This window comes from Bos indicus x Bos taurus, chromosome 22, assembly GCF_003369695.1.
Source record: "Bos indicus x Bos taurus breed Angus x Brahman F1 hybrid chromosome 22, Bos_hybrid_MaternalHap_v2.0, whole genome shotgun sequence".
Lineage (NCBI taxonomy): Eukaryota > Metazoa > Chordata > Mammalia > Artiodactyla > Bovidae > Bos > Bos indicus x Bos taurus.
Window position 1 is genome coordinate 9,523,385 of NC_040097.1, and position 103,231 is coordinate 9,626,615.

The following is a 103,231-nucleotide window of genomic DNA, read 5'->3' on the forward strand; positions in this document are numbered from 1 at the left end:
GCCACCAAGGAATGGTCGAACTCTTTCCTATCTGCCAGATTGGATGTGCCTGATTTGAATCAAATTTTGTTCAAATAAACTCTTAAAAATTTCAGCATGCCTCTGTTTATCTTTCAACATTGTCCTTTTATGCTTGGCTTATTCCACTTAGCATGATGTTTATCTGTTCATCTGCAGGTGCACATGGGCTCTTTCCACCTTTTGGCTATTGTGAATAACGCTACACTGAACGCCCACTGACATACAAGCATCTGTGTGAGACCCTGCTTCCAATTATTTTGGTATTTACAGAGGAGTGGAATTGCTGGGTCATATGGTAATTCTAGTCGTCGTTTTTTGAGGAATCACCAAATTTTTCTAATAGTGGTTGTGCCATTTTACATCCCTGCCAGCGATGCAAGAGTGTTCTAATTTCTCATATTTTCACCAATATTTGTAATTTTCCATTTTTTCCCTCATAATAGCCATCCTAATGGGGGTGACATCATATCTCACTGTGGTTTTGATTTGTATTTTCATAATGACTAGTGATGTTGACCATCTTTTCAGGTGGTTATTGACTACTTGCATATCATCTTTAGATAACATCTATTCAAGTCCTTTGCCCATTCTTGAATTTGGTTGGTTGGTGTCATTGAATTGTAGGAATTCTTCGGGTCTCCTGGATATTAGTCCCTCATTAGATATACAATTTGCAAATATTTTCTCCCATTTTGTGAGCTCCCTTTTGACTTCCTTGATAGTGTTCTTTGATGCACAGATTTTTTATTCTGATGAAATCCAATTTATCTATTTTTTTCATTACCTGTTCTTTTAATGTCAAACTTAACAAATCATTGCTTTTCTCTAAGAGTATGAAAATTGCATCGATGATTTCTTCTAAGAGTTTTATAGTTTTAACTTTTGAATTTAAATCTTTGATCCTTTTATTTGTATATGATGTCAGGTAAGGCTCTAACTTCATTCTTTTGTATCTGGATATTGAGTTTTCTCAGCACCATTTTTTGAAAAGATTCTCTTTTCCCCATTAAATGGCCTTGGCACTCTTGAAAATCAACCGAGCATGCATGTGGAGATTTACTTCTGGGCTCTCTATTTCATTGGTCTGTCTTACTCGTACGCCAATACCACACTGTTCTCATTCCAGTACTTTTATAGTACATCTTGCAAATCAGAAGGTGAGTCCCCCCAGCTTTCTTCTTCTTTTCCAAAATTGTTCTGGCTATTTAGAGTCCCTTGAGATTCCATATAAACTTTAGGATGGGCTATTCTATTTCTCTAACAAAACACTATTGGGATTTTCATAGGGATTACCTTGAATCTGTAGACCACTCTGGGTAGTATTGCCATTTTAACAATACGAAGTCCTACAATCAAAAACATGGAATGTCTATTTATTTAGATTTTCTTTAATTTCTTTCAGCAGCATTTTGAAGCAAGAAGCAATCAGGCAGCACCTTCAGCACTTCCCTTGGAAGTTTCATCTGCTAAATATTCAAGTTCATCATTTCCAAGTTCTGCTTTCCATTAAAAATGGGTTATGATCCCACTAAGCTTCCCATGACTATTTAACAAAGATTCCTCTTACTCCTCGTTTCCAGTAACACGTTCCTATCTTTCTTCTGAGCCCTCTCTGGCAACATTCTTAATGTCCATATTTCTGCTAACAGCTGGTTGAAGACACTTTTGGCTTTTTCTGTTATGCTCGCCGACTCAGTGGACATGAATTTAGGCAAACTCCAGGAGATAGTGAAGGACAGGGAAGATTAGCGTGCTGCAGTCCATGGGGTTGCAAAGAGGTGGACACAACTTAGCAACTGAACAACTGTGCTCTCTGACATCCTTTCAGTCTTTGCTCACTGCTCAATTCCACAGCCACTTCCACATTTTTAGGATTTGTTACAGCACTGTCTCTCACTCTTGATACCAACATCCATAGTAGTTTTCTACTGCTGCTACAACAAATCACCACAGACTTAATTGCTTAGAAGAAATCAAATTTATTATCTCACAGTTCTGTAGGCCCCAGATCCAATATGGATGTCATCGGGCTAAAATCAAGGCATGAGCAGGGCTGTTGTTTCTTTCTGGAGGCTCAAGCAGAGTCTGTGCCCTGGGTCATTCAGGTTGTTGGCAGAACTAAGATCCTGGTGGTTGAAGGACTGAGGTTTCTGTTTTCCTGCTGGCAGTTACCCAAGGGTCATTCCCAGCTTCTAGAGGCCATCTAGATTCCTTGGATCTTTGGGTGGTGGAAGATCTCTGCCACCATCTTCAAAGCCAGCAGCAGATGATAGTACCTCATACTTTGACCAACTCTCCTGCCCTCCTCTTCCACTTCTTAGGGCTCATGCAATTACACTGGGCCCACCAAAATAATCCAGAACAATCTTCCCATTGTAATGTCTTTCAGCTTAATTCCAGCTTCAAAATCCTTTCTGCTATGGACTATAATATATTTATAGATTCCATGGATATCTTGAGGACTATTGTTCTGGCCTACTGCAGACTCTCTTTGACCAACTCCTGCCCCCATCCCCAGCCTGCTGTCTCCTGTGCCTCAGATTTCCTTTTCTCCCCTGAAATCCTGAGCACCTTACAGTTCCTGCAACAGGTCAAAGTCTCTTTCCCCACCTGGCCCTTGTATGTGCTTATCCTTCTGCCTGGAGCTCTCCTCCTCCTCTTCTCACCCCACTCATCCTTCAGGTCCCAGCAGTCAGCCCTGCTCCACCCCAACTGGGCTAGCATACCTCTCTGCAGAGAAATTGCCTTTTTGAGTCTGCTTCACCACCACCTCCACCCTACCCTGTCTGTGAGTGGGTGAGGAAGGAGCCGGTTCTCCTCTGTACATCAGCAGATCCTGATGCCTAGCCTGTGGTAGAGCCCCAACCAGTAACGCTGAAGAAGCTGAAGTTGAACGGTTCTATGAAGACCTACAAGACCTTTTAGAACTAACACCCCAAAAAGATTTCCTTTTCATTATAGGGGACTAGAATGCAAAAGTAGGAAGTCAAGAAACACCTGGATAACAGGCAAATTTGGCCTTGGAATACAGAATGAAGCAGGGCAAAGACTAATAGAGTTTTGCCAAGAAAATGCACTGGTCATAACAAACACCCTCTTCCAACAACACAAGAGAAGACTCTACACATGGACATCACCAGATGGTCAACACCGAAATTGGATTGATTATATTCTTTGCAGCCAAAGATGGAGAAGCTCTATACAGTCAGCAAAAACAAGACTAGGAGCTGACTGTGGCTCAGACCATGAACTCCTTATTGCCAAATTCAGACTGAAATTGAAGAAAGTAGGGAAAACCACTAGACCATTCAGGTATGACCTAAATCAAATCCCTTATGATTATACAGTGGAAGTGAGAAATAGATTTAAGGGCCTAGATCTGATAGATAGAGTGCCTGATGAACTATGGAATGAGGTTCGTGACATTGTACAGGAGACAGGGATCAAGACCATCCCCATGGAAAAGAAATGCAAAAAAGCAGAATGGCTGTCTGGGGAGGCCTTACAAATAGCTGTGAAAAGAAGAGAAGTGAAAAGCAAAGGAGAAAAGGAAAGATATAAACATCTGAATGCAGAGTTCCAAAGAATAGCAAGAAGAGATAAGAAAGCCTTCTTCAGCGATCAATGCAAAGAAATAGAGGAAAACAACAGAATGGGAAAGACTAGAGATCTCTTCAAGAAAATCAGAGATACCAAAGGAACATTTCATGCAAAGATGGGCTTGATAAAGGACAGAAATGGTATGGACCTAACAGAAGCAGAAGATATTAAGAAGAGATGGCAAGAATACACAGAAGAACTGTACAAAAAAGATCTTCACGACCCAGATAATCACGATGGTGTGATTACTGACCTAGAGCCAGACATCCTGGAATGTGAAGTCAAGTGGGCCTTAGAAAGCATCACTACGAACAAAGCTAGTGGAGGTGATAGAATTCCAGTTGAGCTATTCCAAATCCTCAAAGATGATGCTGTGAAAGTGCTGCACTCATTATGCCAGCAAATTTGGAAAACTCAGCAGTGGCCACAGGACTGGAAAAGGTCAGTTTTCATTCCAATCCCAAAGAAAGGCAATGCCAAAGAATGCTCAAACTACCGCACAATTGCACTCATCTCACACGCTAGTAAAGTAATGCTCAAAATTCTCCAAGCCAGGCTTCAGCAATACGTGAACTGTGAACTTCCTGATGTTCAAGCTGGTTTTAGAAAAGGCAGAGGAACCAGAGATCAAATTGCCAACATCGGCTGGATCATGGAAAAAGCAAGAGAGTTCCAGAAAAACATCTATTTCTGCTTTATTGACTGTGCCAAAGCCTTTGACTGTGTGGATCACAATAAACTGTGGAAAATTCTTCAAGAGATGGGAATACCAGACCACCTGACCTGCCTCTTGAGAAATTTGTATGCAGGTCAGGAAGCAACAGCTAGAACTGGACATGGAACAACAGACTGGTTCCAAATAGGAAAAGGAGTACATCAAGGCTGTATATTGTCACCCTGTTTATTTAACTTATATGCAGAGTACATCATGAGAAACGCTGGGCTGGAAGAAACACAAGCTGGAATCAAGATTGCCGGGAGAAATATCAATAACCTCAGATATGCAGATGACACCACCCTTATGGCAGAAAGTGAAGAGGAACTCAAAAGCCTCTTGATGAAAGTGAAAGTGGAGAGTGAACAAGTTGGCTTAAAGCTCAACATTGAGAAAACGAAGATCATGGCATCCGGTCCCATCACTTCATGGGAAATAGATGGGGAAACAGTGGAAACAGGGTCAGACTTTATTTTTCTGGGCTCCAAAATCACTACAGATGGTGACTGCAGCCATGAAATTAAAAGACGCTTACTCTTGGAAGGAAAGTTATGACCAACCTAGATAGCATATTCAAAAGCAGAGACATTACTTTGCCAACAAAGGTTCATCTAGTCAAGGCTATGGTTTTTCCTGTGGTCATGTATGGATGAGAGAGTTGGACTGTGAAGAAGGCTGAGCGCCAAAGAATTGATGCTTTTGAACTGTGGTGTTGGAGAAGACTCTTGAGAGTCCCTTGGACTGCAAGGAGATCCAACCAGTCCATTCTGAAGGAGATCAGCCCTGGGATTTCTTTGGAAGGAATGATGCTAAAGCTGAAACTCCAGTACTTTGGCCACCTCATGTGAAGAGTTGACACATTGGAAAGGACTCTGATGCTGGGACGGATTGGGGGCAAGAGGAGAAGGGGACGACAGAGGATGAGATGGCTGGATGGAATCACTGACTTGATGGACGTGAGTCTGGGTGAACTCCAGGAGTTGGTGATGGACAGGGAGGCCTGGTGTGCTGCGATTCATGGGGTCGCAAAGAGTCTGACACGACTGAGTGACTGATCTGATCTGATCTGATCTGATGGTAGAGGAAGGGAGGAAGGGGGCGGTGAGGGTCCCTTGGGGAGGTTTAGCCCTCATCCTGCTTCCGAGGGGTCTTAGAGCAAGAGCCACTTAGATGCCTCCACATGTTTGAGATGTCATAAAGATGAAGGCTGCCAGGGCCCACCCTCTAACCCCCAGCCCCAGCTTAGGCCCTGCAGACTCAACCAGGAGCCCTAGCTGACTCAGCCACATGGTCACCTCTGGGCTGCCCTCCCCAGACCACCCACATCTGCCCTGATGGCCAAGTCTCCTCCCCACCACACTGGGGACCCCTGAGAAGCCCCAGAGAAGCAGTTGTATTTGTGAGCGTGATCCCTAAAGAGGAGGGCTGAGTTGGGATGGGGGGTGATGGAGCAGTGTGAGCCAGCCCAGGCCCCACCTGCCCCGCCATCGAGGGGCACTGAGGCCTCAATGGGTCTGCTGGCTCAAAAAGTAGGAAAGGGGCATAGGGTCCCGACAGGTCTGAGAGAACGAGACACACTGGCCTGAGCCTGGTCCAACAAACCACAACAAGCCACCAGGCAGAGAGAGGAAAGTGTTGGGTCACCCGGTCTGGGCGGGAGTCCCCTTTATTTGGGAGCGCTGCTGGGCGGCTAGACGCTGCAGGTGGCACTCAATATGCAGCAGGAGGGAATCCAGCATATGCAGGACGCCGAGGAGGAGGGCGCGGTCTGAGATTGGGCCCCGTCGTTTCCAAGTGGTGCAGGGGTGGGCAGCCAGCTGCGGATGCTGAGGACAGGACCGAGAGGCAGGAGTGAGAACAGAGGGAAGGGACAGAGGCATGCTGGGAAGCAGGGGCTTAGGGTGATAGAGGATCAGGGAGCGGCCGATGTGGCCTCGTGTGGTCGTGGGCCCCACGCAGGCTGGGTGAGGGCTAGAGATATTACAGGGGGAAGACGGGACAGGTACCCCCCACCATGGGAAATGGCCAGGGGGAGGATGGGATAGGGTACCACCCATAGGAAATGGCCAGGGACTGTTGGCTGTGGACAGACGTAAGGCCCCTGGGGAGGAAGGGATGAGGGAGGGGCGGCAGGAGACATGAGTGGGGGGATGGGTAGAACAGAGGTAAGAGGTGGTGGGGACGGAGCCTGGCTCACCTCGCTCTTAGAGGCCTGTGAACGCCGCCGCTGCATCAGCGCACGGCTGAGCATCAGCATCATGGTCGTGGTGACTGTGACCCCAGCCACCGGGTAGATGCGGTTCGTCCCCAGGCCCATCCAGTAGCCAGGACAGCCCAGGCTGCTCTCACAACCCTCCAGGCTGCTTGGCTGGCACCCCCAGGGCTGTAAGTCCAGGCCCACCTGGTACCACATGGGCCGTGACCAGGCGTGGGTGCAGATGGGCATCGTCAGTAGAAGCAGCCATGGCAGGAAGGACTGTATGTGCAGCATGGCGGCAGCAAGTGCCAGGGCCGGAACCTGGGCGCCTGGCAACAGGCAAACACCCCTCCCCCGGGGGAGCAGGCGAGGCAGGAGGTTCCGGCTGGGCCCATGGCTTTCAGGAGGGGCAGTGCGGCCAGGAACCATGGGATGGGGGGCAGGCTGGGGGTCCAGAACCGAAGGCATGCCCCCTCTCCCCTCCTCCTCACCTAGCATCCAACCCCTAAAATTCTAGCCCCCACAACTCCTAATGCTGCTCTCCACCGGTGACACGCCAATCAAGCCAAGTATAGACGTGCTCCCTGCTTCCCAGACTCAGCCCCAAGGACCACTCGTGAACACCCAAAAATGCGGGCACATACTCTCAGGAAAGAAGCCTGAAGGCTTGCCCTGGCCTGTGAGGCGCTCCGTGCCCTGGTCTCCCCTGCTGACCCATGCAGACCACACTGGTGTTCCTGGAACACACCCTACGCCAGAAGCACTGTCCAAAAAGATGACTGGATGGCAGCTCAAGTGTCACCTGCTCCCTGAGCCTCCCTTCTAGAACCGTCCTGGGTCACACAGTCCCGTCTCTCTCACATGACCCTGCTTTACTTTCTTCAAAGCATCTCTAAATACAGGTACACCTCAAAGATACTGTGCTTCAGTTCTAGCCCACCAAAATACATAAAGCGAGTTGCGTGACTTTTTTTGGTTTTTCAGTGCATATAAAAGTTACATTTACACTACACGGTATTCTATGAAGCATGGAATAGCATCATGTCTAGGAAAAAGTACATACCATAGTAAAAAAAAAAATCACTTTATTGCTAAAAATTGCGAACCGTCATTGGAGCCTCCGGCAAGTCATAGCACTAACAAAGATTACTGATCACCGATCCTCATAACAAATATAACAAATTGAAAAAGTATGAAATACTGTGAGAATCACAACATGACAGAGACACAAAGTGAGCAACTGTTGGAAAAATGGTATTGAGAGACTGGCTCCAATGCAGGGTTGCCACAAACCTTCAATCTGTAAAAAAAAAAAAAAAATACAGGGCAATACACAAAGTCTCCCTGTAACTGCAGGCCCATGTTTGTGGTTTCCCTGCCACTCCAGCACCTATGCTTCACTTAACCAGTATTTACCCAGCACCTCCAGGTGCCAGGCACTGTTCCTTGTAGCTGGAGACTGTGACATCGTGACAGGCAGCGTGACTGCGTGACAAAGCACCCTGACTTCCTGGGCAAGGATGTGGGGGGGCCGGCAGTGGGGGCAAGGCACTGAAGGCCAGGAGAGAAACAGCCAGGCAAGGGGGCCCCCTCCGCTGGCCCAGCACCTGAAAAGGGCAGGCTCACGTGTTTCGGCAGGTGACGCGAGTCTAGAGCTGCCACAAGCTATCTGTGGCATTCGCTCATTGAATACTCATTAAGCAACCCACAAAGTGGGTACTATTCTCATTCTCTCCTGAGGAGGACAGAGGCCCAGAAAGATTGGACCCCTCAGCCTAGCCCTGATCACTCAGCATCAGCTGGCCCAAAGGACCACTGCTGTCCACAGGGCCACACGCCCAGATGTCAGTGTTTTATGGCTGAAATCAACACGTGGTTCTTGGCCGACAGTGACCTGCAAAGTCCAGATAGTCTAGTTATAGGAATAGGCAATTTTTCCCCAGGTAAAACAATCACGCGCATTCTTTTTTTCTTTCGACCGTGCTGTGTGACTCGTGGGATCTTAGTTTCCCAGCCAGGGATCATATCCTCACCCTTGGCAGTGAAAGCTGAGTCCTAACCACGGGACCGCCAGGGAATGCCCACAATCTCCTCACTGCAGGTGTTCTGAACGCAGGTGTTCACAGCACACTGAATGCAGATGTTCACAGCACAGCCCCCGGGGGCTGCCCAGTGGCACCTGGCATGCCCTCACCTGCTTAGGTGTCCTTGTGAACAGGTTTATTCTCGAGAAGCAGCTCTGATTCCAGCCACTTTATAGACGAGGACACAGGTGCCAAGGGCTGCATGCAGCAGGGGATGGATGGGGTGCGGAATGTGGACTGGGGATGTCCCTGCCCTGGGCCTGGCCCCCCAGCTTCACACTCCCCCTGTTCCACACTCCCCCTGCCTGATCCTGCCCTCCCCAAACTTTTCCCCCAACTTCTGACTCCAGTTCCAACTTTGGGGTGTAGGAAGGGTCAGAAGCCAGGGCTGCGGACCACACCCTCGCCCCACCAAGCCACAGCAGACCCTGGTATCAGGCAAACAAATCTTTATTCCTGAGGTTAAAAACACGTTTGCTTCTCCAACTCGGCCAGTGTCTCATCCCCAGCCTAGAGCATTGAACTTGGAGTCCCAGGACCTCCATCCCTGAGTTATGTGTGTGAATGTGCGTGCACGGAGGGGACTCCTGGTGACGTCCGGAGGCAGCCCAGGGGTGGGGGGTTTCTCACGGGTACCCTGTCAAACCTTCAGAGGCAGGCAGTCTCAGGCGGAACGGCAGCATGGTCAGAGTTTGGTAACCTGGGCCGGGAGAGAAGGAGAGGAGGGTCCTGTCAGTTTCCAGAGGACAGCCTCCTCTCCAGGCAGGAGGGGAAGGCAGTGGGTCCTTGCGGGACAGAGCCATTCTGAGTCATCCAGGAAGGGCGGACTTCCCAAAATGGGGTCAGGAGGGGACGAGCAGGAGATAAACAGACAGAGCTCAGCAGGCCAGAGGTCAACTCACCAAAACAGGGTTGACGGGGCCAGACCTCCGGTGTTGGAGCGCAAAGAGGACAGCGTCGTGGACCGAGGCAAAGAGGTGCTGCTTGGTGATAGAAGCATCGAAGAAGTGCCCATCCTCAAGCTGCGTGATCACAGGAGCTGTGGGCAACGAGTAGGTCTCTCCTGACTCCAGAGCCACCAGGAACCCCCAGGCGCTGGCAGAACATCCCCCTAACCACCACCTCTGTGGCTTATAGCTAATCCCCCACTCGTGACCCTTGACCCCAGCCTCCCAGGACACCTCTGACCTCCAGTTTCAGAGAAAGACTTTTTCCCTGTGCTGCCTGGAAGACTTCTCGGCCGGAACCCCCACCCCCTGCCCGGACCTCTCTCTCTGTGTCCACCCCACGCACCGTGGCAGGCGGCCATGTACACCTCCACCTCAATCTCCCGGAAGTCGCGGAAAATCTGTGGCACAAAAGGGGGCCAGGCTCAGGGCAGGCGGGGGGAGAGAGTTCAAAGGGGTAGCTCAGGGAGGACCAGGCTCAGAGTGGGGGTCAGGGGCTCCGAGTGGGGCTCAGGGGAGGTGGGGGGAGGGAGTTCAGAGGGGTAGCTCAGGGTGGGGGGACCAGGCTCAGAGGGCTCTTGGAGCTAGTTTAGGGTCAGGGTTGAAGATCAGGATTGTCCTCCCCGAAGGCCCTTCTTAGGGACGCCCCCAGCCCCTTACATTCTTCAGGCTCTTGAGACACACAGTGTCCACGAAAGAAAAGGAGCTCAGGTCCAGGATGAGGGTGTGGAAATCTGGCTGAGGCAGGCCTAGGGCCTTCAGCGAGGATATGTCTGAGGCTTTGGCATCTTCTGGAGCCCAGGCTCCTGTATCCTCTAGCTCAGTCCCTGCGCTCGCCTCCTGGGGAACCAGACACACTGCAGGGGCCGCCCATGGTAAGGGCCAGAGGGCAGGCGGGCAGGGAGCGGAGGGGAAGGCAGGGAACATGCACGGATGTGTGGAGACACAATCAGACGTGAGAGCATACACGTAAATGCACACATATATGGGGTATGCAGGGAACACAGGAGGACAGGGACACGGGGAGCTGGTATGCAAAGACAGGAGGGACACATGGGGACACCCAGGAGAGGACACCCAGACTCGGGGAGCACACAGACCATGCTCTGTTACCGCCTGGGCCCACGCTTATAGGGACATTTAAGAAGGAAGGGGAGACTTCCCTGGTGGTGCAGTGGATAAGAATCCGCCTGCCAATGCAGGGGATGTGGGTTCAATCCCTGATCCAGGAAGATCCCACGTGCCATGGAGCAACTAAGCCGCGTGCCACAACTACTGAAGCCCATGCGCCTAGAGCCTGGGCTCCGCAGCAAGAGAAGCCACCGCCATGAGAAGCCCGTGCACCGCAACAGAGAGTAGCCCCCGCTCTCTGCAACTAGAGAAGTCCGCACAGCAACAGAGAGCCAGCATGACCAAAAGCAAAAGAAATTAGCAAATAAAAATTATTTGAAGAAAAAAAAGAAGGAAGGGGATCCAGAGACCATGCCCCATCCTCAGGGGGCCAGAGTGGAGTGAGTAGGGGGCGCTGGAGCAAAGCAGAAGAGACACACGGACACACGTGCCCACGCGGACATCCCACTTGATGTCCACCAGAGTCTCTACTTGAGATCGGCGTCCTCTTTGACCCCAGATTTTTCCCACATGCCCAGCCCCTCCCCGTCCCCACTCCTCCCATGAGCACAGATTGTGGAGTCTTATGGGATCCACAAATTCAAGGTCTTTGTCCAGGCATCAGATTACAGACTGGAGAGCCCCAAGCAGACGTCTATGGCATATCACGAGAGGTCTCCCTGCACAGTATCGGATCCATCACTCCCCTCCTCCTGCCACTGGCATGACAACCTTGAACCCACAGCTGGTAGGTCCATGGACTTCCTCCCGGGATCACCTGGGCACCCTCATCCCTGAAGCTCCCCGCTCCCTCCAGTCTCACCCTGGCCTTGGAGCCCTCCACATCGTTGTTGCTCTCGATGTCCATGACAGTGGGGTTGACGTTGATGGAGACGGACGTGCCCTTGGAGGCGGCAGCCTAGGCCGGGAAAGGGGGCGGGCCAGGAAAGAGGTGTCTGAGATGTCAGGTGACAATCAGGCCGGGCAGGCCTGGCGTTGTCCCCTGGCTTTCTGCAGGTAGGTAGGTGGACCAGGAACTGAAGCTTGGGACCTGGAGCAGCCAGGCTGAAGGCTGTGGGGTTGTGACCCACTATGGGAAGAGGACTGTGATGGTTCATGCCACCACTGGCTTAGGAGGCGGGAGAAAAAATCAGACTCCCCCTAGAGCCCTGACCTGCCAGGGGAGGAAAGCAGGGTCCCTGGGGGCATCGGGGAGCGAGGAGAAGGGCTGAAGAATGAGGGTGAGCGGCTGGGAGGGGTGGGAGGGCCCTGCCTGTTTGGGGAGCTTATTCTCCTTCTGCAGTTGCTTCAGCTTCAGCTCTTGCTTCCGGAGCAGCTTCTTCTTCTGGGAGAGGAGGTAGTCCACATCCACACCGCACTGCAGCGAAGGACAGCGCAAGGGATGTGCAGGTTGCGAGAGAGGAGGGACCCTCTGCCCCTCGCCCTCGCCCCGCGGACCCCAGGCCTCACCCTCTGCTTCAGTGAGTCACTGTAGAGCTCGGCGTTGGCGAAGTACACGGTGACTGAGGAGCGGAAGACCTTCACGCCCGGGACCTCCCTGGCCTGGGGACAAGTCAGGTTGGGGGTGGCTGAACCCTCGTCTCTCCTAGCTGCATCGTGCCCTCCTTTCTTTCCTCCCCCCGTGTGCCCTGATACCTGCCACCCCAGCCCTCTGCTCCCCAGCCAACACAAGGCCCAGCCTGTGGCCCATGCCCTCCCAGGAGCTGGTGAGGTCCTGTCGGAGCTTCTTCTTCCTCCTCCAGGGGGTCCTCAACCTCTGCCACCCCATCCCCCAGTCCTTCTGCCAATACCCAGGCTGGGGGAGTTCCCTGGTGGCCCAGTGGTTAAGACTCCCCACTTGCACTGCAGGGGCGTGGGCTTGATCCCTGGTCTGGGAACTAAGATCCTGCAAGCCTCGCAGCCAGGTCAGGTTTTAGCGGCTCTCAGCTTCTGCTTGGGTGTCCAACCCTAGCACTGGGGGGCTGTTTCCTGAATGCAGACGGAGCTCTTCCACAGCTGCTAGCCCAGCCAAGGCTTCCCCAGCTCCCATGCCACTCAGGACACTCCAGGTCTCTGCTCGGCCTTTAGGCCTGAACCACGTCCCTGCCCCCCCGCCCCCGACCCCCACTTCCCCCACCTGCCTTGCCATCCAGCTGAGCTCCTCCCTGCATGTCAGTCCCCCCCACCCACCCTCCCACTCTGCCTCATGTTCTGGGCTCAACCTTCAAGTCTCCATGAGGGGAAATGAGCTGGTTTGATTCCGGAGCCCCCGCCTTTGTTCTCAGAGCTTGGCACGAGGCTTCTCAGGAGGTAAAGGACAGTAACTCCATTGATCAGATCCGGAAACAACTTCCCCTACATCCTGGTGCTCTGGATCTTGCCCCTCTGCATTCCTGACCCAGGGCTCTTCTGCAGGACGGGGCTTGTACTGCTACCTCCAAGACGGATCCCACCCCCAGGCCCCAAGGCCCACACTCTGAGTGTATGTGTAGGGGGACCCCAAATTCCTCTCTTGAAATTTCACGGACCAAAGCACCGTCAGCACCCCACCCCACTCCCTTGCCCGCGCCAGGCGTGGAAGGCGCTGACAAGGGATGATCCAGTTTGCCCCGTCCCTCCCCACCCGTGTCGCCCCCGGCTCAGCCCTTGCTGCTCACCCCTGAGTACTCTGCCACGTCTCTGTAAATATCTGTGTCTGGCACCTGCCCCAGGACAGAGTAGTGGGGCCTGTAGACGGAGACAGTGCCACAAGAAGGGGGCGTTAGGAGAGGGGGCAATGGGGGCTTTCTAAGGAGCCTGGGGTCCCCCCCCGCCACAGATGTGGGAAAGCTGGAGGAAGCCAGTGGGTACCTCGTCCCCTCAGCAGCTGGAACTGGGGGATGACATCACAGGGGTGACTTACATCTGGGTGCGGACCACCACGAGCATCAGGGAGAATACCACTGCCACTGCCAGGCCGAGGTCCAGGTTCAGCAGGATGGTGGCCACAAAGGTCACCACCCAGATGAGCTGCAAACAGAAGGGCCGTGGTCCACAGGCTCCCGCAGGGTCACTGGGCTGAGGCCCTGACCCCATCCCCAGCGTCCCAGCCGTCTCACCAGATCCATTCGATTGGCCTTCCAGAGGGAGACCACGTCAGTGCACTGCATCACCATGCCCTTCAAGTTCACGATGACCACGGCAGCCAGGACCGCCTAGGGGACGAGGAAGGCCACCAGGGGCTAGTGAGAGGTGCTGGCTGCTCACCACCCTGAATCCCCCGATGAGCCAGACTGTCCTGGAGCGCCTGGTAGGACCCTCCACGACACCAATTACCTCCTTCCCTCGGAACCTAATGTCTGCGCTCTGACGCTAAGGTTTTTACCCCTGCCCCTCCACTCCAAACCTCTCCCCAGAGACTTCCAGCCTGACCCTGTATCCTTCCCCGTCTCCTGGGACATGATGGACTGCTCTGAGTTCCTGGCCTGGCCCAGGCCCTCGAGCCTGGCTGGGTGGGCTGGGGGCTCACCTTGGGTAGGTCTTGGAAGAGTTCTCCCAGTTTGACGATGATAATGAGGATGAAAAGGGAGGAGATGGCTCCAGCCACCTGTGGAGTGGGTATAAGCAGGGCGGGTAGGCTGGAGTGCAGGGGAGAAGTGGGGAGAGCCGAGGGGGAAAGGGGGAGCAGGGGGAGGACCACCCAGCAAAGCAGCGCATGCGGAGGCACACCTATGCTCACCTGTGTGTTGCCCCCCGTGCTCTCCTGCACCAGACTCCGAGACATAGAGCAGCTCACAGGGAAGCACTGGAAGATGCCCCCAAGGAGGTTACTCAGGCCGAGAGCCACCAGCTCCTGAGCGGGGAGTGAGGAGCGAGCACACGTCATTTGCGGTGCGGCGTCACTGTGTCCAGACCGACGCACCCCCACCTCCACGCCCACTCTGCAGCCCACAAAGACTCGGCCACTGTCCCGCGTCCCCCACGCGGCCCCAGCACATCTGTGTGCTCTTTTCCTGTCTCCCGCCTGGTACTCCATCCCCCCACCCCTTCCCAGGGCCTGGGGTCTGGGGACCCCTGCCCGCTCCGTGTCCCGCATCCCATTCCCCAGACCTGGTTGCTGTACACCCGGTAGCCGTGCCTCAAGGCGAAGATCTTGCCCAGTGAGATGGCGATGGCAAACCCAACCACAGCGATGGCGAAGGCATTACCCAGAAGCTTTGCGAACAGCTGGGGGCGGGGGGCCATCGGGGGCACCAGCCTGTGAGGGGCATTGGTGAGGCCAAAGGAAGGTTCTGGGCCTGGCCGCCCAACCCTCCCTGACCCGACAGGGGCCGGAGCTCACCCTGTGGGGATTTTGCCCACGATGTCCACCCCGAATGCCTGCTTCAGGCCCACACCGTAGGAGATGCCTGTGGCTCCAATGAGCTGCGGGGAGAGGACAGGGTCAGGGGAGGCCCTGGCACCACTACCGTGAAGTGGGAGAGAAACCAGAGAAACCACCCGGTGGGTAAAGAGAGAAGCCTGAAGCGAAACCTTCAGACAGGTGGGGTGACGTCAGCGATAGGCTGAGAGCGGCATACCACCATTTCGAGAAAAGGAGATGCTGCCAGGGGCGGTCTACTGGGGTTCCCCCCTCCCCGCCACCCCGTCTTCAGTCCCCACTACAGCTAGTTTCTAAAAACCTGGGGGATGCCCACACGGCAGGAAATCTCCTCACTTACCCTTCCCCTAGTCTGCCACCACCCCCCTACCCCACGTCACCCCCCACCCTATCCCCACCCCCGAGGGGCCCCCGAGATTCCAACCGTCAGCAGCTCCCCGGGGAGTGGCATGGGCAGATGTCGCCGTAGCTTTTCATTCAGCAGCTTCACCAGCACGAGCACCACTCCCGCCACTATGGCAGTGACCATAGTACCGACCACCATCTGGGGCAGCTTCCAGCAGACCTCCAGTACTGTCTGAGGGGAGGCGGGGTCACAGCCAGCCCTCCTGGTCCTGGGCCCATCCACCTGTCCCTCCTCCCTGCCCTCACTCACATAGATGAGGGACAGCGGTCCAGAGCGGCTGCTTAGATGGAGGCCAAACACATACTTGAGTTGCGAGACAAACACGTGCACGGACGCGGCTGTGGTGTAGGCTCGGACCAGAGGCTCTGATAGGTAGGTGACCACGAAGCCGAAGTGGACCATGCCCAGCCCCACCTGTGGGGTGCACGGGACAGTCAGGGGAGGTGAGGGTCCTAGCGGTGGCTGGGGCAGAGCCCAGGGCAGGTGAGATCACGAGCAATGAGGGGGGAGGTGATCGTCAGACACTCAGAGAAAACTGTCAGATGGGGTGGGGTGGGGGTGCGGGGTGGGATTGGCAGTCAGGGGCATGTACTCCTGATGGCTCTGCACCTGGAAAAGGCCAACAAGGACACTGAGAGTGGAGGCCAGCTGCACCCGGGTAGCGTCTCTGGCTGCCACATCGAGTGTGGAGTTCAAGCCCAGCAGGAAGGCGTCGTCCGGAGCCAGTGATTCCATCACACTGCCCACCATCACAGACATGACGGCAAAGGTGCCTGCAAGGGCAGATCAGGGTGGTCTGAAGCGGGGAGAACACGGCCTGCCCTGGATTCTGGGTCTTAAGGGAGCGACCAGGAGACACCCAGTTCTAGACAAATGTCCCCAGACTATGCTGTGCTAATGGAGGGCAGTGCTGACGGTCAGGTATGCACCCCAAGTTCCAAGGCTCTTGAGGATGCCTAGCATCATTTCCCCTGCCCAGACTGTGTCCACGGGCTCAGGATGGCTCCCCTAGTGAAAAGTGGAATGGGGAAGGGTGCATGGCCTGACTCAGGCTTCCAGGCTTGTGCCAGCCAAGTCTGGGCCCCATGAGTGGATTCACCCACCACATCCTCCTGGGTCAGGGCCTCTAATCATCTGAATCTGTGTGTGCATGGTCAGAGGCCCAGTCCCACCTAGAATGCCCACACCAATGCCTCCCTCCCTCTTCCCTAGGTCTTTCGGCCTTGCTCAGTGCCCCCTCTCCCTGCCCCCCTGGGGAATGTGGGCATGCTCCTGCAAGGTTAGGCCTGGCTCCACTCACCCACAGAGATGTGCCGGGAAGTCCCAAACAGGAAATAAACAAAGACAGGATAGAAGGAGCTGTAGAGGCCAAACACGGGGGGCAGTCCAGCCAGGAGGGCATAGGCAAGGCCTAGAGGTGGAATGGTAGCAATGTAGACTTGAGGTCAGGGGCTTGGAAGGATGCAGAAATGCTGGCCCTGGGTCATGCACCATAGTCCCAGGGGCAGGAGTCATGCTTTTGGCCATGGGGAAGGCGGGGGTTGAGGTGGGGGTGGGGTGCACAGACCACAGGCTAAGGCCTTGAAGGGTCAGGATCACCATCCAAGGGTTGAGGGTAGTGTCCAGGTCAAGTGTTGCTTACCCTGTGGTAGCTGCATAATGGCCACACTCAGGCCAGACAACAAGTCACCCAGAAGCCAGTCACGCACAGAATACTGGGGAAGCCAGGCCAAAACCGGGAGGTACTGAAGCAGAAGGGCTTGGGCCCGCGCACGGGAGCAGCTGGGGACACCAGGGTAGGTATTAGGTGCTGGTGGTAGTTTAGTTGCTCAGTCGTGTCCTTCTCTTTGTGACCCCCAAGGACTGTAGCCCGCCAGGTCCCTCTGTCCACGGGACTTTTCCAGGCAAGAATACTGGAGTGGGTTGCCATTTCCTTCTCCAGGGGATCTTCACGACCCTGGGAATTGAACCCGGGTCTCCAGCATTGCAGGCAGATTCTTCACCGACTGAGCCACCCAGCCCAAGCCCAAGTAGGTCTCAGAGGCAGGGGCTCCCTCGGTCCTGGCCAGGGCCCACCATCAACCTTACCGAAACCAGGTTCGCCACTGGAGCGTCACTTGTGCTGGGCTCCGGCTCCCCAGCTCCTCCAGCTGTTCTTGGTTCAGCAGCGGCCGCTCCACATGGTAGTCTCGCCGCCTCAGCTCCATGGCCTGCGTCCTGGACAGCAGTGCCTGCGTGTCCCTCTCTCTGGTGGAGGGTGGGGGTGGGGTGGGCAGTGAGGCCAGAAACAGTGTGGGCACAACCTGGCCCAGCCGCCCCTAGACCTCCACCCGGGGCTTGAGGATGCCCCATCTGGCTTTTCTAGGTCTCAAGATCTAGACAGGTCCAACCCCCCAGCCGCCTCCTGCAGGCCCCAAGGCCCACGCCCAGGCAGGGGCAGTACCTGAACTTTGGCTAGTGGAAGACTCTCGCTGGGCCAAAGTCCCCCACAAAGAGACAGCAGGATGAGCATAAGCCACACTTCGGCCCAGGTGTGGCTGCCCAGCCTTTGGTGTTCTGTTCACCAATCTAGCTCGCAGGCTGACTGCTCCTCCCAGCCTCCTCCCCCAACCCCTGCTCTCCACCAGCCAATCCCTGTCCAGTCTGAGTCCTTATCCAGCCGCCCCACGAACCCAGTGTGTGTTGTCTGAGAGTGCAGACAGGGGAGAAGGAATCCAGCACACCAGGCAAGCCTCTTTATAGGAGGAGGCGGCTCTAAGAAAAGGAAAGCATCGGGGCTAAGACTGCCCCCAGAACTCCAGTCACACGGTCCAGGTGGTAGGCAACTGAGGCCCCATCTGGGAAATCCAGGGGCATGGTTCTCACCAAGAGGGAAGAGTTTCGAGCCTGGAAAGGGACGCTCTCTTACTAATGGGGGACAATCTCACTTGAGAAGATGATCTCTGGGAGGATCTCGCCTAATAGGAAGCTCTTCCCTAACAGGTAAGTTTTCACCAGCTAGGTGAGGTCTGTCCTGGGGAGAATCTCTGATCTGCCCAGTGGCTACCATCTGAATAAGAGGAATGATCTCACTGGAATAGGAGATCTGGGGGGTGGGAGGGAGTTCTTAGGGTTCCCTGATGGCTCAGTGGTAAAACAAATAAACAAAAAAAAACGCCTGCAATTCAGGAGATGCAGGTGCGATCCCTGAGAATCCCATGGACAGAGGAGAGGAGGCTGGTGGGCTACAGTCCATGGGGTCGCAGAGTAGGACATGAACGATCGATCGACTGAACTCACAGGCTTGGGGAAGGAGTTTTTACCTGGGGCACGCTGTCACCTGGGAGAAGCTGTCCCAGAAATAGTTCTTCCTTGGGAATAGGAGCTCTTAGAGAGTGAGCGCTTACCTGGGGGAAAGTTTTCACCTGCCTGGGAACTTCTGATCAGGAGGGACTTCGCACCTAAGGTAAGCTCTGAGTGGGGAAAGCTCTCACCTAGGAAGGGATCTCAGAGGGGTAAAGCTTACCTGGAGAGTAGCTCCCCTCTTCAGGGGGAAAACCTTCACCTGTCAGGAAATTTCTGCCCTGTGAAAAGCTCTGACCTACGGTAAGGTTCCCAGCTGGCGGGCAGGAGCTCACCTGGAAAGGGCCTCTAACCTGGATGTCCCGGTGGAAGGAGGGAGTGGAGTGGGTGCAAGGACGATCCTGAGACTACTGGCATTGCCGACTCACAGAGATCTTTGAGCCCCCCTCGCCCCTCCTCCGTGAGTCACTTGAAGTCTTAAAGGGCGCCCACTCCCGCCCCCTCGCCTCCCCCTGACGCCGAACCCGCGCTTGGAGGGCGGGGCCTAGCTCTTTGGCCCCTCCCTCTAGGAGGGCCCGGCACCCAGAAGGGCCGGAGATCTCATTCCCGGACCAGTTGCATCGCTGGGTGGACTTAAGCCCTCGCTATGGACACTCTTGCAGCCACGTCCAGGGCCCCAACGCGCCGCACCGGCGCACCTCCTGGGCCGGAGCTCCTCCGCACACAGCCGCCTCCCGGCGGCTCCCGGCTAGCCCTCGGACGGCGCTGGAGCGGCTTTCCTCGCAGCCTATAGGGGCTGGGGTCGCGCGGGCTCCCGCCCCATCCCTCGCTACGGTTGGGCAGCCGCCTGCGGAAAATCCACAAAGCGGTAAACAGAGGCGCGGCAGGCGGGAAATGCCTGCTCGGAACTCGGTGGTGCCCCCACCCCTTTCCTAACTAACCCAAGCCGGGCGCCTGCTCGGGGGCCAAGGGCTGGTCCTCCCCTCGGGCACTCGAACACGAGGAACCGAGGCCGCGCCCTGCACTCACCCCGGCGCTTCCGACAGCCCCATGGCGGGTGGGCATCCAAGAGGCGGTAGCTACCAAGCTCGGGCAAGAGGCCGCTACGGCCCTAGAGGCGGGGCCGGGACAGAGGCGAGGCATGAGGCTCACTCCCAGCGGCCAATCCCCGGGCAGAACGGGGAAGGCTTGGGCCAGTCAGCGTGCTGAGGCGGGGCTTAAGGGACGCTCCGCCGGCTCAGCGAACCCCAAGGAGGGAGATTTAACCCTTTCCTTCCCCTATGACTTGGCTCTGGCTCCTCCTCGTGGCCCGACTAATTCTCTTGCCTGAGCGGGTTGTGGGACTAAGCGGGATTAAGGACCTGAGCTGGTTCCTGAGTGGTATGGGGCTGACACTAAGTCCTGGCTTCTTGCGGAGGGTGCCCTCGGGGTGGGGAGCAGAATGTCTAGGGGCGCGGCTGATGACCAGAGCCTTAGCTCTCCGTGGGGTGTCCGGGTCCGTAGGGCCTCTCATGCCTCCATGAGGGCACCACCCTCAGGCTTTGGCCCTGAGATCTGGCATGTCTCTAAGATTCAAGGGGCTCAAGGGCTCCCTTCAACGCTGGGCCCACAGACCTGAAAGTTTGCAAGCTCCGCCCCCCACCCCGCCTCCGCCCCCGACCACCCTCCCCAAAGGAAGCACATGATGTCGAAAGGCTTCTGCCTGGGTTCCTGATGAACGGGATGTCCCGACAGCTGGGGGTCAGTGGTGTCAATGGACTGAAGGCAGCTCCTAGGGTCGGTTTGACAGCCAGAGCAAATGCCAAGTCAGGGCGGCAGGCTGGGCAGACTTAGGAAGCCATCAAGTTGCCGCCTTGACGGGGCCTTACCCTGTGCTCATACTTCAAGCCCAGCTTCAAGTCGAAGGGACAGAATTCAGGATGAGATCGCAACCTGGTCCAGATCTTCAATGAAATGAGCTAAAAATAGCCGAATATTCTCGGGGAGGAGGAGGGGGCAGTGCTCAGATTTCTCCCCAAGGTCAACCCCGGGAAATCATTCATAGCCACCCTCCTACCCCATCCCCCATCCCCAAAGAGAATGAGGCAATAACCATTTTCTATAGAAGTTTATTCCCAAAACAGAGCGCGGCTTCACGGAACAATTTACACAGACAGGAAAAGGAGCCACTGGGCTGGAGGGGGGACTCCCCCTCCCAGAGAGGGGCAGCTACAGAACCTAGGACATAGCAAGGACAACCCCCTCTCCCCACAGCAGACCCTTCAACCCTTCAAGGGCTGGGGTCACTCTGGGTAAGGAGAGCTGGGGTCCTGGCTGGCGGGATTTGGCACCAGTCAGTAAAGTAGAACTTTTAATCTCCTTAAAAACTGCCTCCCAAGAGTATGCGTGAAGGAGGTGGGTATCTGCACAGACCTTCCACAGCCCTGCACGGCTGCAGTTCCTAGTGGTAAGAAGATGCCTACACTTACCACTGGGCCTTCTGGGCCTGCTGTTCAACAGGGGACTCAGGGCTGACCTTTGGCCTGAGACGACTAGGGGGTTAGAAAGCCCTCAAGATGGCCAGGTTCAGGGTCCTCACAGGTGGGTCCTCCAAGCCCCTCTCCCACTTTCTCTACCTTTCACTTGTAAACAAAGGGGGAAAAAAAACAAACAAAACATTCTCAACTGTAAACAAAAAGTTCACAAAGTTTTAAACTGTAAACAAAGTGTAAAAACTGTTTTAAACTCTTGACCTGTAAACAAAGTAACAAAATGTCAAAGCCCCCAGTTCTGGACAGGAGAGGAAGTAAAAAAAGTGAGAGTTTGTGAACTGGGTCCTAACAGTCGTTTTTCCCTTTACAAGGGAATCAAGGAGAGATGGAACTGAGTCACTTCCTGCAGCCCGGGTGCCTGGGGCCAGGGAGGCTCCTGTAAACATGGGAGGCAGTGGCACCTACATTCTGAGTCTTTAATTCCCTTGTTTCTGCTCCCTTTTCTCCCCCTCCGACATCACCCTTCAGAATAAATCCTAGCAGGGGGCAGTGTCAGGGAACCAAATGGCACCACGACATTTGTACGCGGCAGGGGCAGGGGTTGCGAGGACTCCATCCACCCTCTGAAGGAATGTCTGAATAGAGGCCTGAGCCCCTCCCCGTGGGAGAAGGGAAGCCTAGATCTGTAAACATGACATCTGCTCATCCACCAGCGCCCCACAGCATCAGTCCTGGGACATAAGGCAGTAAGTGGCAGGGACTCCGCATAATAAACACACACATCCACGGGGAGGGGCAGCATGAGCGAGCCCCTGTGAGGAGGTCAGAGGACCCGTTTTCAAGACCAACCCCCCCTCCCCGAGTCCCCAAAGTGTGCCCTGTGGGACATCCAAGCAAAAGCAAAGATTAATTCTGCACTTGGGGCCCCGACAGTATGCAGATCAACCAGGGAATGGGGGGTGGGGGTGCATTTACCCCTCCTGTCTGAATCTTCCCCGTTAAGATGAGAGGAAAGAGCCAATAATTTGCCAGGGACCCAAATGGGCCCAAACTCTGTACCTCTTTCCCCTCTGTCCCCCTCCCCCTCCCAGCCCAGCCTCAGAACCTCGGGAGACAGAAAAGCTGAAAAATAACATAAGCATATCTCTCTGGTTACAAAGGTACAAAATGTATAAAAGTCCTTCCCCGGCTCCCTCACTCCCCGCGCCTGTTACACACTTGCACACGCTCACAGATGAGCATGGACAGTCAGTGCTGCAGCAAAAGGGAGAGCTGGGGGCGGGGCTGTGGGAGGCTGAGTCCCGAGTCTGGAGTCACTTTTGTTAGCCCAGATCCTCCATCGCTCCCCGCTGGTCCTCTTCTGCTCAGCCGCTCCTCAGGAGTGACCTTCACTTCTGGGAACTCTGCGGAGTTGAATGTGGAGATGGAAGGCAGTTGCTGAGAGTCAGGTCCCCCTGGACACCCCACCATTCCTGACCCGGGCCGCCTCCCCCATCACCTTCACCTCTCAGACTCCCCAGCCAGGGCCTTTGGCTGCCACCTATGTCTTTTCTCTAAGCACTGAGTGAGCACCTACTATGTACAGGTTCTGTTAAACACCTGACCCAAAAAAAATCTCCCTAATCTCCGCACCTCAACAAGTTTGCTACCACAGGCCTATTTTGCAGATGATGAAACAGGTTCAGAGAGGTCAAGTGTGAGTCCAGAGCCTGAACCCCTGCTCAGTCCTCCCAGCCCTCCCCAACAGTCAGACCCCAAGGCTAGGCTGCAGGAGGGCCCAGGGGGTGCTCCCAGCTCCCTCATCCTCACCCCACCCCCTTCCAGAGCCTTGGGCACCTCAGACCTCCTCCTGCACCCTCTCCTTCCTGTCTTCCCCCCCGATGTCTGCTCAGGTTCTGATGGTCTCCTTCCCCAGTCCCAGGGTCTCCTTCCCTCCGAAGGCTTTTGTCACCCTATGGACCTCCACAGAACCTGGCCTAGTTGTTCCTCCTCCTTAAAACTCAGCTCCACTTTCGGCTTCCGAGGCCTGGTCCTTTCTGGCTCCTCCCCACTCCCTCTCTGACTCCTGTACCCAGTTTAATTCTCTACCCCACAAATGCCAGAGATGCACCAGGTCCCAGCTCAATTCCTGTGTGGCCCACCCCACAGTGCCTCCAGGTAGGAGGAGCTGCATATCGACTGAGTGAGCAAGAGACTGAATGATTTACTCTCAAACTGAAGTTCCAAGCCTGCCCCTACGTCTGACTTCTCCTTATCCACACTCCACCCTAAGCAAAGTTCCCAAGCAGAGACTCCTGCCTTCCCCTTCCATGTTCCAGGCTACCTCCTGCCCTCCCCCTCCAGGAGCTCAAGCCCTTCGGAAGGTACCTGACTCACCTCCTGCATCCAGGAGGTGCAGGCCCAGGTCACATAGCCACCCATTCCTGCTTATCACCCCGCTCACTGCCAGACTTCTGCCCTCTGCCCATGGCTCCCTGGCTGCACCGAGCCCAGGGCAGCCCACGCTCTCTGCCAAACCCCACCCCATCTGGTGGCGGAATATAGGGCAGGGTGCATAGGAGATTGCCCTAAACTGACAGGGGTGTGAGCAGGTGGCTGGATGCCACTTACTCTGAGTCGGGAGACAGCTCCGAGATGCTGTGGGAGGTGGCGGAGCGTGGCGTGGAGGGTCCGAGCGCAGAGGCAGTGGCAGAAGGGGTGGGGGTGGTGTGAGGGCCCGAGGGTGTGCCTGAGGACTGCACGGAGGAGGAGAGAGCCGAGGAGGTGAAGGAGGCAAGGATGGAGGAGAGGATGTCTAGCTGCTCTGTGGAGGGTCCGTGGCTAGGGCCACTGGCGGGCGCTTCCCGGACTCTGAGCAGCTGCGGGGGTGGCCCAAGGCCTTCTCGTGAGGGGTGCCGGCTAGGCGCGTGGTCCAGCGGCTCCCCTGAGTTCGATCGCTTGGACAGAGAGTCCAGGGGCCGGGATGGCAAGAGGGGGTCCCTTGAGAGTTGCCGCTGGGGAGACAGGGGCAGAGGCAGGGGCTGTGGGTCAAGGTCCCGGGCACCCCGGGGCGGGGGCAACGTGCGCAGCCACTCGCAGGGTGCCCCTCGGTCCAGCGCATCCCGTGACCCGAAGCGGCCCGCCGTGGCACCAGGGTGGTCCCTGGGTGGCTGCCGCCGTGGTAGGATGCTTCCCCGATCCCTGGGCTCCGGGCGGCCTGGCACAGCGTCCAGGCATTCCTGGGAACCTGGCCGGCTCAGGGGACGCAGGACCGGGGCGGGGGCCTCCTCCAGCCGCTCACGGCTCAGCTGCCGCCGCAGGAGCAAATCCAGCTGTTCTCGGGAAGAGTAGCGGCTGGCGGGCTGCGATAGGCTGCCGGTGCCCCCACCGGCACAGATGCGACCGTAGGAGGCAGCCGGCACTGCACGGTGGCCCAAGGTGGCAGCACGGCACCAGGACAATTCAGGGGCGCCTCGGGTCTGTGGCACCAGCGGGTACTGCAACCGGTTCTTCAAGATGCCTGCAGGAGGAACACGCGGGGGACAGTGTGTTGAAGGCCAGGAACTCCCCTGGGGCTAGGGATGTAGCAGCGTCTGGGATCCCTGGGACACAGACTTGGGGGCAGAAACCATTTGGGGAAAGGGTACAGAGGCCGCTCCTGGGAATCACAGAGAGGTTGCAGGACAGGGGTAAGAGTGAGGTGGCAGTAATCCACGGTCTCAGGAGAGAGGTGGTCCCCTTGCTGTGGGGGTAGGGGCAAATCATCCCCCAAGATCAGAGGAGGAGCAGCCCCCAGGTCAGGGTCAAAGGGCAGGGATCCCAGGGTTGGGGCAGGAGCAGTCCCTGGGGTGACGCAGGAGTAGAGGCAGAGACCCCCTTGAGCTGGGACAAGGACAACCCCTTGGGACCCCTGGAAAGCACGACCAGGGGAAGAAACCTTCCAGGGGGACAGGGAGGAATCCCATGAGTCAAGGCAAGAGTGGCCCCTGGGGTCTCTGTGGGGCAAGCACGTCTCAGGCCAGAGTGGGGCTGTCCCGTGGGACCGTGAAGCAGCATAGAGGAGCAGAACCCCCCACACAAGGGAGATAAGTCCTCAGGGTCCCTGTGAGGCTGTTTGGATTAAGAGGATGAAATCCGCTGGCTCAGGGCTTGGCCACTTCCCAGGGTCCCTGGAGCACAGGCTAAAGTCAGCCTTTTGTTCTGTTTTGGTTTCGGCCGGGGCATGTAGGATCTTAGCTCCCCCAACCAGGGATCGAACCCGCACACTCCCTGCATTGGAAGGCGAAGCCTTAACCACTGGACCCCCAGGGAAACCCGGAGGGCTCCATACCTTTTCTCTGGCGCTGGGCCCCACCCAAGGAGGTTTCATCGCCACTGGTCAGGGCCAGGTCGGGCTGGTTGTTGTTGGCTGCGTCCTTGCTGGTGTCCAGCCCCAGGCGCCTTTCAGAGCCCCAGGTCTGCAGAGCACAGGGAGCAGCCTCGCACTCCCCCAGGGCTGGCCAGTAGGACAGGAGGTCATTGCCGTCCACGTCTGCGGAGCCAGGGTCGATTACAAGAGTCACCGCAGGGTCTGGCAACCCCGCAATCCGGACTCCGTGGCCCCCTAACCCTAATGATGCCTGAGATCTGGGCTTCGCTGATGGAGCAGCAGTAGGAATAGGAGGGTGTCTCTCGGAGATCCATGGAACCATCCAGGGACTGATAAGCTCACCCTACTCTTGACTTGAGACAGACAGAGACTGGCGGTGGGGAAACCTGATGACTGAGGGGTCAGGAAGACCAGGCTGAACCCCACCCCTCAGGGAAGAGGAGGGATGGCACATCACCCTGTAATGTCCCTGACCTTGCTCATCTGTTGCCTGGGCCCCTTCTGGGTCTCTAGCCAGCAGAGCTCTGGTGAGAGGCTGGATGGGGAGAGGTGTGGGGGCACCCCACGATGACCCCAAAGTCAGTCCCAGGAATCTTCAGGGGCTAGCGGGGCTCCTGGGTTCACACCCAAGTGGAATATGGGGTATCTCTTGGTCACCCATGGGGTCAGAGGGGTCCTATTACCTTTGGGGTGGGTAAGGAGCCTCTCGCTCTGGGCTGCCCGGCGGAGTGGACGCTGGAAACGGCCCCGTGTCCGGCCATTGTCCTCACTTTCTGAGGATGGGATGGACAGACTTCTCTCCTCCTCCAAGGACAAGTCACTGTCAGAGTCGGAGTCTGCGCCTGGAGGGGGGAAGGTCAGGAGGAACACACGGCAGTGGCCGGGGGAGGTGAGGGCCGTGGGGGTCTTGAGGGAGGCTCTGGGAACTCGGGGCAAGCTTGGAGTAGGAGGCAGGAACAGGAGGGCTGGGTCATGGCCAGGAGAATTGGGGCTGTCTGGGTAGGTGCTTCCTGGACCTGCGACCTTAGGGGAGCTTGCCCCAGCCCTGTCAGCTGCTGCTCCCACCTGGGGGCAGAAGAAAGGGGAACGGGGGAGAGACCCTCTGAGTCCCTCCTCCCTGGCCCGGGCCCCCACCTCCACCAGCATCTCGATGGAACATGGCCACGTCCAGGTCAGTGGGGCCAGCGTGAGCCTGGAGGCCATGGTCAGTGTGGTCAGCAGCCGAGCCATGTCGAACCAGGACGTTGTCCCTAGAAACACAGGAGCCCCCATCAAAGAGGGATGTGACGGGGTGTTTTGGAAGCAGGGCACCTGTGAGTACCCAGCCAACCGCACACGGTATGGCTCTGAAGGTACCCCTGGGTGTGTGGCAGAAGACACTGGGGCAGAGGCAGCAGAGCAGAGGCACAGATGGCCAAGACGGGTGGAGCCAGCCCAAGGACCCGGTAATGCCAGCCCCGGGCCGTATGCCCCCTCACGAGGCGGCCCTGCCCTCACCTGAGGTAGCTGCGGCCCCGCTGGCTGTCTTGGTCCTGGGTCCGCCCGGACCGGGCACTGCTCACCGAGGAGACAGTGGAGGCACCGAGAGTGATGCGGATGAGGCCGCTCTCCTCAAAGAGGGCCGTGTTGTTGTAGGCGCCAGGCCCCTGGGGTGGTGGAGGGGACAGGCGCGTGAGCCAGCCCTGGGGAAGCCTCCAACGCTGGCCTCCCGGGGTCCCTACCCCAACTCCTCTGCCCGGAGGGCCCCTCACCGTCCCAGGCGCCGGCCTGGCCTCCTCGGGCGCTGCCTTCCTGCCCAGACAGGCTGGTGTCCAGGCAGCCCGGGTGTCTGAGTTCAGGACACAGAAGAGCAGCAATACCACCAGGCCCTGCGGGTCAGCGAGGATCAGAGAGGAGACAGTGAGGGCCATGAGAGGTCAGAGCAGGGCTGTGAGGGGGTCAGCTAGGGCCAGTGGAAGTCAATGAGGGTCAGCAAGTGGGATCAGTCATTGCAGATGAGAGTGAGGCTGTGCGGAGGCCCCAGGGGGACCCAGTAAGGGAATGAGGGAAAGGCAACAGAAGTAGTGAGAAGTCATGAGTGACTGGAGTCAGTGAAGGTCATTGTGGACCAGCAAGCAGCCAGGAGCCTCAGCACTGATGAAGGCCAGTCCAGGCTCAGCAGCAGTCAGCTGTCAATCATCGGGTGGGCATCAGCTCCAGGCCTGGGGTTAAGGCCCCGGGCCCCACCCTACCGAAGCCCCATCTGGTCCAGAGTCAGGGGGGCGGTGTCAGGGTTACCTGGAGCCCACAGAGTCCAGCGTGGAGGTAGTGGAAGGCCAGGATGCTGTGGTTGACCGCGAGAAGGCCAAAGAGCCAGGAGGCACTGATCAGTAGAAGGAGCAGAAAGGAGCTGCGAAGGGTCCTGCCGCGGGAACATGAAAGGACAGGACACGTGAGGGTCACGCAGGGCTCGAGTGGGGGACATGGGAGGACACACGGGGATGTGAAGGGAAAGGAACTCACACGGAAATGTGGGGTTCTCAGGAGGGCACTAGGGGAGTCTGGAGGTCACAGGCGGAACCAGGAGAGTACTCAGGGAGCCGCGAGGGGACATGGGGAAAGCCGACTGGAATTGGGAGGCGGGGCATGAGAGAAAGCATGGAAGGCACATGCAAACACGCAAGGCAAAGGGCAAAGTGAGCCATCCAGGCATTGGGAGACTGGAGAGACAGCAGGGTGGAGACAGACGTGTGGGGCCAAAGTAAGTCAAGGGTACCAGAGAGGGACGGCTGGCTAGGGGATAAAGGGTGACTTCATCCCCCTACCCAGAATCTGGAGCCCAGCCTGAACCAGGGGTGCTCCAGGAAGCCCCCCAACCCCACCCAGGAGAGGGCTGCCATTCTGAAAATCCCCCACTCCCCCAACAAGCTAACTCACAGCACGGAGGTCTTCTTGGCCTCCCTCTGCCCAGTGGAGCAGGATGTGCGGGCCGCGAGGAGAAACATGGTCCCATTCATCTGGACCCACAGCCAGACATGTGGATCAGGAGCAGGGCAGAGAGAGACAGAGAGAGTGAGAGACAAACAGAGAGACAGGGACAGAAGACACTGAGACTCATAGACAGAGAGGCAGAACCCGTGAGAAATATACACAGATATACAGACACACACATAATAACCAAGAAGAAACAGAGGAGCTTAGAATCATGGAAAAAGTCAGAGATAGGGAAACAGTTTAGTTCAGTCACTCAGTCATGTCTAACTCTTTGCAACCCCATGGACTGCAGCACGCCAGGCCCCCTTGTCCATCACCAACTCCTGGAGTTTACTCAAACTCAGGTCCATTGAGACGGTGATGCCATCCAGCCATTTCATCCTCTGTCATCCCCTTCTCCTCCCACCTTCAATCGTTCCTAGCATCAGGGTCTTTTCAAATGAGTCAGCTCTTCACATCAGGTGGCCAAAGTATTGGAGTTTCAGCTTCAGCATCAGTCCTTCCAATGAACACCCAGGACTGATCTCCTTTAGGATGGACTGGTTGGATCTCCTTGCAGTCCAAGGGATTCTCAAGAGTCTTCTCCAACACCACAGTTCAAAAGCATCCATTCTTCTATGCTCAGCTTTCTTTATAGTCCAACTCTCACATCCATACATGACTACTGGAAAAACCATAGCCATGACTAGACAGACCTTTGTTGGCAAAGTCCAACAAGGGAAGTCCATCAAAGGGAAGCAGAGAGGGATGGAAAAATAGAGATGGAGAGATAGACAGGTAGGGAGAGCAGCCGAGCTTGTGACCCCACATCTGCCATCTCCATGCCAGCTGGGCAGGAACAGAAAAGGAGGCTGAGCCCAGGAAGCCTGCAGACTGCCACCTGGCACCCCTTGGCCGATACCACCACACTGGCTGCAGGGCCACCTCCTATCCCATCCCACTGAGGGGAGCACAAGGCGGGACTGAGTAGAGGGTACTCACCAGGAGCACAAGGATGACAGGGCCAGCGAAGCTCCAGATGAGGGGGTCGTGGATGGAGATCCAGCAGAAGTCAGGGTTCCCGTAGCCCTCGGGATCCAGGCCAACGGCCAGGCCTGCAGAGGAGAAGGGACAGGATGGAGGGGGTGTGTTCCAGAGCTGCCGACCAACCCTCTCACGTACCCGGGGAGAAGCTGGGGTGGGGGCAGGGCAGGCTCCTCCCTGAACAAGTGGCACAGGGGGCTGAGGCTAGGGTCACGATCAGGGGCAGGGGTCAGCCCACGTGATGGATGGAGGTCAGGGGTCACAGGCCTGGACAGGCCAGGGAGCAAGGCCCTCACCCAGCAGCACGGCAGGCACGCCCCAGCCCAGGGCGTGGTAGAAGCGCATGGCGCCGCGGTCCACGTTGCGGGGCTCCACCTGCATGCGGTAGAGGTGCAGCCCCTGCACGAGGAGCCACGCAAAGGTGCCCAGGAAGAAGTAGTGCAGGAGGATGGCGACCGCGGTGCACAGCAGCTGGTGGGGGTCGGGGGGACGTCAGGACCTCTCCGCCTCACTCCGCCTCTGAACCCCCAACCACCGCACCCTACCCCAGCATCCCGCCCCAAAGTGACTGAGCACCCCTGACCTCTGACCATGCACTCTGGCGCCCTCCGCCTTCCTGGGCCATATGAGGTCAGCAGCACACGGGTCCCCCAACCCGGCCCCTGCACCTGGTTTTGGGTCCTGTGGATCCCCAGCAGGAACAGGAGCTCAGCCACCCCCAGGGCGGCAGCCACGTTGGCATGGATCCCCCGCATGTTGGACTTGAGGCTGCGCAGGCTCAGCAGGACAGCCGCGGTCAGCAGCAGCGCAGCCACGGACACTGCCATGACCACGTGGGTGAACACCGCCAGAAGCTCCAGGTCACCCTCCAGCCGCTGCGGGGACAGGGAGGGTCGCAGGGACGGTCAGGCACCCCTGCCCTTTGAGCCTCCCACTCCCTCAGCTCCCCGAACCCAGCCCCACCTCACGGGGGGAGGCATCCATGAGGACCCCGAAGGTGCCTGTCCGGCTGCAGCGACACCGTGCGTGGGATCCGTTCCTGTGCACCAGCTCACAGTCCCGTGCAGTCCACAAGCCGTGCTGGTCCGCCCTGTGGCCACAGCGCAGTCAGACCGACCATCCCCTCGGGGGAGAGCCCCGTCGCCAGGCAGGGGTTTATGAGAGGCACTGGGAGGGGCCGCGGGCGCCTGGAGTTCGGGAGCCGCATTCCTCATGGGTCTGGGTGCACAGGGGCATGGGTGGGGGCCCCAGGGGCAGGCTGGGCCTCCCAGGGGCTACCAGGGGGACCAAGGGTTTCCAGAGTGGAGGTCCTCACGGGCCAGGCGGGTCCCACTGCACACAGATGGCCTTGCTGCGATTCGCTGTCTGTAGCAGGCGGAACTCCAGGCTGATAGGGGACTCCAGGACACCTCGTAGGAAGTTGCGTCCGTGGAACACAGCCACACTGACCACCGGGGAGTTCATAACTGGGTTCTGGGGAACCCTGAGGAGACACCCCACCTGAGCTTGGATGCCGCCAGCCTTCCCAAGCTGACTGCCCACCTCCCTGTCTTCCCTTGCCCAGAGCTTGGGGCACCCTGGGCTGGGTGTTGTTTCTGAGAACTCCTTCAGCCTCCACTGAGTGGCCTCAACACCAGGAGTCCATGGCCTGGTTCTGCAGAATTACAGCTGAGGGGCTTTGGATCCATTGCTCACATTGGAGCCTGCAGCCTAAGCAGCTGTAGACTTTGTGTCTCCCTGCATGCCCCCGGCTGGCCCCCTTCGGTCAGCCCATCTCCATAGGCCAGTCTGCCTGTCTGGCTGGCTCCTGTATCCTTTATGTGACTGGCCCAGCTGTGGCTCTGTGTCTATCTAGTCCCCCAGACACACTGACACGGCGGAGCCCGGCACGGATGAGACTCGCAGAGCAGGAGTGTGGCCAGGCGCGTCTCTGGATGATGGTGAACCTGCTTGTCTGTCCACCATAAGTGGGGGGTGGTTCTAAGCTGGGTCAGAGCGAGCAGGCAGCCCAGGGTTGAGAGGCCTGGGGGTAACTCTACTCATACCTGGCACCCCGGCGCTCGGCCTGGAACTGGGCAGGGAGCAGCCCCCCAAGGGTGCGGTAAACCAGGAGGATGACAATGGAGATCCCAGGCTCGGGTTCGGGCTCTGGAGGGGCTGGTGGGGGTGCCATGCTCGAGGTGGTGGCATTTTCCATGCTGCTGCCGCTGGGGTACAGAACTGCCGGAGGAGGGGGAGGAGCCACTGTCAGTGACCTCTGACCCCCAAGCACCCACAGACCCAGCTCTGACCCGGAGCCAGCATCAAGCATGGGAATCTCTTCCCTGAGGGTCCAGAACCAGGGAGTGCAGGGAGCAGGTGCCAGTGAAGAACTCACAGGCCCCTGGGGCTGAATCCTGAGTATCCAGGCCTGTCAGAGGTCATTTGCAGTGAGGGGGAGGGTCTGGGCAAAGAGAGAAGTGACAGGAGGGCCATGCAGGGTTCCGCTTTGGGCAGGGGTTGGGCAGGGAAACGAGACCTGGCCCAGGGGTGACCTCTCACCTTCAGCGGGGGATGGCCGTGGGGCCTGGGAAGACAGCAGCACATGCGTGTGAGGGTCCCAGGCATCCTGGCCCCGGAAAAGGTTGCTGTGGTAACGAGGGTAGCGACGAGTCCCCCTGGTGGGACTGGGGTGCTCCATGCGGTCGATGCTGAGCACTGCCCCAGAGGAAGAGGGGTGAGACCCAGCAAGGATCTCCACCCTGTGCTGAGGGATCTCCCCCTCCCGCCTCCCCCGACTCTGGACCCAAGTCCCAGCACCCATATGGCCTCCTGGCTACCAGCGCAGAGCCTGCGTCCCTGCCAAGCACAGTCTTGAGCCACTAATGTTGCCACCCACAGCCCCCACCCCTCGGACCTCCGGGTCTGAGTTCACAGCCCCCTGCCCCAGCCCACCCTCCACATACTGATGTTGGGTGTCACCAGCCCCACGGGGTTCAGGTACGTGAGTTCCATGTTCCTCGCGAGCGTGGCTGCGTACTCTTCCAGGCGCTGCACCAGCCCGGCGCTGCCCGGGGAGCCTCCGGGGGCCCGCTGCCCCAGCGCAGCCCACAAGTCCCCGGTCTCTGGAGCGAGCAGTGCAGAGCCGGCCCACAGCAGATTCTGGGAGGAGGGAGGTGAAAGCGGGCCCAGCCAGGTAAGGACACGTGAGGGGGTGCCTGAGGGGTCTGGCCAGGTGCTTAGGGGGGCCCCAGTAGGCAGGGAGTAGGTCTGGAGTGGACAAGGTGGGAGAAAGAGCCCATGAGCTTCACTTCCCGGGGATCAGGAGGGGCCTGAGCTGGGGGGCAGGGGTCTGGGGCCAGGGAATCAGGAGCCCCAGGTGCGGCCCCACCTCATTGAAGTGGGCATCCTGTGTGGCTGTTAGCCCGAAGCCCTGCTGGCGGCTCTCAAAGGCCAGCAGGTGGGCCAGCAGGCGGGCAGTGACTCGGACGTCCTGGCTGAAGTAGTGGTCGGTGTGGCCGGTCACCTCCCGCAGCCTCTGAGCCAGCTTCTTGGCCTCCACCGTGTCCAGGACCGTCTTATTCAGCTCCAGGCCATCCAGCTGCCGGATAAAGAAGAAGCGGTCAATCTGTGGTCTCTTGGGCCTTTCTCAAAAGCCTCATGGGAAGAAGGGTTTGGCCAGATTAAAGGACTACACAGAAAAGCCCAGGATGTCAAGGGCTGGGGCATGATGTGTAGGGCCCGCCACGGGCCTGGGGAGACGGGCCAGGGCCACTGCTGGGGCCAGTCTCGTGTGCAGGGCAAGGTGCAGGCAGTCTCACCAGCAGATTGAGTTCTCGGAAGGCTGGGGAGGTACAGTTGAAGAGGTCAGGCTCCAGCCAACCCTGGTCCTCGTCGCACAGCCGCACGGCCGCACCTGAAAGCAGGTGACCCTCGATCAGTCCTGGGGCCTGGACCCCTTCACTGAGGAGGCAACCACAGCACCCTCCTCTACCCCAGAGGAAGCTCTGATGCAGGGACCAGGGAGTAGGCATCCATGGCTGCACCCCAGGATGGAGAAGACCCAATCCCCAGCCCAGATGGGCCCCAGGCGCTTATCAGTCAATTCCTAGAGGTCTGGGGACCATTTCGAACAGCCATGACATAAAGGAGAACACAAGGGCGGGACTGTGTGTGTGTGCTAGTCGCTCAATCGTGTCTGACTCTTTGCGACCCCATGGACTGCAGGCCACCGGGCTCCTCTGTCCTTGGGGATTTTTCCAGGCCAGAATACTAGAGTTGGCTGCCATGCCCTCCTCCAGAAGATCTTCCCCACCCAGGGATCGAACCCAGGTCTCCCACACTGCAGGTGGATTCTTTACCAACTGAACCACCAGGGAAACCCAAGAATACTGGAGTGGGTAGCTTATCCTTTCTCCAGGGGATCTTGCCGACCCAGAAATCAAACCAGGTCTCTTGCATTGCAGGCGGATTCTTTACCAGCTGAGCTATCAGGGAAACCCTGTGTGTGTGTGTGTGTGTGTGTGTGTGTGTGTGTGTGTGTGGGTGCATGTGCACCCAAACACACAAGCCAATGCTCTCACCTACACACAAGTAGATGCTGTGTGACCCAGGACAAACACACAGACACACAATGCTCCCCCCCGTCTCTCTCTTTCACACACACACACAGACATCCAGGTTTTCCAGTAGAATTTTGTGACCAAAATAGGGTGGGGATCAAAATTCCCACACAAAATTCAACTTCCCCAAAGACTTTGCTGCCATCTCTCTCTAATCTGTGAGACTGGAATGAAAGTTGAATGAAATTGACCTGGCCCTTAAGAGAGCTTGTCGCCACCAGCAAGAGGAACACTGACTTCAACGCAGAGACCCCTTCCCAAAAGACAGACATAGACACGTGCGCAGGCACAGGGAAACACGCACAGGAGCATGCACACGAGACAGCTTTGGTCCAGCCGTGGTGGGGACCTCAAGCAGCGGGGAGGGTTCTGTAAGGACCTCAGGCAACGGAGAGGAATCTGTGGGGTCCTCCAATGGAGGGCAGAGGTCTTTCAAGACCTCAGGCAGTAGAAAGAGGCCTGCAGGAAGCTGAGGAACTGAGCAGGAGTCTACAAGGACCTTAGGAAGTGTGTATGTGGGGAAGGGCCTCCAGGGACTTCAAGCAATTGGGAGGAGCTTTTAGAGACCTCAGGCAGTGGGGAGGGGTCTGCAGGGACTTCAGGCAGCAGGAGGGGTCTGCAAAAGCTCTGGCAGTGGGAGGGGGCAGCGCACCTGAGCAAACACGTACCCCTTACCTGCACCCCGCAATCCTGCCCAGAAGCCAAGAGAAACAGACGGAGGCTCAGTGAGGGTCAGGGGGAGGGAGCCAGAGCCACGAAGAGGTAACGAGGGACCAATGTCGCCCCCCACCCAGCTCCCACCTCTTGGCAGGAACAAGGCCAACCAACTCAGGAAAAGAGGTGGCTCTAGCGGTCAGAGGACAGGCCAATCGCCACCCTCAGCAATATGCCTGTCCCCCACGTACTCACCTAAGGCCCCCCGAGGACAGGGCACTGAGGCTAAGATGCCAAACTTGGTCTGCGGCCACCACACACCAGACCTCAGGGACTTGGGGCAGGCGTCATAGAGCACTAGGGAGGAAGAAGACAGTGAGGCAGGCAGCCAGGGGTTGGGGCCAGGGATGGCCACATCCGCTGACCCCTCACCTACCCCAGGCCCACTGCCTACCACTCTGCTGCTGGCCTCAGGGGAGCTGGCCCATCAGATTCTGTGACAGGCCATCAAAATACTTGGGGCCAATGTGGGAGCCCCTGGGCAGCACAAGAAGCCATCCAGAGCCCCTACCCAGAGAGCCAAGCATGCCATGGGACTTGGCGGGCAACATGCCAGAGCCAGCCTGCTGCACGTGGAGCCTGCTCACCCCGGCAGCCGCTGGCTGTCACCTCTGCAAAAGGGCTGTCACAGCTGTTGCACTGGCGGCCAAGGGCTCCTGGGCGACAGGGGCACTGCCCACTGTGGGGGGCGCAGGAACGTGAGGTGGAGCCCACTGGGTAGCAGTCGCACGGCAGGCATGAGTCACTGCCCCGCGGTCGGTAGTGGAACTCCTGTTTGAGACAGGGTCAGGGGCCGGAGGTCAGGGGTCAGGGCTTAAGGTGAGGATTTCAGGTCAGGGCCTGGGGAGTGGGTGGAATCAAGGGCAAAGGGTTGGCAGAACAGTGCTCACAGGCCAGAAGGAAGACGGGCCTCAAGGGAAATACAAGGGAGGGGTCAGATGTCAAGGACAAGAGGTGGCAGTTAGGTCACAGGGTAGGGGTAAGGGGTCAGGGGCTGTGTCAGAGGTCAGCAAGCATCACAGAATGGCTACAGCACAGGTGAAAGGCCAGGGGCCAGGTGCACCTTGCAGTGACACTGCCCGTCTGTCTTGTTGCAGTTGGGGTCAAAGCCCTTGTGAACATCGCAGTTGCAAGGGCCGCACGTCGGGCTCCCCCACCAGCCCCGCGGGCACTGCTGGTCCATCCTGCGGTGGAGAGCCAGGTGAGATGCCTCCGCCATAGCTCAGCGACCCTCCCCAACCCTCTCCAACTCTTTCCATCACCTCAGCCCCCAGCCCCTTACCTGTGTTCACAGTGGTGCCCGAAATAGCCACCTACACAGTCGCAGGTATAGCCATGGGGGGCCCCTGGGAGATGCCGGCATGACCCCTGGTTCTGACAGGGGTTCAAGAGGCAGGCGTCCACACAGCCCGGGCCATAGTAACCTGTGGGTTGGGTCAGGGAGCTGAGGACACTGGCCACAGGCATGGGAGGAAGAAGGCATCTGTCCTTCTCAGCGCCTGCCTCCTCTCCAGGTCCCCCAGTCTTCACCATGAGCCCCAGATCACCCTGCCCCCACCCAGGCCCCACCTGGCCAGCAGGTACAGGAAAAGGTTTGCCAGAGGTCTCGGCAGTCAGCGTGGGGAGGGCAGGGTCCAGAGGCACAGGCGTTGGTCATGACACAGCCAGGCTCCACGTTCACCCGGTGGCTTGGGGGAAGCAGGGCTGGGGACCCCGAAGGCGTGGAGCCAAACCATACTCCCTACGGGCACAGGCGGCAAGGTGAGACCCATGTTAGAGCACCTCAGCCCCGAGTCCAGCAGAGCCACCCACATGGTCTCGTGACCCCTGACATGCAATCTCCCTACAAACCCCGGTGTGCTTAGTTGCTCGGTTGTGTCCGACTCTTTGTGACGCCATGCACCGTAGCCCGGCAAGGCCCCTCTGTCCATGGAATTCTCCACGCAAGAATGCTGGAGTGGGTACCCTAAACCCTGATCCAATATTCCCATTTAGTGCCCCCATGAGAACCCTAATTATGCTCTCCCTGACATAGGCCTCTAATGGCCCTTGATCATCTAAGCTGCACTCACGTCCAACAACACAGAAGGGCCTGACCTGTCTCTGATGGCTCTGGTCACCGCTACCCCTACACCAACCTCCAGGTGAATGCAGCATCTCGGGTCTCAAGGCACCCCTGAGCTCTGACCATTCACCCTAAGGCCCCACCTCGTATTTGCACGCTGACCCTCACCTGGATACAGCCAACCAGACCCTGAGGAGCCTCCTCTTCAGCACCATGGGGCAAGCCTCCCACATGGAGTCGCTTTACCTTCAGGCCCTGCAGCTCACTCCCCACTGCCAAAGTGTCCTGGGGGAAGGGGACAGTCAGCACGGTGAGGGGGGACCGATGAACCCCTGCCCTACCCCAGTGGCAGCCTTGGCCTTATCCTAGCCTTGCACCACGCTCTGGACGTCTGGACCAGAGGGCTGGTCTGGGCATGAGATGCTCCCGAGTACAGAGGACCTGCTGGAGCACAGGGGATAAATGACAGGAAGGTTTAGTCTAGAGCTGGGCTCTGGATTGGGCCCTCTCTCCTGGACCCCGAATAGACCCTGAAATTCCATGGTTTTGAGCTGGGACGATCAGGAGACCAGAAGAAGTTTGGCAAAGTGCTAGCTACAGAGGTACCCCAAGACCAGGCCAGAAATCTGCATAGCCTCCCTGACATGAGGAGGGCGGAGCAGGATGGGCTTAGAGCAAGGACGTGAGGAGGGGGACTCGGGAGACAACATCAGACTATGTGCAGTGGACGGAAGAAGAGGAGTTGGACTGAGTGGGGTTCTGATGAGGTGGGTCTGGTCGGAAGGCTGAGAATGGACCACCCCAGGGTTAGAAGTCAGACCTGGAAGAGACTGAAGTCCAATGAGACCATGAGGACATGGTGGCCCCGCCGGCCACCTGGCTCCTCCTGCAGCTCCAGCCGCAGATCGTGCCACCGGCCGTCACTGACTATCATCTGGTCCAGGAGGAGGTGGGCAGCCCGGCCTGAGGCCCTGGTCACTGTTACAGACAGCAACCCCCGATCCAGCTGCGGGCAGAGAGGCACAGCCCTGGGGTCAGAGCCCCACACTGGGCAGGGGCCAGGAGTGTCAGGAGGTGGGGTCACGAAGAGCAGAGGTCAGTACAAGAGGGACAGGCTATATTTGGCATGGAGGGCCCTATGCCAGGGCACTCTATGCTTCTGAGAGTAAAGTTAAGGGGCAGGGGTCATGGATTAGTGCAGGTGGCAGGGGAGAGCTAGGCTGGGACGCTATACCTGCAGAGGATATGATAGGGAAGAGGGTCAAGGGCCAAGGTCGAGAGCAGGGTCAAGTATGATCAGTGCTCCTAGTAGAGAAGTATGCTGTGTATGTGTGTGTGTGTGCGCACACACACGCACGCTTAGTCTCTCAGTCATGTGCTGTTTGCGACCCCATGGACTGTAGCCTGTCAGGCTCCTGTCTCCATGGGGTTCTCCAGGCAAGAACACTAGAGTGGGTTGCAATTGCCTTCTCCAGGGGATCTTCCCCACCCAGGGATCAAATGCAGGTCTCCTGCATTGCAGGCAGATGTTTTATCATCTGAGCCACCAGGGACCAGGCCTGAAACCACAGGAACGGAGCTGGTGGCCTCAAAGATTGAGAGCTGGGGTCTAGGGAAGGGCTCAGGAGGGCAGACGCACCTGACAGAGGAGTGTGCTATGTGGCCCAGCCTGGACTTGCATCAGGACCCCCTGCTTCACCCGCGTCCGAAACGCCAGCCCCAGGTACCATGGCACAGACACGGCCACATCATTTCCAAAGTCCCAGCTCAGTGTGCCGTTGCCACGAAAATGGTGGGGATGGGCCATAGCTGGGGGGGTAAAAGGAGCAGAGTCACAGGCCTCACGTTGAGAACAGAAGCTATACTCCACAGGCCCTTCCTGCCCCGGGCTGCCCACTCACTGAGCCGACAGTCTTTGCCTCCAAAGCCCACCGGGCAGTCGCAGCTGAAGCCACCCCAGCGTTCTGAGCAGATGCCGTTGTTCTTGCAGGGGCCCGAGTCACAAAAGTGCAGCTTGGCCTGGCAGCCTGAGAGAGAAAAGTACATGGAGGCCATGAGAACACGAGAGAGGGCACAAGCGCTGGACAAAATACAGGGCCTGGGGGGCTGAAAGTGCCCAAGACCTCAGCCCCATGTTCTTGCAGGGGGTGGAGTTGGTTGGACTCAGGTCCTAAAGGCCAGACTGCAGCAGAATGCTTGCCAGAAAAGGAGACAAGGAGGTGGTCAGAGTTTGAGTCCATCCATAAAGCCCTCCACCTTTTCCCTATGATGGGGACGTGGCCTACCTGCCACGGTGCCATTGTTTGCGACAAAGGACGCCATGTCCACTCGGCGGCCATCGATATGCAGGTCCCGCATGCAGCCAACGAAGTCCTTGTGGGACACGGGGAAGTTCTCGGGAAGGTTGGGGACACCCCCCAGGAGCAGAGGGCCTGTCAGGTCCAGGGACCTGGGGGTCAGGGGTCCAGGTCATTGGTGGGACTGGGGCCAGGGTAGGCTTGCTCCTGGGTTGGGGGAGGGGATAGGAAATGGAGGGGGTAGGACTCAGAGGGTAAGGTGATTGAATGGGGAGGGTAAGATCAGGCTGAGGAAGGACTAGGGCCTGACTTCAGTTGTGGGGGTGCAAAGGAGAGTTTCTGATGGGCAGATGGTCTGGGGAAAGGTGGAAGGGGCTGGGGTTGAAGATGAGGATGAAAAAGGGAGCCAGAAGGGTGGCTGGGGGGGTGATAGGGGTCAGGTGGGGCTGTGGGGCATTAGCAAGACCAAGAGAGTAGAGAATTTGGGAGAGTGGGTGCCTGGGGGAATGTGTACAAGAGGGGAGTCTGGGGTAGAACACAGAGATGGGGGCTAAGGTGAAGTGGGGTTTCAGCATTCGAGTGGGGAAAGGAAAATCTGGTGGTTTGGGCAAGGGTGGAGAGTTTGGAGGCAGTATTGGGAAGGTGGGGTGGGCTCTGGCAGGCAGGGGGCTTGGGGCTCAGGGGCTGGGGAGCTCACTTCTTGGAGCTTGTTTGCGTGCCGGCAGCCGCGCACGAGTAGTTGCCAATCTCAGCCCCAAACTGCAGAGCCACAGCCACATCGCAGTCATCCACGCTCAGCACAGCCACCTTGTCCTTGGAGGGGCCCTGAGCACCCCCCAGGGCATCTGTCCGGGGCTAGAGACCTGGCACGTCACTCAACAGGACCCCCAGGGGTCACCTGGTATCCCAGAACCTGGTATCCCAGCCCCTTCCCCGAACTCCCAGGCCGAGGGTGGTGCCCACCTTGTTGTAGTATCTCAGATGCACTGTGTGCCACTGCCCGTCACTGAGGCCCCCTGGAACCGTGGGGCTGACCACTGTGTTGGACTCACCTGCAAGGCAGCTGTGTATGGAGGCTGGTCTAGAGCTGTGAGGCCTCCCCTCCCCCTACCCACTCATGCAAGCACAGCTACTCCCAGGGTGACCCTGGATGCATCAGATAACGTCCCCCTGCTGGTGGCCACACTGGCCGGACCAGAGTGCCTCTGGACACGTGGGAGAAGCACAGCCTTCATGGAGAGAGAAAGTGGTCTGTTGGGCATGGGTGGAGCTACATGTTCAGGAGGGCCTGGGGGGTTCACACCCCACCCCCAGCCAACTCCCCCACACATGCACCCCCTCGTCCCTACACTGACCCACGGGGCGGGGGCACCCACCGGTGGAATATGTGAGCCTCACTTGCCCAGCCACGAGCTCCAGGGCCAGGAAGTCGTGCTTCTCGTTCAGGCGTCCGTTGTAGAAGAGCAGCCCACTGGGCTGCACCGTGGCAAACCTGGGGTTGGGGAGGGGCCCGTCACAAGCAAGACCCCCTCCTCACACCCACCATCCCTGTGACAAGAAGGTCTGAGGGAGCCCACCCAGGCTAGGTGAGGGAGGAAGTGATGAGGGAGGGCGGGGAGGGGGCGGTGTCCCATGGGACGCCAGGATGGGGGCAGTCAGGAACCCGGGTCTTGGAGGTGGTGGGGACCCCGTGCGGGCGCGCAGATGCGGGCGAGCACCTACGAGAGGGACAGCGTGAGGTGGAAGCGCTGTCGAAGGCCGCGGAACATGACGAAAGAACTGGGTGGGAAGGAGCGCGCCGCCACTTCGCAGCGCGGACCCTCGAAGGCACCGCCCGCCGGGCACTGGCAGCGGAAGCCGCCGTCCGGCCCGTTGGCGCAGGTGCCCCCGTTGCGGCAGACGCCCGGGACGCAGCGTCCGGCTTCCGTGTCCAGCTCGCAGTCTTCGCCTAGGGGGGTCAAGTCGGCGGCAGAGGCGGGGTCAGACCACGCCCCGCCCCCGGCTCCAGCGGGCCCCGCCCCTCCGAAGGCCACGATCTCCAGGTGAGAGCCAAGAAGATGCAAAAGTCCCGCTCGCTGTGGGCATGCCCCTATTATACCAGACCCTGCCCTCTCTCCCCTTCCGGCCATGCCCCTCCCCAGGGTCACGCCCCTTCCTCTTCCTCTGCCCAGTTAAACTGTTAGATGCTTGCTCAGTGGTGTCTGACTCTGCGACCCCATGGACTGTAGCCTGACAGGCTCCTCTGTCCGTGGAATTTCCCAGGCAAGAATACTGGAGTGTGTAGCCATTCCCTTCTCCAGGGGATCTTCCCCACCCAGGTCTCCTGCACTGCAGGCAGGTTGTTTACCATCTGAGCCACCAGGGGGTTGGCCCAGCCAAGACCTTTATTTCTTCGCGGCCTTAGACTCCCTCTCTGCCGGGTTCTACCGCTTCTGGAATAACCGCGCCCAACTTGACCCCGGGTGGCTCAAGAGTGATGCCCAATGCTCAGCACTGACTTCCGCCCCCCACTCTGCCTCCTGTTCCCCCAGCCCCGCGCCCCGCTCACCCGTGAAGCGCGGCCGGCAAACGCAGGTGTAGCCGCCCTCACGCCGTGAGCAGGCGCCGCCGTTGCGGCAGGGGTTGGAGTAGCAGAGGTCGAGCTCCGTCTCGCAGAAGTCTCCCGTGAAACCGGGCGGGCAGCGGCAGCGCAGGCCTGCGATGGGCTGGATGGGTCTAAAGAGCGTAGAGGCGGAGGCCAAGAAGGGCGCAGAGGAGTCAAAGCGCAGCACCGACACGCACTTCATGTAGTTCTCACAGGGCTCGCGCAGGCACACGTTGTCGTCGAAGGGCAGCACGTCCAGCAGCGAGCGGGCGGCCAGGGCGGCGCGGCGCACGTACAGCTGCTCCTGCAGCTCTTCGGAGCTGAACCAGGGGCCTGTAGAGCCGGCTCCAGCCCCGCGGGGCGCCAGCGCCGAGAAGCTCACGTTGAGCACGGTGCCCCCCACGTCCGTGTCGTTCTGGATGTTGAAGATGAAGACGTCCTCGGCGGGGGTGGCAAGTACCGCAGCCACGCCTTCCAGGAAGTGGCCCAGAAGTGGCGACAGGAAGCGTTCTTGCCACATGTTCTCCAGGCGCACGGTGAGGCTGTTGGCCAGCAGCTCCTCAGTTATGATGACCACGCGAAGCACGCACTGGGCCGTCACACTGTGCAGCCCATCTGCCGGTGGAAATGGGGGAGGAGGTCAGTGTGGGGTCAGCGCCCGCCCCTCCCAGGGACAGAGGAGGGTTACTGGCCCAGTCCCCCAGCACCTCTGTGTTAGTGGGCTGACCTTACCAGGACACAAGGGGGTCTCGGCTTATGATCACCAACTCTCTCTGCACCAAGGTGTCAGCAAGGTACTGTTTCCTGTCCCCTCCTTCCGGCATGGGGAATGGCCTGAGCCAGGGATCAACCCACCCACTCTCTGCCCGCCAGTAGTGCCCATGGGTCAGCAGGTCATTCCTCCAACAGCACACAAGATGGTCCCTAAGTGATCAGTAACCCACCCTTCCCCAGGTTTATGGTCAGCAGGCCAATCAGGATAGAAAGAGGAGCAAAGGCCACTGATGACTGACTTTCTTTCCTCCCATTCCCCAGCACTACAGAACTAGCAAAACATCCCCTCTGAGAATATCCTCCAGGTGAGGGATCACCTATTCCCTATCTCTGGTTATCCAACTGTCTTCCCAGCTCACTAGAAGGGTCCCTAGGCCTGTGACCACTCAACCGCATCTCCCAGAACCCTGGGTCAGCAAGTTCCTTCTCTCCAAGAGAATCTTGGACCCTGACCTCCTCCGCAGCATCCTTGGATCAGCAAGCTGCCCATCACCCCAGACCTGGGTCCTGCAATTTCAGTGGCCACCCTCAGAAATGAGGATGAGGTGCTTATATGCCTCATCTCCACACATTGGGTGGCCGACAGGGTTTGTTGTCCAGGGAATTGAGGGATGAATGAAGATGTGCCTTCTTTGGCAGTGCCAGGAGTCCTATGCCTCAGAATTGGAGAATAAGCACTGGTAAAGTCTGTCCCAACCCCTGCAGCCTCCTGTATTTAGGCCTGCAAGAGCTTTTCCCACCCGCACTCTCCTTTGAGGGAACAGTTTGTAAAAGCCTTGGTCCACGGCTGCAGAAGAGACAAGTGGATCTCCAGACTTTCTCCCAATGGGCAGGGGCTCAGTCAGCCCCATCGATAGCAGCCAGGCTAATATGGGTCTGCTCTCTGTCTGAAGCTGCCAAGGGAAGATGCTGTTCCCGACCACTAAACGATTGGCCTCCCTCTTCTCCACAGGCTGAGAGTCAGAATGGACCCAAAGTAACGCTTCATCTGAACAGGGGTATGATGCTGGCTTTTCCTGGGACATCCAGAGCATTACTCCAGCCTTTCAGAAGGAGGAGAGCAATCCCTAGATTAACAAGCAGACGGTTCTTGGGCTTCCCTGGTGGCTCAGTGGTAAACAATCCTCCTGCCTATGCAGGAGACAAATGGAATTTGATCTCCGATCTGGGAAGAGCCCACGTGCCACAGAGCAACCAAATGCGTGTGCCACAACTTACTGAGCTGTGCTCTAGAGCCCGGAACCACAACTACTGACCCCCTGTGCTTCAACTACTGAAGTCCAAGTGCCCCAGAGCCCACGCTCTGCAACAAGAGAAATGACTGCAATGGGAAGCCTGCATGCTGAAACTAGAGAGTAGACCCTTCTTGCCACAACTGAAAGAAAGCCAGCACAGCCAAAAAGAAATTTAAAAAAGTAATTATTTAAATAAAGCAGTTTAAGAGTCTTTATGAGGTCTGCTCATAACGCCCTAGAATCTTCGGGGTTCAGTGGAGACTGTCCAAGACCCTAAGCAGAGACTATATGACCCTAACCTGGGAGGTCTATGGCAGATCCTGTGGCGTGCAGGAACGCAGCACTTAAGGGATTCTTGGAAAGTCTGGAAACCCCTCTTTGAAGTGCCTTGTGGGGGGCCCTGAGGACCTGACAGGCTAAGGTCACTGGCTCACTTGCTTAACCCCCGCCCCTCACCTGTGACAGTCACCAACATGGAGGCCACCAGTGGGCGGTTGTTGTCTAGTTTGCGGCTGAGTCGGAGCTCTCCGCTGGTCTGGTTTACCACCAGCAGCTGCAGCTCATTGCCCCGCTCAAAGGAGTAGAAGAGGTGGTCAGAGACATCTGGATCATAAGCTGGGATGCGTCCAATGATGCCTGAGGGGAAGGTGTCCGAGCGGTTGGATACGTAGTTGTTGAAGAGGATCTGGAAGTTGTTGAGCACAGGGCTGTTGTCATTCTGGTCAACCAAGCGGACGTGTACAGTGGCCCGACTGACTAGAGGGGCTGATGTGGCCTGCACAACAATTATGTATTCTTGGCGAGCTTCGTAGTCCAGGTCAATGAGTGCCGTCAACTCTCCCGAGAAGATATCCATTTGGAACAGCTCAGGGATGTTCCCTTCCACGATCTGGTACATTATATGAGCATTGGGGCCTTCATCCGGATCCACCGCAGTGATCTGGGCCACCACCGAGCCCACAATGCTGTTCTCCTTCACTCGCACCTCAAACTCCTCAGCTGGGAAGACCGGTGCATTGTCATTGACATCCTGCACTGTCACCTGGATGCTAACTGGAGTCCGGAGTGGGGGCACACCTCGGTCCACTGCGTAGGCAGTCAGTTCATACACTGGCACCGCCTCCCGATCCAGCCGCCTCACGGTGCGGACAATGCCAGAGGTGGGTTCAATGGTAAAATCTCCATCCCCATCTTCCCCGTTCTGGAAAGTGTACTGGACCCGGCCATTGGCATGAGCATCCCGGTCAGTGGCTGAGATCTGCAGGACGCTGGTGAAAGGCGGGGCATCCTCAGAGACCAGCCCTGTGTAGTGGGAGGCCACAAACTGTGGAGCGTTATCATTCACATCATTGACCATCACCTCCACATAAGTAGTGTCTGCCTTCTGTGGGATGCCGTTGTCCCGAGCTGTAATAGCCAGTGTGTAAGTAACCTGGTCTTCATAGTCCAGGGGGGCCTGCAGGGTAATGGCCCCTGAGTCCGTGTCAATGCGGAACTGGGGCAGGTTGTCTTCCAGGAGATAAGTGATGCGAGCGTTCTCACCCACATCATCGTCAGAGGCACTGATGACCACCACGGTGCTACCCACTGGTCGATCCTCATTCACACTCACTGAGTAGTGGGCACTTTGAAACACAGGCCGGTGAGTGTTGGCATCTGTGATGTTGATGTGCACATAGCAGTGATCATGAAGGGCACGGTCAGATGCAGTTAGCACCAGCTTGAAGTAGCGTTCCTGCTTGTAGTCCAGGGGCAGGGCCAGCGTCACCAGACCTACACCCCCCTGGGTGCTGATAGCAAAGCGATTCCGAGTGTTACCTCCTGTGATCTGGTAGCTGATGGCACTGTTGGCATCACGGTCTACAGCAGTCACACTGACCACACTGGTGCCCACAGTCGCATCTTCATTCAGGCGGAGGTGGTACTCTTTCATGGTGAACTCAGGCCGATTGTCATTAACATCCAGCACAGTCACTGTAACGCTGGCTGAGGCTGAGAGCGGGGGCGAGCCATGGTCCCGGGCCTCCACACCAAAGAAGTAATGTTCCACAGACTCACGGTCCAATGGACCGCTCACAGAGACCCAGCCAGTGGCACTGTTTATCACAAAGGGTGTATCGGGTGCCACGCCAGTTAGGGAATACTCCAGTCTGGAATTCTCTCCATGGTCTGCATCCACTGCCTGAATGTGGATGACTGAGTGGCCCAGGGGTGCATTTTCCAGGACAGAGACCTGGAAGGGTGTACTGACAAAGATAGGAGTATGGTCATTGATGTCCACCACCTGGATGCTGGCCAGGCCAGTGTTGTTGGACAGCGGGGGGCGGCCTGCATCCTGAGCCCGGATGCGCAAGGCATACTCTCGCTCTGCTTCAAAATCCAGAGGGGCCACCACCTGGATCTCGCCTGTGAGGCTGTCAATGGCAAAGTGGCCTCGGCTGTTACCACTGATGATGTTGTAGTGCACTAGTCCATTGGCATCCTTATCCCGGTCCGTGGCTGTGACGCGTAGCACCACCGTATGGGGGCGCACATCCTCGCGCACCTGTGCCACATAGCGTTTCTCGCTAAACTGGGGCGCGTTGTCATTCTCGTCCAGCACGGTTATGTGCACACGCACGGTGGCAGAGCGCGGCCCGGGCTCTTGGCCCTGGTCGCTGGCCTCCACCACCAGCTCGTAACTTTCCATGTGCTCGCGGTCCACACGACCGCTGGTGCTGATGAGGCCCGAGCGCGGATCAATTTCGAAGGCATCAGCGGCGGCGGCGCGCGCAGCTGGAGGCCCCACAAAGCGGTAACGCAGGTTGGCGTTGGGGGGCGCGTCACCATCTGTGGCACGCAGCTGCAGGATGGGGTAGCCCTCTTCCACGTTCTCGCGAAGCGTCTCCCGGTATTGCGCCTGCTCAAATACCGGCGCGTGGTCATTGCGGTCGGCGACTGTAACGGCCACCATGGTGGTGGCAGAGAGGCGCGGTGAGCCATGATCCTGCGCCGTCACGCGCAGGTAGTGGCGATCCATGCTCTCGCGGTCCAGAGCAGCCTCTGTGCGGATAAGGCCGCTCTGCGGATCTATGCTGAACAGCTCTAGAGAGCGGCTGTTCATGAGCGCAGCCAGCGAGTAGACTAGGCGCCCAGCCTCTCCGGTGTCCGGGTCCTGCGCCACTACGCGTAGCACCGCGGTACCCGCCGCCTCATTCTCCGGCACTAGTGCCTGGTAGTTGTACTGCGGAAACTGTGGGTGGCGGTTCGCGGCGCGACGGGGGCGGGCCCGGCCCTCTAGGGGTATTCTCCAGGCTCCAGGCCGGGCCGGGGCCCCAGGGGGGCGCGGCCCGGGGCGCTGCGGGAGGAAGCGGCGGCGGAAGAGACCTCGGGAGCGCATGCGCTCGGGCGTAGGCTCGGGAGCTGTCCGAGACTCGCGCGGTGCTGAACCAGACTCGGGAGCTGTCCTCGCTGTGCGAGGTGCTGAATCCAGTCCGGGGCCAGATCCCACGGCCCCGGGAGGGCGGTCCGACCGGGGGCCTGTCCTCCTCGCTCGGGATGTCGCTGTTCTCTCGCTTTGACCCCTGCGCCCTGGTCCCCACAGTTCCCCGCAGCAGCGCGTGGTTCCCACTTTTGGGGAGGAGCCTCTCCCAGTATTCCTCCGAGAGGACACCGGCTGAGAACCACGGGGCCGAATCAGAAGGTCCGAAGGGAAGGGAGGGTTGTTCTCCGGGCCTGGGACCCCTGGGGACAAACCCTCTGGTGACAGACTATCTCTTCGCAAAGGCCCTATCCGCCTGCAAGAGGAGACCTCTGGGCGCCAGCATAACAGAGACCCTGGTCCTTGTCCGGTCTCCCGCCCGCGGCTGCCAAATGTCTTGACCCCATATTCCGCTCCCAGCCCCGGCTGCTCCGGGGGCCCTCGACCGCTTTGGGCGCTTTGCCTTCCCCCTCGGAGCCCCACGAAGACAGGTTCCCTGACTCCCAGGCCAGGCTCTCCGTCCTCTCGGACCCCGGGAGGCTCGGGACAAAGAGCTAAGGCTCCGTTGCCGATCCGCGCCCCTGGTCCCGTAGCAGCAGCTACCCCCGGATCCCAGCCGTGGCCCCCACCGTCCCCCAGCTCCTCCCGGCTAAGAGGGAACAAAGAGAGGAGGGAAAGGAGCAGGAGTAGCGGGGTCGTTGGCCCCCTGAGATCCCACCACGGCTGCCGCCTCGCCATCACCCCCCACTTCCCCACACTGCCTCCACTGTCCTCCACCCCGGTCCAGGCCTTGGGCCCGCCTCGCTGCTCGGACCCCCACCCGGACCCCTGCCGCCACCCCAGTCCCCTGCCTCTAGGCCTGTCGCTCCACGCCGTTGCCACCCTCTGGGCACCATCTACTTCGCGGCCAGAGGCCCTTTGGCGAGCGGCCCCGGCTTTTGCCGCCCCCACCACAGCATCCCTGACGCTGCTGCCGCCTCCCGCCGCTCCAACATGGCTCCCGGCCGCTGCGATGGTTCATTCCATCCCCGCCCTGAAACTCCAAATCCGATGGCACAGGCCATCGCGCATGGCAGCTGCCGACTTAGAAGTCATGATCGCCATCTTTATTGAGGGCAGAACGCAAGTGCTGCCCACGGTGCTGAACCGGGCAGGGAGATTCACCACCCCTGGTCCCACCCTCCTTTTCGTGGCCACCGCCCTCACCCGCCTCCCTCCCTCTAGGGCGCTGTCTCAGCTCTGTCTTCGGCCTTCTGCTTGCAGATCTCTTATGCCCCGCCTTCCTGACCACTAGTTCCGAACCCTGTCCCGGAATTTGGTCTGAAATTTTGGTGCCTACGATGTGCAGAGTTTTCTCTCAACTCTTGGGTGGAGATACCACCATGAGGTCGGAAGTGACTTGGGGTGCCAGCTGCCCGAACAGCCTTAACCGTTCGATCAGTGAGTTTTAACTCATGAAACATGTCGCGACCATCTGCTTGTTTGGAGCGCCCCAACCGAGCAGGGACCAGAGGTGACCCGCCCGAAGCCGGAACAGAAGCTAAACTTCCCTGGTTTTTCGGCCGGCTGCTCTTCCACTGGAAATTACACCCCTCTCTTGGGTAGCGGGTCTCCAGTGTTCTGGAATACCACATGAACCCTGCGTTGCCGCAGGACTGAGGCTCGGATTCCTCAGATCCCTTCCCTTGCGCTCTACGACTGCGTCCCTTAACCCTTTGAAGGAACTAATGGAAAAGCTCAGTTTTGCCCGCGCTGTTCTACTCCCGGCTCAAGTAAGACTCAAGTAAGATCCAATGGGCAGACGCCGGGGAATAAACGTCACCGAAGACGAGCGGGGGCGTGGGGCGTGAACACCGAGCGTTCCAATCAGAAAGTCACTGTTTCTATTGGGACAATGGGTGGCTCCACCCCCACGGCAGACTCATTGTCTGGGGGGAGGAGGCTCCGCTGGTTCCAGAATAGCCGGGAGAGACAATCCAGGAGGTGTTCTACGGCCCAGCCTGTAAAGCAGCACCGATAGTGGGCTGCAACGCCACAGTCAGAAGGCGTCGGCGTCCCTGGATGGAGGAGAGGTTTAGGGCTAAGGCCCCGAAAGCTCCAAGGGGCGCGGCTCCTGCTTGGAACCAGCCGAGAACTTGGGCTTCGGCCTCTGGCCCGCCCCAAACGGTACCTATGACATCACCACTAACCAATCAAATGGCATATTCTTAGGCCCCTTTATTGACTTTTTCGCTTCCAGGAGGCGGGATTCCCAGTTCCAGCACCTCATGTGACTACGGAGAGCCGGTGGGTGGGCTCCAGTGGTGCCCTCTGGTGTCTCAGAATCTGAGGACTTCCTAAGGTCAGAGCAAAGAAAGTACGGTCTGGGTTACTATGGGCGTTGGAGAGGTGCTGAAGGCAGACCTTGGTTGGATGGGAGCTCGGTGCAGGGGCTGGAGGAGGGAAGCCAAAGACATGGTTTCCATCGCACCTTCGCCCTCAGGGTTCACGATCTAACGAGAGGAGGGCGGAAAGCTTTACACTAACTGAAGGTTGTAGATAGGTGGGACGCTAGGGAGAGGGATGCTGGATCCCAGAGGAGGTGCCTGAGCCAGTGTAACCATCTGCCTGAGTAGATCTTTGAATAACCAAAAGATGGAAGAGCCACCTAGGTCTTGGAGGCTGTGTGGGCAAATGTTCTGAGGTTTAAAGGGATCGTGGCCAAGTTATGCCCTGCTCCCTGTCCTAGGGCTAGAAGACTGGGACCTTGCCTTAACACCCTTGGTGCCTGCAGAGGACGCTCCATGTCCTCCCTGAAGTTCTGCCTCCACTGCTGTCCTTTCTTTTCGGCTGCTTTTCTGTGGAAGCCTGTCCGTCTCCCTCTGCCCTCACCTCTATGCCCCACCCCCGGTGACAGCTTCTCATGCTCCCTGTAAAGGCAAAGCAAGTAGAGCTCCTCTTTCCACTGCCCTCTAGGACATTTCAGATCCTCTCCTCATGCCTTTTCCTCTCTACCCTGTATTTGCCCTTGTCACCTGCATTGCAGGGGGATTCTTTTATCATGAAGCCACCTGGGAAGTCCTTACCTTAACCATTAGCCAGTCTGATAACAGTTCTCCTACCCTGGCTCTTCTTAGATAAACTCACTGGGCTAAAATCTAACCCCAGTTAAAACAGACTATTTGTGAATTCCTTACCTCTGGAGCAGCAGAGCATTACTAGAGAAAAACAACACTTTGAATTCTTGACCTTAAGCCTTAATATTATATTGGAGGGCTTCAACAGTGTAGTAAGGTAAAAAAAAAAAAAAAAAAAAATAGTAAAAAGGTATAAGGATTAGAAAGGAAAAAAAAAAGTATTCCCAAGCAACAGGAATGTGTATGCAAAAAAGCCAAAAGAACTTACAGATAAGTTATTAGAGTTTAGCAAAGTCACTGGATGCAAAGTCAATATATAAAAATCAGTTGTAATTTCTATATATCAACAAGTGAAAACTTTTCTTCATGATGCAATTTACAGTAGCATCGTGCAACGTAAAATTCCAGGAATAAATATAATGCAGTATGTGCAATGACTCTTCACACATACAATAAAACATTGTCACTGAACACTGTCATAATCATTTCATGATGTAAGTCAAATCATTATGTTGTATACCTTAAACTATATGGTCAATTATATCTCAATAAACACTGAAAGAAAAAATAGAAACATAAAGACATAAATGGAATGCAAAACTATGTTCAAAGATTGGAAGATTTAATACAGGCATACCTCAGAGATACTGTGGGTTTGGTTACAGACCACCGCAATAAAGCAAATATCACAGTAAAGTGAATTATACGAATGTTTTGGTTTCCCAGGGAATATAAAATTTGTGTTTAGACTACAGTCTGTTAAGTGTGCAACAGTACTATGTCTAAAAAAAATGTACATACATTAATTAAAAATACCTTATTGCTAGGACTTCCCTGTTGGTCTGTGGTTAAGACTCTGCCTTTCACTGCAGGAGGCACAGGTTTGATCCCTGCTCAGGGAACTAAGATCCTTCATGACAAATAGCTGAAAAAGAAAAAACAAAAAACCAAAAAAACCCCCACCTTTTTGCTAAAAAATGCTAACCATCATCTAAGCCTTCAGTGAATCATAATCAATTTTTTTTTTTTGGCATCCTTGGGTGGGCCTAAACATCATCTTTTTAAAAGTAACATCAAGGAATTCCCTGGCAGTCCAGTGGTTAGGACCCTGCACTTCCACTGCGGAGGGCCAAGTTTGATCCCTGGTTGGGGATCTAAGATCCCACATGCTTCCTGGTACTGCTGCTGCTTCTGCTGCTGCTGCTGCTAAGTCGCTTCAGTCGTGTCCGACTCTGTGCGACCCCAAAGACAGCAGGCTTCCTGGTACAGCCAAAAATAAATAACATTAGAGATCATTGACCACAGATCAGCATAACAGATATAATAATGATGATAAAGTTTGAAATATTATGAGAATTACCAAAACGTGACACAGAGACAGGAAGTAAGAAAATGCTGTTGGAAGACTGGCGACGATAGACTTTGTATCATCTATTATCTATTGAAGGTATGCCACAAACCTTCAAAACCTTTCAGTTTGTTGTAAAAGATGCAGTATCAGTGAAGTGCAATAAAGTGTGGTATACCTGTATCGTGCAGATGCTAATTCTTCCCAAATGATATATGGATTCAATGCAACTCAGTAAAGACTGTGCAGGGTACGTGCGTGTGTCAACTGACAAACTGGATTCTAAAATGTATGAGGGCCAAGAACACCCAGGACAGTCCAAAGGAAACCCAAGAAGGAGAACAACTTCCTCTACTGCAGATCAGGAAAGCTACAGCGACCAAACCAAGACTGTATGGTGCTGGTACAGGAATAGACAGACAAACGGAACAAAATCCAGAGAGGGGCCTACAGGTGCATGAAGACTTGAATGTTTACAAGCGTGGCTCTTAAGAGCCAACGCAAGCCAAGGATGGGCTTTCCAGTAAATGATGCCACACCAACTGGACATCCATGTAGACAAAAATGAGACCCCCTACTTCATACTACCCACATAATCAATTCTAGATAGATCTGACATCTGAATGTGAAAGGAAAGACAAAACATCTTTTAGAAGAGAACATAAAAGTTCATGACTTTTAAGCAAACATTTTTTAAGAGGACACAAAATGGACTAACCATAAAGGAAAATACTGAAAAACTGGATTACATTACAATTAAGAACTTCTTTCATCCAAAGACATTAAGATAAGATAGGTTAAGATAAGGTTAAGACATTAAGATAAGATAGGGAGAAGATAGGTTAAGATATACAATCCAAGGTCTCATATCCTGAATACATACTATAAATCAATAAAAGATCCACATCCCAGTCAATGAATGGGCAAGAGATGTGAAGAGGTGCTTCACAAGAGAAGATTTAAATAGCCAGTAAACTGATGAAAAAATGCTCAACCTCTTTAGTCATCAGGGAAATTTAAATGTGAAACTAAGTATTACTGTACTCCACCAGAATGACTAAAATAAAAATGACTGACAATACCATGTTTAGGGAAAGAGACAGAGGAGCTGGCACTCAGACACCAGTGGAGGCGCATACATTGGTACAACTACTCAGGAAAGCTATTTGGCATTTTCACTGCAATTCCACTTTTGAGAATATACACTCCCCCAATATAATGCATATGAGCAACCAAAAGACGAGTACAACAGTACTCCTGACAGCATGATTTGTAATAGACAAAAACTGGAAACAACGGAAAGATTGTCAACGTGGGTAAGTAAACAAGGGTGCACCGTACACGACAGTGGGAATGAACCAACCGCAACCGTACTATGGTGGGCGAACTGAGATCTGACGGGGAGCGAAGAAGCCAGTGCTCACGTGACTCCATTTAGTGACGCTGGAAAACGGCAAAACTCCTGAGGAATTACCTCTAGGGAGGAGGTCTGGGGAGAAGGGAGGAGGTGGTGATTCAGGGGGCTGCACGGTGGGCTTGGGGAGCTGGTGACACTGGCTGGTGACGAGATTAGCATCTTGTCATTCATATTCGCGTACTGCAGTTTTCACAGTATGTCCTTCTTCCATTAAACAGGAAAAAAAGAAAAGCTTGTCCTCTCGGACTTGGAGCCTGAGTCTGTATCTTCTGGGGGCTGAGCAGGCAGGTGGTCTTCGCCTGACCCCCTTGCCCTGGAGGTGCCTTATGCACGTGTAGCCTGCCGTCCTCAGTTGTGTTGCACGGACATGTGCCACACCTGTAGGGACCCACTTCTAGCCTAGAGATTGGCCCAAACCCCCAGCCCACAGGGCCCCTCAAAATTGTGTTTTCCTTAGCCCCACCGAAACACCCCTCTTTCCTTGAGTGGCTTGGTTCTCCGTCTCTGCCCTTTCCCCTAACTATATCCATGTCTACCATCAAGCAGGCAGAGCTGTTCTCCCAGATAGTTCCTTCCCTGAGGAATTCTCTGGCTAACTGTTTTCCCTGGTGGTTGTAATTTTGTGTGGTAAGACCACCATCAAGGTGTTTGCTGAGGGGTCCTAGAGTCCTGGCCCCCGTTTGCTGCCTGGAGCTGGCATTTCTTTAAATTTGTCAGCTGGGGCTCAAGTAGCCCTGATGAATATGTGCAAGGACCCGTTGGACAGTCACTCACACAGAAGCAGGCAGGGGCAGCTTTGTTCCTCACGGGGGCCAGCACGGGGACAGACGGCACAGCCCAGCCCTCTTCTTCCCATGAGGTCAGCGTGTGCAGCCTGGCAGTGAACAGAGCAAGGCACGGAGGCCACCGAATGTCCCCATCCCAGCTTCCTGAGGGCCTGTGCTCATCCCTGAATTACACGCTCTCAGGAGGAGAACCACAGGGCTCTGCCTTCAGCTTTCCAATGAGAAAGGACTTGTACCTGGAAGTCAGCGGTGTTGATTCTGGCTGTGAAAGGGAGGCAGAGGCCTCCAGGATGAAGTGACTGCGCTGTACCACATGGAGCTTTCCTGCCGGCCACTGTGTCAGTTCCTCCTCGGGTCCAGGTGAACCCGTGCACTTAACCTTCTAGAAGAGTCAACAGTTCAGGAAGGATGTCTTGTTGTCTTCCTGTGCTTTGCACCCACAGATCTGTTTTCCTGGGACTCCCACCCCAGGGGGTCTTCTTTGCTGCATTTCGCTCTGCTGGGAGAGTAACAACCCCCTGCCATCAGCATCCCATTAAGAAAGGAAAACTCATAGCCAGAAGTCACAGTATCTGATTTTCGAAGTGTGGAATCCTCTGAGAATCATCTTGAGTAACAGAATGAAAGGGACTGTTGGAAACCACTGCAGTCTGGTGTCCGCCTATGGGTTCTGACTTTTCTCCCCGACTTACAGCGACAAGCCCTTGATAACTCAGCAGCCCACAAGGCAAGTTTTTGCCTAACGCTGGCCTCTGATTCCCCTCAGACAGCAGTGTGCATCTATAACCCCGTATTCGTTGAGATACCCTTTCGGTCCTATGGTAATTACCAAATCCCTGCTAAGGCTGCAAGGTGAGGGGATCTTGCTGGATCCAGTGGAAGACAAATGAGGAATGGAAACAGCTGGGCAGGCCAAGGAGTTCAGGGAGGCCGGGGCTGGGGGGTGGAGGGAGATGCTTCATTTGAGAATAGCTGTAAAGGATTATAGGGGTTTTAATGGGGGAGAGACACACGGCATTCAAGGCAGAGAGAGATGTAAGTGAAGTCTGCAGGGGCAGTCACCTGCAGATAGACCGCTGGGCTCCCGGTGGCTGTGGCTGTGGCCCAGGAGAAGTGGGAACCCAGGCAAGATGTGCGAACTCAAGGGACCTCGATGGAGGGGCCTGTCAGGGACCACCTGACAGGTGGTCCTCAGGTCCTGACAGACCACCTGGAGGCTGGAGAGGGCAGGGCAAGCTACTGATGAGGTCCTGAGGTTCCCGCACCCCGGCCCACCCTCTCCCAGCACCCCTCAGGATCATACAGGGAGGCCTGTTTCCAGATGCCTTGTGATTTATTTCCAAAGGTGAGCTGCAGCACATAGGAAAATACACATGGCTTCTCAGTCTACGTTTTTCCAGAGAAAATAGATTCTGTCATTGGCTTTATCAGTGCCATCACCCCCGCCCCACCCTGTTCTGTGAGGCTCCAGGACGGATGGCCTGTCTCTAAGATTCTGCTCTCAAAGCAGCAGCTTGGCCAATACCTCTGGGGGTCGGAGTGAGGGGCAGTGACCGCCCCCACGGGGCGGGGGTTGGGGGTGGGCAGAGCACACGAGCGGCACTCACTGCGAAGCTAAGGCAAAGAACAGAGCTGGCGGAGGATGCCCCCTCTCACCCCAGGGACACGGCGTGCCGAAGCCCAGGACACAGACCAGGCGGGCGCGGGGGCTGAGGGCTCGGGCCCAGCCTGGAGCAGCAGCAGGACTCTGTGTGTGTAAAAGGGTGGGGGTGGGGGCATGCTGAAGAGGCAGCCTACCAGGAGATGGAGGGGCTTCAGTTCACACGCTCCCCGTGCCCCAGCAGAGCTCCTGGCGTGTGGTCCCCAATTCTGTGCTTGGCCCCTGGCGTTAGCTCTATGTCAGCTGAGGGTCCCCGCTCAGGTCCCTTCTACCATCACCTCCCCTCATACTATCTGTGCAAAACATTCTTAGGGCCAAGCCTCTGAGTCCCCTGCACCCTGCCCAGGGCTGCAGGGAAGGGAGGAGAGGAAGGTGCTAGCTGGGGGCCTCGCCCAGCACCGGGAACTCCTTGCACATCTCCTGGACGATCATGCGGTCCATCTGGCACTGGGGCGAGGCTTCCTCCTCGGCCAGGATGCGTCGCAGTGTGGCCTGCAGGTCGGGGAGCCGGTGGCGGTGCTGCAGATAGGGCGTGGAGCGGACCACGGCATGCATCAGGGAGAGGTACTCCATGCGCAGCTGTGGGGAGAGCAGGGAAGCTCAGGGATCCCAGGGAGGTGCTGTGTACCACTGCCACCAGACAGGGACAGACAGGCCACTACCGCCTTCTGGCGGCCACGTGGATGTGACTGCCTGACACCACTGAAGATCAGGGTTGCATCCCAGCACCCAGCATGTAACCTGGCACCGAGCTGGCCTTCGACAGTCACTGCGTGAGTAAATAAGTGAGTCCTCACAGTCCACACGCAGTCCCAGAACGTGGCTGGCCCAGGAAGTCCTGGCTCAGAGAGGTGGCAGGAGGAAGCGGTGAGCCCCTACCCGTGTCTAATGCTGAGCCCTTGTGGGGCCGCTATCTGTCTGTTGGAGGCCCTTCTGCTTCTCTCCTCTCACCCTGGGAGATCTCATTCACACCCACAGCTTCAAACAGTGACCCACACTCAGACTTCTTTCCTAGACTCTCCAGGGAGCTGCAGATGAGAATTTTCAGCTGTCCACTGGTCATGCCCTGCTTATCTCAGAACTCAAACTCCTGTGTCTACCATCAAACTCACGATCATCCCTATCTGCCCAAAGCTGAAGGCTTTTCATGTGTTATCTTAATAAAGAGCACTGCTATCTGTTCAAATGCTCAAGTCAAAACTACAGGTGTCCTCTCTGAGTCCTTTCTCCCCACATCCCAAACACAACCCATCCCTGAGACCTGGCGTCTTACCTTCTACCTGCTCTGAATCCATATCCAACCCTCCTTCCCAACCCACCTTCCCAGCACCTCTGGCTTTAACGGCTCTAACAGTCCCTCCAAGGTGACACCCCAGGGGCTCCTTATCCTCACTAGACCCTGATCCGCTGACCTGGCCCCAGTACTTCTTCTCCATTTGCCCCCTTACCATCTCTCACGTCTCCTTAGAGGAGTCAGTACCCAAACCTTTCTTAGGCAGTATCACCCTGCTAACTCCCAACCTTGGTCAGGACAAAAAGCACCTGCCCATCAAATTTTAGTATGAACAGCTAAGCAGCAGACCATTACAGAGCCGTGCACAAGCCTGAACACCATTCCCCACCACAAACCACACTGCCCAGGGCCGCTGCCACTTTTCTCCACCGGGCCCACCGCTCCTTAAAGGGCCACTGCCCACCTTCTCTGCGTCTGCCAAATCTAAAGTCCCTGACCAGCTGGCCTTGTGCTTCATGGAGAAAACAAGCACAACTTCAGAAACTCCTGGTCTTCCCTTGGCACCCTCACCTCAACTACTGTCCCGCTACTGAACAGACTGCCCGGCCCTGCCAGGCGCCATCCCTCTATGCGGGCCTGAACTCTCACCAGCTGCCTGACCTACTTTTGACTCCCACAGTGGCTGACCCTCCCAGCACCTCAGCCTCTTCGCCATAGTCGGCTTGCTGGATCAGTCCCTCTGGCTTAGACATCCACCAGCATCTCCCACCTTTAAAAGACTTTCTCTTGGAGTTGGTGGTCTAGTGGTTGGGAATCTGCCTGCCAGGGCTGAAGACACGGGTCTGATCCCTGGTCCAGGAAGATCCCACGTGCCTCAGAGCAACTAAGCCCGTGCACCACAACTACTGAGCCTGCTGTGCTCCAGAGCCCGGGAACTGCAACTTCTGAGCCCCCATGCCTAGAGTCCATGCTCTGCAACAAGAGAAGCCACTGCAACGAGAAGCCTGCACACCGCAACTAGGGGAAGCCTGTGCAGCAACCAAAGCCTAGCACAGCCAAAAATAAAATACATAAATAAACTTTCCCTTGATCCCATGTCTCCCTCCAGTGATCCCCCACCTTTTCTACTCCCCTTTGCATAAACAGAACAGAAGCAAAAGAGATTAAGAAGAGGTGGCAAGAATACACAGAACTATACAAAAAAAGAACTTAATGACCTGGATAGCCATGATGGCGTGGTCCCTCACCTAGAGCCAGACATCCTAGAGTGTGAAGTCAAGAGAGACTTAGGAAGCATTTCTATGAACAAAGCTGGTGGAGGTGATGGAATTCCAACTGAGCTATTTAAAGTCCTAAAAGGTGATGCAAAGTGCTGCGTTCAATATGCCAGCAAATTTGGAAAACTAAGCAGTGGCCACAGGACTGGAAAAGGTCGGTTTTCATTCCAATCCCAAAGAAAGGCAATGCCAAAGAATGTTCAAACTACTGCACAATTGCACTCATTTCACATGCAAGCAAGGTAATGCTCAAAATGCTTCAAGCTAGGCTTCAGCAGTACATGAACTGAGAACTTCCAGATGTACAAACTGGGTTTAGAAAAGAGAGGAATGAGAGATCAAATTGCCAACATTCGAGGGATCATAGAGAAAGCAAGGGAATTCCAGAAAAACATCTACTTCTGCCTCATTGACTATGTTAAAGTCTTAGACTGTGTGGATCACACAAACTGGAAAATTCTTAAAGAGATGGGAATACCAGACCACCTGACCTGTCTCTTGAGAAACCTGTATGTGAGTCAAGAAGCAATAGCTAGAACCAGACATGGAACAACAGACTAGTTTTAAATTGGGAAAGGAATACGACAAGGCTGTGTATTGTCACCCTGTTTATTTAACTTCTATGTAGGGTACATCATGCAAAATGCCAGGCTGGATGAATCACAAGCTGGAATCAAGACTGCCAGGAGAAATATCAACAACCTCAGATATGCAGATGATATCACTCTAATGGCAGAAAGTGAAGAGGAACTATAGAGACTCTTTATGAGGGTGAAAGAGGAGAGTCAAAAAGCTGAGTTAAAACTCAACAGTCAAAAAACTAGGATCATGGCATTTGGTCCCATCACTTCATGGCAAATAGAAGGGGAAAAAGCGGAAATAGTGATAGTTTTATTTTCTTGAGCTCCAAAATCACTGAGCAAGTCATGAAATTAAAAGACTCTTACTTTTTGGAAGCAAAGCTGTGACAAACCTAGACAGTGTGTTAAAAAGCAGAGACATCACTTTGCCAACAAAGGTCCAAAGAGTCAAAGCTCTGGTTTTCCCATAAAGAAAAACCATAAAGGAGACTGAATGCTGAAGCATTGATGCTTTTGAACTGTGGTGTTGGAGGAGACTCTTTAGAGTCCCTTGGACAGCAATGAGATCAAACCACTCAGATCCTAAAGGAAATCAGTCCTGAATATTCATTGGAAGGACTAATGCTGAAGCAGAAGCTCCAGTACTTTGGCCACCTGATGCAAAGAGCTGACTCACTGGAAAAGACCCTGATACTGGGAAAGACTGAGGCAGGAGGAGAAGGGGACGGCAGAGTATGAGATGGCTGGATGACATCACCGACTCAATGGACATGAGTCTGAGCAAGCTCTGGGAGATAGTGAAGGACAGGGATGCCTGATGTGCTACAGTCCATGGGGTCGCAAAAAGTTGGACAGGGCTGAGTAACAAGTTCAAGTTCACATAAAAACACATGAGGGTTGTTTCCATTCAGTGCTCCCACCTTCCCTCTCTTTCCACTCCCCTCCAACATCAAATCTTCTCTTCAACTTCCCACTTGGACTCTCTTCCCTCCACTCCACGGACACTGCTGGTCAGTCACGCCTGACCTCCGTGTGGCAAATTCTGTGTCTCCCTCTCAGGCCTCGTCTCACTCAGGCTCCTAACTGTGGCAATGGCTCATACCCTCCTCTTTCACACACAAGTCTCTGGGCTCCTGCTCTCCTGGTTTTCCCTCCTGAGTATCTCCTGTGTGCCCCGACTGAAGCCTAAGCTTCCCTCTGACCCATGCATCCCACACCCGAGGTGACCGCAGTGTCACAGGCTCCCCAGCACATGTAGACACAGCGCACTCCCAAGTGTCTCTTTCCCGTCCCCACTCACATCCCAGTGCCTCGCTGACGTCCTCTATACCTGGATGTCCAGCAGATACCTTCTCAATCTCGATGCATCAAAACACAACTCTATTCAAAAGGTCTTCCCCACCAGAGGGATCAGCACTTCCTCCACCGGGCTAGTCCAGACCAATTGAGCAGCGAGTCCTGCCAACCCACCTCCAACACATCCAGGCCTGACCTCCTCTCCCACTCCACATGTACCACCTGGAGGGCGGCGGCCGCGTCCGCACCAGCCTCCCGCTTCCGCTGTGATCTCACAGCCTCCGTTTCATTCAGGATGGTAATCAGATCACTTCCCCTGCAAGGTAACCACCTCCTGCCGCAGCCCCCAAAGCTTCGAGTAAACTCTACTTGCTCTTCTCACCTCCCACCACTCCTCCTGTCTCCAGACAGTGCATCCTCTGATCACCACCTGGCGGGCTCCCTTGGGTCTTGGCACACCTGTCTTGGCTGAGCGGTCTCCCCTACTTAGCAGCTCCAGCATGCCCCTCACCCTAGTCTCAGGTCTCCCCTCCCCCGGGGTGTGACAGCTTCCACCCTGCTGCAGCCACGTCCAGGCACCTTGTCCCCGGGCGACAGGTCCGCGATGTGTCGCACGGTGATGTCAATGAGCGCCATCATGTCCGTGTGGTAGAAGATGGCAGCCGTGGTGGGGCTGGCGAACACGTCCTGCAGGAACTTAAGGATGGAGTGTGGCGGCTGCGGCTCGTGCTTGAAAATGCGCACGGGGTCATCTAAAAGGTGGGGAAGAGGGCTCAGGGCAGTCCTCTGGGGAGAGCCAACAGGCATCACGGCAGGGGCGTGGTGGGGAGTCACAGGACCTAAGTGGCCCTGTGCAGATTCCTGGGCACTCACCCCCTCTGTTCAGGAGCAACAGCAGCTTCTCGGAGAAGATCTTGACATTGGCGTGTTTGCTCAGGGCGGCCATTATGACGTTCTGGTCTGGGGCTGAGGAAGGACATGGGTGTGCACGAGGGCACCAGTGCTGAGCCTGGTGGGTCCTCCACCCTTGCAGCGCGAGGCAGCCACCCCAGGCCCCGCCCTCACCTGGCAGGTGCAGGTTGAGAGCCAGAAGTAGATTCACGCAGAGATCCGGCAGCTGCTCCGTGGTGTCCAAGGGCAGCCCGTCCTCAACGATGCTCAGCAGGAACTGGGCGAAGGGTGTGCCCAGGTGCTCTAGGAGAGGGGCACACTGAGGTCTGCCCAGCCCCACCGCCCACCCCGCCCAGCCTCCCTGGGTTCCCGTGAGCCCTGGGGACGCTCCATTCGACCCCGGTCGGGGAGTCCCCAGCCCTCAGGCTGTGGGCTCCCTGCAGTCAGCTGGGCCGCGACCTGCCTTCTTACCATAGTGTGCGTAGGGCACTGCCTCGCCCATGGAGAAGACCATGGCCAGGATGAGGGCTGAGTAACAGAGCTTCTGGTGGTCTGCAGGGGTGCAGAGCAGGTGGTCAGAGCCCCCGAAGGTGGTGGGAACCCCCACGGGGCAGGGAGCTGGCCCTCACTCGCTCACCCTGCGTGTCTGTCTGCATGTCCCGCGCCAGCTCCACGGGCAGCACGGACGACACGAGCGTGGAGATGACGGCCGCGTCCAGGCTGCACATGGCGCCAAAGCACTTAAGGAGCAGCAGCCGCAGTGACACCCGGTGCTCCTGGCAGGGGACCCCGTGTGCGCTCAGTGCCCGGATGCCCCACCTCTGCCTGGGTCCCTCTGTGTCCCCCCCCACAACCTCGCTCTCACACACACACCATTTGGTAGTAGGCCACCAAGGCCAGGACAGACTCGAACTCGTTCCGCTTGCACATTTTCTTGCAAACTTCAGGGTCTGCGTCCGTCTGCAGTGGGGAGGAGATGTGAAGGAGTCGCTCAGTGTGCGTGGCCGCCCGTGAGTGTGCCGAGGACCAGTAGGGGAGACTCCCGAGCACGGGGGAGGGGTGGGGACACCTGGGGGCCCCCAGCCCGCACCAGAATGTGCAGCAGCTCCTCCAGGTAGCAGCGGATGACGCCCTCATCCTCATACAGGGCCCAGCTGCGCTGCTGGGCATCGTCCTTCCGCCGGGCCAGGTCTGCAAAGATCACCTCCAGCCGCTGCTGGTCATGGCAGACCTGCCCTGAGGGCAGGGCGGTGCTCAGGTCCTGTGGGCAGACGGCGAGGGGGGGCTCAGCACACCTGCCCCGCACCATGTCCAGGAGGCCCTCGAGGCCTGGGTCTCAACCCAGACCCTGAGGTCCAGGTGTGAGCTCCTGGCCTGTGCCAGACCAGGGGCCGTGGGCCTCACCTACAATGGCTGCCTGGAGCCAGCGTCCTCCCAGGACTGGTGAGCGGACCAGCCCCTGGTTCTCTTCCCTCCTCCCTGCTGTTCCCCATCAACTTCCCATAGCCCATCCCTCAACATCGAGGCCCCCAGGGGCACTAGCCCTGTTCTGCACACCCTCTCCAAGGAATTCTACTCCTCCAAGTCTTCCCCCCCATCCCCCGCCACCTCCCCCAATAAACCAGCAGCTTATGGGATTTTATTTTCCTGACCAATGATTGAACCCTTGGCAGTGAGAGCATGGAGTCGTAACCACTGGACTGACTGAAAGGAATTCCTGCGCCCCCAAGTCTTAATAACCTCCTGAGACAGGATTCTGCACGAGACATGTCTGCGGGGAATTTTCCAACAACCTGCCTCCTGTCCCTGCATAAACATCCTCTGTGAGGAAGGCCACGGACTTCTCACAGCCTGCATGTGACTTGAGATTGTACTCTCTGATTCTATACAAAGTGGGACAGGCCTGTCAACCTGCCTTCCGTGTTCTTGAGCCTGCTGGCCACTGCTCCCGCCCAGGCAAGCCCATGGCCTCACTGCTCCCCACACCCCAAACCAGAGCTGCAGCTCCCAAGGAAGGAGGTACTTCCGGCCCATCTGGCCCCCAGTCCTGCTCCCTGATCAGTGCCCCCACCCTTGGCAAGGGATGCCACCCATCCCATGATGCCCACCCCCCACCCCCCACCATCTGAGTCAGCATTCAGGCCTCCATCATAGCTCTCGAAGCACCCAGTGCTCTCCACTGCCAAGGCCAGCATGGCACTGCCCTCTTTCACGCCCTCTGTCCATTCCTTCCCTGCAGCCCGAGAGAACCCCTGGCCACCCACAGCTGTCTCCTCTGTCCCCTGCCCTAGGTCTCACTTCCAACCACACCTCTTGCTCCCTCCCTCCCTCCCTTGCGGTGTTCCAGCCATGCTGGCCTCGTTCCAATCCCTCCTGTGAGCTGAGCATGAGGTGCTGCCTTATGGCCCTCATCCAGGCTGAGCCTCTGCCTGCAGTATTCTTCCTCCCTTTCTCCTTCACAGATTGTCCCCAAAAGTCCCCAACACCCAGCACAAGGAAGCCGAGAGCTCAAGCTCAACAAATACCTGTCAGGTAAAGGCTGGATACATGTGCGGGTGGGGAAGGGGCAGGGGTGGCGGGGCAGCCCCTGGCCCTGGCCCACCCTCACCTTGCCCTCCACCAGCGAGAGGAGGACCTGCTCCATGACTGGCGAGCTGGCCGGCACGGAGGCCTGGATGTGGCCCACCACGACGCCAATGGCCACACGGCAGAGCTCGTGGCTCAGGCCGGTGTTCCTCCGCACGAGCTCCATCAGCTCTGCCCCGATGGTCCTGGGCACAGCGGGCTCAGCCACCGCCTTCTCCTCTGTGGCCCCCAGGTTCAGTGCCCCCAGGGCCTCCAGCTCATCAAGGGCCGGGGCTGGGGCTGTCTCCACCACTGCCGCCGGTGCCTCCTCCTCTGTAGGGGGCTCCGGGTTTGGCACCTTGCAGGGAGGGGGCTGAGCTTGGGACACAGCGGTAAGCGCGCCGCGGCGGGGCACAGGTGGGGGCGTGGGTGAGCAGCTGGGGCCCAGCTCGGATGAGCTGGAGCCGGTGTAGAGCGTGTCAAGGGAGGTGCTGCTGACAGAGCCACCGCTGGACACAGAACTGCCCCCGGAGGGCGTGGTGTTGCGGCCACCTGTGGGCAGAGAGGGGATGCTGTGCTGGGGCAGCCCCCAGGGACCCCTATCCCCCCAAGCCCAGAGCCCCCAGCCGTCTAACCCCTGCCCTGTCTTCACCCCTAAGCCTGGAGCCCCCAGTTTTCTGACATAGGCAGAGCAACCGTTCTAAGCACAGGGTGCCCCATCCCCCAACTCCCCCATCCCCGCCTTCTCACCACTCCCCAAGACCATTAGGGCGTCACGGTCTCGGCGCTTCACAGGCGGGGGTGGCGTGGTAGGAGCTGCTCGGCGAGGCTGTGGCGGGATCTGGAGGACAGAAGTGGGATCTGAGGGCAGACTGCCATTTGGGGTGCGGCCTGAGCTCGGCAGGGCAGGACCAAGGCTCCAGGCGGCACTGCTGACCGGGGTGGACGCTTGGAGCCTCCAGACAAAGCCTTAAGCCCCCCGCCATCTCCCTTGCCCAGGCTGCTCTCACCATGTACCTGGTAGAGGCCTCCGTCCGCCCCGAGATACTCAGAACTGGGCAGGCTGTGCTGCCTCTCGAACCCAGCTCGACACGTGCCATTGGGCTGCCTGGTGGCGGCGGCGTCCAGATGGTGGTCACTGGTGGATGGGGTCATAGCTGCAGCGCTGGGGGCGGAGGGGCCTCTGCGGGACAGGGTCTCTTTCCGGTGGTGGATCAGCTTCCTGAGGCAGGGGCAGGGAGGTTACTGGGGGAGTCACCCTACAACTCCCCAAGTCTGCCCATGCTCCCTGAGGAACACTGCCCACCCTAGCCCAGGGCCCCCATCACCCTCATGCCCCACCCGTCTCTGCACTAGCAACCCTGCCCTCTAGAGTCCCGGAAGGACCCCATCCCCCGGGGCTCACTGGGAGCCCCCCCCCCCCACACCACACACTCACTGGAGGATCCCGCGCTGCTCCAGGCTGTATTTGCCACCATCCCGCATGGCTGCGTTGTGCACAGCCTCAATGGCCCGGTCAATGGCTTGGAGGACATCCTGCTCCAGGCCCTGTGAGGGGGGCAGGAGTGGGGTCTTAGCCCCAGGGGCCAGGTGAGGGCACAGAGGCCAGAGCCAGCCCTGGAGGGAGCCTGGCGCAGGCAGAGGGCCACAACTGCTCTCAAAGCCTGGAATACTAAAGATCAACACAGCAAGATGAACTAGAATATCAATCAGGGTTCTCAAACTGCGTCACTCAGGAAGCTGGGCCACAGGGAGGGGCCCAGGCTGCTGCTTTATATATCGGGTCCCCGCTCGGGATTTTACCTATGGCAAGGCTCTTGGCTAAGTCATCTCTGAAAGTCTGGGCTCTGAAGCAAAAACACAGCCCACGGACCCCCAGTTTGAGGCCAGGAGTGCACACTTAATCTATCGCCAGGCTTGGCTCAGATCCCAGGCTGAGATGCCAACCAGGGAGCCTCTAGGGTCTGGTGCTCTGAACAAATCCCTCTGGATCTTGCTGACCCGTCACAAAACCAAGGCCACACTCCAGGACAGCCCCGTCCTCAGAGAGCCTTCTGCAGGCCCTGGTAGCTGAGGACAGGCCAAAGGGACCTCCTCTTTGCACCCGTGTTGCCAGCCCTCATCCCCTCTAGCTGTGAGAAAGGAATCCTCCAGAACTGCGCTGGGAAACAGCAGTTCTGGGTTTGTGGCAGAAGACAGACATAAGCGTGGAACCTGGTCCCTGCCCCAGATTTTGTGTCACCATCCGCAGCAACTCAGGGGTCCCCTTGACCCACCTGTCTGGCATGGGGTGGGGGGAGTAAGGGGCTGGCAACTGTGGCACCAGTCACTCCCACCCCTCCCTTGCCCTTGGCACCCATGGTCCATCAGGCCACAGGGGCCTCAGAACTAAGGTGAGATCACACCAGAGTGGGTTGGAGAGGATGGGGACAGACAGATGGACTCAGAGATCAGCAGAGCCCCAAAGGTAACAGAGGGTGTGTCAGAGTGCAGGAGACAGACAGAAAAGGGCACAGAGACAGAACGGCAGAGGATGCACAGAAAGCAAGAAAGATGGTGAGAGAGAGAGGGAGGGACAGAGAGAGGAAAAGAGAAGCAGAGAGACAACGCAGAAAGAAATTGAGATTCGGAGACAGAGAAGGGGAGAGAGTTGGAGGATGTGGACACACACAAGGGGAGAGTCAGGATGACACAGAGACAGCCAGGGAGACGGAGACGGAGGGAGATGTGCAGCAAGAGACCAAGAGACAGAGAAGATGGCACCCTCTCTGCCCTCCCCAAACACCCAGCCCAATAGCCAAGGCAGGCCCTGGGGGGAAGTGGGGGACTCTCCTTGGAGGCCTCCAAAAAGCCCCCAGCCCCAGAGAGACTGGCTCTGACATGCTCACTTCCAGACCCAGCAGCCCTCGTGTCCGGGGCTTCCACTCTCACCCAGACACTCCTGGATGCCATGAGGCCAAGGGTCCAGGGCCCCAGGCCCATCCCCTCGGGTAAAGGCCACAGATGACATCTCCAAATTTATCCTGTTATTTCTGTCCTGAACTGGGCCGGCTGGGGATGTTTCCTACAGCCAGAGACTAGGATGGGGCGGGGGTGTCTGGCACAGGGCAGGCCTGGAGGCTCCGGGCCCTCCTTCCCCTGAGATCAGAATAGACCAGCTGGAGACAATGAGCCCAACCCCCACACCAGGACTATTCTGGGGGAAACAGGAACTGGGGCTGTACCTCCAGTGGAAGGAAACAGGGGGGCTATGGCCACACCAGGGAAGCCGTGGGGAAGTCCCACTTCCTTGCTAAGGGAGCAGCTCCCCACCCCAGGCTGGGGACAAGGAAGGCTCAGGCTCCCTCACTTTCCAAGAAAGGAAGTCTGAAAAGTCAGGGCCTGAGGCTTGTAGTGCCAGGGAGTGTCAGCAGGAGCTGGGAACCCAGGCTCAAAGTAGACTGACTTTGAAAGAGCTTAGGGGCTCACTAAGTACAGGACAATAAAAGATATTGAGGTCTCAGGGCTTGGGGGGTCACTTAGGGGATGGGGGTGTCCACGGCTCCCGGTCCAAGTGCAGGGTGTGGGATGGGAGGGTGAAAACGTAGAAGATGGCTGGGGAAACAGAAGTGCCCAGGGCTGCCAGGGGTCTCAGGGGTGGAAGCTGCGGAAGAGGAGGCAAGAGTGTTGGGATCCTGGTGATTCAGGCGAGGGGCCAATTAAGTCAGGGGTCTCAGTGACCTGGGGAACTGCTCAGAATCTGGTGTACTGGAATCTCGGGGCTGACTCTTGAGTTGTATTCGGCTGGGGATTCAGATGTTGGGTCTGGGGTCTCGGTCCCAGAGTTAGGCTTTAGGTAGGTCTGGAGTCCTCAAGAGTTGCCTGTCAAGGGCCTGGCCCTCTGTACGGGGAGCGGGCTCTCAGGGTCCCAGTCCTCGCGGGGTCTCTCGGTCAGGTTCTCAAAGTCCTCATCTGCTGGAGGTCCCGACCGGCCGGTGATGGAGCTCAGTCTAGGGGCGGCGGAGGCCGGGCCGGGGAGGGGCACACTCACCTGCAGGCGGCGCAGGTAGGCGGGCGGCACGTAGCCGGTCTCACCGCTGCGCGCCCGCGCCGCCAACCACCAGTGCGCGCTGCTGCGCTCCAGCACCAGGAAGGTCTCGCCCGCGGCGAACGCCAGCGCGTTGGGCTCCGCCGAGCGGAACGCGTACAGCGCGCGGTACATGAGGCCGAGTCGCGCCGGGGCAGGGGAGACGGCGGGGGGCTGAGGAACCAGGACGCCAGGCCGGTAGCTTCTCGCCGCGCTCGCCCTGCCCCGTGACACACGGCGCGTGCGCGCGCGCGCCCGCCCGCCCGCCGCAGTCCCGCCCCGGCAGTGTCGGCTCCTGCGCGGGAGCGCGGCGCCCCCTGGCGGCCCCAAGGGGCGCGGCTCTCGAGACTCCACCGCCCTTTCCGAGACTTGGTCGTCTCCAAGCTCGACTCCCTGACCCGGCACCCCGCCTAGAGCCCCCAGCCCCAGCTGCTCCTGCCCGGCCCTCCACTCCTTTTACCGGCTCAAGCCCTAATACTGCGGCCCACCCTACTTCACGAAGGAGAGCTCCGCCCGCAGCCCAAAGGCAGAGCCTGTGTCCTGTGCTGATAAGCCTCTTGCATCTATGCCACCCCAGGGAAGTGGATCCTGACCTACTAAATTAAGGACAGCGACCCCGGGTCTCCTGTGTGTCTCGAAGCGTGCTGAGCTCACTTATTTAAGCTCCAGCGGTGGGCAACGGGGAGCAAGACTGGAGAGGGGAGCGAGAGTGGAGAGGGGGCTGCAGAAACAAAAACCAGGTCAGGCCATTTCGCTGTCCATAATCCTCCCATCCTCAGTCCCCGTCTCTTCTCTGCCACTAACTTCTCTCTTCCTCTCTAACGTGGGTTCTTGCATATCCATTCTTCTGCCTGGGACGCTATTCCCCTCCTCACAGCATAAGGTCAGGCTCCCACCCTTATCAGTCACTTTCACATCACTCTCTTCTGTTGTCTTTGGAGACTTACAAATCCCGATTCTTTCTGATGCTTCCTTCTGAGAGCAGATAGAAGGGCTGGTGGATGGGGAGTGGGGTACCATGTGGCGTTAAGAGCCTGTTTGGCCCAACTTCCAGTCAGCCCTGACCTGGTGAGGTCATCTGTAGTCCTATGAAGCAACAGAGAAAACCAAGGGGACCTGGGTTTAGGTAAACCCAGTGTCCTTGGGACGTCCTATCACCGTCCAGAGGCTGGTCCAGTCACATTCTTCTCTGGAAGCCTGGACCCAGGGAGCAGGTGTATGCAGTTGGGTGATTTTGGATATAGTGGATATAGGCATAGCGGATCTGGGACAGAAGGTGCTGAGAGGTTCAGGTAAGAGGTGGGGCTGCTAGACCTGGACATCCAGATCCTCTTCTTGGCACTAGTTCCGTATCCTTCTCCCTTGTGCCTGTGTCAGCAGTTCAAGATCTCGTGCCACCCTTCTCCCTGAAACCCTCTGAGGACAGAGCAGAAACAGCTCTCTTGGGGGCTGCCCAGGCTAGAACCACATGAAGGATGGCACTGGCGTGGCTGCAGTGGGCTCCAGGGCTGGGTAGGAGTGCTGGCAGATGGTGTGGCCCAGATGACCACTCGGCCCAGAAGACCCCCTCCCACCAAGCCCCCTACCTCCTGGGACCTTGACCACAGAGCCAATAACCGCCAACAGACCAAAGACTGGTGGCCACCTAAGGTCCCAGGATTGGCTCCAGGATGCCCAACATCACAATGTCCGGCCAACTAGCTGCTGCCAATGGCACAGGAGCTGGACCCAAGGTTAGGCACACCTGCTATCCAACTCTGACTAAACCTACGAGAGGGCAGGGAAAGACCTGTGTCAAGAGTCAAGTGCAGTTCTCTGCATAAGGGTGCTGGGATGGACCCATTTAAGGTTATGCCTGTGGGTGCTTGGTTAGTGGACTGAGGACTTAGCCAAGAGGCTATGGTGACTTCAGGGCCCATGGGGTGGGGGCAGTGGCAAGGGGGACACTGCTGGACCAGGGTGGAGGTTGTGGTATGTGTGACCCTTCCGAGGGTTGAGAGGGGGGCTGGCTGCAGGCCCCCTATCCCTGGCAAGAATGACAGCAGCACTGTTACAATTAACAAAAAGATTTGTATTAGAACATTTACACTCAGGGAAGAAAGAGGTATCTGCATCATCAAATGTGGAATGTCGAAGAAATAGTTAAAATAAATAAAGACTCCGAGCGCGGATGGGGCTGGCTCAGGCCAGGACTCCCAGAGGCCTCTGCGCTTCAGCTCCAGGCTGCAGGGCCACCGCCTGGCCATACTGGCCGCCTCCCCGACGCAGCACAGCTGTGCCCGGGACACACAGAGTCTCTCAGGTGCTGGTGCAGCCAGAGCTCACTCCCCGCTCTCCTCACTTATCTCTGTGACAATGTCTATCAGGCTCTGGAGCCCAAAGATATAGCCAGCATCCTGGCCTTCGTGGACCACACTGTCCTCACCATACAGCCTGCACGTGGTGTGCGCAAAATCGATCATGCGCACGTCCACCGAGCTAGTGCCGATGGGCTTGTAGGCATAGGCGCCGGCTGACTCGTCAGCAGACTCCTCCGACAGGTCCTCCAAGTCCTCCGCGTCTGAGTCCAGGGCCACTTCAGCCCGCTCCTTGCCGTCATAGATGATCAGCAGGGAGCTTGAGTAGAAGCGGTAGGATTCTTGTCGCTCCAGCACGCCCTTGAGTTCAGTCAGCTTCCTGAGCACCGGGCCCAGGAGCTCCCGGCGCAGGTACCGGCCGTTGTGGAAAAACTGGAAAAGTGCCTCTTTGAAGCCCTGTACGGACAGCTTCCGTCCGTGGTACTTGTTCATGAACATGAGCTGCCCACTGCCCGCCTGGTACACCTGTGGGAGGGAGACCAGCAGGTCAGGGACCGACAGGCATCTCTGGCAGAGATGGCCCAGCCCCAGGAGAGTGGCAGCAAAGACGACAGCCCTGGACCCGATCCTTCAACTCGTTCAGTATACCAGTCACACGAGGCCCTGTCCTTGCCAGTCAACACCCCTACGGCCCTCTGACTTGGGCGCCGTCGCTAGCCCTCTGTTCAGTGTGTGGCTTGGTGGGGAGTGCCCAATGTCTCTCCTTTCCTCTCTCTCCAGTCCATAGCTTCTGGACTCAGCCAGTTTGGCCAGCCCCAGAGAGCATTACCCACACACACAGGCTTTCCTTCCTCACCAGAGAGCAACAGGATCAGTCCAATCTGGAATCTTTTGAGAAAATGGGGCTCTGCCATGGTGGGAGAGTGGCAGCTCCCAGCTGCCCAGCCAGCCCACCCCCACCACATGCCAACACTCCTCTCACCTGCATGCCGCACACGCGCACACCGATGACTGCCGACGTGCTCTGCTGGCACTTGCGGATCTGGTTAGCTGCCTTCTCCTCTGAAGCATCGTCACCATGCTGGCGTGTCCCCATTTTGAGGTCCAGGACACAAGGCACCTCATAACAGGAAGTCAGGTTCTCCAGTAAGATAAATTCTGAGTGGTTAAGGATAAGGCCCCTCTAAAGAAAGGGTGCTGCTCCATGGCACTCCCAGGGTACAGGGCCTACACATGGCGTCCCAGAAATCCTGCTCTACCTCCCAGGCGGGCGGCCCAGGGCTGACCAGAAGGCTAAAGGGAACCTGCAATTCTGGCCAGGGAACTGGCGTGAGAGAAGCATGGGAGACACACACATTTCCTGACTCAGCAAGATGTGGCCCACAGTCCAACAACCTGTCCTAAATCAGACACAGAACATCAGGAAGTTCCCTAATCCCAATCTTAAACAAGAACTAGAAATGTCACTTAGGAACTCATCAAGTTTTCTCTTTTCAAATAAATATGTATTTCCCAGATGAAAGGCCGAGAAACAATGACCAGATGTATGAGTTCCCCTGGGGCTTCCCAGGTGGCGCTAGCGGTAAAGAACTTGCCTGCCAAGTCAGGAGACACAAGAGACGCCGGTTCAATCCCTGCATCAGGAAGATCCCCTGGAGAAGGGCATGGCAACCCGCTCCAGTATTCTTGCCTGGAGAATCCCATGGACAGAGGGGCCTGGCGGGTTCTGGTCCACAGAGTTGAGAAGAGTTGGACACGACTGAAGCGACTTAGCACAATGCCCAGACCAGCTCCTAGAGCGCGGACTGGTGAACCATGGGCCCCTGCTCAGTGCTTTACAGCTGTTAAGTTAGGAACAAGTGGTTCTTATAAATCAATTTTTTCTTTTTCTGTCACATGGCCTGTGGGATCTTAGTTCCCTGGCTAGGGATTGAACCCGGGCCCTCGGCAGTGAGAGCATGGCATCCTAACCACTGGACCATCAGGGAATTTTCAGTTTTTACATTTTTAAGAGGTCAAAAAATGTATATAGTATTTCATGACACATGAAAGCGGAATGAAATTCAAGTCTCAGCAACCATAACTAAGAGTTTAACTGGAATACAGCCACGTTCATTTACATCATCTATGGCTGCTTTCATGCTACAGATGACAGAGCTATGATAGTGTATGGCCTGCAAAGTCTATTTACTACCTGGCCCTTTACTGAAAAAGCTTGCAACCCCTGCTTTAAAGGAATGACTGAATGCACATCTGGAGTACGAAACATACCTGACCCTGTACCATCTCTGCATTCCAGAAAAGGAAGGCAGCTGCACAGACGACTGTGCTTGTGTAAAAATGACTCAGGAGCCTAGCTTAAAAGATTCCTACTCGCCACGCATAGGTCAATTTGAGCATCAGAAATAACTGCAATGAACTGAAACACGTCAAGTATGTTTAGGGAATTCCCTGGCAGTCCAGCGGTTAGGACTTTCTACTTGCACTGCAGGGGGTACAGGTTTGATCCCTGGTCGGGGAACTAAGATCCCACATGCCGCATTCAAAACCTTAAATACATGGGTTCATGATGATGCGGAAAACCTCACTGGTTACCTCTGGAGGATGTTAAGAAACCATCTCGTTATTTCAAATAGTAAACTAAGGAAAATAAGCATTTAACCTGCCTTTCCTATTTGAACTATACTTCATGATAAGCACGTAGTTGATAAGGAAAAGCTTCTCTTTCAGCAGGATTCCAGCTCATGAATGAAAAAGGAATGACAAAAAACCACCTACTTAAAAAACTGATTTAAGGCAATGGCAATACAAAAGAGAGGGACAATGAAACTCTGCTTCCCATCAACAGGTAAATACCATTTCTGAAGGAGTCTTGCCTCCACTCCCTCAAACTGCCCCTGAATCTGATCAAGCCTGTAGATCAAATTATCAACTTAATAGAAACAGAGGGGAAACAGTAATGTGTAAAAGACACCACAAGATGTAATCAGTAAAATCCAGAGGGTGGGTAACTCTAGAAGACCGTTTCTCTGACAAGAAATTTCCAAGAAGAAAAAAACAGAAACGTATTTTTAAAAGACTTAAACGTTTCAACTGAATGCAACATGTGAACATCATTTGGACCCGCATTCAAGCAAACCATAAATAAAACATTTATAAGACAATTAGGAAAATGGGAAAACAAATTAGATATTTGACAGTAACGAATTACTGTCCACTTTCAAGGAGTAACGATAGTATTAGTGTTTTAAAATATCTTTATCTTTTAGAGATATACGCTGAAGTGTATACAGATGAATTATCGGACACTTGCTTCAGAGAGAGTTCAACTGGGGGTTTTGGGTATACAGAGACAGGAGACTGACATGAGCGGGTTAACCAGCTGCTGGAACTGGGTGACGGTACCATTAGGTTCAGTGCATTCTCTATAGTGTGCATCCAGGTTCCCTGATTGAAAAAAAGAAAGGAGCCTTTCCCTTGTGATTTCTTCATGTGGCAGCCTGGTAAACCAGACTGAAAGATCAGTCCAACCCCACCGCAGACTCTGGCATTTAAGCTCTACTTGGGGACTTCTGCAAGTGTGTGAAAACATAAACCAGCTTCTTGCATTCCAGCGTAAAGCACCTCGAATGCAAGTTGGTCCCTCAGGAACCCATCAAACTTCCTCCCCAGCACCTGCATTCCCAGACCAGCGCTCAGCCCAGAGGGAAGTGATGTCTGCCCAGTTATCACACAGGGTGTCCTGGCACAACCATGACTTTAAAAAATCCAATTTCTCTCTCCAAGCCTGAAGGGTCTCCTCCCTTGTCCTCCCCTCTCCCCAATGCAGAGATGCCCTGTGAGCAAAGGATACTGTACTGGTTCCGGTGTTTCGCATTCTCCTTCATTCTCTGTAACTGTTGCTGGTGACACTTCATGCTCCAAGGGTTGTAGTGTTTAAGCTGAGAACTTACATTCCCCTTTTTCTCTACACTGTAGTACAAAACTTCAGATTTCTTCAGCCACTCAAATTCTTCTTCTAACTTATGGCTATAAAGAGACAAGAAGCTGATAAATCATAACATCTCATCGGAAGTCAGGGGCAAAGAGGCATGAAGGAACTTTCTGCAGTGATAGGAAGTTTGATGCTCTGATGTGGTGGCTGTTTCAGTGGACACATTAAACATTTCAAATGGGTACATTTTACTGTAGTGTATACCACACCTCAAGACAGTTGATTTAATAAAAAAATTAAGGGGTTAGCTTGCTGCTTTAGGAAAACCTAAGATGCAAGGACAGCCTCTCCCTCCAGCCCACACCCCACAAGGCAGCCTTCCCTGCTCCCACCTTCTAGGCAGTACCACCCCCTGGCCTCTAGTACATCCAAGTTCCCTAACTCAGGATGCTGGAGACAGAGGCTGAAGTGAAATTCCATGAGAATAAGTCAATCTACTTGGCTACACTTAAAAAAAAAAATCTTTGGCTGTGCTCTGTGGGCTTTCCTCTGGTTGTGACAAGCAGGGGCTACTCTCCAGTTGCAGCACACAGGCGCCCCCTTGCGGTGGCTCCTCCTGTTGCAGTGCTGGCTCTAGGGCACGCAGGCTCAGCAGTTGTGGGCCACTGGGTTCAGCTGCTCTGAGGCCTGTGGGATCTTCCCAGACCAGGGATTGAACCTGTGGCTCCTTCACTGGCAGGCAGATTCTTTATCATGAGCCACCAGGGAAGTCCTTAGCTACGTTTTTAACACATATGCATACACAGTTTATCTTTTCATAAGCTCTGTCAAGGTGTGCCACTTGGGAGGGCTCTGCCTAAGGGAATCCCCAAGATGCAGCCATTTTGTCTCCCACTATCAGTGAACACCTGCGGTAACGGGATGGCTTCTGTCTGGGTCACTGCTACATTCCCAGATGCCACGCAGGGCCTGGCACAGGACAGCTGCAGGAGGAATGAGTGACTGAAACTCTCTTACAGCTGCCAGGACAGTTGTTTTACCCAAAATGGCACAATCTAACTCAGAGTCAAGCAAAGAGAAGCCGGGCACGGCACGTGGGAACCGACCCGAGTGACACGGCACCTACTGAGCCCATCATGTGAGCCCTCAGCCCCGGGGCACTGGGCTGTAACTGAGACCCCTCCCCTCCTCCCGCGTCCAGCCCCCTCTCAAGTCTATACCCACCTCTTCACTTTTTCTTCTTTCCAGTGTTGCCGTACCCAGTCCTTAGAGGTCTTGTCTGTTTCTAGAACGTGATGCTTTTTGTTTGTCCACCTGAGCAGCTTACTTTTTGGTTCACAGTCTGAATTATCTACACTGTCCACAGTTCCGTGGTCCCCTTTTACTGGATATGCTATTAAACACAAGTTCCTGTCTTCGTCTTCTTCGAAGCTCACGGATACCACACCTAGAAGGAGGGTGAACACGGAAGACTTTCAGTTCCACGGGAACATGTGTTACAAATAACATGATTGGAACATTTGTTTTTTTCTTACCCTGTTCCTTAGTCTCTATGTTGCCAGAGGCCCCAAACTCATCTGCAAACCTAACAAATATCAAAACAGCTAGAAAAGATGACACCATACAAGACAAGCGATTAGGGAGCAAACATGGCCAAGAGTCTTCCTCTGTGATTCACTCAACGAGGCAAGAGCCAAAGAATTACAAGACACATTTTTCCATCATTGAAAATGTTTATTAATTTTTATGTAATTCTTCTAATCCTGAGAGAGACATGAGGACATTTGCTTTTTAAATCTTGTGGGATTTTTTTACTACCTTAAACAGAATCTCCGACGGCCTTGAGGCTTGCTTTAAAGCAGAGCCTGAACAGAGATTTCCCTGAGGGGTAAGAAGTGTCCAAGGGTAAGGGAAGACTGGGCAAGCAGAACAAAATAAAGGAGCAAACAAAACAAAGCACACAGCACAAGACACCTGGCAAAGGCTTCTTGGGGCGCCCCCACACAGTGGGCACCCAAGCCTTTCGTCCTTCTCAAATATATTCCTTTATTGGTCTTTGCAGTCTCATGTCACAAAAGAACAAGATGAACACAAGGCAAACGGGGTTGGGCTGGGAGCACAGACGCGTAGTGGCCTTGAAAGCAGCTCTCCCCGAGTCTCTAGAACCTGCCATATGTAATGAAACAGTCTTTGAGGAGGGGGCTGTCGGGTGGGAGGGTTTCAGCAGGTGCCGACGAGTGCCTTAAAACCGACTGGCTGAACACCTTTCCTCCCAGGCCTCTCTGGCCTGGGATCACTCAATTTGCTCAGTTCTTGCTGCCCGCCCGCTTGCTCGCTCGCTGCAAGGGAATGCGTGCTTAGAGAGACGACGCTTCTGAGGTGGTACCCGGCTCTGGGCGCAGAGGAGCTGGGGTGGGGAATTCAGGGGACCACACTTTCCTGTGGTGGGAAAGAACCAGGGAAAAAATGGGGGCAAGGGCAGCCAGCTAACAAGGGACCTTTGGCTCTGTCCTGGAAAAAACAACAGAGAGGACCAAGTGAGGGCCCCAACTTCCCCAACCCCACCAAAGCACCATGCATGTTCAGAGTACAGACAGAGGCGACTGTAACATTCTATCCTCAAAGAATGTTTCAACAGTCCCAGAAAAACCCAGGTTGTTCAAGAGTCTTTTGCATAAGCAGGCAATGCAGCTTTACAATTAATTTCCTTAAAGGATTCTTCTTTGATTTACAAAGGACTCCCCCTCCCCAGGAAAGACCACACCATGCTGATTCCCCCCATTAGAAAAAGGAAGAGAGTCACCATATGTGAATCAAAGAGTTGCCGTAATATAGCAATTTCGGGGACATTCCGTAATAGCAAAGGGCTTCAACTAATCAGCACAAGCCTCCCACTCCTGCGCTCCAACTGACTCAACCCTGCTCCCAGCCTACCTAATCACCAGGGCTTCTGGTTTCCTGGAGGACAAAAAGCAGGCGCCAAGTATTCTGGGTAAAATCCTCTCAAAGTCTTCCCCGATGTCCCCTCATGGGGGACTATAGGTTACCGTGATCAAGAGACACCTGAACATAAAACACAACTACACTTCCACCAAAAATAAACTCAAAACAAACCCACAAAACAGAATTGAGCAATCTTACCAGGGCTTGTAAACTGAGGGTGTGAGGTGCTGGGCGGAGGGCCAAGAGGAGGAGGAGGGAAAACACAGAGCGGGTGGGAGGGGTGAGGGCTCCAGGGGTGGCTGCCCAGACCTCCTCTGGCCGCGGCGCCTCACGTGTCCTCGCCAGCCGCTGGCGACCCCTAAGGCAGCTGCGGGCTCACCTTTGTACTGGGGAGTGAATTTGCGCATCTCAGCTGGGAGGGTCTCGTAGAACTGGTGCTCCCTGGGGACCAGGGGCTTGCACAGGGTCGTCTCGTTGAAGCGGAGCACGCACGAGTGCCCCCCGACCTGGTGGACAAAGGGCTCCAGCAGGATGCCCTTGTCGCGGGGCTCCACGTCCATGGCCCTGAAGGCTGGGCTCATCCTCCAGGTGCGGGCAGCAGGGAGAAGAGGGGGCAGCGGGGTCCAGCGGCCAGCGCGTCCTCCGTCTGTCGTCTGTCCGTGCGTCCGTCTCCCTGGCCTCAGCTCCGCGGCCGTGTGGGCCAGGACGCTCTGCGGAGAGTGACAACGGAGTTGGAAACAGCCGGGCACCGCCTTAGAGGCGCTGGCCGTCCTCTTCCAGCAGAAAAGACAAAACAGCCTGAGCTCCCGTGGAGTCCCGCCCACGCCGCCCACTCGGCCCCGCCCCCTCCCGCAGAAACAAACAGCCACCGTTGTCCCGGGCGGGGCCGGATGCCGACTCGCAGGGACTGGCTGCGAACCCCAAACAGCTCCAATCTCCCCCACCAGGCCTTAGAAGGCCACTACCACGAAGCCACGATGAGGTAAAATCACAATTTCAAACCTAATAGTCGCATTAAATCGTACCATTTTCTACTACAATTGTTAGATTTAAGAGTAATTGACATCCAAGGCTCTCCGTTAATTAATATATTTTAATAGACTTTATATTTTACAGCAGTTTTAGGTTCATGGCAAAACTGAGAAAATACAGAGGTTTCCCACATACCCATCTGCCCCACACATGCATAGACAGCCTTCTCCATTATTAATATCCTCCATCAGAGTGGTACACTGGTTACAGATGATGAATCTATACTAACACAGCATGGTTTACATAGTGGTAACAGGGTTCCCTATTGGTCGTTATTTATGTTTTTATAAAATGCATTTAAAGGGAAATCTGCTTATGCACCACCTAGTAAGATTACCCACCATCCGCCCCCCACAGGTGCGCCCACTGCCCCTGCTCAAGGCCAAAAACAAGGCCCATTAACCTTATTAGCAGTGGAGCTTGGGCCCAGCTTTAATGATTAACCTCTGTATCTAAAAACAACAGATCATGGCTGGCTAACTCTTTTAAAAAAGATACACAGTGTTCTAGGTCACAGACTATTTTTATTGGTTCTCTCCCTATCTCCAAAAGCTGGGGCACACCTTTAAACCAAAGCTGCATTCTTGGGGCCCTAGTCCACTGAGGTCCAGGAACTTCGGATCCCCAAGCACACTGGATCTCAGAAAGCACACCTCCACACGTTAGTGAACCGTTTCAGGGTATGCCATGTTCATTCTGGTTTCCGTCTAGAATTTACAGACTGACTACACAGGTGCTACTAGCAATGCTAACGGGGGCTTGGGCTCTGCTTCAGAATCTGTAGGGGTTCTTCCTGGGAACTCCTCCAATTCCCACGACTCCAAATGAGATGGCGGTGGTGGTGAGAATGGGTTGGATGGAGGTTTGCCCACTGTCCTCTAAGGTGGGTAAAGCACCCACTCTGTGCTAGGCTCACTGCAGGGACTTAATTTGATCCTCCCGATACTTTCTATGAGACATTATTCTCCCTGTCAGAAACAAGGAAGTTGGTTCAGGGAGCTGAGGAAACTCATCCAGGGCTAGAGCCAAGAAGCCGGAGTTTCCAAACAAACCTCAATTTGTTGTCTGTCCCTCCACAGCTGCCTCTGGGGCCCTGGGTCTCTGGCACACGTGCTTCCGTACAGCGCTCAGATATACATGGGACACTTAGCTTGTCCTGTGATGGTGTTTTCACCATGTTTTTGTATTTTCTATTTATAAAGCAGCCTCTTTCAAAGTGTTTAGCTGGTGTTACTCTTTTCCTTTCAGAGAGAACTGACAGTGGGCTCCCTCCCACTGGGACTCAGGGATTAAAAATCAATACGCTTTCCTACATGCAAAGAGCAGAAAGTCAAAGGTTCTGATTTCTTACACCCGGCACTACCTTCTCATTACAGAAGCCCTCAGGAGGGCAGGTGCTGAGAAGCGTCCCAAGACACAACACAGGCGATCAGCTAGAAAGACGAGTACCTTCCAGCCATTCCAGGCTCTCTACAGAAGGTGGAGCTCTGAGATGCGTGGCCACACAAGCCCTTTAGCTTTATAGAGAGCTGTTCACACCAGTTTTTCAGTAATGAAAAAGACCTCTGGAGTAAGAGCAACCCCAAAGGAAAGCTACTGATTCATGATTGGTCTGCCAGTACCCAAGAAAGAACTAGGTACCATAATTATTAAATTATGAAAGCACAAGATGTTCTTCATCGGCCAGGCTTTAGAAACACAGTTCAAACCTTTCATAAATGTGAAAACTCCTTTTGTTGCTACAGCAGTGCTAACACCAATGCCTAACACCCTTTCCAATAACTCTGTTCAAGATTCCTTAAATGTATTCAATTAAAAAAAAAAATCTCTCTCCAGGCATCTCTTACTCCAGTGAAAAATCCCAAACAGTAACTGGCCCTTCATGAAAGCTCTCTGGAGTATGGTTCATGGGTGTGGCTGGAGGCTGAAAAGCCCAGTGAGGGTCTCCACCTTCTCCCAGGTCTCCCATGTGTTCATTAGTGGCTGGAACCTTGGTATGGAACCTTGCCACCCTCCCTCCAGCACCCAACTCTGGCACTTCGCAGAACACTGCTCCCTGGAGAAGAATCATCACCTTACACAGAGGCAAGAAAACTAAGGCCCTTTCCCGCCTGTACCAAGTCTGATGATGGAGGAAACTCCTAAATGGCAGAATTGGGGAGAAAACTGATCCCGTAGTTAGATGGAGCCAGATTCTAGCCCCAGTTCTGCCATTTCATTGCTTGGAGAAAGACTCCCAAGTCACTGGCTCCCTTTGGGTTCCAGTTTTCTGGTCTGTAAGGTGGGAAGGAAAGACCTGAGGTAGACATCTACTCTGAGGGCTTCCCTTTGTGCTCAGTCAGTAAAGAATCTGCCTGCAGTGCAGGACATGTGGGTTCAATCCCTGGGTCAGGAAGATCCCCTGGAGAAGGAAATGGCAACCCACTCCAGTATTCTTGCCTGGAAAATTCTATGGACAGAGGAGCCTAGTGGGCTAACACAGCTCATGAGGTCGCAAAAGTCGGACACAAGTTAGCAACTAAACTAAACCACCACCACCTACGCTAAGGGTGGTATAATCCAATTAGTGAGTGGCAACCAGCAGTCTGTTTTAATCAAATAGAAAAAAAAAAAAAAGAGCAAAAGCCACTGCATCACAGATAATACAGTAAGTCCTGTTTTGTGATTCTTTTATTTCAATTATGGTCGGTCTCTCAATTTGAAGGTAACTATGGCTTCACTGTACAACATATTTCTCACATTGGGGCTGCAGAGAAATACAGCATTTGTTCTAGGGTCCCTTAAAGATTGAATGCCTGTGGGAAAATGAAGGAGCAATTTCCCAATGATTATACCATAGATCAGAGAAGGAAATGGCAACCCACACCAGTATTCTTGCCTAAAGAATCCTGTGGACAGAGGAGCCTGGTGGGCTGCTGTCCACAGGGTCGCAGAGTTGGACACGACTGAAGTGCCTTAGCATGCATGCATGCATTGAAGAAGGAAATGGCAACCCACTCCACTATTCTTGACTGGAGAATCCCAGGGAAAGAGGAGCCTGGTGGGCTGCTGTCTGTGGGGTCGCACAGAGTCGGACATGACTGAAGCGACTTAGCAGCAGCAGCAGCATATCTCTAGTGGCTTCAGCCTGGTCAGAAGAAAAATGCCCCAAGAATCTGCTGCATTTCACGGCTAATCTTTTCCCACGTGTGGTTTGAGCAGTTGGGTCTCTTAAAGGTTTTTCAACATCTGAGTCGTCTAAGGCCTGGTTTCCCAGGAATCCTAAAACATTAATGGTTACTAAGAAGTCCATGTGATGGACCCTGAACCTAGTGTGAAAGGGAATAATCGGAAAATACTGACTTCACATTTAGCATCTGTTTTAGCTTTCCACATTGCCTCACATTTGTCCACAAAACTATCCATCGGTGAGAAATGCAGAACATGATTCATCCTAGGACATGACACATATTTCCCCCACAGCTCATGCCCTAAGCCTGTTTAAGGTTCTGCTGGAAACAATGCCTTAATAGTTGTATCCTTTAAAATACTGAAAATAAAACAACTAAGACCCTTGGGCCCTTAGCTCACACATCTAGAATTTGGTTAACGTGGGAGGCTACAGACAGGATCTGCTGGGGCCACTTACTCTGCCTCAAGAAAAGCCCCAGGGTTGAGCAGTCACAGGGGACAGCAACAAAACAACCTTTACCAGCTGAACCTTCTCCATGAGCCTCAGAGCCAGTGCCCACATCCATTCACAACCCATGACTATACCACCAGGGTCAGTCACTGTAATTCTCAAACACTGTTGGTAGGAAAAAAGAAGTACAGCCACCATGGAAAACAGTTTGGCAGTTTCTTATGAAGTTAAACATATACTTATTATATGACTCAGTAATCCTACTCATAGTACTGACCTAAGAGAAATGAAAACAAATGTTCACATAAGGACATTGTACTTGAATGTTCACAGTGGCACTATTCACAGTAACTAAAAGGTGGGGAAAATCCCAGTGTCCATCAAATGGAGGAATGAATAAACCAACTGTGATGTATCCATATAATGGAATATTATTCAGCAATAAAAGGAATGTACCGATATACACAACAAAGATTAATCCCAACAACAAAGATTAATCCCAAAAACATTATGATTAACTGGAAAAAAGCCAATCACAAAAGAATGTCTGCTGTATGATTCCATTTACATGACATTCAAGAAAAAGCAATAGCAGAAAGTAGATAAGTAGTTGCCAGGGGGCAGAGGGTAGGGGACCAGGACTGACTGCAAAGAGGCCCAAGAGAACATTCAGGGGTAATGAAAATGTTCTATGCTGTGACTGGACAGTGATTACATGGCTGTATAAATTTGTCAAAACTCATCAATTAGAGATTTAATGTCAATGAATCTTACTGTATATAAATTATATTTCAATAAAGAGCTTGAATTTTTCCTTATACTTTAATTTACAAAAATTTCATAACAAGTACAAATTAAAATAATCAGAAAGATTGTAGTTAAAAGATCCTATCAGCTGACAAATAGTTTCTACATGGAAACGCACTAGCTGGAATTCACCCCCTATCTACCCTCCTGTCTATTCTAACTGGGCTCACTTGCCTCCACTGAGCATCTTGAGTCACTCATGCAAGCAAGGTAAGCCTGGGTCGCCATCCTGGTTAAAGTAAGGGCTTTGCCTTTTCTGTGAGGGCGCTCCCTGATGGTAGAGACTTTCAGGGACAGCCATGTTCTCTCTTAAATCCATGACACCCACTGCTAACCCTGAGCCATCTGCTCACCTTCAAAGCCTAGTTTTTAGCAGGCTTTTACTCTTAATACTAAGAGTGGAGAAGGAAATGGCAACTCATTCCAGTCTTCTTGCCTAGAGCATCCCATGGACAGAGGAGCCCAGCAAGCTACAGTCTATAGAGTCACAAAGAGTTGGACTGGATTGAGCACACACACCCATTTAGCGCGGGTGGCTGAGACCGCATGGACGTGAGTCTGAGTGAACTCCGGGAGTTGATGATGGACAGGGAGGCCTGGCATGCTGCGATTCATGGGGTCGCAAAGAGTCGGACATGACTGAGCGACTGAACTGAACTGAGCACGCACATACGGCTAATACTAGGAGACCTATACCAGTTGCATGGTTATCTTTTTTGATTCTTGCAAAGTCAAAGCAAAAGCATCCTTTACACACAAATAAGCAGAAGAGACGCAAAATGGTCCAATAAGCCTTCCAGTAAAACACCCATCACGAAAGAAAGATCAACAGCAAATCTGCTTCAATTATCCTGGCTTTCTTGTTATTTCTCAAACATGCCTGATACACACCCACCTCAGGGCCTCTGTTCTTGCCATTCCCTCTGCATGGTACACTCTTTCCCAGATATCCTCCTGGCCCACTCTCTTACCTCCTTCAACTCTCTATCCAAACATCACCTCTTTAATGAAGTCTTCCTTAGCCACCCCATCTGAAGGTGCCATATCTCCCCATCCACATGCCTTACACAACTCAGCTTTATCTTCTCCTCAGCACTTATCACCATCTAACATGCTGTATATGTTTTATTTGTCCTGTTCATTTTCTGTCTCCTCCACCCTGCCCCCACCAGAAAACCAAGTCCATAAAGTTGGAGATTAGTGACTGCTCTGTTTACTGCTCAATCTCCATAGCCCAGAAGAGCACCAGCACAGAGTCAGCACCCCACAGGAGGTGCCTCAAATCACCTGTGCGTCGTGAGTATCTGCTGCACACAGATCAACAGAGACCTCAAGAGGCACCTGGTGCAATGATCCAAACCCACCCCAACCATACAGGTAGTACCACCATTAAACAGCCACACCCTTCACCAAATGCATTCTCGGCATCGACTAGGTGTTAATTTTGTATTTATAATCTCCCACTGTATTAAGTCTGCATTAACCGGGGCGTGTAAATGAAGGGCCCTGCACCTGAACACTCATCTGGGACCTGCTGCTGTGGTACCGTTTCATGTCAACAGAGCCTAAGCTCTTAATCTAATAAAAGCCAACCTCTTGGAAAATTCTCTCTGTAGAAAATCAGGCAAAAGCATGGTCAGTGAAGAATAAAACTTTAAAATGTGGATAAAAGAAGATTAAAATCCTCTCACCATTTACAAATATACTAATTAGCATTCAGAAATTCTGCGTTAGCATTGAGCTGACATCCCAAAGACCCAGCTTTCAGGTTGCTAAGTTATCACTTAAAAAAGTAACACTGACTCACAGGGATCATGGCTGTTCATCTCCTTCCAAGGCCCTGGAGTCACTGCATAAAAAAAAATATTAAATTTTTAACCACAGGATCGCCAGGGAAATCCCTATGTGATCTTTTTATAGAAAAATTACGACACTGCTGTCATAAAATGAGGTGGTCAGCACACTGCCCCGAAAGGTAGGGGGGAAAGTACTATATAGTATTAGCACTGCCCTAGAGGTCCAGTTGTTAAGACTCCACACTTCCACTCAGGGGGCATGGGTTCGATCCCTGTTCAGGGAACTAAGATCCCATGTGCCACTCACCACAGCAGAAAAAAAAAAAAGTATTGTAGTATCGATTTTTTAAATGTATGACTTTTTTTTGGTTTTCTTCTTTCAATCCAAATTTACTTTTTTACCTTACTGGTGTTTTTTTCTTTTATTGGCGTATCATTGATTTACAATGTTAGGTTAGTTCCAGATGTACAGCATAGTGAATCAATTACACATATAGACATATCCACTCTTTTTTAGATTCTTTTATCACATAGACCATTACAGGTTACTATGTAGAGTTCCCTGTGCTATACAGCAGGTCCTTATTACTTATCTATCTTACATACAGTAGTGTATACATACGGCAATCCCAATCTCCCAGTTTATCCCTCCCCTCTCCTTACCCGTGGTAACTCTAAGTTTGTTTTCTTCATCTGTAACCCTATTTCTGTTTTGCAGGTAAGTTCATTTTCTTATTTACAGTTTTCATAACTGTAAATTCTTTTGTTTAAAGATGGATGATACTTATATGTTTATATAAATCAATTACATATATTTATGTTACATTATATAAACCTCAGCCACCAGAAAAGCTGGATCTGCCCTGTACTAAGTGGTCAGATCATTATTCCCTTCTCTTTAGTTTCCTGAGTGCTTCAAACTTCTTGAAATTTTCTCAAACTCAGAGCATGTCTATTATCTTTATAACTGAGAGTGAAAACATTAGGAGGAAGAACAAAAGAATTCACTATGACCGAAACAGAAAAACGCAGATGGCTGCTCAGCTCTCGAAGGTTATGAACTCATCCACAAAGACACTGATGCCACCCACACTGCCAGCTCACAGCTCTACTCCACAATGGAGACACTGCGAGACCAACGACATGTAAACAAGTGAGGATAATAATCCCAATAATCCTGCCCCCAGAGTGTGTACAAGGTGCTGAAAGGTCAGAGGAGGAAGTGACCAACTCAGCCTTCAGTGACGATGGGATACAACCATGCCAGAGACAAGAGCTACTGTTCACCAAGCCCTTAGTCTGTTCTGTAACTCCTCCCCTCCTCCCACAGCCTTCTGGAGTAAATACTGCGATCACTCCCCTACACACGGCTGCACTGAGGCACCAGACCACCTAGGCCTCATCACGGAAAACAAGATGTTCTCTGAGATGAACGAGGTCACCCTCATGTCACAGCAAGCAGTGGCTCCACCAAAGAACACAGCAGGGCTGGAGAGACAACACAGAAGCCCTGCAACTGACCTGACACAGATGCCTGGGGTCCAACACCAGGTGTTCATTCCCCCCTCATTAGCATCTTCTTCTAGTTTTAATAAAGGAGAAACTACAAGTTGTAAGTGTATTTCATGACAGTCACAACAATGCAGATCCTTCCACCAATTCTGAGGAACAAATAAAACAGCAGATTCTGTTCCAAAAATGCAGACAAACTTTTCCATAAGGTGAACAGCAGCCTCCCAGAGGCTTCTCTGAGGATCACACTGGTCCATCTCTTTGCCTCATCAGACCAGATTTCTGGAATGAAAGACTTGAGGGCCGAAAGATGGAGAAGGGACAAGGAGAAGGAACTTTCAGCCAACCCAGAAATATGTTTATCAGTTACAATGCTTGCATGACAGAGTTTGAGCAATTTAAAAGTTTTTCAAGCTAAAACTGGAGCACTGCTCCTTCAAGAAAATCTAAATTGTTGATTCTAAGTTATCACATGTCCCCTTTACCAGAATATCAAATTTACTTATAAATAGAGATCAGTCCTGGATGTTCATTGGAAGGACTGATGCTGAAGCTGAAACTCCAATACTTTGGCCACTTCACGCGAAGAGTTGACTCATTGGAAAAGACCCTGATGCTGGGAGGGATTGGGGGCAGGAGGAGAAGGGGACGACAGAGGATGAGATGGCTGGATGGCATCACCGACTCGATGGACATGAGTTTGGGTGAACTCCGGGAGTTGGTGATGGACAGGGAGGCCTGGCGTGCTGCGATTCATGGGGTCGCAAAGAGTCAGACATGACTCAGAGACTGGACTGAACTGAACTGAACCTAAATGTATTCCATGCACAGACCAAGAACTTTAAGTCCTCCTTAAAAAGCCTGTTACCCCTCTTCAAGGGCCATTTTCCATCTGGCACCTCTTCCTCCTTGATGCAACTGCAACTCCTACCACTGTGTAGGCAACATACCCAACAGGAACAACAGAAGTGATGCCTGAAAACTGGCCAAAACTGGTCTTGATCTATGGGGGACTTTCCTACCCTGACTCATGGTTCTCTCTTGTGCCAGTAAAGCAACAGTCCATTAGCTTCAGGCATATGCTCCCTGCCTGTGGTCAGTGTTTACCCTGCTCATTTCTCAGCAGTTCCCAAACCAGATGACACGTGAACCCATTCTCTGAAACAAATGGTGCCAAAAATGATTCAGTCCTCATGGGCAGCCAGAACCCAGGCAGCCCTGACCTGCGCAGGCCAGCGCAGTGAGTGCTGTGCCTGCCGGTGGAGGAACCAAGGTGTGCCCCGCGCTACACCAGATCCCATGCTCGGAGGGCAGTTTCCTCCGGGTCTCACAATACCTCGTTCAGGTGAGCGCTCCCCTCAAGGGTATGAAAGCGTCCCATGCTAACAGGACCAATACAGCCGCTTTGGACGTCCCCGGTGGTCCACGGATTAAGACTCCGCCTGCCTATGCAGGTGGCCCGAGTTCGACCCCTGATCCGGGAAGATTTCACAGGCCGAGGGGCAGCTAACTCTTACTGAGTAAGTGGAAGTCCTCCACCTCCAATCTCCCATGTGGAAAATGGCAAAATGGTAAAGGGCTACAGCCTCCCTGGTCACAAGGCAACGGTCTCTGGAAGATACCACCACAGCTGACAGCAGGGCCAGCTGGGCAGCGCTGACTTCCTCTCTCCAGTTCTGGTGGGACGCAGTGCAGTGGTGTCCTTTCAAACAAGCCAGGGTGCGAGGCCTCTCGGGAAGGTGGATGGGTCAGCGGGGAGGGGGCAACACTGCGGGTGGGGGATACAGGATTTCTTTGGGGATGAGTCACATGGGATATGAACTGTATCTTAATAAAGCTATTATTTTAAAATATCAACACAATAAAAGGGCCGCACTGCAGGGGTCACAACCAGCTTGGAGAAAGGTTCCAGTGACAATGTACACACTGAGAGGAGAGGACAGTATTTAAGAGGAGACCACCTCCAAATGTGGCCACGGGAATGGCAGAAATGCACACAGGCAACTCGGAGAACCAATTCATGACCAGTCAGTGAAGCTGCTCAGTTGTGTCCGACTCTTTGCGATCCCACAGACTGTAGCCTACCAGGCTCCTCCATCCACGAAATTTTTCCAGGCAAGAGTACTGGAATGGGTTGCCATTTCCTGTGTGGATAAAAAGCGTTAACTTCTAAAGGAAGTTATTTATTTATAAAGAGGTAATAACTAAACACGTATGTGCAATTAAAAATAAATATTACAAGAAACCCAACTTTCAATACCTCTCTGTAAGTCTGCACACTTAAATTGTACCAAAAGACTCTTTTACAAATCTTCTCCCTGACATATTGGGCCTGTCTGATGCTTGGGAATAAACGGTGCTTCACCTACTCTCATGTCTCTATCTGTACACCAGGCATGGTAACTTTAAGGAGGTGCCATGAGATGGGAACACGATGAAAAATCCAGCCTCCTGCCTGATTTACGGGTGGGTAATGCACTCCTCAAACGTGAGCGGTCCTCTGTCCACTGTCCCAGTTCCTACAGAAAGTCCAGCGGGAGATGGAGGTCAGAGGATGGACCTGACAGTGTAAGTGGATAAGGGCGTATTAAGCCTGCCCTGCTGGAGGGGGAGGGTGAAGAAAGGGGTGACAGGTAAAGGAACAGAGCGCCAAAGGACATCCTGTTCATTTCTTACAAAAGAGACTTTTAAACTGGTTACAAGTGTGATAAAATGACCACCATTGTTAGCTTGGGGTCTCTTCATCCTGTTGATTTTCTTCAATGCACTTTTCTATTCTTTCCAGAAATAGGATCAGGCTATATACGTTGTTTTGCCTTTCTTCCCCCCAGTAAAATCAGCTTTATTTTTCTCACCTAATGTTTAAAAAATACTGATAAAATACACACAATATAAAATTTACCTTTTTAACTATTTTGGGGTAGACAGTTCTCTGGCGTTAAGTACATTCACAATGTTGTACAATAATCACCACTATCTCCAGAACTTCTTCATTATCTCAAACTGAAACTCTATACATGTTAAGTAGTAACTTCCCACTCTGCCTAGCCCCTGCCCCCGGAAACCACCATTCAACTTTCTGTCTCTATGATTTTGAGAAAATTATTCAACATTTGTCTTCTGTTTTGCCACTTTTTCCCCCCAACTAAACTATATGACTTAGACAGCCTGCTACATCTATCTATATATGATTCCTTTTAAAGGCTGTGTAATAGTCACACAAAATCGTAATGTATTTATCTACTTCCCTATCGACACTATTTCCAACTTTGAAATTACAATAATAATGCAGTGAGCATGCCTGTATCTGTCTTTGCATACCTGTGAAGTATTTCTGTAAGAAAAAGTCCTAAAAGTAGAACTGCCACTGGGACAGAGCAGAGATTTTAAAAGATTGCACCTATTCTTTACTCTGACCTGACCCACAAGGTATGCAAGCTACTGCATCCTGGAGCACTGGGGTAACATTTTTTATCAGGAAAGTTAACCAGGCAGAGAGACAAGGAAAAACGTGGCTTCAGAGAGGTCCAGCCGGTCACTACTACAGTGACATGAGTGGAGGGGTGGGGGCAGCAGGAACCAGCATTTGCCGGGAGCCTTCTCCGTCTGCATTCTTACCTAAGGAACAAAGGAAGAGATAGCAATCTTCTTCATATTTATTAGAAGCTCATGTGTAACAGGGGTTCAAAAGAAGAAAAATCCTTAAGCTTTTAAAGAAAAACTGAGTGCCTTAGAAAACTCTCTCACGCTTCTCTGTCATGTTTCATACCATAGAAATATTTCAGGTAACTTTGTAAGCTTATGAATTTAGTATCTGGTTACTGGAAGACGTCAAAACTAAAGGTAAAAGAGAAGGAGGCAACACACCCTCCCAGTCCCAAGCTTGGGAGTTCGCTGGAGGGAGGATATGACAGCAGGAAGAGCCGCCCCCCAACAAACAGGGCTGTGACCCCCAGCAGGCCATTAGGACTGCAACTAAGCTGATCTCTCCATCATCTCACCGCCTGGGCTTCCTCTTCTTCTAAGTCTCTCTGCATCTGTTTGTCCCAAGAGGGCAGGTGGGAAAACATCCTGACAGCCCCCAGGCTCCAGGGCCACTAAGACATCAGAACTGCCATCTCCAGACACCTGTCTCACCTGGAGTGACCTCATTAAAGTCATCTCCCCTACTCAGTGGCACACATGGCAGGGCACAGGGCCTCCTGTCTTCTGCACTGCACCCACAGAGCCCAGCCCACACAGGGGAATTAAGGAGGGAGGGGAGAAGATAGAGAAGGATCTGGTGGAGGGTGAGGTGTAGCACGCTGTAGCCCCCCTCAACCCTTGAGGGGGCAGCTGACCCCGGAGAAAATCTGAGACAACTGTAGGCCTCTGTCCTGAAAATGCATACCCTCCCTGAACTCTGCATAACATGCGTGGAGCTGGCGAGCACAGACCCTCTCTTCAGAACCCCTAATACACGGAATCAAATTACAGGAATGAGTCAGATACTAAGTCTTCAAAACAAGTCAGAACAAGGATGTTTTGTTCATAAAGTCAGATACAGCTGAGAAGACGTGCGTTGACCTGCCAACAATTAAATATAAGGGATGATCAAGCCATCAAGAAGAAATGTACCGCAGGTAATTGGTAAGGTGGGAGTGAAGCCTAAGTGAACCTAACTTGAAAACAGATTTGGAAATTAGCTGCAAAGGAAAGAGCAGATGGCACTCCAAGTAACATGCAAAGAAAGAAGAGGTCTGGGTCAAGATGCCTGTAAATGAACAGCCTGTGGGCAGAGGGTGCAACACTAGTGAGAGGAGGAGGTCTGTGAGGAGACAAGGAGCAAAATCCCTACATTCTCCTGGAGGCCAAGGGTAAGACTCACTGTTCCACATGGAAAATCTGGACCATATGACACAGAGGGAGGAGGAGGGTCTTACACTGTGCGGCCCTACAGGTCCCTGAGAGTCCTCAAGAGTTCACGGTTTGGGGCTCACTTCTGATTGAGTCCTGGCCACTCCATCACAACTTCTTCACTAAAAAGATACACAGGTGTCATGACCCCTTCAAACGTGGCCACCATTGTCAAAAGGTCTCAAACACAGGCTGTGATCAGTAAAGGCCAGAATGTGGTAACCCCTACAAGATAAATGACAGATGTTTCAACAGATTAATTACAAAACAGAGTGACCATATATGTATCTCCGGGAGTTGGTGATGGACAGGGAGGCTTGGTGCACTGTGATTCATGGGGTTGCAAAGAGTCGGACACGACTGAGCGACTGAACTGAACTGATATACGTATCTAAGAGACACTTCATCAAATGCAATTGCAGACTTTATTTGGATCCTAGTTTGAACAAACTGACCATTAAAAAAAAAAAAACCAATGAAACAATCAGGGCCATCTGACCATGACTAAATATTTGAGAAAAATCAAGAAATTATGGCATCACCAACTCAAGGGACATGAGTTCAAGCAAACTCCAGGAGATAGTAAAGCAGAGGGAAGCCTGGTGTGCTGCAGTTCATGGGATGGCAAATAGTCGGACGTGACTCTGTTAGTGAACAACAACAAACAAAAGGCCTACTGGTGTAGAAACTGTGGGTAGCCCCTTGTCTTAGTGATATGCCATGAAATACTTATGGATATTATAGTTTGGGGACAGGCCTCCTAAAATTTCAACTTTTTTTTTAAGGGGAGGGGAGGAAGGCAGAGTGTGAAGATCGGATAGGAGTTCCTAACTGCAGAGGCTGGTGATGGATGGATGGTTAACAGACCTAAACCACCTTATCCATCATTTTTGGAGACTCTTTTCCTTCAAATTCTGAGGATTCTGAGGTAAACACTTAACTCAATTTTGGGGGAAAAGGCTTCTTCCTTGCTACCAGAATATACTGCAAACACTAGAACTGCTTATTGCTACTTGGTATGCAAATAAGCAAAAATATAATTTATTTAAAAAACAAAAATATGCTTTAAAATGTAATCACATGAAAGCAATCATTTACTATACAAAAACGTGTTCAATGTCTTTAAGGTGATTACCCCACGAGGTAAAATAACTTCACTTGAAGGAAAAATTCATCCCCAGCGCATCCTTCTTGAGCCAAACAATGGAAAATTTTCACCTCAGCAAGCTGGCCTTGGGGAGGCTCAGTCTTAGCCCTGTTGCCTAGCGACGGGTGACATCTTCAGTGCTTACAGAAGTCTCTGGCACCCCTTGCACCCCTCTGCAAAAAAGACTGGCTACAGTTCATCAGTCAGTAGTCGTGCCTTCCTCAGACCTTCCACTGCTCAGACAGATAGAGGGCTGGTGGATGTCACCTGCAAAGCCTTGAGACGAAAAGAAGTTTATTACATCTGCTAAACTGGCTTTTACAACTGTATCAACTCCAGTCCTAGCTCTCATCCGTCCAATTCCTAACAATTCCTGCGAATTCTACTCTAAAGTCTGAAGTTACAAAGCAGGTAAACCAAGTAGAATACCAGCTAACCATTCAACTTTTTCCTCCAGAAAAAACTACCAAGTGATCAACTGGTTTATTACGTCAACATGATCACGTATTCATTACACCAATTTGATAAAAGTATATATCTTGCTCAGGTTTCTAATTTTGGTAGTGGTTAAAGTTAAAACAATAACAATACCAGACTGAAACTTCTCTTTAAATCCTAAACACCAGGTTACAGGATGAAATTACACAAACTCCACAAGAGCAATCTATGTAAATAAGCATTTTAGTTCCCTTAAAATGTTACCCTGCTAAAAATGCAAATACAGCAAATAATTAAATACTAGAATTCATGAAAACTACTGTAATCATGGTGCTTTATACAAAGTATCATAAAACTTGTGGTCTGCAACATTTTTTGTTATCACTTTTCAGAACTTTCAGTGCTTAAAACTATTCTTTCACATGATTTTATCTTATTCTTGTTCTATGTACATTTCACTACCAAAATGTTTCATTCCAAGCACTGATTAGTTTTACTTCCCCAGTATCTAAGAGCACTACATTTTACTGGTTTCTACATTTTCTTTTCACAATATTTGGACTCATTTTTCTACAATTCGGCTAGAAGAAATTGAATAAAATCCAAAAACTAATCACTTGGACGCAAGAGACAAAATGCAGTCTGCAATCAACGCAACGTGAAAGATCTGCACGCTCCCTCCATGGTGAAGCTTATCACTATGAAGAAGACGTCCCCGGATCCATTTTAGAGCTTTGGGGGATAAGACGGTTAGGTTTGCAAATACCCCCTCTCCCCCCGCTGACACCAGCTGACAAACCCAACTGACATTCAACACTCAAAATGGCTGCACAGCTGCCAGCCTCAGGTAACCGTACCTGAGGCACTGAGTTCTCCAGCAGAAGACTCAGGGAGACTCCCATCAATAACCCGAGATATCGTGGACGCCAATGTCCTGGGGAGACCTCCCTCAACGACCCAGAGATCTTGCCCTCTTACAAAGAGCGGAGACTCCAATGACCAACAGAGACCCCGTATCACCAAAATATTCGGGAGACCCCCCCACCCGTCAATGACCAGGGAAGATTCTGCCTCTCAAAATCAGGGGAGATCTTCTCTCCCCAGTAACCTGAAGAAATAATGCCTCTCTCAAGTGACCGGGGGAAATCTGGCCCCACAGGGACCCTGAGAGATCTCTCTTACACCCTTAACCGGGGGAGGACCCCTCCCCCAAAACCTGGGGACACCCCTAATGACCAGAGACTTCGCTCCCTGAAGACCCAGAGAAACCCTCTTCCAAAGTCCGCGGGGCGGCAGGGCCGTAGGCCGAGGAAAGATGGCATTACCTGCTGCCTCAGCCCGGTCCCTCGGAGCTTCCTTCCTATTGTTTCTCTCCCAGCAAGATGGCGGCCGCCGCGCCGAGCCCCGCCCCCTGCGTCTCATTCTCTGAACCCCTCACTATTGGCTCGCACCGGGAGCCCAGCTCGCGGACTGGGCGGCCCAAAAAGCGCTGTTGCTAGGGCGCCCGGATTCGTTGTAGCCGCTTCCGGAAGGGGCGGGGAATGGGCGGAGTTAGGGAGAGGGGTGGAGTCTTGTCTGCCTTCAAGGGAGCGGGTGGCCAAGGAGGTCAGGGTGGGTGGACAGATGGGCTTCGAGCCCATGGTTGTAATAAGGGATGCCAGGGATACAGATGGGTGAGCCAACTGTATCATTTTTCCTAGGACCGAGGAGTTTCCTGGGATGCAGGACTTCACATCGAGAATGTGTGCAGCAATTTGGGAAGTTGGTCACCCTAGTAGATGGATGGACAGAGGACTGGATGAGGTTGGATAGAAAGATAGACAAAAGAGTGGCTGTAGACGGGAGATAAAGGGCAGTTGTATGAATAGGTGGACAGATGACTGGGTGTAGATGGATGGACAAATGACTGGGTAATAGAGGGGTGAACAGAGGAAGGGCTGTATAGTCCCTTTGTGGACTGGTGGGTGAGCCAGTATTCAACCCAGATTCCACCAATCTCCACCCTTCAGTACTTGTCTGAAGCTTGTTTGTCCTATGCCCTGTGTTGGCCAGAAGGGCTCCCACCTGAGTGAATGTCAATGTGGCTGTCAAAGGCAAGGCAGGACAAGGATGCTACTGAGAGTGGGTAGGGCTTCCTACCTGTTCGCTGCTCTTAAAAAAAAAAAAATCAAAATCACCTGTGCTGGGAGCTTGCAGAAGTGTGGATTCATGAACATACCCATTCATTCAACAAGTATTTATGGAGCACCTACATGCCATACTGGAAATACAGCAGTGAGTGAACAAAAGCAGTAGGGGAAAAAAAGAAAAAGCCTGCCCTTATGATGACAGGCTGGAAAGATTTCCTGTGACCAGCTGATCTCTCCTCTCTTGGAAGCACCTTCCCTGTGTGGCTCCCAGGGCTCCATGCTTCCTGGTTTCCTCTGCCGTCAGTGGTTTCTCCTCTGCATCTTCTGTCTACACTATTGCTCTCATAATCTTACCCAGGGTCATGACTTCAAATCCCACCTACATGTCAATCAGTCCCAAAGGTGTATGTCCAGTCAGACCTTTTCTGAGTGCCAGACTCAATCAATGTCCAGCTGTGGACTAGGCATCTCACTCTGACTTTCCTCTTGGCATCTCAAACTCAACTTGTGCCACCCTAGCTCCAGCTCATCCCCCAAAGCTACTCTACCTCAGCTCCACCAGCGCAAGTGATGGCAGCTCTCTCCTTCCTACGCTCAGGCCAGTCACCTCAGAGTACATGTTGATGGCTTTCTTTCCCACTTAGATTCAATGCATCAGAAAGTTTCCATAGAATCATCTACCCACACTGAAACCACTTCTTACCAGGTCCATGGCTTCCACCTAGTCCAAGGCACCACCATCTCTCCCCAGGACAATGTCTCAGTCATGTCCCTGAGATGTTTCTTCCTGTTGCCCATGCCACCTTCAGTTTGTTCTTCTCACACCAGCCTGCTGCTGCTGCTTCTGCTAAGTTGCTTCAGTCGTGTCCGATTCTGTGCGACCCCATAGACGGCAGCCCACCAGGCTTCCCTGTCCCTGGGATTCTCCAGGCAATAACACTGGAGTGGGTTGCCATTTCCTTCTCCAATGCATGAAAGTGAAAAGTGAAAGTGAAGTCGCCCAGTCATATCTGACTCTTAGCGACCCCATGGACTGCAACCTACCAGGCTCCTCCGCCCATGGGATTTTCCCGCCAAGAGTACTGGACTGGGTTGCCATTGCCTTTTCCGCCTCACATCAGCCTATGTATATATAAATCAGAACCTCTCCTACCCTGCTCAGAAGCCTGCAGTAGCAACTCCCTCAAAGAAAAGCCAGAGTGGAAGGGGCAACATTGTTCCCTATCACCTCTGCCAGCATCTCCTTTGTTTGCCTCTGGCACCATGGCTCACCTCCTGAAATGTCTAACATCTCACATTCTGTGCACTCTGGTGGCTCAGATGAAAATCTGTTTTGCTCACAGATGTATCCTGTCCCTTCCTCTGCCCACCCAATCTCCCATTCCAGTGCTCCTATGTGTGGGGAGGAGGCTAGACAGGGCAAGGTCTCCCTGGAGGCCATTCAGTTTTAATTCACTCTTCCATTCCTTCCATAAGTGCTTAACGCAGGCTTCCCCAGGCTAGACACTGGGTACCTGGCAAGAATGGACACAGCAGAAATTCAAATGATTTACCAAATCCTCATCCTCTCTTTAGTTAATGCAATGACTGTAAATATAGAAAACTACTACATAGTTTTCTTGAAAACTATTACAATAGAGAAGAGAAAATGTTAAGGTGATAAATGTAAGAAAATATAATTAAAATAAGAGCATTTACTAAAAATAAGCAAGAAAAAATTAACTATAAAATAGGAATAAAATTATCAAGAAAAGTATAGGAACTATATAGGTGAGAAACCTCTAAAATCTTATTAAATGACATGAAACTTACAGAACATTATTAAAGGATAAGATAAGAACAAGTGGAAAAATATTAAATTCCTGATGTGGTGTGTGGTCCAGATCTCAACTCTCAGCTCTCTCTCTGAGAATGGTCCTCAGCAGAAGGCAACCACCTCACCCAAGGTTAATCACCGCCACCCTGAAGGTAACCCCTTGGCATCCTAGTTACTACTTCTCCTGCAAAGGTAACCACTATTCTGATTTTCATTACCATAGACACATTTTGTCCATCTAAAATTTCATATAGATTGACTTAAACAATATGTACTTGTCATAGGGCTTTTTTATTCAACATTATATCTGTGAGTTTCATCCATACTGTTGTGTATTGCTTTAGTCTTCTCTTTTCCATGTCTTCATAGTATTCCACTACATGAGTGCATATACCACCATCATCCTTAGCTTATTGACTTCTGTCTTCATGCTTGTGGACCCAGCTTTACAAGATGGTAATTGTCTCTCCAGACATCACATTAGTATGCAAAGCAGAAGAAAATCCTGCTGTTGGCGCCACCCACATCTTTCTCCTTTATCTGGTAAGCAAACACCTTTCCAGAACTCCCAGTAGACTTATATTTATTTCCCAATGATTAAAACTGGGTCACCTGTGGCCACTCCTAGATATATGGAGATTAAGAGATGAGGGAATGGGGTCAGAGGATCACTTGGGACTGGACACTTGCTGCTCTGGACAAAATTCAGGTTTGTTAGCAAAGATCAAGGGGAAAAGGGTATTGTGAGGCAAGCAACAAAACCTTACAAAGTGAAAAGATGTTCAAATTCATCAGAAAGCAAGGAATGCAAATCAAAGTGAAAACTTTAACAATGGAAAAACTATGGAGACAGTAAAAACATCAGTGGTTGCCAGGCGTTTGATGGGGAGGGAGAGATAGGTGAAGCACAAGTAATTTTTTAGGGCAGTGAAAATACACCGTATGATACTATTGATACAATGGTGCTTGTTGTTTAGTCGCTGTAAGTCGTGTCTGACTCTTTTGCCACCCCCTGGGGTCCAGGGGGTTCTCCAGGTAAGAATACTGGAGTGGGTTGCCATTTCCTTCTCCAGGGGATCTTCCCGACCCAGGGATCGAACATGCAACTCTTGCATTGCAGGCAGATTCTTTACTCCTGAGCCACCTAGGAAGCCCTGAAATAATGGTAGATACACGTTGTTAGACATTTGTAAAAACCCATGAAATGTACAACACAAAGAACAGGCTCTGTAAACTATGGACTTGGGTTGATGATGTGTTACCCCTGGGTCCCTGACTGGAACAAACTATGATACTAGTGCAGGGTGTCGATGGTGAGCAGAGCTGTGTGTCGCAGGAGAAGGGGTTATATGAGGACTCCTGGTACTTTCTGCTCAATTTTGCTGTGAACCTAAAACTGATCTAAAAAAGTCTGTTTTTTTTTTAAGAGTAATAATGAGAATAAGTCACTTTAAACTGCAGGGGGCACAGGTTCAATTCCTGGTCAGGGAACTAAGATCCCACATGACACGTGGTGTGGACAATAAGAAAAAACAAAGGAAAAAGAGAAAAAGAGCTACACCAGGTCTGGCTTTCAGGGATGTGAGGAAAAATATTTGTCCAAACACTGTTGCTAAAGGTAAGATCAGTTATAGCCTTTTTGGAAAGCAATTGTGTGTGTGTGTGTGTGTGTGTGTGTGTGTGTGTGAGAGAGAGAGAGAGAGAGAGAGAGAGAGAGAGAGATGCCCAGGCTTAGTTGCTCCGTGGCATGTGGGATCTTTCTGGACCAGGAATCGAACCTGTAGCTCCTACATTGGCAGGTGGATTCTTTACCACTGAACCACCAGGGAAGCCCTGGAAAGAAATTTAACAAGCTCCAATAAAATAAAAATACATATGCTTTTGAACTCTAATCCCAATGTTAAGATTCTCCCTTATAGAAATAAGTATAGTAAAAAGAAAACTGCAAAGTGATGGCCCATCCACGGGGCACCGTCGGGACATTTTGGTATCTCCATAGTGTTCTGGTTACTAGGTTGTGTAATATATTACCCAAATTTAGTGGCTTAAAACAATATTTTAATTTTGCTCACAAACCTGTCCTTTGTGAAGAATTCAGTAGAGACTGCTCTTCTCTGCTGCATCTTAAAAACTAGGGCTGGAATCATTTGAAGGCTCCTCACTTGAAGTCTGGTGTTTGATGTTGGCTGTCAGCGAAGACTGTTTTCCTTCTGGCCACGCTGCATGACTTGTGAAATCTTAGTTCCCTGACCAGGGATGGAACCCGGGCTCTCAGCAGTGAGCACCCCAAGTCCTAACTTCTGGATTACCAGGGAATTCCCTGTCAGTTAAGACTTTACCTGGGGCTGGAACACCCACACGTGGCCCCTTCATGTGCCCTGGGCTTCCCCACAACAGGGTGGCTAGGTTCCAAGGATGATTGTCCTGAGAGAGAGGAAAGGAAGCCAGACAAAAGCTGTATCATCTTTCTAACCTAGACTCAGAAGTCACAGAGTCATTTCTGCTTCATTCTCTTCATTAGAGTCAAAGTCACTAAGACCAGGCCTTATCCAAGGAGAGGGAAATTAGACTCCACATTTTGTGGGAGAAGTATCAAAAAGTGTGGGGACCTGTTTTAAGTCATCATCAAAAAGGAGGACTTGGAATAAATAATGCCACTTGATTTAGGGGACCTACCACAAAGTTGAGATGAGAAAAGTAAGATAAAGAAAAATGTATACAAAAATGATCTAAATATGTAAAACAAAGACAAACCACTCTGTAAATGTGTGTATATAGTATGTATATATATATATACACATACTATATGTATGTATATATATATACACACACACACACACTATATATATGTGTATACATATGATTATATAAGCAAGGAGAAATATAGGGAACATATTCTGGTAACCACAGGTTCCAGAGAGTAGTGATTATAGAATGGAGAGGCAGAGGAAGCAAAAGAGAGAAAGACAAGACTGTTCAAAACTAGCAGTGAGGATGGCTTCTCCTTTCTGCATTTAATTACAGGTATATATTTCACTGTATGAGGAAAGTGATTCCTTAGATATGTTTAGGTGGTAAAAATGAATCAAGAAAGTGATGACCACCTTACCTTAAAACTCAGGATAGAGCAGGAGGGAATGACTGGTGGGCCACAAGAGGGGCTGCAGGGCCCTGACAGTGTCTTCATCTGGGCTGCACTCCAAGTTTCTGGCCTATGGGAAACCATTGAGTGGAATGTCTTTGTCTTGCACAGCTTTGGTATATTCCACATTTTTTAAAAATTAAAGGGCAGTGGGAGGGAGGCTCAAAAGGGAGGATACTTAGAGCCGATTCATGTTGTGCAGTGGAAACTCTCATAACACTGTAAAGCAATTATCCTCCAATTAAAAAAAATTTAAAGAATAAAATTTTAAAAAGAAAAAAAAATGAAAGAAAAGCAAACCTTTCAGCAAGTTCCCAGTAGGAAGAGCGAAGAGCCAGGAGAAGGACCCTGACCTGGGGCCACCAGACCCTCAGATCAGCGGATGTCCCAGGTGGAGGTCTAAACCCAAGGTGTTCAACAGGGAGGTAACACCCCAGGGCTGTCCCTGCTGAAACCTCCCAAGGAGGGAGAGAGCAGAACCCAGAGTGGAGCCCTGGGGCATTTCAACTTTTAACTATATTTAACTAAATTATATTTCAACCTTTAACTATAGCCCACACCTGGCAACGGAGGTGGGAAGAAAACCAGGAGACCTGGATGCTCCTGGGAAGGTGGTTCTTGAGGTAGAAGGGAGAAGTCTGCCATGGTGGATCAGGCTGAGACTCCAGAAAGTCGGCTCTGTTCTCAGCTGCTCAGCAGCTCTGTCCGCCCCGTTAGCCACCGGGAAGCGCAGAGCAGGGCTGGGCTGTGAGGGACGGGAGGTGAGGGAGCAACTGCAGGCAAGTCTTAGGGCTTTTGCCAGTGAAGGGAGGACAGTGGGGCAGGAGCGAGCAGAGTACGTGGCGATCAGAGGAGGAACCCGGCGCTTCCGACCCATTGCTTCTCTTTTCTGCCTGAAAATCAGGAGAGGCCATTGCTAGGGTAGGGTGAGCAGGGATTGCAAGAGGCTAGAGGACAGGGCTGGACTGTGAGCAGCCGCGAGGGGCCTGGAGGTGAAGCATGGAGGGGAGGTGCTGATCAGAGACCTCATCTCAGGGACGTAGAAGTAACCAGGCCCCAGGCAGGAACAGGCTGTGAGGTGAAAGAGGCCGTCCAAAGGTGCAGGGGACCAGCGTTGGACCCGGAGATCAAGGCAGCCCTTCTATGCTGGAGAGGACGGCAGCGGAGAGCTTGAGGTACGTGTGTGAACACTGTGGCGCCTTGTCTTCCCGCCAGCCCTGGGCTGGGGCTGTGAGGTAGTGCTCCTCTCTGCCAGGGGCTGGGCCAGGGGAGGGCCAGGGCTGGGAGTACATAGAGTTGTTCTGGAATCAGTTGTCTCTTGGAGTTCCTTTCCCTTCTGGTTTCTCAAACCGAACTGGCCATTCTCACTCAACCCTGTCTCCTCCCGCCTGGAGTCCTCCCAGGACCCCAAGTCCTCAACGGTTGGATGAGCATCTCTGAGTAGAGAACATGATGTTCCCACCCGGGCAGGGGAGGGGCTCAAATCCCAGATGTCCCCCTCTCACCCCCGGCCAGCCCTGGGATTAGGCCATGGTGGGAGGGACTGGCTGCAGATCACTCCTAAGATTTTTCTTTTTTTCCCTCAACACATACGTCCTTGACACATACACTCTTGTCACCAGCTCATGCGGGGAGTAAAAAGTCTAGTGAGGCAGCTGGAAGAATTTCCATTGTGCTGGAAGCCAGGCCGGTCTCGGCGGGCCCTGCATCTGTACTCTTACGGTAGTTTCACCAGCATGTCGTCAACCTGGCACTTCAACCTAGTCCAGAATGTGAGGCTCACCCTCCTGTTATAGTTTTATAACTATAGGTATGGATCAGGTATGAGGATAACTCACCCTAGTCTGAAATTTTGAGGTCAGCTCTGTCAGGGAGTAGGGGCTGCTTTTTCTGTGAGCTGGTGATGTCCAGCTTAAAGTGAGCACAGAGGGAGACCGCACCAGCCACCAGGCCCCAGCCCCTGACAGTAGTTATGCCTTGGCCCAGCCCAGGCAGATGAGAGGCAAGGCTGGGAACCTCCTGGACTGCTGCCTGTGGGCAAAGCCAAGGGCAGGGGTTGTGTGGATGCCTTCCCGCGAGTCTACCTCTTTCTTCACAGTGGAGCAAGCCAAGGCCCTAGATGAGGGCTCCAACTCATCGTTGTCTGGTGGGGCCTCAGGCAGGAGCTGTCAGCTTGGGTGGAATCGTCGTGAGTTCTCAGGCAGACGCAGTGCCTGAGTTTGGGGTCTGTGGGGGTCACATACCCTCTGTCCCCCAGCTCCATCCTGCTTGGGAAAGTGTTCAGGCTTCCAGTGCTGCCAGGGGGCAGAGCCCGTCATCTGGGGTTCAGGCCAATTCCTGGGGGCTTTTCAGCCCGTGCATGGCCCCATTTCTCACCCTGGGCCAGCTGCACAGCTCTGGGACAGGACACCCAGGGGCCAAGGGGTCTCCTGCAGGATTCTGACTTGCCTGGGACTAAGGCGCATGTGCCTCAAGAGGCCTCTTCCCCGCTTGTCCCGAAGGCCTGAGGCTCAGTTGCTCCTTCAGCTGCCTGGGATGGGCTGAGGACAGGCCTGGGAATGCGTACTAACTACAGGTGTCCCTTCATGCCCAGAAAAAAAATGTCCAATTTAACCATGCTTGAAAGTGCTGTTTTTGCTTATCGGGTGGGCCTGGACTTTAGCTCTCCCTTTTCAGTTGTGTCTTAAAACAAACAAACAAATCCAAGTGCACACCCCTCCTTCCTCTTTCTGGGGGTGGAGGGCCTGGCCAGAGAGGAGAGTGCTAGGTCCTCGATCTCAGGAGCACACACAGTGGCCTCTGACCCTTGCCCTGCAGTTCTGCCGAGGGAGGAAGGGCCGTGAAGACCTGGCCGATACCATCTGTTTCCACTGCCTTCCCCAAGAGTGGACTGGCATGCACCCATTCTTTGGCCTGCGGGGATGGACTGACTAATGAAGAGTCAGGTCCTGCTGGCTTCCGAGCGTCGGGACAGCGCCCAGTCCCCCTTTGATTTCATGTTCCAGTCTACTCAGCCTCCAGATTGTAGTCTTCAGATGGGCTGCGCACTGCTTGACCCTGTGTACTTAAAGACAAGCCAGATGACCAGTTTTAGAGAATAGAAAGACATGCCAGGATGGAGGATTCTGTTGGGGAAGAAGTCAAAGAGGAAGGGAAGAAATGTCACACACTAAAGACACAGAAGCAACCAGGTCAGCAAGGCATCTCTGGCCAAATTTCATCTGGATATTTAGGGTGACTATGGACGGAGGAGCCTGGTGGGCTGCAGTCCATGGGGTTGCGAAGAGTTGGACACGACTGAGCGACTTCCCTTTCACTTTTCACTTTCATGCATTGGAGAAGGAAATGGCAACCCACTCCAATGTTCTTGCCTGGAGAATCCCAGGGACGGGGGAGCCTGGTGGGCTGCCGTCTATGGGGTCGCACAGAGTCAGACACGACTGAAGTGACTTAGCAGCAGCAGCAGCAGCAGCATGAAGATGACAATTTCTGAGAAGTCCTTACCTGGAGGGAGCCTTGCGTAAAAATCTTAAATCTTGTCTTTCTCTTTTGTCAGCTCCCCAGATGCTTTGGGAACCATAATCGTGATGCAAGTCAAGGCAGTGAGGGGTGCTTCATGCTTGTGTGTCCAAACTGCTCACTTTAAGAGGCAAAGGGAGGGACTTCTCTGGTGGTCCAATGGCTAAGACTCTACTCTTGCAATGGAGGGGGCCCAGGTTCAATCCCTGGTCGGTGAACGAAATCCCACACGATACAACTACTAGTTCACCTGCTGGGACTTCCCTGGTGGTCCAGTGGCTAAGACTTCATACTCCCAATGCTGAGCACCTGGGTTTGATCCCTGGTCAGGGAATTAGATACCACAGGACACAACTAACACTCAGCACAGCCAAACAAGTAAACAAATAAAAGTAAGTATTAAAAAAAAGAGCCCACTTGCTGCAGCAGAGACCTGGTATATATAAATAAATATATAAAAAAATTTTAATAAATATTAAAAAAAAAAAAGAAAAGGCTGTGAGAGTCATATACAGAAGAGGAGCATGACCAAGGGCAACCACAGGCACTGGGAGCGTGATCATCCTTGAGGCAGGAGACTAGAGCTGCTCCCCATGTGAGTCCAGAAACACGAGGATAAGCTCCAGAGCACTGGAGGAAAGGTCCAGGAATGCCCTTCAGACCCCAGTATCATAACTCTTGATAATTTCTGGAATTTA

The 103,231-nt window shown here is 53.8% G+C and overlaps 5 protein-coding genes and 1 long non-coding RNA gene across 12 annotated transcripts; 1 reads left to right on the forward strand and 5 right to left on the reverse strand.

The window, feature by feature from the left end:
• Positions 1 to 5,966: 5,966 nt before the first annotated feature.
• Positions 5,967 to 7,516, reverse strand: TMEM89 (transmembrane protein 89). The gene is made up of 2 exons (XM_027523816.1): positions 6,534 to 7,516; positions 5,967 to 6,162 (listed from the first exon to the last, which is right to left on the reverse strand). Exons 1-2 carry the CDS (start codon positions 7,029 to 7,031, stop codon positions 5,977 to 5,979), a joined length of 684 nt encoding a protein of 227 aa, XP_027379617.1. The 5' UTR covers positions 7,032 to 7,516; the 3' UTR covers positions 5,967 to 5,976.
• Positions 7,517 to 9,049: 1,533 nt separating this feature from the next.
• On the reverse strand, positions 9,050 to 20,036 carry SLC26A6 (solute carrier family 26 member 6). Of its 5 annotated transcripts, XM_027523813.1 has the most exons (22): positions 19,752 to 20,034; positions 19,421 to 19,569; positions 17,529 to 17,687; positions 17,083 to 17,222; positions 16,741 to 16,851; positions 16,050 to 16,213; positions 15,690 to 15,854; positions 15,459 to 15,611; positions 14,996 to 15,078; positions 14,764 to 14,911; positions 14,393 to 14,506; positions 14,183 to 14,260; positions 13,773 to 13,868; positions 13,577 to 13,683; positions 13,332 to 13,401; positions 12,145 to 12,237; positions 11,948 to 12,052; positions 11,498 to 11,593; positions 10,225 to 10,404; positions 9,911 to 9,965; positions 9,520 to 9,656; positions 9,050 to 9,317 (listed from the first exon to the last, which is right to left on the reverse strand). In XM_027523813.1, exons 3-22 carry the CDS (start codon positions 17,645 to 17,647, stop codon positions 9,303 to 9,305), a joined length of 2,229 nt encoding a protein of 742 aa, XP_027379614.1. In that variant the 5' UTR covers positions 17,648 to 17,687; positions 19,421 to 19,569; positions 19,752 to 20,034; the 3' UTR covers positions 9,050 to 9,302. The 5 variants fall into 5 exon arrangements, with proteins under 5 accessions (XP_027379614.1, XP_027379611.1, XP_027379612.1 ...); XM_027523810.1 differs by lacking the exon at positions 19,421 to 19,569 and having other exon boundaries at positions 19,752 to 20,036; XM_027523811.1 differs by lacking the exon at positions 19,752 to 20,034 and having other exon boundaries at positions 19,421 to 19,728.
• On the forward strand, positions 18,233 to 39,193 carry LOC113881025. The gene is made up of 3 exons (XR_003507909.1): positions 18,233 to 18,422; positions 35,950 to 36,053; positions 38,908 to 39,193. It is a non-coding gene; the product is annotated as an uncharacterized LOC113881025 (long non-coding RNA).
• On the reverse strand, positions 20,813 to 51,304 carry CELSR3 (cadherin EGF LAG seven-pass G-type receptor 3). Of its 2 annotated transcripts, XM_027523808.1 has the most exons (36): positions 44,264 to 51,304; positions 41,763 to 42,413; positions 40,937 to 41,162; positions 40,591 to 40,706; positions 40,178 to 40,266; positions 39,912 to 40,069; positions 39,203 to 39,366; positions 38,819 to 38,944; positions 38,557 to 38,726; positions 37,738 to 37,923; positions 37,086 to 37,202; positions 36,422 to 36,593; positions 36,135 to 36,276; positions 35,916 to 36,036; positions 35,440 to 35,623; positions 35,048 to 35,149; positions 34,814 to 34,828; positions 33,338 to 33,432; positions 32,908 to 33,117; positions 32,483 to 32,678; positions 32,079 to 32,234; positions 31,583 to 31,757; positions 30,853 to 31,020; positions 30,501 to 30,627; positions 30,206 to 30,412; positions 29,834 to 30,008; positions 29,496 to 29,608; positions 28,458 to 28,537; positions 27,819 to 27,942; positions 27,293 to 27,409; positions 27,039 to 27,187; positions 26,676 to 26,791; positions 26,225 to 26,383; positions 25,503 to 25,703; positions 23,804 to 24,692; positions 20,813 to 22,596 (listed from the first exon to the last, which is right to left on the reverse strand). In XM_027523808.1, exons 1-36 carry the CDS (start codon positions 48,003 to 48,005, stop codon positions 22,569 to 22,571), a joined length of 9,966 nt encoding a protein of 3,321 aa, XP_027379609.1. In that variant the 5' UTR covers positions 48,006 to 51,304; the 3' UTR covers positions 20,813 to 22,568. The 2 variants fall into 2 exon arrangements, with proteins under 2 accessions (XP_027379609.1, XP_027379610.1); XM_027523809.1 differs by lacking the exon at positions 34,814 to 34,828.
• Positions 51,305 to 55,247: 3,943 nt separating this feature from the next.
• Positions 55,248 to 67,756, reverse strand: NCKIPSD (NCK interacting protein with SH3 domain). Its single transcript, XM_027523817.1, has 13 exons — positions 67,468 to 67,756; positions 64,876 to 64,985; positions 64,455 to 64,659; positions 64,188 to 64,278; positions 63,481 to 63,989; positions 61,963 to 62,133; positions 61,746 to 61,832; positions 61,510 to 61,648; positions 61,344 to 61,424; positions 61,047 to 61,175; positions 60,855 to 60,947; positions 60,561 to 60,733; positions 55,248 to 56,172 (listed from the first exon to the last, which is right to left on the reverse strand). The coding sequence occupies exons 1-13, from the start codon at positions 67,636 to 67,638 to the stop codon at positions 55,969 to 55,971; spliced, it is 2,163 nt and encodes a 720-aa protein (XP_027379618.1). The 5' UTR covers positions 67,639 to 67,756; the 3' UTR covers positions 55,248 to 55,968.
• A 1,797-nt stretch (positions 67,757 to 69,553) lies between these two features.
• IP6K2 (inositol hexakisphosphate kinase 2) lies at positions 69,554 to 93,359 on the reverse strand. 2 transcript variants are annotated; one of them, XM_027522177.1, is made up of 6 exons: positions 93,253 to 93,359; positions 77,057 to 77,387; positions 74,959 to 75,181; positions 73,654 to 73,829; positions 70,783 to 70,958; positions 69,554 to 70,325 (listed from the first exon to the last, which is right to left on the reverse strand). In XM_027522177.1, the coding sequence occupies exons 2-6, from the start codon at positions 77,256 to 77,258 to the stop codon at positions 69,825 to 69,827; spliced, it is 1,278 nt and encodes a 425-aa protein (XP_027377978.1). In that variant the 5' UTR covers positions 77,259 to 77,387; positions 93,253 to 93,359; the 3' UTR covers positions 69,554 to 69,824. The 2 variants fall into 2 exon arrangements, with proteins under 2 accessions (XP_027377978.1, XP_027377979.1); XM_027522178.1 differs by lacking the exon at positions 93,253 to 93,359 and adding an exon at positions 87,408 to 87,588.
• Positions 93,360 to 103,231: the final 9,872 nt, after the last annotated feature.

Coding starts and splice junctions, on each gene's coding strand:
- TMEM89 (XM_027523816.1), bottom strand. CDS start 7,031: ATGCTAGGTGAGGAGGAGGGGAGAGGGGGCATGCCTTCGGTTCTGGAC. Junction 6,163..6,533: donor CACAGGCCTCTAAGAGCGAG/GTGAGCCAGGCT, acceptor TCCTGTCCTCAG/CATCCGCAGCTGGCTGCCCA.
- SLC26A6 (XM_027523810.1), bottom strand. CDS start 19,774: ATGGGGCTGTCGGAAGCGCCGGG. Junction 17,688..19,751: donor GGGCTGTCGGAAGCGCCGGG/GTGAGTGCAGGG, acceptor ACCCTCCACCAG/AGAGAGGGACACGCAGGCAC. Junction 14,261..14,392: donor GCACGGGGGGCAACACACAG/GTGAGCATAGGT, acceptor CCCACTCCACAG/GTGGCTGGAGCCATCTCCTC.
- CELSR3 (XM_027523808.1), bottom strand. CDS start 48,005: ATGGCGAGGCGGCAGCCGTGGTGGGATCTCAGGGGGCCAACGACCCCG. Junction 38,727..38,818: donor AGGCAAAGACTGTCGGCTCA/GTGAGTGGGCAG, acceptor TTACCCCCCCAG/CTATGGCCCATCCCCACCAT. Junction 37,203..37,737: donor TGGACTTCAGTCTCTTCCAG/GTCTGACTTCTA, acceptor CCCTTCCCCCAG/GACACTTTGGCAGTGGGGAG.
- NCKIPSD (XM_027523817.1), bottom strand. CDS start 67,638: ATGTACCGCGCGCTGTACGCGTTCCGCTCGGCGGAGCCCAACGCGCTG. Junction 64,660..64,875: donor GAGCAGCGCGGGATCCTCCA/GTGAGTGTGTGG, acceptor CCCCTGCCTCAG/GAAGCTGATCCACCACCGGA. Junction 60,734..60,854: donor GTTGCTCCTGAACAGAGGGG/GTGAGTGCCCAG, acceptor CCCACCTTTTAG/ATGACCCCGTGCGCATTTTC.
- IP6K2 (XM_027522177.1), bottom strand. CDS start 77,258: ATGAGCCCAGCCTTCAGGGCCATGGACGTGGAGCCCCGCGACAAGGGC. Junction 73,830..74,958: donor AAAGAAGAAAAAGTGAAGAG/GTGGGTATAGAC, acceptor GTCTCTTTATAG/CCATAAGTTAGAAGAAGAAT. Junction 70,959..73,653: donor GAAACACCGGAACCAGTACA/GTATCCTTTGCT, acceptor TTAACCACTCAG/AATTTATCTTACTGGAGAAC.